Source organism: Anguilla rostrata, chromosome 12, assembly GCF_018555375.3.
Source record: "Anguilla rostrata isolate EN2019 chromosome 12, ASM1855537v3, whole genome shotgun sequence".
In the NCBI taxonomy this organism is placed as follows: Eukaryota; Metazoa; Chordata; class Actinopteri; order Anguilliformes; family Anguillidae; genus Anguilla; species Anguilla rostrata.
In genome coordinates, this window is record NC_057944.1 from 32,462,992 (window position 1) to 32,607,170 (window position 144,179).

The window sequence follows — 144,179 nt, forward strand, 5'->3', positions numbered from 1 at the left end:
ATTAAGGCCATGATCCAGTGTGAGGACTGGTGTCACCCAGGGAACTGGGGAGAGAGGGATTTGATTGGCAGGGATGACCATGAGTCACTGCTCCCAGCAACCCCACCCCTTCAATTAGGCACCCGCAATCTGTCTAGTCTTAAGCTGTCCAAGAGTCCTCATGGCCATAGGCATCCATAAGTGACCATCCCAACTACAGGTGCTGCAAGGGCAAGTATAATCAAACAAGCATATGGGAGTAGAGTTTCAACCTTACTGGACTGAACAAGGCTTTACAGAAAGGTTCTGGAATAAATGAGTCAAGACGACAGTCAGAGGCTTTAATATTTTTTCAACAGCAATCACATTTCAGACAAGTTTAACTTACACTTGGGAACCAGAAACAAAACACAATGCAACTGTGCACACAGCTGTCTGAATTTTTTGCTACACATGATGATTTGAGGGAGGGGAAAACAGGAGAGTGAGTTAAAAACGAAGATTAAAAACGAACAAATACAGTATAGCCTACCATAGGCCTGTTTTTACCACAGTTTCACCCCAGCATACACAGTACTGAGAAACAGTGTCCCTGGACTGAATAACTGGAGTTTGTTCTCATGCGCTGGAAAACTCGCTTCCTTATTAGGCTGGTTCATGTTTACGAGCCAAATCTGCTAAAGTAGGAATCTCCATAGCAACATTCCTGGCATCTTTGAATGGCAATACACTTGGAGAGAGCGTTCCAGATTTTTTTTTTTTTTTTTTTTTTTACATTCGGAACAAGCCGCAAATTATCTGCAAAGTACAGGAAATGTAGGAGGAGGCGTAAGGTAAACTTAGTCAATGCTTGACAGAGAAAATCGTCAGATCTTATAGAGAGGAATAGCATAATTGGGGAAAAAAAGGGGGCACATTAATTTAGCCTTTGTTGTTCAGCCTCTGTGATTCATAACCTGTAGCTTGCTGGCAAATTTGTAAGAAAAGCAGATTATACTTGATGTAAGGATGAGGAAAATTTATATTCCGCTTTATCAGGATGGGGAGCAAGGTTTAAATGGGGGGTGTGGCTACATGATGGGCTAGAACGGGTGATTGGTCTGTTGGGTCTCTGTCTTCAGCCTTCAGTCCTCATTAATAGATTTTATTGGTCAGCTTTTGAGACCAGAATGACTAGACTATGACAGGACATAAGCTGTGGGAGAGCCCTCCTCACATACCGAACAAGACCCCCCTTAACCTCTCTGATGGCTTCTGGTTGGCCACATCATAATGACCATGGAACTACGCATTTACTACGCACATAGACACATTTTCAGTTCAGCTTCATACATGGGGACCCACGTACAACATCGAAACAAAAATCACATATATTATTACTCATTGTGAATAAATAACATTAAATCCCAGTGTCTTTATCATGGAATTAATACACACCTGAACTGAAAATGTGAACCTGTACAGTAAGATGAGCCACGAAGCTTTCCAAGCGCTGTAAGGCTGCCATTGTCTGCCATTCAGCTTCCTGTCCCTGAAGCGGTCTCACGCGTAAAATCGGCAGACTTCAAAATCACCCAGCATTCCTGGGGTCTTCCCCGCCACGCTCTAGTGCAATACTTCACCTCATACTCTATTCTCTTCTGTTTTCTATTTTTTCTTCTTTTTTTTTGCTGAAAAAATTAAATATGACAAACAATTTCTACGCTAGGTTAGAACACATCAAACATAAATGTATAAATACAAATATAAATTCTTTCAAAGTGCATGTGTTTAAAAATTAAAATGAATGTCACTCGATGGTTTGTCATCTTTCAAAATCAAGTAGTTTTTTTTTTTAAGGAAATACTGTATTTTTATTTTTTCAAGATCTAACTGGACGATGTGCCCACGATGATTGGGGGTGGGGAAGGTCCTAATATTCTGATGAAGCTAACCATAACGATGTGACATCACTGCATCTCACAGTATGCTCTCCATTATAATGCGTGGTAGGGGGAATAAATGTAGCTGCTGAAGGCATATGTGTAGGAGGAATATTTCTATATTTCAGAGATAAAGCTGCTTTTAAGAGGACGGGTGAGGGAGGGGGGAGGGGGAGGGTGTCAGACAGAAATATTTCCAGACAGGTGTTTGGAAGAGCAAATCTTTCCCTGGCTGAATCGGTGTGTGTCAGGTGAAACGGTGTAATTGCTGTAGAAGAGCACTCAGAGACTGCGCAGAGGAATACGAGAATATTGGGGAGCTGACGCTTGAACTGGCCGTCCGCGCTGGCTCCCTCGCTCACAGAGTCCGCCGGGCTTCAGTAGCAGTAGTCGATCTCCTCGTTGGCCAGGACCAGCGCGGTCCTGCACGGGAGGTACACCTGAGGGAGACAGAGAGACACAAACGGCTGCGTTATAAACGAGCGGAGCGTACGTCTGCATGAGCTGTGAACAACGAAGGCCACAGTGACACCGAGCACTTGCTTGCAGGACGCGTGCTTTACAGAGCAGGGCTTCGGAGATCATCCACAAGCCCCCTCTGCTCCACACGTGCAGGCCATGGGTCTCAGCTGCACCCTGCCAAGGTTTCTGAGCAGGCATGACTTAGACCTGCTCACTTATCATTTTACAGGAATGAACTTCTGAATAAGAATTTGGTGCAATTAAATCACTGAACCTGTGTTTTGTAGTTGTCCATGACCATGTAATGCACTTTGGTACGTCGCTTTGGATAAAAGCGTCCGCCAAATAAATGTAATGTAATGGAAATTCACAATTCAATAGTTTAATTACATTTCCTGGGAAAAAAACCAAGCAACCCAACCCAATGGACTATAAAATGAAACAAGGAGGAAGTGATTGGTCCGATGCAGCTACAATAGCACACATGTCAGTTAGAAGACATCAGCATATCCTGGCTGCCCAGTGTAACCCGGCAACACTGAAACAGGGCAGTCAGACGCTGCAACAGGGATTTGTAATTCCAGGCCTGTTAGTATTTTTGCAGTCCTTAAGTGCTTCATTTAAAATGGCGATTGGTTAAAGACCCCGCACACCTTGAGGCCAAACGCCGAGGCCTGCATGGGCTGCCGGGTGGAGAGAAACCGCACGAGCCTGCAGACCAGACGGCATCTTGAGATCCCCACGCTGAAGATGCTCTGTAAACAGGAACTGGCCTCTGCTGCTTTCCGGCTGCAGACATAGCAGCGGCCACTAGGTGGCTCTGTGAGCACGTCTACAAGCCTGGCTCCTGCCTGCAGGACTGTAATGATGCAGCAGTCGCAGCGACGGTATTTGTTTTGATAAACGTCGAACTGCGCATGCTGTACAAAGCCTGTTACTCTGCTGCAAATTGATTCACACTAAAGAGAGTCACACAATCTCTCCCCAGATAGTCTGAAGGGAATGGCAGGTCCGTGTGCGCGCGTAGCACTTTAATTTCTTAAGAGATGTTTGATGCAAAATTTAAAAAAAGCAGACGCTAAGCAAAATTAGAGGAATTCTCTTCTCTCTTCTCTTGAGAACTGACAAAGGCCATTTGTTTCAGCCCAAGAGCTGATAATGAGTAGATAAGAATTAAAGGTAGACTCCCTTCCAGGTGAGGAGACCATTACAAGGGACTAGAGGACCGAGCGATATCCCATAATTCCTACCCCTGGGTGCTGTGGGCTGAAATGAAGCTTTGCAGTAATGCTTTTATGGACTCGTTTCAGGGGCAAACCTGCTTTAAAAAGATACAAAACGCAACAAATTGGGGAAAAACTTGCTGCTTCTGCAAACTCGAGAAATCCCACATCACAAACTGTGAGCCATCAAGCTTGTTTTCACATAGCACACTGTGCACAAAAACAAACAAAGCCATACTAGTGTACTCATTTAATCCTTGGAATGATATCTTTTTTTTTTAAACACACAGCACAAGCATTTAGTATATGTTAGACAGTGGTAAGGCACCTTACAGTACAATGGGTGCCTAAATCCACAAATCTGGAAATTGCTTATGTGAGCACCCTTCTAAAGAACGTACGTGGGGGCAGGATGTGCTCATAAGCACCATAATCAAAATCCAATTCAAGGAAAGACAAACTGCAGCAATTACACGCACAGGGCTATGGCATCTCACCGAAAACGTGAGTTTGACAGCGCAACCTTACCAGTGCTAACGTTACTGGGCCTTCAATTTGATAGACATGTATGTCTCGCACTGTAGAAAAATAAATAAGTCCTCTCCCTAACCCACCCAATCCAGCTCTACGTGATGCCAGATATTACCACCGCTTTGATGCATTTGCATAAACATTAGATTTATTCATTTGCCTGCCAGATGCCAAGATCCAGGGAAACTTAAGTAGTTTTATTTTTATTTAGTTTTAGAAGTGACCCATCTGTGCAGCTGGCTATTTACAGAATAAATTCATGTTAAGTACCTTGCTTACGCAGTTTCCCGTCCATAAGTGGACACTACATTTCTGTGGGTACAAAATTAAATGCATCGCTGTAACCACTTTCTCCTTCCACAAGTACTGCACATAGTGTTGTGCTTCATTGAAATTCTGTGTACTCCACCAGGACAGTACAGTACTGTGCTGGAGGGGAAACGCTTACCCTCCCTGGGGCTTGGAGTCAGAGTTGATATCGCTATTGATCGTATTCCCTCCCAGTAAAAAAAACAAAAACAAAACAAAAACAAACAAGCCAAAATTATGGCGAATCACGATCGCCATTCTGAATATGACCTTTGACATGTAGCTCCGCCTTTTTCCCGTGCACTGGTTTTGTCTGCTGGGCCCACGCATGCCAGTAAAACGCAGGCGCTGCACGCAGGACGGAATCCGACACACACTGCTGAATGTCAGCCCAAACCTTTCATTCCGTCCGCAGCCATCCGTCCCATCGTGAGCGTGCGTTTAGGTGCTGGAGGTGGGTTTCGGTACCTCTGTCTGAAGATTATTTTAGACGAGCCGCGATTCTGCGTTTTCACCAGGATAACGCAGATTATGTTGAGCATTAAAGCTGCTTACTGTGTACCGATGCTTTGCAGAGGTTACCATCTGAATTAAATGACTGCATAAAAAGTGCTAGAGGAGTCCATATCAGTCTAATGTGTTTAACCTACACTTGTCTATTTTTCTAAATATGTGCAGCTTATGAATATTAATGAAAGCCCAATTCTAAAATTCTTAGTTCTAGTCCTCAGGACTGAAAGCTCACACTGATATGTGCTGCAGGAAATAAAACCTTCTCCTCTGTCTGTTAACTGAATGAACGGTCCTTCATAAGAGTTCTATATCGCCTTCATAAGCACTACATAAACACCAAAAAAAAATCATCTCTTAACAGCAAAGAGACGTGTGTCACTGGGTATGAAACGATAATGGCAATTCTGCCGGATCAGAAGAGTATAACTCACTATACAGTATGTATATCTGCAGTTTCTGACATAAACATTTCTGAATGTTTATTACGTAGTGCTTATGAAAAGTGTTGCACAGCTACTGTATAAAGGACCATTCATAGAAAGTGTTACCCTGAATAGGGATGCGTGTTCTTTCCATTTTTTCCCACAGTTAATGAGCTGAAAATCCTGGTTGGCAGCACTCTGTTAGAAATATTTGTGTTCTTAAACAAAAGGTGTTTACTCATCATATGTGTTAATAAAGTTAGATGGTGTCAATCACGTTTGATCAGCAAGTCAGTTTATGCTAATCTTTCTGTTAATAAAAATGCCCTTTTCACAAAGAATTCTCTTCAAAGGATACTGCAGGCAACAACAAGAAAAGATGTGAAATTCAGGTGAGTATGGAGTTTAAGAACTCACTTGGACTTCATAATTTAAGAACTCACTTGGAATGAAAGCCAGGATACACAGACCTAGGGACTCCGACTGAACGACCTTTCAGTTTTTGACAATGTCTGGTGGTGATGCAGTGAACCAGGTCAGACCTGGAATGCTTTTTCTCAAAATTCAAAAGTCTGTGTTCTAGAACTCCATTGCTTTCAGTTACCAGTAGCGATTGTGACATCAGCATTAGAATGTTCAGTGAAAGAACATTCCAGTTGTGTATTTGCAAAGCAGCTGAATACAGTGAGCTCAACACACCAGATTTATGGATTCTAAATCGGTCTGTGAAATGTTTGAATGAAAGCCAGCAGATCCCTACGACTCTCCAGGACCAGGGCTGGTGAGCTCCAACGTTGGCTGCCGCTTCAAACAGAGGACATTTTAGCAACCTTGTTTACCTAGCAACATGCCAGTCAAGGGCGTACTTTAGAGATGTGGTGCCTGACACATTTAGCACGCACGCTTGCATGTACACAAGACCCCGGCACGCAGCTCCAGAGCGACGGGCTGCAGCTGCCACCAAGCGGAAGCTTCGTATCCCCACCCAGCACACCCATGATTCATTATCGAAAGCTCAGTCATGCTGCAGTGCTCTCAGACAGTAAGGCACACTCGCAGGGCTGGAGGGCTTGGGGCCTCCGGCGTTTCTCTTTCCAGCTTCACTGACTGTTCAAAAACAACTTGGCGAGTACAAAATTATGTAAATGCAAGCAAACACAAAGCTCGCGCAGTCACGGCTTTTGAACATAATCTACTGTGATTCACATTGACTGGGTGCCAAAAACAAAATGACAAACTGCCTCTAAAATTCAATTACAAGCGACTCTAAGGCAGGAATCTCAAACTCGTATCTGGGAGGGCTGCTGCGTCTGGTGGTTTCTGATGTGTTTATGGACTCAAGCGATTGGCTAAAGAGTCTGTACACCTCGTTTCCTAAAATGGCTGCTGATATAAAAGAAATTGCAAAAACCGGCAAAGACAGTGGTCCTCCAGGACTGGAGTTTGAGACCCCTGCACTAAAGCAGCGGCTCGTAGACTCAGTCCTGGGGGGGGTTCCCCTTGAACTTGTTAACACAGTGCAGGTTTGGCTCTATCATTTGCTTTGTCTTTGAATTCTTCATCTACCAAATAATTCAGTGGCTCTGTATCCACACTCAACACTTAGGGGCCAATTAATTCACATCAGTCTAATTTGATCAGTTTTTTTTTTTTTTACACCTCCATGTTATCGTTTTCAATACAGCACAATGTGAATGAGCCTTTGATTTTTCATGACATGCTAAGCTTACAGTATTTATGGTATAGCTAGATGCGTCCTTGCTTTTAAGACCCCGTCTGCCCAGGCTCTTCTGAGGACTGAAAGTTTTACCGTAGGGCCTCTGAACGCTGGAAGGCTCGGCTGGTGAGCTGAAGAATGCACCATGGCTCGTTTCGAACGCTTGCGAATTACGAGAGCGACACGCAATCGCATTTCCCGCACGCTTCTAAACCCTCCTCCTCCAAAAGCACATTTCCTTACATGCAGTGCGCACACAGCAAACTACTTAATCCGCTCAGTCAGGTACTGAGCAGACGCTGTCAAGGGGGAAAAAGAAAAAGCGAGGTAGATGCACATAACCATCAGCGTATAAATATCCAGAATGACCGGAGGCAGTCTCATCCTCGTCACATATTTAATGCACTGGCAGTTAGAAAACGAGCTTGAATTGAAATTTTTGGAGGAGCATTGCAAACCTGTCTATTTTTAAAACACAGTCGCAAATTCTACACAATTATTGCGGCTCGCCGAAGTGGCTTCATCATTTCAGAATAAATGTGGGGAAATTTAAAGTGATGCTTTTCAGTGTCCGTTTCATGGCTTTATTTCCTCACAATTGAATCTCTAAACCAGAGTCGTTCGTTCGTTTAGAATGAAAACGAAATCTGGCGTCTTAAATGCCTTTGATCGTGGCACATCTCTTCTGTTTTCCTGCCTTTTTTTTTCCTGTGGAAAACTGTCCAAGGCAACGCTCCCTGAGATCAACTCGAAGCTCTTCAAAAGATCTGAAGCTCGCAGTACTTCAGCCTCATTTACATTACATCACATGTTCTTCCCGCTTCGGTGCAACAAACTTAAAATATCTACCAAGCCCCGCCTCCACTGACTCACTAGGTAGATGAGGAAGTTGTTTTTGAAGGCTGTGCTTGAACAACAGTAGTTCATTTTTTTTTTAAGGCAATGGAGAAGTGAGGTACACACAACCACAAAGCCAGTCTCTTGCTGTGATTAAAACTGCAACTGAGCAAAAATGTCATTACATCCTGTTCTGTTGCAAGTGAAGTTACCCCCAGAAGGGATGGATTTCTTAATTTTTCATATAATGCAATATAATACAATGTGCAATCTCGATCTGAATATACCTTATATTGGCATCATTCCCACACTGTAGCATGGCTATCAGAAACACAGACATATGGCATAAGGAATATTTTTAGTGCTGGGCGATATTGTGTTTTTTTAAATTATTTTTTATATAAATGTGGGAGGTAGCCTACACAAAAAAATCACTTGAAAAAACATATAAATAGTAGGCTATTCATAATACTGAAATGGTTTATAAACTGAAATGAGAATGTCAGGTCTAAAGTTCGACTGAATTTAATCGCAGCCGATTCAAGAGCCTTCTGTCCGGCTGATCATGGTCACTGCCTGGCCGAGGTGACTGTATTGTGCTTTGCTGTAGGCTGCACAGCGGGCGGTGGTCCCTGTCCTTTAGATTTAAGGGCACCTAATCCATTCAGATGAGTTGTTTTTAGTGCAGCCGTTCAGACTTGTTCATTGCAAGGGTTTATCGCCCCGAAAAATCTAAGAGGGGCGGGGGGGAGCTTATGTGCTCCAATAAAAGGAAAGAAAGCAGACTTTGAAGCAACGGTCCTTAAATAGGTTGTGGAGTGGGCTGCACACGCCCCCCTCCATCCTCTCAGAATGGGGGGCATTTCTGGTACCCGTTGCGGAAAATTTCTCATTTTGAGGGGCACTTTTTTTTTTTACGATCAGTCACGAGAAAAGATGAGTGGCTGGTGACAGAAACGCAGGAGGATCCGTGGCGAGTCATCTCGACGGGTTCAGCGAACGTCACCCCGCCCCTCGTACCTCACGCATCCGTAATGACGTTGAGATTACCGGTGGACCCGTTAACCAAACTTCACATCTGGCAGAATGAGGCGGCGAAAAAAGTGTTGGACTTAATAAGGGTGAAAATACGACTTCCAAAGAGAATTGAGAATGAGAGTTTTTGGGAGATGAAAGGGGCAATGATGTGCATGAAATTGTGTCTGGATAAAAGCATACGCAGAATACATGTATTTTGAAATTAAAATATGCTGAGTAGTAAGAGGTAGAAATATTGTTATCTGAACGGACGACAGTCAAAATAATAAAATTTAAAAAGTACTACTCAATGAGCAAGAGCAGGTAGAACCTAGCCATGTCATTACAGTCTATGCCATCATTTTTGGTTATCCAATATTAGTTTTTTGCTTCTATTGTTTTTTTTCTTTTCTATTTTTATCTGCAATATGCAATATTGGCAGTGATAAGTGGAAAATAAAAAAGAAGAAAAAAGTTATAGTTTAACAAAAAAAAAAAAAAAAAGGTTTTATCCTGAAGCTTTCTTGTAAAAAATTAAAATGATCCCTCCTCCTCCTCCCAGACTCTTTCCACTCAGCCCCTGGCAATCCCAGGGATGGGAGCCCAAAGGTCTTTCTGGTGGATTTATTACACTTTAATAAAGTTATGCGAGTTTCCAAAACTCACCGATGAGAACGGAAAGACGAGGCGGGCTTTGAGGGCATGCATAATGCAGGCTGCTCCAGAGAGCAGCCGCTGCTCCGCTATTACATATGACCGTAGGCGGGCGTTCGGCGCGTGCTCAGCGGTGGTGGGGCGCGGTGGCGGCGCTTCGGGCTCCCGCGGCCGGCTCGGACGCACCTCGGTTCTCCAGCGCCGCTCTCTCTCAGACGAGAGGACGGGAATAAAAGGACTCTGCCCCAGAGAGGAGGAGAACCGGCCCCGCCAGATCTGCTGTAATTGCTCTCCGTAGGTGGCTTGCAGCTGGGCTATCGGATGTTATCGAGGTAATGAAGAAAGCTGCTGAATAACAGCTAACCGAGCTTCCAACAAGGAAGATAGAGTTGGGGGTATTCCCCAAACACCGTACCCCCGTATGGTAGCCTGTCATATTTGCTTTGACGCCCTCTGCGTGAAGCCACGATGCAGACAGGGACAGTAGCACCTCGGCAGGGGGGTGCGGGGATGCAATTCAATTTTCACACAAAGCCAAAGCTTTTAGCCACATCTGTTCTTAAATGACACATTCAATACAGTGTTTTAAAATGTATTTTATCTCTCTGTCCTCCCAGCGTGAAGAAAACAAAAGCTTAAAGAAATGAGGAATTTTGACTGGCTAAAAGCCTTGGGGCAGCCCAAACGGTCCCCCTAGACTGCTGAGGCACGGTGGTGACGCTCCAACAGGCAGAATCCCGTTTGGAATGGCAGCGTGATTCAAAGGGGCGCCCAGTTCCTTTTTAATGGATGCAGACGGCTAATTAAACCCATCGCTCGTTTCATGCAGCAAGCACAAGCCAGGAACAAAAGCAGGCGGGGAAAAAAAACAAACAACATTCATCAAACAGGAAACAATGTCTCCAGTCTACCTTAAAGCTAGTGACTCACTCCGTGATTAAAATCAGGTTCGGTGGAAATCTCAGACATGTCAGTCATTTCATAGAATAGGTTTAAAGAGATTCCTTTTTGGAAACTAGCTTTTTATCCTTACTTAACTGTTTTCCCCATTTTGGCATATTTGGGTCTTGCATATAAATCAGTGCCAAATTGAGGGACATGTGCAGTACATCAAAGATGTGTGTTCTATGCCTGTTAGGGGTTCCCTGATAGGGGTAGTCTTGATGCTAGGCCCTGTAACAAGCTTAACACTGGAAGGGACAGCATCAAGCTTTCCCCAGATTCAGTGGGGAAACACCCCGCTTGGGGTCCCGTCATCGCACACCAGATGGCTCGGTCCCGTTGTAGAGGAGAAAACGGCACCATTCATCATTCTGTAAGCGCCCGGTGACCCAAAATCAACCGCAGCACAAACGTGTTCACGGCCACCCGCTGGCCATGTCTTCCCTACTAAACATCTACCCCTCAGAGAGAGTGAGTGAATAAAAGAATAAGAGAAAGAGAGGGAGAAGTCCCAGCTCACCTCGTGGACCAGGACTAAAATGGATATTTGGAGCGTATGCACATTAAACACACCCGTTCTTTTAGCCTCTCTGGGTCCTTCAGTGACACAATCCTCTGGTCATACTTCCGGTCACAGGTAATCAGTCCTGTTCCTGGAGATCCAGCATCCTGTAGGTTTTCATTTCAACCCTAATCTGGCACACCTGACTCTACTAAACTAACTACTAATTACTAATTAGCAGCTCAACAAGATCTCTAGCTGTTGAATAAGGTGTGTTTTGTTAGGGTCGGAGTGAAATCCTACAAGATGGCAGATCTCCAGGAAAAGCGTTGGTTACCACTGCTTTAGGTTCAGGAAGAAAAAAATGAAAAAAAAAAATTATCAGGGTGGGGGAAAAAAAAAAAAAACTTAAATGACTGACTGGCCCGACTGCTCCGTTTTCTGTTCTAGAAAGACCATTAGCTCAGGTAATGCCTCCCAACACTCGGATACAAAGGCAAAGACCGCACAGGGTCCAGAAAGTCAATTCTGTCCCTGCTGAGAGAAAAAAAAAAAAAAACAGTTGCAGGAAAAGCCTGCTTTTCATTCGCGCTCATTAGGCCTGACACCGCGATGGTGTCAAGGGTCAAATTAGACTTGCAAAGAGTTGCGTCGGTCAATAGTCATTTTCTTGAATGGCACTCCAGCGTGGGGGATGATGGGAAATCATGGAGGGGGATGAGGAACGGGTCGCTGTGCCTGAGGCGGCCCCTGGGGCGGACTCACCATCATGGAGTGGGGCCGGTCGTTGAACGGCACGGCTTCGGTGAAGAATTCGGTGTTGTGGTCCAGCCTTCCGTGACCCCCGAACTGAACCTCATCCGTGTCCAGCTTGATTTTGTATCTGGGAGGGGAGTTAAGGACCACTGCAGCAAAAAATAAAATGGCATCCAGGACATGTCACAAAAAGGGAGAGGGAGAGCGAGGGAGAGAGGGAGCATGAAATGATCCAGTGAATCCAGAGCACAAGAGTCAGGGAGAAATGGATAGAGAAAGAATGAAAGAGTGAAAGTACTCACTCTTGCAGTGTCATCTTGTAGTTTTTGGAACACATCACCACAGCACACAGAATGAGTGATGGGATTTTATGGAGTGCAAAAAAAGCCTTTTTACTGCGGCCTCAGACTGAACACCCCCCCCCCTCCAAAATCCATCTATCTGAGGGGGCTGAGACTGTATAACAGTTCACTGGCCCCTCTAAATCACCGCCATGGCTTCAGTGCCCTGCACTGGGGGAGCAAGCACAAACCTCTTCTACTTAGCGGCTGAGCTTCGAGACTGCAGAGCTACGGTGTGCGGAAGGTGGTGAGGGTGAGGGGGGTCTCTGCAGTGTGTGGGTTCTGCATGGATCTCTTATCACCATCCCTTTCTGAGCTTAGGGTGTGGTTACATCTCTGTGTAGCCCTCCAGTAGCCATGCTACTGATTGGATAGTGTGGGATGGGGGCCTGTGTGCTTTTGAAAAAAAACTATTGTGCAATGTGCATTACATATTACTTATTTCTTCCGCTTATTTCAGTCGACCTGATTGATGTTCAGCATACACACATACTCTGAATTGGACGTCTTTTAGCCGCAGTTTGAACGCAGCCAAAAAGTCAGAAAATGGCAGACCTCCAGTATATGATTTTATACCTCCCTGAGCATTCAAACCCGTGTTTCTGTCCGCTTCGGTCCAACAACGGCCCTTTATGTGTAAGCCTCCACCTTTCAGAGATACAGAACAACCTGCTACTTCTGCTCATCGAGGATGTTCTTGTGAAAGACTGAATGCGCATGTGACGTTAGCGCATTAGCATGTCAAAAGACTGAAAACGCCCATGACATTAGCATGCCGAGGTAGACCTCGCGTAAGTGCTATGCAGTCAGAGGAAGAAACAGAAACCATTACGACACAATGTACTTTAATAGAAAGGAGCACTCCAGTCTCAATACATGCAATAGAGCCTATTCAGATCTTTATGAACGTGGCTATTCAGGAAATGGAACTGAAATGAATGAACTGAATTTCACTACTTTCCTTGAACTGACTGAATTGGCATGAAAGTGCCGAAGAGCCAGACACACAATGTTTAAAAAGAAATATCTCTAGAGAGAATGCTCGAACACACATACACCTCGGGTGTATACACACAAAGTGAATGGGTTCAATGTGATTCTCTCGTATCCATTTTGACAGCCATCAACGAGAGCTTAGAATTAGTTCCTGACATTGGAGGTCCTCAAACAGCCCCGCCCATAAGCTCCAACATAATGCTCCGCCCACAGGGATAACCTCACAAACGGGCAGGGAGAGCTGCCCCAAATGGAAAAAAGCACCCCTATTACTGAAACATCAAAGCCAGAGAGACTCCCAGAATTAAGGCACTAAATCTTCCTGGTTTGAACTCGTCTTGAGGGACAGTTTTTTATTTTATTTTTCCCTCCATTCATCTTTATGGTTTTCCTGTGAGAGTCCCTCTCCATTTCTCTGGAACCCCTTCTCTCTGCTGCCTCCATATGTTGGGGACCCATCCCCCCCTCTCCCCATCCCTCTGGGGGGGTACACTCCCTATAGTGTAAATTTATGAAGTACACGACCACACCAATGCAATGGATGCACTTATCTCATAGGAGGCTAAGCTACTGCCATCACAGAAAGGCCAAACAAACAGCCAGAAGCAATATTTCAAGGTTTGCCCGCCAAAGTGTTGCAAAATCCTTTCAAGGTGGCACAACCCTGCAATTTTCTAACTTGCTTTTCAGACAAAAGTAGCGACTGAACTCAAAACGCCACTGAGAAAACGGATGAGTTGTTTCCTCTCTCCTAATCGTGCTGGTTAATTAACGCTAATTGGCTTGGCGCGGTACCGTTAAAATGCATCTCTGCAGATGGCGAGAGAGCGAAAGGGGGGGGAGGGGGGGGGAAGAGTAATAATGCAAAGACATTAAGAATGAAGCATGATTCTGTTCTGCTGGTAATCCCAGCCGTAGGGGGTCTGACACAGCAGCTCCTGAATTCTGATTGGCCTCCTGGTGGACATGCAGTGTAGATCGAGCGTGGATAGTGCTGCAGTGCCGTTAAGAGTTCCTGTGGGTCGATGTTTAACTGACACCTTTTTATGGAGTCCGTACATATTGGCTTGTCTGCATGGAAGTTCTTGGGCATGTACAAAATGTCACAAAACTGAGTTTTACATTACATTACAGATTAAAAAAAGTTTAATCCAGTCCTCCTTCCTGCCTATGCAATAGGAGTCCTTCCACTGACCAAAAGATTTATTTTTGATATAGAGTTTTTTTTTTCCCTTTTGAATTTTAATTTTGGTTGACACTGGAGCAGAAGCCATCCAATACTCAACCACCCACCCACCAAATCGCTCCCCTTCTGCCTGCAGTAACAATGTTTCACCACTGGAGGGTGGCAAAAAAGGGGCCGCAAAGTCATAAAGCCTCCAGTTCTTAATCATTACCTACAGTATGCAGAGGAATTCCGCTTGGACACTTTTTATCCAAAAGACTTCAAGACTTCACAAGAGCCCTTGTTGTGAATTTAAGTGACTGTGTTTTTGTGTGCAAAGTGTGTGTGTGTTTGTAACGAGTGGCAGCATAATCCTTCACACCCTGGTATACCTGTTCGCAGGAGAAAATTTCAGACTCTCTGACAAATTGGCAGTTTGTGGCTTCAGCAGTTATTCCCACAGCGTGAAAAGAGCAGCTGGGAGTGAAACCGTCCGGGGGGGCCCGCGTCAGCATGGGGCCGCGCTTTCAGAGGGAGGGGCCACAGGAGACACCGCGAGGCGGCGGCCGGCGATTAGCGGCCCTGATGATGCGAGCAGGGTCTCCGCGTGGTCCTATCCGCAGGCCTGCTCGCTCCCGCTCGCACCCGATTGGCCGGCAAAACTCTTCTCCGCCGCAAGTGACTCCGGGACTTGCAAAACTGCCACCGTTTCATATACGCACCTATGAAAAGTACAAGGTGTACCCTTACCTTAAAAAACACCCAAATCTCTGTAACATTTGTCAGGCGCACACTAATTATAGGATTAAATTTATCGCTGCAGCTAGCTCTAGGACTTTTGTGAGATTTTTTTTTTTGCGGTGTAAAATTGCACCGAACTCGCTCATGACGTCTACCCTCGTCTTAAACATCTAAATCTGGATACATTTGTCAAGCATGAGCAGGATTAAAGTTATTATTGAAGATTAATTTAAACAGTTTACCTTAGTATTTCATGCATCGACAGATACTCTTCTTCAGGGAAAGTCTTATATTCAGAATTTATGGCACTTCCTTTAAATAGAAACATTTATTCAAGCAATTCAGGTTATACAACGCCAGCCACCAACGAGTGATCAGGACTGCAACATGCCTCCTAGAGAAGTTCTCAAACCGCCGCACCACACAACTTCCTGAGCACTTGAGTATAAATAAACATGAGACACAGACCCACAAACTCATACACTTCATTGCAAACTGAAGGACCACAGAGAAGAGGATCTGCATTGCCACGCTAAGCTGTCCCTTGTCTACCGTTGCCAGGAACTGTCCTTTCACGTCCGTCTTTGGGAAGTGGGGGAACGGGTTCAAGTCCGCACCGAATCGAAAAGCGGCGATCGCTTATCAGGCCAGAGTGCGACACAGCCGCACTCCCAGCATCCTGTCCGGCGGTCTCTGAGCATGCGAATCGGCCAATCGCCACGAGGACCGTCTCTTACCCCACCAAACAGTTCGCTAAACCGTAAAAAAAAGCGACCGGCCTCCCGCAGAAAGGAGATCCCTTACTAAAACACATTCTCCACAAGTGCAGTTTCAGTCCCAAGCCATTCTCGCGGAACCTTCATAAAACCTCGGCACTTAGCGGATTGCTCTTACCCAGTGACTCAGAGATGAGACCAGGAAAAAGGTACGAGAAGCAGAGACGACAGCAGGTTGTCAGCGTAGCAGCCGACGGTAGCAGTCATAACACAAAGTAGTGTAAACTATGGCGCTAAGTGCCATAGTAGGTCTGAGAGAGAGAGACGGAGGATATGGTACTTTAAGCAGAAAATGGATCTGGGAGTAAAGCTTTAAGAGTAGTTTATGTAGATGTGCCCACTCGAGTGCAAACGCTCAGAGTTCAGGTTGGGATCACTTTCTCCTCCTGTAACACCATCCACTCATTGATTCCTTGAAATCTGAACCAAACTGTTTATAGTGTAACTGCCAAATGGCCTTGTAGATGTACTTAACACACTATGTGGCGAGAGAAAAGAGAAAACACGCACGCACGCGCACACACACACACACACACACACACACACACACACACACAGTTCATATACACACCCAATGTTTCAGCTATGTTGGATTTATTCAGATGTTCCAGCTTCATAATGGCCTGCTTCACTGGCATTGGCAGTTATTTAGTCCCCATGTGGACAGACAACAGTAACAGGCTCCAAATGCAAAATCCACACCTTGAATCAACTCTAGACCTTCTCTTAACTTTCTTGTGCATGAACTAATGATGCTAAGACCCAGCTGGCCAAGAAACAGCTGAGCAGCCAATTGTCTAATTACTCTTGCTTACATTTGTTTTCCTCACTTAGAATGTGGGGACTATGCATAAAAAGGGCTGTAAAATGTTACACAGATGACCCGGTATGAATGTGAACACCCTCATATTAAAGCAGACAGTCTGAACTTTGACCTCATATTTATTGTTTTCTACGCCAATGTGCTGGAGAACAGAGCCAAAACAACAAACGTTGTGTCACTGTCCCAATACTTTTGCATTTAACTGTATATACCTGTGTTTGTTTGTGTGTGTGCGAGGGAGAGAGAGAGAGACTGCTGATACAGCAGAATTGTTTAAAATAGCAGTAAAGAGAGATGACCTAACCCCCTTAGACACCTGTCACTGAGGTACATATCAAAATCTTCTCTGACAGCTTGAACTTTCATGGCGATATCCAACGGGGATTTAAAATATTCCATCCAGCTGGATAAAGTGCCATTCCTGGAGGGAGGACACACACACACACACACACACACACACACACACACACACACAGACAGACAAAAAACATTGGCACTTCAGAGAGTGGCTGTTGAGAAAAGCAGGAACGGAGTGAGTTTGAATGGCTCGGAGATGGGATGCGGGTTCCTGTTTTCACCCAGGGAAAACCTGCACTTCAGCTGCCTGTGAAAGAAAGGTCTGAGATGGGAGAGTGAATACAAGTGTGTGTGTGTGCGTGCGTGCATGTGTGTGCATACTTGTGCATAAGAGAGAGAGAGAAAATGAGGATGGAGCAAAACTAGGTGAAGGAGAAACTCTGGGGTGTAGCGTTTCCTTGTGCATGAAATCCCAGACGAAAGGAGGGCTGAATAATGAAGACTTACTGAGCAGCACTACGGCGATTACCCATAAGCCCTCCGCACCACACAAACAAGCCAAGGGTCTCGGCTGAGGGAGAGACTCCGATCCGCCCGGGCGTGACGAGACTCACGCTCACGGTACCACAGGCATTCGCTGCTGAAAATGAATGCCTGCCAAGTGGGAAAAATAATCTGGGAGCACATCTACTAATTGGGATGTATTGGCGTGCGCCTAAATTTTTCCAAATTAAAAGCATGAGTACAGCTTGGGGGGGAAAACAATGTTCCACACATCTACCTGTATCACCGATTCGCGGAAAGGCGGAGGCGTTTTCTGAATGAGACGTTCCTTACCAAAAAATACTTCCCACTAGATCTCAACGGAGACACACGTCTGCATACACACACCGGGCAGTCTTTCCTTAATGTTACTGATAAACACACGCGTCAGCTGTGTGAACACCGGTGATAAACAAACACAAGGTGCGCGGTGCGCCTGGAAGACATACCCCCCCCCGGCCTTCATCATCTGGCCCACATACAGCCTGGCTGTTCTGCCGCGCCACCGGGTGGCGCTGTTTCACCTCATTGGCAACACAGCCAGTTAATGGCAACTTCTGCTGAGGCTTCGGTTGGCAGAAGTGAATTAAAAAAATACAGGAACATCTGGCGATAAAACCCTGTAGTGTGTGCATGTGTGTGGTTTTGTTGTCGGATTCACTTTTGCAGCTCAGGATGAAAAGCAATGGAGAATAATTTAGTAGTAATGGAGTCGTTAACAAGGAGAGTCACTGCAAATGATGGACTACAAAAACAGCATCATCAGAGGTGATGATCTGCCATTACCATTTCATACAACACCACAGATGGCTGACACTAAGGGCCTTCATACACATGCCATCACACACACACACACACACACATGCACACGTGTGCGCACACCAACCTAAGAGTACATTAGAACTGAGCTTATCGTGCTCCAAGTTGGTGCAGTATTTAAGTACAGTATCTAGACTCAGCAGGAGGCGGGGACCCAGCAGGAGGTGGGGTCCCAGCAGTCCCTAACCGGGGGAAGAGAAGCTGCTGCATCGTGGGGAAGCTCTGCTACCCCGCCATCCCGCCCACAGGACAGCGGCGATGCTGCGGAAACTCCGCGAAATGGAGGCTCCTCCATCGCGGCTGCCTACACTTCATTTTCAGCTTCGACTTTCCACAGACTGAGTCAGCAGAGCCAGACTGCACACACATGCAGAGGAGAGCGGGGGAAACCAAATTTCTTTAGGTTTGCAATACTGGAGATATTTTATAAGAGTGGAGACACTTCAGGAGAATTTGAATATACCTGCTGGTCAGGCAGTGGTCGTTACGATAGCAAATAGAAACGGGCTTCTACTGCCTTGGTGGGCGGGGCCATTCAGTGCCTTGGTGGGTGGGGCCATTCAGTGCCTCAGTGGGTGGGGCCACTTGGTGCCTCGGTGGGAGTGGCCTTTCAGTGCCTTGGTGGGAGGGGTATGAGGAGAAGGGAGCCTTGATTGGTGCTGCTGGCCACTCTTAAAAGGACTCAGACGCACCGGAGAAGAGTGCTCCCCAACCTCTCCGGCTGCTTGCTCGAGGTGAAAATAAAAAAGTAATGAATGACAGAAACAGAAAGGAGGGAAAAAAGTAAAACTGAGTCAAAGCCCTTCCAACCCCTTCAGTGTGTCCATCCAGCCAACTGCAGGAAAACGGCTCCAGGAAAATCTTCAAAGTTTATTTTCTTAAAGCACCGGAGCTTGTAATGTATACCTATGGTGCAGTAACCCCTTTGAGCAGCTCAGTCAAAAGTGCTTTTTCTTTATTTTTCTCCTCAAACTGAGGCTTGAATCTCTGTGCCTCAGGTAAAATGGAGTCTGTATCACTTCTCCAAAACACCATCTCCTCTCTTCCGCAGCGCGATGACCTTCTGTGGTGACCCCCCTCTTTTCCTCCTTGATGTCTCCTCCTTTGACGGGGGCTCGCAGAGATGTGAAGAGACGGGACGCGTCCTCTTCCCATGCCACACCTCTGCCCTTCTGCAGGCGCGTGATCAACCCAAAACACCCCCCCCCCCCCCAAATGCTAAAGTGACTGGCAGTGCTGGGGGAAGCCAGCAGCAATCCCCGAGAGCCAGGTCTGACACCACCCCACCCCGACCCCCGACCCACAACCCCATCCCAAACCTGACCAGAAAGATCACATGGCCGCTCATATTTGGCTGTTCTCTCCGACATTGCTCTTCTCATTTCTACAGGTAAACAGGAACCAGGCAATTATGTGTGCATTATTTAGAGAGAGAGAGAGAGAAGGCACTGGCTTCCTTCACATCTGAAGACTCTCTTGTTTTATTCTCCCGTTCGCTTATTGCGACTGTTCCTCCTTTCACGGGACTATAATTAAACGCATAACCATGGCAACCGAGAGAACTCGCTCTCCGCAGAGTGCGTTTATTCTCGGAGATTGCCGGGGATATGAAGTTTCAGGGTTACAGCAAAGCTAGCAAAAAAAAAAAAAAAAGAGAGAATGTGCTCGGAGAATGAAGCGATCAAACCCGACCCTGACACACTTGGAAACGGAAAGCCGATTTCCGATGCATAATTGTAAACTTCATGCTTACGTTTTGAAAGTTTGAGCAAAGTCCCTCATTTTCATTTCTTGCGAGCGAAAAGAAAACTTTCCAATCGCTTTGAATTAGTTGGCATAATTAAGACATGGAAACCAGAACCACTCCAGAACAACTACACCCAAGCCTGTGTGTACCACTTAGCTCTCTTCCAAATCTAAACTCCTTTTTTCACTTGCTTTCTGTGTAAGTTGTTTGGTACGCTTTTATGATGAGCTGAGTAACGGAACCAGGAAGTGATCCCTAACGCCTTTGAGGATGTGCTGCCACGTAGGCGGGGCTCCAACTGACTGCAGGTGGTGAGTCAAGCCGACTCAACCACTTACGCAACGCAACGCTGGAGAAGACTTCAATCAAACATCATCAGGGGTTGAGACTACCAGTCCTGGGGGGGGGGGGGGGGGGCAAATAAAGAAATGGGAACATAAAAGTTAAGGGGGGAGGGGCATGCATTTTTGCACGAGTCAGAGGGAAGAGTGTAGATTTCCAGCCGATTACTGCAATAGAGACGTCCGTACAGGTGGAGCTGGCATTGGATCCACACCGAGAAGAGTCTGCAGAGGGCCGTTCTTAAATCTGTCATCTGCTGATGTTTGGGAGCTTTGGAGTCTGAAGAGTTGACCACATTCTAAATAACTTATAAGAGGAAGACTGTCCTACGGAATTAATTTCCTTCTCAAAAGGATGACGGGGGGGCGGAGCATCCTGGTGCATCCCCTACACTGCAAAAAAGAGCGTGTCACTTCCTGTGTAGGACGTCAACGCGGGGCCCCAGGGGCCCCGACTCAGCAAAAAACGCTGCCGCCTCCGCCCTCTTTAACGAGCGATCCGTTTCGCTCGGGTCCGAGGGCAGCGGGAGCAGGCGCTGCGAGAGACGGCCCAATTTCAGCCTCGCCGCGGAAAACACCCAGGATTCATTAGGAGGGTTATTGGAAGAGCGCGGGGGAGGACGCGTGGCGGTGCGAGCTCGCTAACGTGATGGAATCGCCGAGAGCCCAAAAACGAAAGAGCCTAACTGCAGAGATTTCGCTCGCTTTAGACCGACAGGGAGGGGAGGCCCGCTGCCCCGCCGTATGTTCGCTAAAAACTGAGCTCACGCACCGGCCCTCCTTAACGACGGAGGGGCGCGTCCCGTTGCTGCCGAAAAGATGGCACTTATAAAAACGCACCTTAACAGATTTGCTTAACCTGAAACTCCTACATGGGGGCGACATAGCTCAGGATCTAAGAGCGATTGTCTGGCAGTCGGAGGGTTGCCGGTTCAAACCCCGCCCTGGGAGTGTCGAAGTGTCCTTGAGCAAGACACCTAACCCCTAACTGCTCTGGCGAATGAGAGGCATCAATTGTAAAGCGTTTTGGATAAAAGCGCTATATAAATGCAGTCCATTTACATGCATTGGGCGAATATGTCCTATCTTCTGTTGTGAATTTCCATTTTCAGTGACTCTCCTGTGGATAGCAGTATTGGGGGGGGGGGGGGGTGTTTAATAAGTCCCGCTGTGTTTGGGACAGCACCACAGGGCTTGCTAGGGCACAGTGACCCTGTCGGTGTGACCTCACACCCACGGACCCCCGTCTCCCTCGAATATCCTGCTCCACAGTGGAAGCCCTGGAGCTCTAGGCAGACTAGTGTGAGTTTGTGTGTGTGTGTGTGTGTGCGTGCGTGCGTTTGTGTGTCTCGGCCTACTGAAGAGCCATGCTTTAGGGACCCGCCTCCCTCCTCAAGGGATCCCCTTGAGGGACCGTCATCCTCCTCCTCCCGTCATCCTCCTCTCTGTCTGAATGGCTCTCAACCAGCTCATCCCCTAATTGGGTCCTTTGCACACGCTCCCTTGGACAAACACCATAGACGTCTCTTGGGCGCACGGAGCCCTCAGTCAGTCCCTGCGTGCGCCGCTCTGGCACGTAATTTCCGCCATCTTAATGGCGGTTAACAGCGGCCAATTAGACGTGTTTTTCTGTGTTATTTATCCACGTTTACTCCGTCTCCCCTACTGCGAGGGACATCAAACGAGTGCTCGGGCCCGGAAGCAAGACTTGTCACACACTTCAGATGAAAGCAACCTGAAATTCTGGCTGCGGAAAGGGAAGAACACACACACACACACACACACACACACACACACGCGCACCGGGCGTGTACGAGGAAGTCCTCAGCCTACCTCAAGGAATGGAAGTTTTCTTTTTCTTTGCTGTTCTGCCTAAACGATAACGTCTGAATTCTAAAACTTTTTTGGCTTGAAATAAAAGTAAAATTAAGCACTATTACGTACAGAAAGGGATGACAATTAACATGGAAAATAACCACTTCAATTTCAGCACTTCTGCAATACAGCACAACGAGCACTTATATAACACTTTATATGTACATCCCAGAGCACGAAACAAGAATATTCAAATGAAATATCCAGACTACGAGAAGTAAGCATATAAAAAGTCTTAAGAGGAAAAAAAAAAAAAAAAGATTTAAGAGCCAGCTGAAGTTGCGCCTCTGAATTTCGGAGACGAGACGAATCCCAAAAAAAAAAGTCGTAAAAAAAACAGAATTTTTTTTTCACAGCGAGATTTTAAAAATCTTTTGAATTAGCATCCTCCTCCTTAAACTTCAGTAATGAGCCAAAGCCGGTTCAGAGCAGCCTTAGTGACAGCCAGGGAGGCCAGAGCAGAAACAGCACAGAGGGGAGAGAGCATCTGCGCTCACTGCAGCTCGAGCCACGGTTTGCGCTGACCGAGATCAGCCACGTCTGCGGTGGAACATCCAGGGGTCAGGAAGCAAAAGACCCGCCATGCGGGTTACATGTACATTAGTGATGTCACAGTGGGAGGGGCAAGGGGAGGGCTAGAGAGCCCCGCTCCTCCTCTTCGGCGTTTGTTAGCTGTGCCTGTCAGGACCTTGGACAGCAGCAGCCTCACACACACACGAATACACAGTCACGCACGCACACACACACATAAACAGTCACGCACGCACACACACACACACGTGCACACAGACACACACATACAGTCACGCACGCACACACACACACACGTGCACACAGACACACACATACAGTCGCACATGCACACACTCACATGTGCACACAGACACACATGCGCGCACACACACACACACACACAGCTGAGGCTGATCAGCAGTCTGATCAGGAGGTGCCCATCTGTTAGGCCTGCTAAACAGGAGGCACAGCCCGCCACACCCCTGCACCACACACACACACCTGACAACACACCACACCTGCACCACAACCCCCTGCACCACACACCCCACCCACACACACACCTGCACCACTGGAGTTTGCCACGTGGGACGTTGTTTCGGTTTACCCTCACTCCCTCTAACCATTCAACGTTTGTGCCCACTTCTGATTTTACTGGCTTTTATTTTAGTTTTTAAAATTATTTTTACACTTTGACAAAGCAGCTGTGTGCCTTCACTGTGCTTTCCATTTGGAACGACACCCCCCCCGCACAGTGGCCACACCCAACCCCCCCGCGCTCTGGAGGCCTTGAAAACCGGTAAGATTTGTGTCGCAGGTAATTGCCTGCCATGCAGGGCAAGGGTCTGTAACCCCAGGGCCTGGAGAGCCACAGGGCGGCCTGGCTTCAGCCATTACTCAGCACTCAACTGAGCAATTACAGCACTTCATTACACCGCCGACTCATCCTCGCGTGCTTCCCTGCGTGTGCACCGCTGAGTGACTTTTTATAAAAGGTGAAATAAATAAAATAAAAAAGCAGCTCCCCCTGTGGGACGGGGTTCCAGACCCCTGTGGGACGGGGTTCCAGACCCCTGTGGGACGGGGTTCCAGACCCCTGTGGACCGGGTCCAGACCCCGATGTAGCGTTTCGGCCGCGGCGTTGGGAGCCCGGCGTCCGCCGCGTGCCCTCCAGGCTCGGCCGAGCGTGCGACGGACGCGGGCAGGAGCGCGTGCGCCCGGGGTCACGGAGACCGTCCGCGAAAAACCGACGCGAGCAACGCCCGACAGATGCTGAGCTAATTAGGCTGGTCGCCAGTCAGCCACCCCGCTGCTCGCGCGCGCTAATCCCAGGCCTGTAAACACAGACCCGCGATCCCGCCGCAGCTGACTAACACGCCCCGGGGCTGGCGCTCCCGACGGGAAGGCGTGACTTCCCTGCTGGAGAGAGCACTTCCCCGCCGAGCCACTTACCTGCTCAGCCCGGAAACAGCCGGGAGGGTAAAATTAAACTAAAGGGGCTCAAAACGGGAAAAACAAGACGAGAAAAGGATACTTCCCGGGAGAGGTGACTGCCACCCGGTAGTCGTTGTAGCTGTTGGTGGGGTGGAAGTTGAAGACGAAGATGACGTTGGCCCTCTCGAAGACGATCACCTTGTCCCCCTCGTGCCGGGCGCTGACGAAGGCCTGAAGGAATGATAGAGGACTTCCAGTCATCATCATCATCATCATCATCAATCAATCAATCAATCCAATCTATTCATCCCGACTAAAATAAAAACGACACAGGTACTGGTGTGAAGCTGAGATGCACTAGTGATTCAACTTTAGTCACGTAGCCTTCAAACCAAGCTGAATTTGTCTTGGTGCCCACAAGTGACGACAACATGAAACAACTGCAGCGCTACAAGCACTTAGACATGCAGCAAACAGACACGTATGCCAACTCATGGACCTTACCTGATTATATACGCAGATCGTGGAGTGCGTACAAACCAGTAACTATGTATTGGCGAGGCCACAGTCTACATCGCTGAAAACAGGCCACTAAGATGAGTGCTGACGACGCGCGTATGGCTCTTCTTATGGCTTCTTTACCTCAGTTTTACTTTCGCTCAAGCTGTAGCTTAAAAACAACTTTACTGTACCTGTACATTTAGTTTTTCACTTTGTGAAAGTCTATGTAGAAGTGACCTGGTTTTAACTGGCAGTTCTGTGTTTGCAAAAAATAAGTAAAATAAATAAACTGTCAAAAGTGAATAGCTGGCAATCTAATACAAAAAAAAAAAAAAAAAATAAATAAAATAAAATATCCAGATCAGATTGTCAGATTCTGACAACTTGGAATCTCAAGAGCCGCCATTTTCCTGAAGGCGAGGGACTGATGATGCGTATTGAGGACACGTTACCACCGCCGGCGTTGGGTTAGCTCCTCCTCCCTCCCTGCAAACTGCTGATACTGCGGAATTTAAACGCGCTCGCACTGCTTGTTCCTGTTTGGGCCCCACTGGTGAGACCGGGAGGCGCTGGTGTTTACACCCCCGTCTGACGCTCCGTCGCTCCGCAGTGCGTTCAGACCCCCCCCCCCACCCTCCCTCTGAAGTGTTCTCCAGCACTGCTTCAAAGCGCAGCCGGCAATCCCGTGGGTAACATACGCCCCTCTCTGCTCTCCGCTCCCACATCTAATTCAGGATGTAGCTGCCATGCTCCCTGAACCTCTACCCCTAAAACACCCACACTCACACCTCTACCACCCCAAACACTCAAAAACACACAACAGTCCCAAAAACAAACGCACTCACACGTAGGTGCTCATTAGCCCGACGAGCGGGGGGGGAGCCAACAGGGGGCGCTCATGCACAGCACGGAAAGGCTGTGAGCCCAGATGCACTGATCCCACTGCCACCTTTCCCAGCATGCTGTGAGGTTTAGGTCCCCCAGTTTAATGGAGTCCAGGTAAAAAAAAAAAAAAAGTGCTTCCTTTTTACATTAGCGAGAGGTCACACCCAGAGAATAACAAACGGGCCGGTCGCCACGGGAACCCACCCCAGGCACCGCCCCTCTCACTGTCTTTGCACAAGAGCAAATAGGATGAGGGGCTGGAAGCAGACGGTGAGCCCAAATCAATAGGCAAAATATGAGGGAGGGTGTGTTTTTAAAAAATGAACAAATAAATTAAAAAAAAAAACTCTTAACCCCTTTCAGTGACATGTGACCTCATAGTCTCCGCTCTACCCCCCCCACCCCCGCCTCCCTCATCCATCCAGCGACCGGAGGGCGCAGAGTCAAGGTCGCGGTGGAGCCCTGCAAGGTGAAGCGGGCCTAATCTGCGGACTGCATCGTAGCTGGAGCATTACTGAATCAATTACCCGCCCGCAAGCGTAATCCCCACCCACTCAACCCGGCCACCCCGATTTGCATGATCCTATTACTCTAATACCAGCAGAGAAAGGGAGAGGAGGAAAATAAAATAAAAATAAATACATAAATACAGCACGGTATCAGATCCTAACTTCAATGCAGCGTTTCCTGTGAGACACAGGAAGTGGATGGAAGGACACCACTGTTATGTCACAGGCGTGAGAACAAACAAACAAACAAACAAAAAAAAAAAGATTATTACTTCTCATTACTGAAATACACTTCAGCCACTGTGAATTGCTTAGTGTGTACAACTGGTGAGTGTGTGTGTAAGGCATGCAGGAGGGTCCGGAGAGTGTGTAACTCACGTGGGAGGGTGCGGTGAGTGTTTGTAACGGTGTGTGCGTGTAACTGCGAGTGTGTGTAACAGTGAGTGCGTGTAACGGTGAGTGTGTGTAACGGCGAGTGTGTGTGTAACTGCGAGTGTGTGTAACTGCGAGTGTGTGTAACGGTGTGTGTGTGTGCGTGTAACTGCGAGCGCGTGTAACCCGTGAGGACCTGTGACGGCGAGCTCACCGAGGGGGCGCATGCGTACTTGTCTCGGCGGTGGCACTCCGGTCGAGGACGTACAGCTGGGCCGTAGCGCGAGTTGCCGGTGTCCAGCAGGGTCTGTCAGCAGGTGCTCGCGGCGTAGTGGTAACTCTCATTGTTTCCCTTCCGGGGGAAGTCCAGCCACTCGGGGTGGCCAAACTCGTTGCCTGGAAAACCAAACGGACAAAATAATCACACATTCCCACAGTGAGTAAAAATATTTACACAATTTTAATCTCAAAAAACTTCTGGGCAAAAAGTAAGGCTTAAAAAACAAAAAATTGAAAAAGAATGGCTTAAATATGTCACACTCAATTTAAAGTAAAGCACTCTACAGTTAGTTTGCTACTTCCTCTCGCGAGGTGAATCGACTGTTCACATATTTCACTTCAAATTCACACCATCTTCCAACAGGGAAAAAAAGACTTGCATAAGAACTGTAACGTATTCAAACAGGTTGGAGTTTGCACTTGCAATAATCATGGAAAAATGGTAATACAAAGATGGTTTACATCTCTGTGATGTCATCATCTGTCACTTCCTCCAGATCTTCATATCTACCATTGTGACATCACTTCTCACTTCCTTTGCTATCAGTTAATTATCCGGGAAGAAAAAAACCAGGGCCGGATTTGGATTTGAGGGCCAGATTTTGGTATGTTCCAGAATGTGCTGCAGTTATAAATGCATAGATTATATTTACGCATTTACACCTACAGCACATCCCAGAGAAACAAAGTGTGCATTATACATATTCATTGATTAAAAGCAGAGAAATTCTGGATGCATCTCAAAGCATGTCCATGTGACACACCGCAGAGTAAAGCTATATTGTACATAGGCACGGGCTAGGCTATGGGCTAAGCCTTTAGAAATACACTTTCTGAAACAGGCTAGCATGGAAGCAGTGAGGGGAAGTCAGAGTAGGAAAAGAAAGAGAATTTATCTATAATGTATAAAATGATTATTTATACAACCTTCTTTGTTTTGTCCTGTTACACTTATCAGTATTGTATAAAAAAAATAAAAAAAATACTTTAATTTGCATCGAAAAAATGTGTAATGTTTTTGTACCACACCTCCTTCAATGCCGTGTATTGCATGATGCATGATCTGCCAATAATTCATAATGAATTGAGACTGGAGAGAGAAACTGGATGAAGATCCTGCAGATATGCCATCCTTACGTGTTATGAAATGAACCTCGGTGCTGATGGCGGTTCAGAGAGAACGCTAAAAGCGTTTTGAGAATGTGGACTGTGGAGGCACAGGGCGAGAGAGCGCGGTGGTGCCGCGCTAGCTAGTCTAACCTGGAGACGTTTGGAAGGTCTTCCAGGATCCTTCATTTTACAGCAGTCAGCTCCGGGGGTAAACAGGAGATAAAACACTGGCTCCATAAACATCAGCCCCAGCTCCTCCGCACTGCGCCACCCTGAGCTACAACCTCGGCCGACACTAATTACAGCATATTTTTCCTCAGACCTCTTCCGGCTGCTTTGGCCACGGCCCGCAAAACGGCGCGCCCCGGCGAAAAGAAGAGTTCGCCCGCGAGACCCCGAACTTTCCTCTCTGTCGGGAACTAGCGCCGAACATCAACGAAACGAACGAAATGAAACGCGTCTCCGCTACAGCCGGCTAGCGGATTCGCGCTGCCTTCGTCAATACAAAGCAGACGGGTTTTACCACTCACCAATGAACATTGCGCTACGCACGGGCTAATGGTATTCGCCAGCTAAGACAGGACGACTTGAGCAGGCGACAAAGCCTGCCACCGAAAAGAAAGGAAGAGAAGAGAAGAGACGGAGGGGTGGACCACGGAGGAATAGATTCGCTCACTGCACTGAATGAAAAGGAAGGGTCCCGACTGACAGTTCTGGCAGCTAGAGTGATGAGATAATGAATCCATCATCAGGTGACCAGACAACACCATAAAAAAAAACAATAATAAAAATTAAAAAAACGGCAGGAAGAATTCAGTTCTGAGGGGTGCGCGCGTGTGTGTGTGGGTCGAGGGGCGGGGATGTGACACACACGCACAGTGCATTGAGTGAAGCTTTTTAATTCCGCCTTTGTACACATAATAACCGCCTCACTAATGTGTGTAAGCTGTGCTTAATGTGGAAATTGCATTAAAAAATAAATAATTTTTAAAAAATCGCTCTGATTCTCTGACCCAGGCATCTGCACAACTGCTGTAAATGCACATTCCAGCACTTCTTGACAACCCCTTGATACATACCAAACATAATTATTCGAATAAATCAAACGTGTGCACTCCAGCTGACATTACCTTATAATGAAATGAGCAGCAAATTACTTCAGTCAACTGAAATGATAAAATATATCAGATTAATGGTGGCCTACAGTGGGAGTTCTCTTCTCATATTTGAATTTCGGACTATAAGGCAGGAGTAGAGAGGGGCATTTTAACCCTTTTAAGTGCAGGTTTTTCGGAATGTTGGAATATTCCAAGTCCATGTTCTAGAACTCGCAATAGTTTCTTCGGCCATTGATTAATCTTGTTTTTTTTTTTTATTTTTTTTTTACCTAGCCTGTCATTCTCTTCTCTACTACAGTAATTTTTAAAACATTTTATAATTTTTTTTTTTTTTTTGGCCCCCTCAGCTTTTTGACAGGTGTTGGAACCATTTGGCATTCTCTGAATTGTATGCCAAATGAAAGTCATGTTTGAGATTTAAAACCTTTGTGTGGAGGGGGCTGGGCAGCCAACCACTTAGTTTCCCCATTCACCACTGATGTCTACAATTATGACATCTACTGCACAGGCCTTGTTTCAGGGATTTTAACTGACTGCGGTGCCCCTAGCGGTCAGCAATGCCAGCGCATTGAGTTACATTTGCCTGGGTACCAAAAAAAAAACGGGTCAATGCGGCAGGCTGAAAATGTAGCGACTTTCACAGTTGGCTATGTCGATACCGAGAGGGAGCGAGTCGAGGTGCGTAATCGGAAAAAGTCACTACCGCACAAATGAGAAACATCCACTGCACCACGACGTGCGTCTCTCTCCCTCCCATTATCCTCAAAATGGGGGGATGGGCCTCATCCACAGACATTCATGCGCCATTTATGACTGAAGTACTCATCTGGGTGAGTGAAGTATCAGCGGCCATTAGTGTGGTAGCATGCATACTGAGGACTGGTGGGTGGGGGGTGGGGGCGTTGGAGGAAATGCATCTTATGCGGAGAGTCGACTACTGGCATAAAGACTTAACGGCAGTTTTTAAAGGACACAACCATCCCTGGGCCACACAGCTCAAGTTAAGTGGCGGGTGTGATTTATGCTGGAGTACTTTGAGGCAGCAACAACAACATTCCTGTTCAGGGCCACCAAAACCCTATGGTCGTACAGGACACTAAAATACGAGCATCCATCCATCCCATCCATCCATTATTTAACCCGCTTAGTCCTGGTAAAGATCGCGGGGGGCTGGAACCTATCCCAGCATGCATTTGGTGAGAGGAAGGAATACATCCTGGATAAGTCACCCATCCATCGCAGCTGGAGGGAATAAAAACTGGGGGGGGGATGGCAAATCAAAATAAAATACCATGAGGACGATAAGCGGTCACAGTCTCAAGCATTTTTCGTTACAGCGGAGTTTGTTACAGAAAAATTGCTACAACCTGTTCAGCCCCGCAGAGCTGAGCGAATGTTAACCTGATAATCACGGGCCTAATTAGTCTGACACGGAGCCGGTTTAAAAAAAGAAGAAAAACAGTCCTTTGGTTTCGCGAGTTTAGCGAGTGGCAAATCGGCCGAACGAGAGACGCTTTGACTCAAACCAGCACGCCTCATTAGCCGCAAGTTTCCGGCACCTTCCGCTCGGCGCGTTCGCCGTTCACCTGCTCCTCCGTTTAAAACCCCGCTCTCTTAATTAAAGGAAAGAACTGCATTATTACTCCTCAGAACGAGTTCACCGGCCGTCCCCGCGGAACCCCCGTCCCCCGCTCCACTCGGGACGGGCTTAATTGGAGACGCTGGAAACGTTCCAGCCTCCTCGATCCTCACCGCGCGAATAATCTGTCCTCTCTTTCGACATCCTTTCTTTAATCCCCTGCTCGTCTCTCTCTGTCTCTCTCTCTCTCTCTCTCCCCAGTATCGCATCAAGCGTAATTCCGCGATACAGGCCGCATATTATCGCTTGTATATCTTGTTCCGTTCCGACGGTTTTCTTGACGCCTGACTGAAATGGAATCCTTGTATCTGTGAGCGGTGTTAATTGAAAGAGTGAAACGTTATGCATCGTGAGCACTGCGAGGTTGCTGCATGCATTAAACTCACTCGACCGCAAAGCATATTAAACAAGGAGGGATTTTTGAAGAAAAAAAAAAACCCACGTAGCAGTGGAAAGCTCCTGTAGCAAAACACTATCAGGTCAGCTGCTGCAGTGGAGGGATAAGAAATGAAGCGACTAAGCTATTATTATTGGTACTGGTGTTTTAAAAAGGGAAAAAAGAAGGAGAGGCTCATTTCCCTTATCTTTTCCATTTCCCTCCAAAACAACTGCACACGCGGGTCCCAATGCTCACAGTGATGTAAGACGAATAAGTAGAAGCCGGCAGAAAAATAAGAAGCGACTTATCACGCCGAAAACATTATGTTCAACGACCCGCCCCCTTTTTATCCAAGGTCGGTTATCGCGCTCCAGTTTTCAAACTTCAGTTTCCGACTGTACAGCAGCCACAAAAGTTTCGACGAGAACATCTACCGCGCCCGTGGATTTATGATCCGTTCAACGATCGCATCACCACAAGGCCTCGACCGTGTTTGTAAACACTGGCAAGCCCAAGGCATCGTATGTCATTAGAAGCAGAGGACTCGAGCCATCAGTGGATTCAGGAGGGGGGGGGAAAGAGGGGGGCGCCAACGACAGCCCGCACGCGAGCTATGGGGTCCTGACGGACCGCTCGATACACGATGGGATGGCAGCTTATGACCAGCACCAAAAAAAGCACCCTGGAGAGGAGAGAGCGACTGACACCATCTCCACAGGGAAAGACCAGCAGCGGGTTGGAGAAATACACTTTTCCATAAGTTTCACCAGACTATTTTTGGCTGGACCGCAACAGCGTGGCCAGCCCTACAAACGCGACTGTCTGTGACTGACTGAATGAGTGAGTGAGTGATAGTTACACCGCGCATGTCTGTGACTGACTGACTGACTGAGTGAGTGATAAAGTTACACCGCGCATGTCTGTGACTGACTGACTGAGTGAGTGAGTGATAAGTTACACCGACATGTTGTGCTGACGACTGAGTGGGAGTGATAAAGTACACGCCATGTCTTGATGACTGACTGAGTGAGTGAGTGATAAAGTTACACCGCGCATGTCTGTGACGTCGGCCGGTTCGGTCCAGCCATATGCTAGGTTTTAACCTGGTCTTGTTTTAAATCTTTCCTTTAGGAGCAACAGTGAAAATAACAACATTTTAAATATGGCGGCGAGGTCTGATGTAACCCGCGGACACGCCGCGACAGATCAGATCACCCCCCCCCCCACCTCCGAGTCCTTCCCGGAAGACGCCGATCTCATCGCTCTCCCTCGCCAAGGCCGCCTCATTGGAGACAGCCAATCAATTCCCCCGCCGTCTGCGGCGAGCAGACATTACGAAAACGACCTGTTTACACGGGGAGCTCGCGCGGCCAGACGGGGGGGCCGGGCGGGAGATTTACGGGCGGCTGCGCGAAGACGAACGCGTGGAGGCGGGGCGGGGCGGGTCGGGTCAGGACAGGGCGGAGACGGCCTAGCAGCGCCTGGTTCTGGTTCTTGCGTTTGGGAGCGGTCCTCTCACAGCGCCTGCCAGAGGCTGCTGGAGCAAAGACTCTCAAACGAAGAAACCTCAGTTCACCTCTCCCCACATTTCACTTGAGCCTACAGGCTCTTACACACAGGGGTCCACACACACAAGCTTTCTCACCTGGTTTTATGCCGTCATTTTAGATTAACTCAGAACTCAGAAACATGCCTAACCATCAGAGAAGCATCTGACGCGGCAGTGTAGCATAATGGTTAGGCAACTGGGATTGTAACCTTAAGGGCTGCAGGTTCGATTAACAGGCATGACGCTGCTGCTGTACCCCTGAGCAAGGGGCTTAGCCTGAACTGCTTCAGTAAATGGATGTTATGGAAAAAAAACAAAAAGCTGTGCAAGTCGCCCTGGATATAACACTGTCTCCCAAATACTTTTCATGAAAAGCATCTAATGCAATTTTACAATGCAGCATTAGTGCACATTCTGACTCACCAGATACTGAACTGCTATTTTCCTTCTGTATTTGTAACTTCAGGAGGCCCCAGCTTCGAAGCAGCGGTTTTCAGTGCTATGTTAAAGTACAGAATGCCTGCTGCCGCACCATGTTATAATTCAATTTTATGGTGTGATGAAGACTGAGAAGAAAAGCACCCGATTTCAGTTCAATTCAGCAGCTCGCCGGCACAGTCAGCAACTATGTCCATTAATTCATGACAGAAGCATGTAATGGAATATTACATAGCAGATCTACTACTATAGTGGACATTTTACTCTGATGGAGTGAATTTGATCTCGTTTGGACTTGTATAAACTGTGTCATTTTTCTGTGTACATAAACTGTAGATTCTGTAGATTTGCCAGATCCACCACCTTTACATTCCTTTTGTCCTCTGCTTAACTACTGGGACTTCCTGTACATGACCATGCCCCTTAATTAACTAGCAGGACAGAAACCCAAGGAATCCCAGCAATGGCAGGGAGAGAGAATTTTCAATGGTAAGAATACAGGGCTGAGTACCTGCTGAGTATTTAAAAGGTCCAATATTAATTACGCATTTATTGAACAGTAATAACATCAGTGCAATAATAATTACGCATTTCTTGAACGGTAATAACATCAGTGCAATATTAATTATGCATTTGTTGACCGGTAATAACACCAGAGAAATATTAATTACGCGTTTGTTAAGGGTTAATAAGAGCTTTTTATAAATGGAAAATGTTCCTGCCAAATAGCACACTCAGAATGATAAGATCAGAATAAATTGGAAAAGAGCTTGTCTGTAAATGCTCTTCATTATTTTAATCTTCTTGTCAAAAGAAATAAAAAATGGTAGATAAACAAATTATGGGTTACATCCTTCTCAGTGAAGACACTGATAGTGACAAAGAACAGATGTAAAATAATGAAACTCATACTTACACACAAGCTCTATGTGGTTATGCATGTACACACAGAGGTATTTTCCCTACTCAAAAAAGAGCAAACCGGCCATCCCATATGGAAATGAAATTTACCGAAAAATATAATGTAAAAAATATAATATCAAGATAATGGCAACATTTCACAATATATGGCCAAATATACAAACCACTGCCACAAATATTGCAATACAAGTCCATATATTTACAATATTATGATTGGTTCCTGTGTGTGTTTTATAATAATACCTCTGTACGTTTTATAATGATCTATTATCAGCGAAATGTGGTACAACTGTTTGTATTGTTTGTCTTATTTTGCTGTATAAATGTACGTCTGCTTCGCTGTATGAGAAGAACTACGGCTTGTGACGCAAAACAAATTTCAGAAAAATCTGACAAAGTATAACCTAATCTAATCTAATACAGCGCATATGCATTCCATGTCTGTACGCGGCCTATCCTGGATGGCGGTAAGTGAGAGAGGTGAATTCTGGGGCCTGGTTAGGTGATGAATGCCTTTTCTATGCAGAACTAGAGCAGTGTAAACAGCGAGCGACACACTGGCACGCTCAGTAAGGCCCAGTCATTTCTCTGGAATTAGCATGCGACGGAGAGGCACCGCCAGGTTGTCGGGGGCGACGGGAGCTCGGCGAGGCCGTCGCCACGCACCGTCACACGTGCCCCTCGCCCGCCACGGCGGCCGCCATCAATCAGCCGAACGCGGCGCACCCGGACAGGACGCGGGCGCGGGCCATATGCTCGACCGCGATTAGCGACGAGCGCAGGGGGGCGGAGATCGCCGCGTTTGTTAGGGCGGGGTCGGGGCACGTGGGGAGCTCCTCAGAGGCAGCCGCTGTTCGGAACGCGTGCGACACCTGCTGCGAATCGTTTCCAGGTCGCCGGTCACGGTGACGTTGGGAGAGAAACCTCTCCGACCGCAAGACTCCTCAAACAAACAGCAATAATGCCATCCCTTCTTGAAATTGACCGGTCTTGACACGTTATGAAGAACTCCATGTGAAGAACTCCAACCTTACGTTCCATAAGAACAAAAACAAGGGGGTGTTGTGAAAATGTTTCGCAGAACAAAGACTTGCTGAACACGATCACCCAGTACCATAAAGCAAAGCCTGACATTGGCCATGCCTCCTAATGGTATGAGTGCACCCAAGCCATTGGAGGAAAATACACCCAACACCATTGGAACCACCAGAACCCTTCACGGTTGCTTCCAATTTTTGTTCACTACCTGTACATATTTCACAGTGAAGTTCTGTTGTCCTCTGCTGATCTTGTGCTGAGCTCTGGTCTCTTAACCCCACTGGTCCAGGGTCAGAGGAGTGGCAGACACTGGATCACGCATGAGCCTCTGAAAGAAAGACTCAGGAGCCACGGCTTCAGAAGAAAGCCGAATCCAAACGTCTGCCTTTCCTTTTATCTACAAGATGGCCGCTTGCTCTCCACTGGCACGGAGCTCCGTGGGTGCGAGGGCACGGGAGATTCAATTAAACTGATAAAGGCCCGTTTCTCTGCCTATTTCTGCGAGGGAAAGAAAAGAAAAGAAAAAGGAAAAGGAATAGGAAAAGGAAAAAAAAAAAACGGCAGTGATCTTATGCTTCCTTCAGTCCTCAAAGTCGGGGAGTAAACTTTTCCCATCAGCGCCCGGCCGCTACGCTAATAAAGCCCTTTCAGCGTTTTCATCACGGCCCCTCCCTCTCCGCCTGCCGCTGAAGAAACGCGCGAGCGTTTCCCTAGCGATGCGCTGCACCCAAACCGTCCCCCAGCGGCCCCTCCTAACTCCCTCACATTCAGAGGGGCTCGCAAAGGTTTCCCGCCCAGCTTCTCTGGGACCCTGCCCCGCCCCCGCCAGGCTCAAACTGATTCCCGGCTCAAACGATTTTGCTCGTTCCAGAGCAGCGCCTGGCCGAAACGACTCCGGCGCCATCGGTCCTCCGACGCCGCGCGTCACGCGGCCTTGATTGGGGGAACGCTGGCGCGGCGTCACGCGCTCTCTCTCTCTCTCTCATTATTTGGTTTTCTCGGGGGCTGTAACGTCCGAGACTCACGCCCCGTGCCTCGAGCGCTCCTCCGCGATCAGATCTGCCGAACGTCGGCTCGCCGGGGAGAGCGAAGGCGACTTTCGTTTAATTACAGCATTTAGTGTACCTCGCCAGCTACTCGGACGAGCCTAAACGAAAAGCTCTCACCATTAAGGCAGAGCAGTCAGCCTTATTAATGCTTCACATGTTGGCTCAGCCAGACAAAATCTTCCCCACAGTCTTATCTTTATTTATCTATTCAGGAAAAACAATAAAAATAAATAAATGTCTGCACTTCTCTCTCCTCTCACCTGTAGTTCAACTTCATACCAGAGTGGGAGGGGAGAACCTTGCTAACCTTGTAAATATTATTTTAATTGACACTGTACTTACAAAACCTCCTCTAGACTGTTTTGTCTGCTTTTTAAAAATGTACCCTGAAGTTCAATTGGTCTGCGCTTAATTTTTTATATTTTTTGACCTCCAGTTTTGAAAGCAAGACCGATGAAGAGCGCTTCCCTATACCATGAAAATGGCGTCAGACCGGAGACGGAAATGTAACGATTCTTACGCGTTAAGACCGCAGCACCCTCGAGACCCGTTTGACTTAAATATTCTGTTTTTTTTTCCCCCCTTCCTCATTGAGTGCGCAATTGCTGTTTGGATATGCTGAACCCTACTCTGAGGTCGCTCTTAATGAAGAGCCAGCACGTCCGGCGAGCCGTCTGCAGAGGTTCTCCCTGATGAATGCAGTCTCGCACGCTTTTGTTGAACGTTGCTAATTACTCGCCGGCGTCAGACACGGTGGCGCAAAGCAGACGGAGATAAATTACTCCCCTCACTCTGCACAACCTAAGCCATCTTTTTTTTCTTTTGTGCTTTATTCCTTTTTTTTCAAATGAGCAGTCCACCCAGTCAGCAGGTGGGGCTAAAACACTTCTTATGGGTCGGGATGCTTTCCGTCCTTTTAGAAATGTTTTAAAATGAGAACTGTCCTAGCACTTCTCTCCAAGTTTTCACAAAGGTCAGCCAGCCCTTGGAGGAGTTGCAAATCAGACAGTGAAAGCCTTCTTAATGATACAATTTCATTACTTCTCATTTTTAGCCCTCATTATCGTTAAGCGCAGCAGACCGTTCTGTCATTCCAGATTTAATACCGCAATGAATACTGAAACACAGTATGCACTTTCCATACAGTCATTCAGAGCACCGGGATAATTCTGCAATGTTGTACTTGGGAACCCGTGGACCAAGGGCTTGCTGGTTCAAACCCCAAACGAAGTAATGAGGCAGTGTTAGAACACAAGGTCCTTTCATTAGTTTGCTTTAATATACAACCAGCTACACGGTAATGCATACAGTGTGTGCTATTCTAGTGCGCCAGGGAGTGTGCTAAGCAAATAATGAAGAAAAATGCACTTTTAAGCCTAAGCTTTGTTTACGTGCCTGCACCTTGGCTTCGCCCCCCGCAGCTTTCATTCTTTAAATAACGGAGTTCACTGAACTGACTAAAAGTAAGTTTGATTCTGATTGCAGAACGCACACATTTTAATGACCTGTTGCCTTTCGATTTTAAAGCTCAGTAACATAACAGCCAAAGACGGTATCTCATTACTGTACCACGCCAATGTTTTTTTTTTCTTTTGACGCATGATGTGGGGATGCACGTCCATTTTGTTCACCCTCTGTCTGGCCAGCAGTCAGGTGCCTCGTTTTTATTATTTTATTTTATTTTTTTTGGGACTGTGGGTTTCCCGGGAGACTCACCCATGAAGTTGAGGTAGCCCTCCCCTCCCAGGCCGTGGGTGATGAGGCGGATCATCTTGTGCAGCTGGATGCCCCGGTCGATGACGGGCGTCATGGGGATGAGGGAGCTCATGTTGGTGTACATCTCCTTGTCCATCAGCCAGAAGGCCAGGGTCTTATCCCCCACCAGCGCCTGAGAGAGAGGGGGAGGGAGGGAGGGAGGGAGGGAGGGAGATGGAGAGGGAGAGGGAGAGGGAGGGGGGGGATGGAGGGAGAGAGGGGGAAGAGTGAGAAGCAGGGGATTAAAGAAAGGATGCTGAAGACGGGATGAAGGAGAGGGCAGATTCTTCACATGTATGAGGCCGTGGACTGGACAGAGCCATCAAATGGGATTGAAAATAAGATATTCAATAAGGCATTAAAAGTAATGATTATACATTTTGCAGTAATAAAAAAACTTAGTTATGTAGGTCCACATATAGGCATTAAGTCTATTTATGATTCAGTTATTTAAGTGTATTTCCACCTTTATTAAAGGAGAGAACATTCAGTACATTTCCATCCAGAAAGCAGTAGTCTAACAGGGAAAGGTAAATCAAATAAATTAGTACTGTAGACACATTAATGTGTGTGCAGACTGCCTGATGAATTTTGACTCCAGCCAATCTAATCCTGCTTTCATTTTGATGTCTACTTCTTTGAGAACAGACAGAACTCCAGTCGGTTTCACATTCAAAAGGTTTCCTAATTCCTTTGCTCTACAATTAAAGACTTAGCTGCTCCAACCCAGCTTAAATAGAACAAAATGATGTTCATCAAAAGGACCAGCAGACTGTGAATGCTCCTGTGAGACTATCATTATACATTATCTCTTGAGCGGAGTGATTGGGAAGCGTGTCGAAGATTATATTTATACCCTTCAATGACTGTTTTGGGTTTTGTAAAAACCGATTATACTTTTTTTTTGGAGTTTTAAGGTCTTTCACAGATTTCTTCAACCTTAAGATTGCCAGTTAACAAGACTCGTCTTTGTAAACCCAACCCACTCTGTACCCATCCGCAAAAACAAAGATATCTTTCCCGTGACCTTTCCTATTGACAGCTAAAGCTGTCCATTGAGCGGATCTGCTGTAAACAGATCCGTACATGGGTTATGGTAGGTAAACGCTATTGAATTTTAAATGCTTTCAAATGGGACACACAGCCCACAGCCCACACATTTCAAATTGTATGTTTTCCAGACAGTGTACACTGAATTTCACTGAAAGAGACCATGGCCAACGATACAGTCTGCCACCCAGGATGGGAATATGCTAATTCTTTTTTATCGCCCACCCGAAGTTAGAGGCGAAGTTCAAGAGAGTGCAGACGTCAGTTGGGGAGACAGCTCAAGCAGGCAAGCCTGCGGAGGCCCGATCGCTGACCGACGGTGGGGGAAGTGATGCCATCGTCCGCACCGACGGAAGCCCTCGTATCCCTGAGGAACACTGGAGCCCACCGGCTGTCGCTCTGCGGGGATGCTGGCCACAGTCGGCTCTTAACAGGAACCACGTGACCTTCGATGACCACAGGAAACTCTACCCCATCCCAAAGACTGTCCAATGGACAGTAAATCTGAGAAATGATACTCTCTCTCAATCCTTGTTCCCATGTTCATTTGGTGACACCCCTTTACATTGCAAACGTACTGAATCAGTAAGTGGATGTGCAGCGCTATACCACGCCCAGCCCCGCCCAGGGGGTGACTCACTTATTGGATGCATTCAGCTATGCCTCGCCTATGCCATGTAGTCTGAATCACTGATTGGATGAACCCGCCCAATTCTGTGTTGTGACAGCCTACCTGGTCGTGGCTCTCGGCGTATGCGATGCAGTTCTCCCCGTAGCGACGGTTGGTCAGCGTGTACACGATATTGCCCATGTTCCACTCCTCGTCCTTGTACTCCTTCAGGATCTGAAGAGAAAGAGAGTAAAAGAAAAGCAGTTCAGAAAGCAGCACTCTTTACCTCTTTTGTAAAATGGCTGTGATGTGAAATAAAGTGTAAAAAACCCAGACATCTACACTTTTATTTGTTATTTGAAGGGCGAGTGGTGTGTGGGAGTCTGACACGCTATCTTATGGGAGAGCTTCAGGGAGGTCAAAGATCAACATTATTTCTGCACCACAGCATTTAGAGACAGGAAAAAAAAGAACTATTACAATGGCAGAGTGCTGCAGTCGTCCCGGCCTGCCACTCAACCACACAGGGGGCGATACGCAGAACCGAGGAGACTCAACGATCCGAATATTCAAAGTCAACTGTCAAAGGCATTTTTGTAGACACTGACTCCATTTCTTGGCCTTTCTTCATCCGGAGAGCTGACTCCCAGAGCAAGGTTAGCCGCGGCACAGTGACGGTAAAAATAACGGTATTTGTACGCCGCTGTGCATAGCGTGCTCACAGTCTGTGTGTGTTCAGGCACAGTTAAAAGAAACAGTACACAAAGTATAAGATTCTCAGCACGGATGCCATCAATCATCGATATTGTAACGTCACTGTCTGCCAATCAATCATTGGCCAATGAGCCGAATTACATCGGACAGGCGGCCGCTCCGCTGATTGACAGGTGGCTGGCGAGCGTCTCGCTGCCGTGGACAGAAAGCCGCTTGCTGGGACCAGGGGACGGCCAGGCGGGCTGACATGGAGGAAATGCCAGCCCACCTATAACAGGGCTACAGTCAGCAGAGAGCGCGCTGTGACGAGTAATGCGGCCATGTTAAACTGCCGCTCTCATTCCTGTTCTCTCACTCTCTCCCTCCGGTCTCTCTTTGGCATGACCTCTTTCCCTCTTCCTCTCTTTCTCTGTCCTCTGCGATATGAAGGGCTGAGGTCAGGGGTTATCTCTCTCTCCTCCCTCTCTTATTTTCTTCTTTCTCTCCCTCCATCTCCTTCTTTTGACCTCTACAATATGAAGAGCTAGGTCAGAGATGCTCTCTCTCTCTTCCTCTCTCCCACCCACTCCCTCTCTTAATCTTTCTCTCTGACTCAATTCAATTTAGGTTTTTTTTTTTTGCTTAATGCTTTATTGGCGTGACATATTTTGTAGTACATTTTGCCAAAGCTTATATATTTGTCACAGCAATTACATTAACAATAATAACAATGTCAAAAAACTATGAAATAAGAAGGGGAATAATAACATAAAGAAGAAACCGATAGAAAAATAATATTATAAACGAGATAGAAGTAATAAAAAATAGTAATAAAATAAATCTTAAAAACCACCCCATAACCTTGCTTTCTCCACCTCTCTCTCCCCCTCCACCCTCCCCCCTTCACACTGTCTCTCCTAGCCAATGTAAACAGGGATACTGGCGAAGGACCACATGGAGACGGTTGAAGCAAATGTACATCGCCCCCTGAGGGAAAACACAAGGCACAGATGCGGGCTGCAGGTCCCACGGCAGGGTAAATCACGTTAGCCCCGGGTGCGACGGCACATGCTGATCTGCCAAACACCTGAACGCCGTGTCTCACGCTCACGAAACTACAGTCACCGGCTGAAGACCTTTAACACCTGTTTAAAAACAGAGAGCGATAGAAAAAGGGGGGGGGGGTGAGAGAGAGAGGGGGGGAGTGAAAGAGGGAGAGAGAAGGGGATAGAGAGAGAGAAGGAGCGAGAAGGGGGGAGTGAGAGGGGGAGTGAAAGAGAGGGAGAGAGAGAAGGGGACAGAGAGAGATAGAGAGAGAGAGAGAGAAGGAGTGAGAAGGGGGGAGTGAGAGGAAGGGAGAGAGAAGGGGACAGAGAGAAAGAGAAAGGAGGAGAGAGAAAGAATCACGAAGACAGAAAGCAAGAAAGAACGGGAGAGAGAGACATGGAGAGAGAGTGAGAATGAGAGGAGGAAAGAGTGTGTGCGTGCGTCCGTGCATGCATGCCTGCAAGTGTGTGTGCGCGAGCGTACAATGGGAGTGGAAATCAATAAAAATGAGCTTAACCAAATGCTCAAGTTATCGTCTTGGAAACTAATCTTAAGACTCGACAAGCTTTCCACTTCAAGATACGGAAAAACTAAGTCTGGTCGATATGATATGGATCCTTTTAAAGCGGAGAAGGATTTCAGAGATTTCTAAACATTTATTACCATCCGGCCATTATTAAAAGGCATTGTCTGTGTGCGCTGAGTCACAATGTTTGCAAAGACAAAACAAGCAAAAATGAAAATCCGGTCTCAAAGTTAACAGTCTGGATGAAACCAAGATATCCCAGATAGTGTGATTTTAGTACAGTACAGTACTCCTGTCTAAGACTTCCGTCCCTTTCCCGATTTCCTCTATTATGGCATATTTGTCACAATGAATTGTTTCAGATCATTAAACAAAATGTGACAAAAGGACACTGAGTACACAGAAAACGCATCTTTTAACTTTTTTCATTAAATAAATGAAATACTAATTTATCAAACACCCATATCATCCAATTGAAGAAGTAATTGGCCCTTTAGTTACTCATCAACCAATTACTAATTACTAATCAACCAATTAATAAAATTGAATTGATAATTAGATTCAGCTGTTTGAATACAGCCAGGCTTGATTGCAGCCAGCCCTGTTGAATCTAAACCTCAGTCATATTGAACATTATCATCAAAGTAAAGGAGTCACCACAGAGTTTCTACAAGCACACTATCCCATGATCAAAGGAAATTCTAGACAAAAAAGGAAAAAAAAGTTGTTCAAATATATCAGTCTGGAAACAGTTACAAAGCCATTTCTAAGGCTCTGGAACTCCACCGAACCACAGTGGGAGCCATTATCTCCAAATGGAAAACACTTGAAACAGTGGACGACCTGCCAATATTTCTCCAGGACCTAAGCGATAACTCACTCATTTGATAATTATTTTATTTATTTGATGAAAAGTTATTTTAAAAATGTGTTGTTTATACTTGGGTTCCCTTTGTCTAATATTATATTTTGTCTAAAGATCTCAAACCATTCAGTGAGTCAAATATGCAATAATAGAGGAAATCGGGAAGGGGGCAAATACTTTTTCACGGCACTGTATATCCTTCACTTTGCATTCAGTAACAAGGGGTTTTATCTGTACACAAAACTGTCCTTGCTTTTGCCTGAATTACTGCATGCTCATACATATTTATTACCCTCCATTTTATTTTCCAATTTAGCTTGTTTTGTGCTCATTTCCGAGGCATAAAAATAAGAAATGCACTGCGACAAGACGCTTGTGTAAAAAGGAAAGTGCAAAGACAGCACTGACGACATCATTAAAACAAACCTTCTGTACTTTCAGGGAAACAGCGCGACATGACGTCAGGACTGATGGATTGTCAGAGCAACAAAATACAAAGGCAGTGTTGGGAGACAGAATAATGGCAACAGACAGACTGAGAGTGAGAGAGAGAGAGAAATAAAATGCCAGGATTGAAAGGTCTCTGTCTATCATCATATATATCACTTAGGTGTGAAATAAACATAGCTGCTTTTGCATTGTATATGCATATCCATTTGTTGCCAGGGTTTCTGTAATGAACTACACTTCCTAGCATGCAAATCTCCAGTTCAAACATCACATAATTCCTATGTTCAATATCTGCACATTATCTGATTCAGGTAATCACCACAATGAAGACATTACTGGTTTTGCTAAAAAATGGGACTGTCAAAGTATATAAGATTCAAAAAGATACAGTAGGCTCTACTCTACGTGAGTAGAGTGTTGCACATCTTGCAAAACTATTGGACAAATTCAGCTTTGCCTTTTGCAGCCTATTTCCTGCCCAGGGTCCTTTGCCAAAATTTTTGAAATCAGCCTCACTGACAGAGGGCCCACAACCAAGGCTTCTTAATGCCAGTATCGGCATTCTGGGAACTAATGGAGTCTTATTAATCTGATGTGAAAAAAAGACGGGTTCTTGGTACGTCTTAACTACTGCTTGTATTTTTTCCATAGATTGCGTTGTTGCCGTTCTCGTTGTGTTAGTGTTAATCAGTTTAACCTTCAGGGTCCAAGTTGAACTATGCGGTTGTTCCCTGCACTTGGACCGGTACTTCTCTCTAGGGGTTTCGTCATATTTGTTCCTGGTTATGGTTATACACTTTGTTGTACGTCGCTCTGGATAAGAGCGTCTGCCAAATGCCTGTAATGTAATGTAATGTAATGTACGGAGACGGAGAATGTTTTTTCTGTCTGTTTTATGCACAGCCAAATAAGATTTAAGTGCGTCAGCTATCTATAGTGCAGTCCAAACAAACAATCGGTCTTAAACATATGATTGTCTTGTTAAAATGTGATTTAATGTCCTGCATAGGGCCCACTAATACATAAGTATTATGTATTAGTGGGCCGATAGGGGAGACAGAGATCAAACAAATAGGAAGCATTAAACACCGTGTTGAACAAATAACTTTTTCATGCCTAGACTTTTTGGTACATATTTTCGCACATCTTAATTAGTTTATTTAGTATTACTGATGACGAACATTTAATACGCCTACGAATATCTGCAAATATAACCAGCACATCTTGACACTTGAGAGGTTTATGGGTTAGTTTCTTTTAAACATTAATTTTTTGAAATAGGGCAACTAATCCATCTTCAAAGGGATAATTAGGAATAAGATAAGGCATAAATATGGTAATGTTAAGCTGGGTCACATACACAACACGGGCACCTCTGTTGATATTTTAGAAGGTCTGCATCACTGTGTACATGTTACTGCCTGAAAATGAAGTTTATTTCACAGTTAATCAAAGAACGAAAAGAAAAAGATAGGCTTCTAGCATTTCTTTGCAAATCAATGTATCAATTTGAAAGTTAAAGACTATTTGACATACAGTAATACAATTACAGCATTTATCGAATAATTTTTGGGACTTTCTAAGGTTTCGAGTTTGTGATTTCTTCCTCTGGATTACTGAGAGTTTTTTTTTTTTTTCTTTGGCAGTTTGTACTAATGACATCTTTTGCCAATGAAGTGTGCTGAGAGAGAGAGAGAGAGAGAATGGATAGACCGCATTGCCAGTAGCTCGCCCAGGTTCACACACTGCAGAAGCCACAAATCTCACTTTACAAGCAATCCTGTCAGGAGCCAAAGTGGATGCAAATTAATAATGGCACAGGAGTGAGCGACGTCCCCTCCCAGCGGCTGTCAGACAGGCGGTGATTTACGACACTCAGCAACCCCCAGCTCTCGGGGTGCGAAGATTATCCAGAAACGCGGCGACAGGCCGCTCATCAGCGCACGAGTCACAGGGCCTTACGAGACACGCAGCAATCCCAGCATGCTCTACCGGCTCCCGCAAACCGGCCAAATGGGCAATTACTGCTTTCGTCCGTTTACGTTTATTCAAATAAGTCAGGAAGTAAATAGAACAGGACTGCTGGCAGACTAATGCTAATTTCGCACCGCTAGTGCTTAATTCGGTTCAATTCAGTTTTTGCAAAGACAGAGAGAACCGGTACACGGACAGGTCCGTGGTTTAACGCCACAGTGTGCAGCGGTACAGCGCAGAGCATCAGGAAGCGCCTCCTCTGTGCAGCTGCACGTCGTGAGTTAATTAACACGTCAGGTTTGGATGCGAGGGGCCGCGTTCAGCGCTAGCCTGAGGGACGGACGCAGAGCCGAGGTGCGGCGTGTGTGTGTGTGTGTGTGTGCGGCTCAGCTCGATATCGCACGTCGGCCCCGGACCCAGCTGCGACGGAACCCTCGCCACGGAGACGCCGGAGCGAACAAACAAACAAACAGCGCCAACCCCCCGGCGGCGGGCTCCTAACCGGCCTCCCAGCGTACACCTGCCCGTCCCCCTCGCCCTTCCGCAGCCGCATCATGGAGATTAATGACGTCTCCTCCCGCGCAAATTTCTTGCCTCGGGCTTAGCTCCAGCTGAAAGATCCCCCCTCCACCCCCCGCCCCTGCCCTCCCTCCACTCTCCGCACTGTTTCTCATTGCTTAACAAGCGGGCTGAGAGAGAGAGAGCAGTATTTAAATCCACAAGCCCCAGTTAAATCTCGCGGGCTAAGGAGGGGGTGCAGGTGGCTTAGTTAACAGAATAAAAAGGATGAACCCCAAAGTGCTATAATTTGTGAAGAGGGGTGGGGGGGTGGGTGCAGGTGATGCTTCTCTCAGCTTGTGCTTTGGCAGCGCCGGAACCTTCTGGAACACATCAGTCAGCGTAAGCAAGGCCCAGTTCGCCAGCTGCGCGGACACAGCGTGCTAGGCTTATTCCAGCTGAATGCGACGTGGCACAGCCGTCAGGGGCTTGCAAGCTCAAGGCTGTAGGTTAAATTTCCAGGTGGGGAACTGCACCTGTGCCCTTGAGCAAAGGGCACTTAACCCGAGTGGCTTCAGTAAATGTTCAGCTGTAGAAATACTTTTTTACCATTTAGCGGACACTCTGGACTGTCCGCTAAATGGCTAAAATGTTCATTTTAAATGTCGACATTGCCTTGTGCTTTCCCGAGGATGCCTTTGAACAGCCTTGTATTTGTAACACAAAGTCAATTCAGATTCTAAATCTAGTTCTTTTGGACCTGGTCTGCCCCCAAACCCCCCCCCTCCCCCCCCCCAAAAAAAAAAGAAAAAGAAAATTAAGTCAGTGGGGGAAAATATCATCTGTGGCAATCCCTGGCTAAATGAAGGTAAAAACTGTTGGCCATATAAAAATCCACACGCTTAGAATTTGACAGACTGTGTCAACAGACCGATTTCTGACAAAACTGTGAGGTGTCAGAACCATGTAGCATGCAGGATATGGCTGCCAGAGACAGACAGACAGACAGACAGACAGACCTGGCGGAAACAGCAGACGACTGGTGTGCCGGTAGCCAGAGAGTTGCCTGGAGCCGTGGAATCACTTTTTTATTTTTTATTTTTTTTTACCACCACAGCTGCCAACGAACCCATTTTCATATTTCCTCTAATTGTTTCCGTTACGTTTCCACCCATTACGGCCGCGAGGAAGGGCCCTCGCTAAATGAGGGCCCTGCTTTTGTGCCGTTATCAATTAGGGATGACAGCGTTTCATATTATTAATCAGATGTAATCACCCAAACTCGCGCGGCATGCCTTAACTGCTCCTCTTATTAGGACGTCATAATGTTTCACAGGCAGCCGGCCAGCACCGCCGTCCCTGGCCCGTAAATGAGCGGTATTAATCAAGAGAGTCAGGCTGGGGGCCAGAGGAGGGGGGGGGGGGGGCGAGGATACGGAGAGGAAAGCAGAGAGGGAGACTGTGACAAGCTCACCTGAAGTGACCCGTCTCTCCTCGCCTGTTAAAAAGCACCCTAATTGATATGTGACAGGAAGCTCGGCGGCCATCTTCTCCATTCGCATTAAAAGTGAAAGAAAATTTCAGGTGAATATTTTATGGTGAAACGCCGGCTACATTTGGTTGGAAAGTGAAAGTTTTTCAGCCAACTAGGAGGCAGTCAGGTTATTTCCAAGTAAAACCTGAGCTATATTGGGGCTAAAGGGTAAGATATTATGAGAATTTTTAACAGCCAAATAGATGATGTTGTCCTATTTTATGATTCAGAATGTTTAAATATAATTTTATTGAAATAAAGGCAACAAATAAACCCTAAAAGTTCAAATCGCTTACTCTTTTTGCTCCGCCTGCCTTTTTCAACAGTCTACGGCAGTGGTCTCCAACCCTGGTCCTGGAGAGCTACAGGGTCTGCTGGCTTTCATAGTGACTCTGCACTTCATGAATCAATTAGAGCAGTTTATTACACAGTTAACTCAACTCACCTGGTGTCTTGGGTCTCAACTGGGTGCTGATTTTAAGGTGAAAACAAAAACCAGCAGACCCTGTAGCTCTCCAGGACCAGGGTTGGAGACCACCGATCTACGGGATGATCACCTACGTTATATTTTGCAACATGATAGAATGAGGAAGTGAGATACTGCCAAATCGACTATAGCTAGCCCTTTTCCATTGAAGAATTAGCCTATATCGCCACAACTTCATGTGCATAATAAAGTTATTGCGACAACGCTAATGGAAAACGAGTTAATCGATATATGATGCTAGACTAATTCATTTGCTAGAGGTGGATTAGAGTAGATCCTAAGGCAGGAGCTAAGCTAGCTAGTGCTATACATCGGTAGTCATTGACAGAACTAGCACTGTTAGCATGCAGCCCGTATTGTCTAATATCCTTAGACAATAGGGACGCACACAACTTACTAGTATCAGTCTTCTTGTGTGAATCTGGGCAAGCTAGCTAAAAAGCAAATTTCCCAGAAAGTGCTCTGGTTGTTGGCTTTAGGAAGAATCCTCCAACTCCAATCACCTCTAGCTCAAACCTGAACGAGTGTATTGCGGTATCAGAATCAGCGATGACGTCTTCTACAGACTCAGAGTCCAGGGCATCTGAGTCACTTATAATGCCCTCTTGATTTGGAATCAAATATTTCAATGCTGTCCATTTCTGTCATCTTTTCAACTAAATGCTGTCCATTTCTGCCATCTTTTCAACAAAATACTGTCAATTTCTGCCATCTTTTTAACCTAAAGGTAAAATAACAGAGCCGTTTGTCTTCCAGGTTTTGTGTCAGGCATCACAGGGGTAATTTTCCGGTGTGACTTTGGGTGTTTCCGTCGGGAGTGATCAATTTGCCAACTTTGAAGCCATACTAACAACTATTTCAGCTCAATTTACTGAAAAATCTCTGGACTGAAATGAATTGATCTAATATCTTTGAGGGATGCTGTTATGTGGTGCTTACCCTTTAACCTAGGCCGTTTGGGTCAAAATGTCCCTCAGATTATATTTCCACCCTTCTAGATGTCTCAGTGTGACAAATACATTGTGTACAAAGAGCATAAATACTGATGAATGGTACACACACATCTCAGAATGTTTCTCTCATTAAAAGCAAGAGCACATGTGAAAATATATACCCATTTTGGCATGCCCAAAACCAAGAATGGTACACACTGGCAAATATTTTAGGCAGTTTTCATACTACATACATGTGTTTTTCTGAACCAAATGACGGCATACCACATGTTCTCCCAGCAGTAACACACAGAATAATGCGTTGTCTTATTCCTAACACCTAAATTTAGAACTATTTTGGCAGCTGACACAATTTTGCAAATATTGTTCTGGCTGTGAACATTCACACTAATAAAGCCTACTCATGCAAAAATAAAAATAATAAAAGAGACTCCTTCACACCTGCAAGATTAGAGGGAAAATCTCAACCAAGCCTCACAAGTGCAACCTTTGCATAGCCCAAACAATAGAATGAAACGCCGCTTTTGGATTCATACAGAGTAAAGAGTTTATCACGTAAAAAGGAAAAAAACCCACGATTTGAAACTACATCGCGTGCGTGCTGCAGGCCTCCACGTGTGGCCAGTAGTGCAGCCCGTGAGCACCGTGACATCAGCACGAGGGCTTCTGCTAGCGGAACACGAAGCCGCTGTCCCCGGAGCGGGTCAATGAGCCGACGCTCAGCTGATAAAAGCGGAGACCGCCGTCTGGGCCATTGTTCCGGAGCGCGCGGCGAATGCTCAATTAAGCCCCGCTCTGAAAACCGACGGGGGAAAAAAGGCCACGGCGTGGCGGATAACATCAAGCCGCTGGACGACCGCTCTACAGGAGAGAAGCACTTCAGCGGTCTGGCGAAGATGATCACTGAGCGCCTTTAGGTGAGGGGCTGACACACGGACCGTTCCTTCTAAAAAGGGATGAGAGCGCGCACCCAAAACGATTTCCAGGGAAACGCAACCCCGTGCCATCGCAGAGCGATCGCGACGCTTCAAACTGTTGCATTTGGCGTTTTATTTTCTCCGTCACCCGTCAGTGTGCCGATGGTGCAGTCGCGCTGATGAGTCTCAGTCCCCCTCAGTCATGTGCTTCTTTGGGATGCTAAAGTCCATGCGGTGGGTTAAGAAGAAGCAGCACATTGCTGAGGGACATCACGACAATTAGCAGATCCTTCTGACAGCCTTCTCCAGTACCATCCAGCCCGATCCATATTTCTCATATGTGCGGTGCCGACGAAATCCATTTCTGCCCCCATACGGAGCGAGCGGCGATCGCATCTTTACTGCGTTAATGCGCTGCCTCGGAGTTCCATTCTGAATTATGCGCTTCTACGACGTTTCATTTCCAAGCCGAACCGAGTCACTTAACTCTCGAAGTCGCGCCGCGGATAATAAACAGAAAACAAATTCCATTGGCATGATAATTGAAAACCGTGTGAATAATTCATGTCGGTTATCGACTTAGGTTGACAAAGATGGGGGACGATTCGTATAGCATCGCAGGGGGCTGAAAGTAAAATTAATATGAAATCTTAAAGGAATAATGGAACCATTCTTAATCTGAACCTGAACAAAAAAAAAAAAAGAAAGTAGTATTTGGAAAACAATTTACAATGTCGGAACACGCCATGATGAACACCCCTCAACAAGTTTTCATCAAACTGACACAAACTGCGACCAGATAAATATGTGTTTGCCACCCTTTCACGGAGCTCCACATAACTGTTAATAATGCATTACTCCTAAAATGTTTAATCTCCCGCATTGAGTGAAAATGCCACAGACGTTCAGTTTGGAGGTTTTTTTTTTTTTGTCTGAGACTCCCTTAGATTCTTAGATCATCTATGGGAAAATGGTGATGTTGAAAACCTACATGGCACATAGTCAAACCAGATTATCAACAAAGTAAAATAAAAAGAACAAAACAAGACAGCACCAAGGCTTAATTAGCCACTGTAGTGTAAAAAAAAAATGCTAATCCAGGAATGTGCCTCAGAAGTAAATAACAGATTTTAAAGGGTGGATGCATTTCTTCTGGTTGACTCTTCCAGTCTAAGAAGCACCGCATATCCACACATGAAACGGGAAGGAGATCGCTTTGGCGGAGAAATAACACCAAATTAATGAGCGAGGCTTTTCTGGGTGTCACATCCTTTCAAACGAGAGGAGGAAGAATGTTCCCGCTGCGGTGAAAAGAGGGAACCGCGGAAGAACAGACGGACGTATCCGCGCCGTTCCCGGAGAAACAGGCGGACGGGCGCTTGATCATACGCCACACGTGTCCCCCCCCCCACACGCGTGTGCGTTCCCCCACCGCTCAATTCAAAGCTGAGCGGAGTCACTTGACTCCTGCAAGTCAATAAATCAACCTGACAGAAAATGCAATTTGTGTTATTACTCCCACATTATGAAAATAATAAGCAATGAATGGCGGTTATTGCCTTGTGCTGGCACAGATGGGGGAATGTAGTGCCATACAGTCACAAGAGGAAGCAAAAGTATATAAAGTAAAAATAAATGCATAACAACAACAACTACAACAATAACAATAATAATCATTTTTAAATATCCATATTTTATTTTTTTTTCAGATGTAGGAAGGGCAGTCTTAAGCAGATCAATCTATCAGCACATATATAAGAGCACTACACTAATCCTGCATCAGAAACATTCCTCTCGGTGAAAACATGGTGGATCCACCCAGACACAAAGCCGGTCAGCCATCAGACACTCGGCTTTGAATGGCCGGTTTCAGCACAGTTTGCCCTTTGACCTCTTTGCACGCTGAAGCACCGGTTGCAGCTGGGGGGGTTAAGATGCTGTTGAGTTGCTGTAAGGTGGGTCTGAATGTTCAGGAATACCAGGGAGAACTACAACTCCCAGAGAACAACGATCACCACCACCTTCCTATACTGAGCGGCCCCATACTTTTTTCATATTTTCAAATCGGAAAGAGACACAGAGAGCGATAGATACCAACAGGAATGGGGGTGGAGGGAAAGAGAGACACAGACAGACAGAGAGAGAAGGTATAGTCTTCTAATCTTCTGCCTAGTTTGGCTTTGCAGATGTTAGACCAGGATAGTGTTCATTGTTCTCGGCTAGATATAGCTGTACAAAATAAGTAATTGTACCTTACTGAACCCGTGTTCAGCAGTTGTCTACGATCATGAAAATGCACTTCTTGTACGTCGCTTTGGATAAAAGCGTCTGCCAAATGAATGTAATGTAATGTAAATGTATAGTAAGAGAGAAATAGACAGAGATACCAGAAGGAGACTGACAGGGTATGAGAGAGTGAGGAAGGGAAGGAGAAGGTAACAGAAAACACTCTGTTCCTGCTGCACCCCTGCAGCTCCCCTCATGGCGTAACTGTGCCGTTTACCTGAGGCAAACGTGAGCGAAAAACAGAAAAAAAGAATTCCACAAATAAACGATCAACAAGCCGAGCGCATATTCTGTTACGCTCTGTGGATTGGAAGGACTCCGGTGAAGTGAGCGTGAGAGTTTCACGGCACGGATCAGATACAGCGATACCAGGCGCAACTCCGCTGCAGGGGAAAATCCTGCAACAAACGGAAACCGTTCTACAGCACTCAGAAGCAACTCACTGACACCGAAAGCTGCAATTCCACTTCAGCCCAGCAGGGGGCCAAAAGCCGACCTCAGTCAGCAGTCACTCGCTGTTGATTATGAGTTTGAAATATAAAAGTTCTGTACTAAAAGACTGGGGATGAGCGAAGGGCGTTCGGAAAACAAAAGCCGGAAGCTAGTATAATCGAAAGTGCATGGCTTCTGTCTATTTAATTTCAATTTTATTCATCTAAATTCTTTGCATAATTGCTAATTCATAGATGAAGTTGGCCTATACATTCAGAAGGTACGATGCTGACACAATCCTTGTTCATAGTATTGTTTTTACAGAATCATGACGTTTAAGATTTGAACAGGTTTCAAAGAAGTATCAAGCCTATATACTCCATTACAACACAAGGACTCATTTCAAGCGGTCGGTTGGGAGCACATCGTGCTGTACTGTCGCCTCAGCTAAGTAGTTGTGGGTTTGATCTCACATGGGAGCTTCTGTGGAGCGATTTCTCCGTGTCCATGTGGGCGACTGGTTTCAAAAGTAACTGTATCAAGCATGATTAGTAAACTCCATTATCACACACAATGTACTCCATTATCAATCAGCTGGTCGGTGCTGGGGTAGCACAGTGGTGCAGTGGGTAGCGCTGTCGCCTCACAGCAGGAAGGTTGTGGGTTTGAATCTCAGCTTGGGGCCTTTCTGTGTGGAGTCTGCATATTCTCCCCGTGTCCATGTGGAACAAGATAAATACTTAACGTTTTCTTATGGCATTGCTATTGATTAGGATTCAAAATGTGAGAGTACGTATGCCCCTCCGCCATACAAATAAATAAGTAAAATAAGCAGGAAAATCATAAGGATACACAATAAATTGTCAGTTCAAAGCTGTTAACTTAACATTTGGTCCCCATTGGACTGTTAGAGTTATCTGCTAGAGTTAAATAAACACTGGACATTTTACTGTGCACTCTTTGGTCATGTCCAATTTCCATGCAAGGCGAACACCTGAAATTATTTGTTGAAAAATACACAACGTGAATGACACGCTTATCACACGTCGAACCCACATACCGAGTCAGAATCAGAATAAACCGAAATCATTGGCTTAATGGAGCCATTTTGGGGGGCTTTATCAAACTTCTTGGCTCACTTTGGCTAAGAATAATTTAAACTGAAACGGAATATAAATGAGGCAGAGGCTCCGTTTTAGATAAAGAAATGCTGTACACAGCATATGGTTTAGTCACATCTGTGACTCACTGAAAGATGAGCAGGGATTTTTATTTATTTATTTCTGCCATGGAGTTACAGTACGGATAGCACTAAAGTGCCACGTGACTTGAATTCAAACTTCATTTTTAGTTCTCATTTAGTTCTCATTGCAGGTCGTCATAAACTTTGCATTAACTTTGCAAAAAAAGTCATTCTGATATATATCCTCAGATAAATCATCCACGTTGTAAAATAAGCCTTCCCCATGAGGGGACAGTGATGGGAGTTATTGTCACATTTCCATAGAAAAGAAATATGCAAATGACACACATTATCCCAAACTTCAAAAGGATGACCACCACGACCCTCAGAAGGACGATGAAGGGGAAATGGCTGCCATCTGAACATCTATGGTGCCCCTTCCAAAATTGTACAGGAAAGGAAACACATTTTTATCCTTTATCATTTAAAAATGGGGGGGGCAGTTGGATCAAAGCTGGCTTACCATAAATATGTATGCACCAAATAATTTTGCAAAGCAACACATTTCCTTTTGAAGTCAGACAATGTGGTTGCACAAAAAAACAATGCACTGCTCATCCAATGCATTAGCTGACCGAGAAGATTTGAATGCAACATTATACAGCAAAATAGATGAGCCTATACCAGATGTGCTCAGAATAACGTTAGCCAAGACAAGAACAGAGCTTTTCATCATGGTATACAGGAAAACGCATATTACAGGATTTGAATACAACACAGTGGCTCTAGAGTCGTCCACTCTCTGCAGGTGTGTGCGATTGTACTTCAATCACACCTTCATCTGCGACAAGAACAACTGTACACATGTAGAAGCTAATACGGTTTCCTCAAATGAAGTATCTTTCTCAAAATTCCTTAAAGACGGTAAGGGAATAAAGGCTTCCTAATTACTCCAGAAAGTTAACGACTGGGATGAAGGAACAGTAGAAAAAAGGACAATGTTTTATTTTATTTTCCCAGACAAATGAATGGTGAAAGGGTTTAATGGTCAAACAAGACGTGAGGCTAATGTGAACCGTGGCATTGAAACACAGCGCCTGGCTAACCCTCACCTGGATCCACTTGTCTGGAATGGCCATGGCCAGGCGGTAGTCGAAGCCACACCCTCCTTCGGTGACGGCTCGGCAGAGCCCCGGCATCCCGGATACATCCTGCGGAGAGGAGGGGAAGTAAATTTCAGCGGGGTCTTTCCCGGGGAAAAAAAAAGTCTCCGTTTTTACATCTGACTAAAACTCGCCACTCATCCTTAACTCTGAATTTTAGATTTCAGAAAAGAATACACTTTTCATTCCTTACATGTCCTGTGAAGTTCCAGCTGTGCTCTTTTAAAATAAAATAGCTTAAAAACATTGCATGATTGAGTTTAAGATAATGGGCAAGGTGCATTGTGGGTAAACTGAACACAGGTGTGTGCTCCCAGAATTCTTCTCATGTACAGTGCCTGCAAGGTGCTTTCACTAGTTTATTCTCCGGTGAATAAAATGACACCAGTGACATACTGACAACAGTGATAGTCACATTCTTGGGAAGATTTTTTCTTAAAAACCCTATTTTGTTTGACCACACTCTGTAAAGTTTGTTTAATCACCACGCCCCACAGACACAGTTCATCTACTTAAATCACAGTCATCCATAAAAACAGCAGACCCTCCTTCCCTCCATTTGCTGTTGGCACTAGTAGTTTTTCAAGGCGTATTCTTTATCAATTGCACAGAAATTAATTAAACAAGTAAATGAATAACTGCTTTCATTAATTGTGGCTCTGGGCTGTTTTAGTGCAGATATTGGACTGACTGTTTGTTTAGGAGGAATTTCTGTTTCTGTGGGGGGTGGGGTGGGTGTCCTGTGGTCGGTCTGCACAGGTGGGGGCAGGGGACCCCTGATTTCCTATACTTTTAAATCCAGGATACTAAGCACCCAATTAACACCTCCACTTGATTCATTTCAAAGCCCGTGTTCCTGCCTCACTGCATGCTGACGGATTAAAGGAAAACAGAACAATCCAAAGCCATTTCCATTTTTAAAAAAAACGGGTCTCTTTCCATGGTGAGCAAATCGGATAAGTCCAGATTTCGCAGCAACCGTCTCTGAATACAGATCTGTTCGTATCTGCGCTTATAAATTAGACATAGGCACCCCGCTTGTACACAATGTGCATTTGCATAGAAATACGGCAGCGCAAACAAATATTACACAAATGATCAAAGAAAATAATTTTTAAAAACACATCTCGTCCATAAACATCAACCCTGATTTCCACTCAAAACCCAATATGGAAGTCTAGTCATGGAACCGGCTAATGGCTAAAGAGGCTGGTCCATCTGAATGGTAATAGATGCTTTCAACAAACAATGTCGCTCTGTACATTTAAATGACATCGCCCAGTACGATTTCACCATTGAAACCCTTAACTAATGCAATTCAGCAGACTTGTGCGTGGATTTAATAGCATTAGTGTTCTTGCTGCAGGGCTTGTGGTAACCTCTCCCTGGTAATGAAGAGGCCAAGGGCCAGGGAGGGTTAAAAACACAGCACACATCCAGCGCATTTTATCTCAGCGTGAATCTGAGCTGGAAGCCCCTGAGCCTTGGTCCCTTTCTCACAGGTATAGCCGCTATGGGCAAGGAGGGGGGAGGGAAGGGATGAAGATCTCGTCGATGAAATAAAAAAAAAAAAAAAACTGGTGACAAATGAGTACACGGAGGCAAAGACGTGGAACCAATCAAGGCAGCCCAGAGGGCTTGTTGCCAGGACATGTTTGACCTTAGAGAAGTGGGAAGTGCAATCAAAAGAGTGGAAGATCAGGCTCCACAACAAAAGCACACAATGGACTGAAAAAGGGTGAGAAGTCGCTGTGTGTTCAAACAAGAACAGCCATTTATTGTTTCACAGTGTCAGGCAGGACAGAATACGTTCCAAATGGACAGACAAGGGGAAAACTACAATGACTATGGCTGTTTGCAGTGACCATAGCATACACATGCACTTCAATCTGATCCTCACATAGAGCAGTGTGACATACCATGAAAGACTGACCTGATTGGGTGTGACATGCTACGAAAGACAGATCTGATTGGGTGTGACATACTATGAAAGAGGGATCTGATTGGTGTAGTCACATTCATGTGACAGAGGATCTGTGTGGTGTGTTGCCACCTCTGCAAGGTCATGCACTCAGACAAGTGTACTGCAGGAGTGTCCACTCAGATAACCAGGTCCTGAATCAACAAGAGAGTAGTTCCGAAAAACCAGTACTGAACAAAAGAGAAGAAAAGAGAGAAGAAGCTGGTTGAGAGAGAGGGAGGGAGTGAACAGTGAACGCTCTGAAGCTTTTTGTTCGCCCACACTTCTAAATCAATTAGGCTTTTCAAACTTACTGAAAATATAAAACATTATTATGCACAACACTTATTTGCACCTCAAGGTCTACAGCTTTCAGGATTTACTGGCAGGCTTGAAAGCACTTTCTTAGTTTTTGTTTATTACCATCTCTCTCTTTCATTTCTGCGTTTTTCAGGGCTTTGTTGCATAGGAAATGTACGTGATTGGCATCGCTTTTCAGATGGAAGGCAGACGCGTCTGATATCTTTTCAGGGACGGTGGGTGGGTTGGGGGGGGGGGGGCAGTGGAGGGGTTTGGGCGTGGGAGGGGAGGGGGCAGAGGGGGAGCAGACACAGCTGGAGGGGGAGGCGGCCTGACTTACCGAGGCCGTGGTGGTGATAAAGCATGGAGGTCACGCCGTCGAACCTGAAGCCGTCAAAGCGATACTCCTCCATCCACCAGCGCAGATTAGACAGCAGGAAACGCTGCACCTCCCAGCTGCAGGGAGGGACAGAGAGAGGGAGGGAGTGGGAGAGGGGAGGAGGGAGAGAGGAGAGAGAGAGAAGAGGAAGAGAGGAGGGAGGAGGAGAGAAGGGAGGGAGAGAGAAGAAGAGAGAGGGGGAAGAGAGGAAGAGAGAGAGAAGGAGAGAGGGAGAGAGAAAGAGACAGTGAAGAGACAGAAATGGAAAGAGAAAGAGACCATGAACTTCATTACATTTTCATTTACCCAACCGTACAGTACCCTTTACATATTTTCCCTTGCACTGCAGAATTCTGACAGAATTGAGGTGCTTCGCTCAATGGAAGGGCTCCGTTGGGTTATCACACCTGCCACGTTTTTCTTGCGAAGGCAGTTTCCAAATAACATTCACGCTGTCGGTCAAAAAGTGTTCAGGAGAAAAACATCCTGGGAATGCACCGCCCTCAGCTTTCAGCAGGGGCTCTTTGAGTTTTTAAAAGTCCTCTCCGGTCAGCAAATGGGAAGACAACTAATTCTGCTGCTGGCGAAAAAGGGGAGGAGCAAAGCTTTAGGCAGATTCCCGGTGAGGAGTCTCACTGAAATCAAACTTGTGTGCTGATTGATTGTTAGCTTACGGTACAGGAAATCATAAAGCTAGAGCTCTGGTTATTCCTGCCACAGAGAGACTACACACGCAGGTCTGACACAGAACACAGGAAGTAGGTGCTTGGTTTTCTAGTGCAAATTACAGCGAAAACGGTGTTTTCCCCACCACAGAGCAACGACAGGCGCTTTCGCACTGCTGGGCACGCACAAACGCTCCTAAGACGGGCGGAACCAGCCCACGTTTCTGTGAGACTGCCTGCATTGGGCCTCACGTGAAGCTGACCCAAAGCCAGGCCGGCGTGAGCGGGCGAGAAGCTTCTGGAAGCCCTCGCACTCCGGTACGCCCGCGGCCCAAACCGTCCGTCCGGTAGCACGGAGAGACTCACGACGGCTCTGACGTGCGTACACATTTGCAGAACGGGCCGGTCTCTCCCTTTACCCAATCCCTCAGCACGTTAGCCTCTCGGGGGAGCGCATCGATTTCCGATCCGCGTCTGGGCAAACGCTCTTCACACCACGGGGATCTGCGCCGGTCAAACTGGACGCTTCCTGCCGAGTTGGAGCGACGGACGCCCGCCAGATCGATTCGCCGGCTATCGGCTCCATGCGAGAGACGCTGTTCGTACGGCCGCCTTTTGTACACGCGTCACCTTCCTCACAACCACACATTAGACTGGAAGGAGAGCTAAACAGATAACAGATCTGTGAGTATCTGCCGTCAACAAAAGCTCCTCTGGCAGCCCCTACTGTGTCCTAATTGTGTTATCCTTAGATTGTCCCCCCCACCCCAAAAAAAAAAAAAAAATTAGGGGCATAAATACAAATGTAGAAATACAGATGGATATTGTTAAATCAAATGACTGTACAGATGAATTTCAAATTGAAGCATCTTCACTGTTCATTACCCATATACATAAACACACATAATGGAAAAATTAACTTTCGACAACAGTGAAGCAAACAATGTTTGCCTTTTTTGTTTTGTTTTGTTTTGTTTTGTTTTTTAATCACGGTAGTTCCCAATGCCCCCAGCATCTGCCCCAGTGGGCATAATTAAGAGGTAATGGCTCTGGTAAAGTGGTCTGATTCAGGAGAGGAGCTCCTCCGTGCGCGTTTGCACGAGCACTTCCCGACTGCTCGTTCCTCGTTAGACACTGAGTAAAAGCCAATTACCGACCCGGCTCCTTCGCGCGTATCAAGTGGCAAGCTCGCGCCTCTTAATCATTCAGATGCAATCTGGCTAACGCGTTTGCATCCATTAGGGCTCAACGGTGACAGGTGCCCCGGTGACAGCTTTGTACATATGCAAAAACATTATTACAAATGCAATTAAAACGATAGCGCTTCCATCGCGAATAAAAACGCATTTAGACATTTTGATTGATACCTGGTTATGGTTGTGTTCCGTAAATTTTCAAATCCTTCGAAAATGCAAAAGGGAAAAAAAAATGTATAAAATAAAATAAACCAGGAGACAGTTTTTTTGTCCTACAGAAAGGCACACACACTGCCTCCCTCAGGCTAATGCCCTACTGTTGCTACAACGTTTTTCACCAAACTTCTTTGTGCGGCTTGAAACAACCGATCCCTTAGTACAGCTTGGTGTGGAGGCCCTTGCCTTTAAACTAAATCAAACAGAATGCAGGAGCCTCCTGAATATCGGCTGACGTTAATTACCGATACTCCCCCGTGTTTTAGCTGGCCTTTGAATTCACAGAGCTTAATACGTTTCATTAGATTAGCAGTGACAGAGAGGGCATTTCGAGTCAACCATCCGATGCTTCTTCAAGAACAGCAGACTGCGGAGGAGAAACTGGAGGCACAACAAGCAGTGCCCGTTGGCATGAAGCACCCCCGAGCTGGTGTGCACTCCTAGGGTCAGGTTCTCCCGGTCCATAGACTAACCCAGTGTGGCGTTCGGTCCGCCGGTGAGGCCGATTGGTTTCGGCAGCGCCGGCTGGTGGAGAGAGCGCACGCACCTGGGCTGCGTTAGCTAATCAGCCCCGGTGCTTAAAGGTGTGCTGCTCTCCACAGTTCGGGGCCGAGACCGGGAGCTCACACCGAAAGCGCAGTTATGGTTTTCGTTTTGTTTCGGAAATGTGTTTGAGGAGAAAAGAAAGAGAAAGCGGTGGTCCGCGGCTGGGATGCTGGAGGAGCCGGCGCCAAGCTTGGGAAGCGGGCCAGCTACGGGCGGTGCACGGGAAAGTGGTCGCACTGTTTTACTTTCTTTTGTCTTTGTTGTTTTAGCTTGTTGTGTTAGTTTATTGTTTTTGCCTGGAACACATGAGGGGGAAGAGTGAAGATAGCGTTTAGTTTGTTTTGTGTTTGTGTGGGTGTGCTCTCTCTCTCTCTCTCTCCATGCGGCAACCAATGGTGTTCCCCGGCACAGCCGCATCTCCCTCCTAGGGGTGTCATGCTGTCGTGTGACACCCAGAGATCGGCAACTAGGAAAGTATCCATTTCTGGTTTGCATGCCACCTTCGGGCCTTAATTACCTGCAGAAATTAGCCCTAACATGTACGCCATATGACTGCTACATTTCTCAATAAGTGCATGAATGACAGCCAAAGACTGTTCTCGGGTCCCTATATCAGGGATTTTCCTGCACTGAAATGGCTTATGCAGGCCGCCTAAGCTGTCTATAGGAGAAATCGGGCAAAGAAAACCCTGTAAAATTAATCAAAGTTGTCTGTGAATTTATTGGCACAATTTCGTCGTGAGTGATACTCCATTTCAAGTTTTTAAAAGTTTAGACCGTTTTTAAATTTACATACAACCTTAGACACTCTAAATGAACCACAATAGAATCGGCTTAATTGCAAAATAGAATGAAACGGAGAGCAGACGACCTCGCTTGCCACTCAGACGTCTGCTATCGACTGATTTCCAACTTATTCAACTTACCGTGAATTACTTCAACTTACAATGACGTAACGTCCAAATCGATGAGGAGGGGTGCTTTTGTTTGTTTTTTAACCCCTAGGTCAGCTTTTGCAAAGCCTACTGCACAGACCAGTCTGGTGTGTGCTAATTATGAATTCCAGTGACCTGGTGGCTGTTTCTTTTCTATTAATCACCTGGAGCATCCAGAAGATGAGGCTATGTCAACACCACAAGCAAATTAGCTGAACAAATTAACATTAAACACTGGACTCAAGTCAAACACGTAGATGAGTAAAATTAATTTCCTTAATAAATATTAAACACAATTTAAAATGCCGAAGGTCTCAATAGTTTCACTAATCTCCAAATCTGAAGCCCTCTCCATGACCTCCCTGGGTACTAAACCTCTTCTTTTCTTTTTAGATGGCATTCTGTAAACATATAATAGCAAAAAAGCATGTTGTTATAGCAACTCAGACGAGTCATAACTTTAACGGCTGTTAGATTTATACAGACGAGGACATAGTGTTTTTTGGTCACCTAGCATCCAATTCCAGCTAGAACACACTCTGAAAACAATACTAACTTAAGGTAGATAACGTTCTTAAATGATGTATGATTTATTGTAAATAGAAATAAAGCCGTATACCTAAAAATGACTTCCGGAACAGATTTTTTACTTTGCTTGCTCAAAAACAGTTTTTTGGAAAAATTTCCTGCAAAGGTCATCTTATTGCTCCATTTCTTTTGGAGGTGGTAGAGGACTGAATTAAACGTATAATACTACCCTGATATGGCTACAGTAGCTGCATTGTACACCAAGTTACTGACCGTGTTGCATTCATCAAGCGTTAAATTTATGGCGACTCTCCCCTATTTATAGATCATTACGCAATGTAACTGGACATAATTCCAGGAAAATATCTGAAAATATGCACTAATTATTTATGCAAATATGCAATCTCTTTACAATGAATGAAATGAACATGGTACAGAATTTAGAAATTCTATGCAAAAGAAAGAGGGAAACAAACAGAGGGAGAGAGAAAGAAAGAGGGAGAGAAATAGAGGGAGAGGGAAAGAAAGAGGGAGAGAAATAGAGGGAGAGAAAAAGAAAGGAGAGAAAGAAATAAAGAGAGCGGGATAGCGGCCCCAGGAGGAGACGGAGAGGGGGTGCGGCTCGCGGCGCTGACGCTCGCGCTCTGTTAAGAGACGAGAGAACGGGCGAGATCGGCGAGAGAGCCTCCCGGAGACTCCAGAAGGAAAATAAAACATCAAATGGCGTAAGACCAGGCCGTCTGTGAGAGGCTCCGGCCCACTCCGCCACACTCCGGCGCCCCTCGGCGTGCCTCGAGTGGGCGTTAAAAGCGCGGGCGCGGCACCACCCAGGTGCCCCAGCTCCCCGCGAGGCGGCGTTGCCATAGCACCTGGATCGCCACATCCAGCTCGCTTCTCTGCTTTGGGATGCGTAGCGCGCGGCGCGAGCGGAAAAAGGCCGGATCACGTGTGCATTCTGTGGGAATTCGAAAAGGTCATCCCTCTCTCCCTCTCTCCCCCTCTCGCTCTCTCTCGCTCTCTCTCTCCGGCATCAGGCAGAGAGACGCAAACACGAGGCCAAACAGTCTGGCGCACAGACTCATTCCATCTTTTGACATGGAAAAATTTCAGGGAGGGCCGGCTTGGTGGCGCAGTGGGTAGCACTGTCGCTTCACAGCAAGAAGGTCCTGGGTTCGAATCTGGCCTGGGCTTTAGTGTGGAGTTTGCATGTTCTCCCCGTGTCCGTGTGGGTTTCCTGCGGGTACTCCGGATTCCTCCCACAGTCCAGGCTAATTGGAGAGTCTAAATTGCCCCTAGGTATGACAGTGTGAGTGAATGGTGTGTGTGTGTCCTGCAATAGATTGGCGACCCTTTCAGGGTGTATTCCTGCCTCTCACCCAATGCACGCTGGGACCCTGATCAGGATAAGCGGGTATAGATGATGGATGAATGGATGAAACATTCAGGGAAAACGCCCTGAATGACAATGATTAAACAATTTTAATCAATGGACCAAAATTCAATGTAATAGCCCACATAATAATGTAACAACAATAGCCACACAAAAAAGGAAAATACAACATACAGCGATACTAAAATCACTGAACTGTACACCCATCACACCAAGGCCACAAGTCTTTTTGCTAGCGGTTTATCTCTTAGCATAATAATGACTGAATGGCTTAGCCTCTGCAAATGCCAAAGCTATGTCCTTTCACTAATATTTCACCATGTGTTCCCACCTTAGAAGAACTAGGACAAAAACTAATTTCATTTTTGGACTTTGGAGGCAATATTTCCCATCTCGATGAATATTTGGGAACAAGCTAAATATATTCCTGCTGGCAGTGGCAAATCTACCATCTACCAACTGGTATGATACGCGAGGAATCTGAACTATCTCTGAGCGTAGCACAACAAATTAACTTCAGATATTCTGTGCCAGCTACATCATGCTAACACTGGTAAATACAATTTCAAACACTGATAGAAGTTCCTTGGACATAAAGTGAGTTTGCAATGCATCACCCAGTGTTTTGTATTTTTATTTTTCCTCCACCCCGTCCCCATCCCCCACCAAAAACTTGTTCCCGCCGAATTGTGGATGTATGCCCAGGCGCATCAAGCCGAACCTTCGCAGCGAAAACGCTGAGGTAGATATCGAGATTGCGGTTTCATAAATAAAGGTGTGAAAGAGCATATTACATCTCGGCGTGGTCGGACTACCGCTGAAGAGCCTGGTTCGGATACGATAAGACCACAGGCACGCCAGTCGCACGCTCCCACGCGATAAATATATTATGGCTCCTTCACGCTTCTACTGCGAGAACAAAGACCTGAAACACAAAGAAACCTCACGAGAACAAGATAATGGGCTAAAGCAGAGAGGGAGAGAGAGAGAGGTTGAAAGGAAAAAGATCCATAATTTGAGAATTTGTCTCTGATTTATTGCAGAGATATCTCACTTATAATCCTGAGTGGTGCTCCATGGCCCACCTATCCCACAGCACGTTTCACAGGTAGAAGGTGCTGTGATCGGGGGGGGGGGGTAGGATATTGCAAACACCTGTACGGGGCACACCTGTACGGACAGAATCCCTAAAGGTACCTTAAAGGAGGGGGGGGGGGGGTAGATGATCTATGCCCTGCTATCTTCACATTAAACTCAAGCTACAGATAAGAACAAATAAATTTGAGGAAGCCGACAGGTCATTCCATGGAGGGTGCAACATTCCAACGATGGTGTCTGGCAGGGTGATGGATTCTAAAGAAGCCTCATTGAGCTGCAAGCACAAACCAAGCACTCCCCACCACAGGAAGCAGAAACTGTCCAGCCCCCCTCTCCGTTCTCCTCTCCCCTGACCTGCCGGAAGGTTCTGTCCAGCTTATTGAGGCAGGGCGACGGGGTGGGACGCTTTTATGCGAAAACATAACCCAAAATGAGGAGAACAGGCCCATTCAGACCATCATCAGTTACACAGAGTCTGGAGCGGTGATCTCAAACTCATGTCCTGATGAATCGGTGTCAAACTTAATTGCTTATAAGCTACTGATTGGCTGGAGAGTGCACACACCTGGTTGCCAACTGGCTGCTGATTGGTTGCCACAAAAAACCTGAAGCATGCGCAACCCTTCAGGAGTTTTGAGACTCTCGGATGGAGTACCCAGCACCATGTCAAGTTTGACTCTTGAGGAGGAAACCCCGAGAGTCTCTCCCAGAACTGTACGACCTTGGCAAGCTGTTCCCCCCCAAAAAATATATATATTTTATCAAAACATTTCCTGCTTATCAGTTTGGAATTTACGATGAGCGACGTGTTAACGGACTCTTCCGCCGCGCGGCTCGAGCGCCACAGCGGGCAGCGCGGTCGGATTAACGTCCAACAGATGTTCCGCGGCGCTGCCAGACACCATGCGGTCGCTGGATTCGCCCCACAATATCTCACTCCCCGCGCCGATGGCCACAGCGCAGGCTGAGCTCAGCCTGAGGAGTGATCAGACTCGTAAAGGAGGCGCTGGTGTGGTGCAATCGTAAAGTTAGAGGGCTCGTCTAAGTTGGAGGCTGATGTCTGAAGTAATTAGCAGTATTTACGTAACGTATTCTTGCACAGCACAGCATCTTGAGTTTTCATACAGTATGTGCATCAGTAAATGGTAAATGGTAAATGGACTGCATTTATATAGCGCTTTTATCCAAAGCGCTTTACAATTGATGCAATGCAATAGAGGCAAAGATGGATAGATAAATGGATAGACAAAATAAGAGAGTATTGGATAGACAGAATGTATATAGTATCTCTGCGTGGGAAAGAGATAAAAGGAGAGTTGTCAGAAGGTACAGGGGACATACGCGTGAGAGAAGACTGCGTCAAAAACATCAGAAGCCTCTCGTCAAAATGCCGCGATCTGGAGAGTTGGCGACATCGGCAGGCGAGAGGACGGAACGAGGAGAATCATCCGGCGTGTTCACCTACCCCCTCTCCCCTGCCGTCCTCGGGCCTCTCCGAAAAAACAGCCTAATAGAGAGCCAGGGAAAGCAGCTTAATGGAGCCGCTGCACGTCTCCAGGCTAGTTAGTCCTCCCGCTACGAACAAGAGAGAAACTGCATTCTGTATTCTGGACCTGTAAGTCAGGGAACGCCACTGCTGTGCAAGGCCAGGCAAGCATTCCTTCTGCTGGGCGGGAGGAAAAGGGGAGTGGGGGAGCTCTCAATTTGGTGACTGTCCAACAGCCCAATTAAAAGCCTGTCCAAGTTTAGGCCGCTTGTGCCCATTTCTCCTTCGTTGTCTTTTGAGCCGGAGACAGAAGGTGAGCCCTTTCTGAAACCGATCAATTTGACTCCGAGCTTGTGAAAACAGCAGGGTGGGGGGGTTTATAGAATATTCCTCTGTAGATCCTTTTGTAAGGAGACGGAGGGTGTAATGGCAACACTCATCAATTCTGCTGATCAATGATGCATGCGTTGCTGCAGTGCCGTGGAGATCCGCGGGAACAATAAATCGGGACAGCGGCGAGGACCCCGAAGTGCCCCGCTGATCAGACCTGATTTCTGCCAAATAAACTGCACCTCATCACTGATTCATAACCCCCCCGTGAGGGGCCCCGATGTTCCCCGATGCCGAAACACACCATTTTGAGTCTCACGCTTGTCAGCAGCTTCTCGCTCCCCGCACACTGGTGGTTTAGCAAAGCAGCGGCAGAGATCTCACACAATGCGCATCACGTACATGAGTCTGTGTGCGAGTTGCGATCCCGTCGTCGTGGTCCCGTTCTCATTAAAGAAGACGCAAACGGTTTCTTTGAGCTTGTGAGGTTCCTCAATGGTGTACAAATAGAGCCCATTAAACTACGGTCAGTGTGAATGGCTGGCCTCGCTTTGCTCTTGCCGGAGGATCAGGAAATGTTATTTTATGCTGCGCTGCATTTAATTACTACTGAGACTAGAACGGCAGACAAGCAGGTCCAAATTTGTGAAGTAAAATGTAGAACAGTGAATGGTTGTCATTTCTGTACTTTATTCTGCTAATGTAAGGGAAAATTGTTCTCCATTTATTTTTGATCTCTCTGCCCAGTGGGTCCACGGCCTGGTGTTCCAGTTGCTGTTTGCCTATTATAACTTGTGGCTTCTGTGGCTTCACCAGTCTGCAGCAGTGCTGAAAGTCCAAAAACATTCAAAATGGCACCTTACACAAGTTCTAATAAAGCTTCATATATGAGGGGTTTGTCCAGTTCTAAACGTGGATGACTGAAGTTTCAATGACTTTCAACAGACTATACAGTATTTTTAAATATGTCTCGAAAATGAAGAACAATAGTGTATGCTGGCATACTATGGCACACAATGACAACACTTATATTTGACTATCAGCAAAATGTTTTTCACATAGTTTCTGCACATACTGCTAATACTAATTCCACAGGATGAATTTAAAAAGATAAATGTTAAAAAATTTCCAAATGTTTACACTTAACCCACCACACAGGCATTCAAGAGTACAAGAGTGTACCTCACACAAAAAACAACAACTCCAGTAACTGAAGTTTCCAGGGTTCCAGTTATTTTAATCATTTTAATCAAGACAAAAAGTACATCTATATTAGCCAATGATTCAACTCAGACTGTCACTGTTAATTACCAAACTGCTTGGGGAAATCAAGGGACGACTACAAAACATGGGCTTGGTTTGATGTGTTAAACACACTGATTGTGGTCTTAATCAAAATGGCCGACGAAGGTCCCTCTTGCCACGAATACGCTGGCTCAAAGAGAAACGACGAGCGCTTAATTAAAGCCTCACCCCCTCTCTTCCTCTCAGGGGGGGGTTCTCACAGACGAGCCTAAATCCCCAAGATTTCTTCTTGTCCATGTGAACTCTGAGACACACCACCGCCTCCTCTGGGAGACCTGTGCCACGGCGGCCATTTTGTCACTCGAGAGATCCGCGACGTCCTCGCTTCATCAGTTATGCTCAGAGGAGTATAATTTCACTGCAGACCAGACCGCGGCAGGTCAGCCTCTCAGGCTGGACCACTGTGTTTGCAATATCCTGCACATTAAAGCAAACAGATTGGTGTATTCAGTCTGTACCCATCCTTCCATTTATTCCTCTGCTCTCAAACCCATTTGCCACTTGGACTACACTACGTTTTCTCAGTCTCACTCCTGCGCCTACAATGGCGCTTCAATTCATATTGCAGATTTATGTATTTAATACCTCTGAGTTATGCGATAATGGCTACCATCGACTGTGATAATGACTTGGAATTCAATGCAAGTCGCTGTGGATAAGAGCTTTTGCTAAATGCCCAAATGCAGTGTAAAATAATGTAATGGCTCAGGCCGTGAATCTGTTGACCTCATGAATGAACGGTCGCCGTGGGCACAAGCTTATGCGCAGCAGTCTTACTCAGCAACAGAGTCGTGACTCCATGTATTTCCATGGGTTTAAAACTGTTGACATTTCAAATTCACATAGTGTCACTTTTTGATTTAAAGAAGTAGGGAAAAAAAAAAAAGATATTATGATTATGAAATACCAGTGCATGTTTGGCTTTCACATTCCTCTCTCTTGAAACACTGAAATGTTGACCGTTTAAGTGGTCAACCAGTAAAAACACGGTCACCCTTTTCCAACGCATTTCACTTATATACCTTAGCGGAGACCTCCACGTTTAGAGTGTGAGCTGGGGCAGGAAGCGGGAAAGAGGAAACAGGAAGGGAGATGAGAGTGGAAAAGCCTTCTGTCAACTGGATCCGATGAAGCGGTTACCCTGTTAACATTTCTGCGGTGAAAGTCAGTGAAACGGCGTATAGGCGTTCAGGTGAAAGCCCGGCTGCATTATGTTGAAAAGTGGAAAGTTTTCTAGCTGCCTAGGATGTAGCCAGGCTATATCCGGGTCAGACCTGGGTTACATTTGGGTTAGCCAAGTCCCTCTAGACGTCTGAATTGTGTCTCTTTCACAGGGTGAGATCATCGCGACCGGCTTCTCGTCATCGATATCAAAGCGTGTTGATTGGACGAGCCGTTAAGACGGGCTTCAGTGCTGGGCTCCTGGCCTGCCTGCTGTGATTCAGCTCCACAAAAGCAAGCTCTAAAAAGCCCGACACAAAGATGCATTAACACCAGCAACAACAATGGGGGGGGTGGAGAAAGAAGAAGGAAAAACAAAACAAAAAAACAAAACTGACTGAGAAGCAATGTTACTCCTCTGGGCACCGACAAAGGACCATTAAGATGCCTCTAGTCATGGCATGTCCGCTCTGAATCTAATGGCTTGGCCAGATATCAGGGGAGCCGAATGAGCAACGAAACGAAAAGCCCCGTTTTCTTCTGAGAGCCCCTTTCGTCTGCTGCTAAACGCAGCACAATGCATCGGAAGCAGCGGTTCTCAACGCACGCTTATTTAAACACAGGTTCAAAAAAGGCGTTCGACGACAAATCGGCCTTCCCCCCTTTTTCTAAAGGAGAGGAAGAATCATTTTCCTAGCAACGGAATGACGAATGAGAAACATTTTTCCAAACCTGGGATCGGGGACGCCGCCAATCGATGGATGTGGTTCGCACAGCCAAGCAGTCAAGGTCAAAAAGCCACCAATGATGAAAATGCCAAGACTGTGTAAACACTATATCAGTCCCAGTGCATCTGGGTGTGTGTGTGGGGGGGGGGGGTTGTGCTGGGGGGCCACCGTGCTTCATCAGTACAGATTGGAGGCCACTTTCTCTTTAAAATGCATCTGGATTTGTTCTACGGGAACATTAAACCGAGAGAGAGAGAGAGCGCTGGTTTGGATACACAGAGCGTTTATAAATTAGTCTTCTACCGCTCCTACCTGTGTCCCATCGACAATCAGGAACTTCTAAACTACCGCTTTTCTCAGGTCACTGAGGACTCTGAAGCAAAGCACGGGGTCGCGCGATCACTTAAAAATGAAACGGCAGCAAACGAAAATGTCCCTCTGTGGCTAAAAGACGTCAAACGCCAGAGAAGAATAAAACCGCCGCTGCTACAAATCAATCCGTCCAGTCACCGGCTGTCCTCTGCTGGGCCACTGTCGCCGCGTCCCAAACGGCAAAATCAAATACAGTGGAGTGACTTAATTAACGCGCGGGTCGGTTTAGATAGGAGGCTGGTAAAGAGATCAGAAGCAAAAAAAAAAAAAAAAAAAACAGCGCTTGTAATGCTGATTAATAGGCAGACAGAAGCTCAGAATGTCTCCCTGTACAAAGGGGGAGAGGAGGAGATTACAGGGATTATGATGAAGCCAATGGAGAATTACAAGTGCCACAGCTAAAGGAAGCACAATGAAGATACAGCCTCAGAAAAGAACAGCAATGAAGCGGCCAATCCGATTGAAGAATGAAATGACAAAACCCGTTTTTCCTCGTAAGTGTCTTTTGGGGCTGTGTGTTAATGTGTGTACGAATACATTTAAAACAGGTTTAAATCATCAAGCGGGAATTATTTAACCCTCTAAGGTGTAAGATCACAAATATGTGATTAGAATGCTTTTAACTGAACATTCTAATTCTGCTGTAACAATCACTACTGGTAACTGAAAGCAATCGAGTTCTAGAACACTGACATAGAATTTTGAAGAAAAAAAACAAAAAACCTGATCTTCAAAGCATTCATTATTCCCACTATGTCAGCCCAATACATCTGTGGTCGAAATTCCCTTTTGAATGCAAAGTTAATTTTATTTTATTTATTTTCTGAATCCTTCACAGTTCCGATTATCCCAGAAGACAATGGCATTGGCTTTTTTTTCCTTAAAAAGAGCACAATGTACAATGCAACTAATAAGCTTGCTTCTAACACAAATTCCTGCAGAGACACTGGCAACACAGAGCAGATGGGCTAAACATGACTGACAGTACAGCTGTCTTGACTCTCAAAGACCTGGCGCTGTACCCTGTCGATTCTGATTAATCAGCTCCCCCTCCCCTCTCAGACACTGACAGGGAATTCCCACCAATTCAGCCATGCTGTAAATTTCTATTTTACATTTCCGTTTAGATTTTAAAAAACAGTAACGTTTTCTAGGAATGGGTCTTAATAAGGGATATACAATGCATTCATAAGCACTACCATAGACATTCATGAATGCTTACATGAATAACTCCAAACACAAATATGGTGTGTCCCATGGGAGTGCCATTTTCTGCAACAGTGGTGACATAGCATACTATAGGCCTACGAGCAGTTGTGGACATAAGCATACATTAATGTTCATGTTGTGCTTATAAAGGCACTTGTTCATGAAGAACAGTTGTACAGTGTTTATGGGACCATTAATACAAAGTCGGTATTTTTCCTTCTGTAATTCTGTTGCAATTAAATACATTCATCTTTCATTTACGCATCTTGTAACATCCATGGTCTGTGATGGGAAATGTTCTATGTAAAAACAATTCAGAAGATTCTTGCGTTTGCCGGTTAATTGGGTATCTGCAGTAGCCACTTGGAGGCACAGCCTAACATTGCAGGAGCATTCCAAATATAACGTTCCAAATCAGGCAGTACTGAGAGTGTTCCGGATTCCGAATAAGAGGTGCAGGATATTCCGATAATAGACCTGCCTTTCTTCAGATCTTTCCTTTTCATTTATATATTACAAAATAAAACATGGACACACACGCACACATGCACACACATGCACACACATGCACACACACAGGTGACTGCAAATACACAGGAGAAAATGAAATAAATGAAAGAGTCCTTTGGCGTATTTATTTTTAGTGCTGAAACAAATGAAATGCTCCGTTTCCTCACAAACAGATCACGCGCACTCAATCCCTGTCCCCTCCCACTTCCTGTTTCCTTCATCTCCTCGGCAGAACAAGACCTACTGGGATTCAATTAAATCTGCTTGAGAGAGATTTGTTGGACTGCAGCGGCAAGTCTTATGGGCTGAGCTTTACAGGCTCGAAATTAACTTCTGACAATCTATAAATAATGAAGTAAAATGGTGCTGGGAATGAGGGAAAACAAACATGCAAACTGGAGAAAAAAAAAAACTGAATGTGTGGCACAGAACACGCACATTCTTAAACAGATATCCAGCCACCTACAGGAGAGACCAACCTTTTATATCAAACCGGCATCAAATGTCAGGAAGACCAATAACTTAAAACCACCGAAGACCACCTTCACCTTCTCCCACAAAGGTTAAACAATAACTTAATATATAAAGATGATAACAGGCTATTCAGCGCTTCTAAGCTTGGTATTTACCTGCGGTTGGCTATCCAGCACTGCATCAACCCCCAAGGGTCTCCACTTCTACTGTATGGCCTAGAAAACTGTTCCATGCATTGATAATTCTGCTTCTACTCTATGGCCTAGAAAACTGTTCCATGCAGTGATAACTCCGTAAAAACAGAAATAAATGAGAATTTATACACAGCTCATTTTCACCTACGTCCCATCCTACTGATCAAACTCAAACTGAAAAAAAACTTCATAGAACACAAAAGGTCACTTTGACCCCCAAAGAGGTTGGTGGGTACATTTGCATACAGAAATTCAAAGGACAGCTGCATTTCAACCTGCAGAGAGCAAGTTGCCTGTGCATGCAGGCCTGAATGCAGTTTTGCATTTTCATCTCAACGGTCAAGGTTAGGACTTGGGTAGAGTTAATTGATCCTGAATCAGTGTTTAGGGAACTTCCGACACAAGCAAAACGCACAGCACTCAATGTTACAGATTTCCGTATCCGCGAAGAGCGCTAACTGCCAGCGCTGATGCAACGTTAATCCCATCAGCTCCCATCGGCCGCATAAACAGCCTTGGCTTATTCGTTGGCGGCTGGTGGGTTGGGTTTCGGGGAACAGTCCAGCGTGGGCGGCAAACCCAAAACGACACGGTTCCTCCGCACGTTTTTGATTAGGACGGGAGGTGCAGGCCTTGAAACTGCAGCGTTACGGGAGAGCCACGCGATAGAGACCCCAATGATGACAGGACTGCCGTCAATCGAAGACGAAAAAAATAAATAAGGTTAGAACACAAGGCTCAATTTAACCTGTCCTCTTTCACCTCCTCGTATTTTTTCCTCCAACAAGTACCACAACACTCTCTGTGAATCTGGTGAGGCGTGTGCGGACCTTGCACAGCCTGTGTCTCACAGTGGCACCTGTCCATTTCCACATAAAAGTGCAACAAATAGGGTCATTTGACTCTAAAAAGAGAGATTCCCCATTTCACTCTTCACCCATCAAAAACCCTACTGATCAACTGAACGGGTCAAAACCGATTGTATCGGGAAGAAAGAGGAAGAGAACAGTAGGAAGAACGTGCAGAAACCTTGTACCTGTGCGCACAGCATCCATCTTTTTCAGGCTCCACAGACCACTGTAATGTGATCCGAGTCATATTTTTGTCCTGGGTAATCAAACTGCTGACACAATGGGCTTTCCTCCTACATGCCTGACTCAGGTTCAAGAGTTTCAGGAATGCAATAACACAGCTTGCCTTAGTTTGCAGTTCAGTATTCCCTCAGCACCGCTTAACCAACCAGCAAGCTAAATAATCAATAAAACGAAGGCATAATCAGAATAAACGGCACTTGGTTTCTTTCTCTTGCAGAGGGCAGCCAGAAACTCGAGGTTTGAGAGATCACAAACAAAAGAGGAAGAGACTTTTTTTTTTTTTTACTCAATGTGCTTACTGGAGCAAAGCAGACCACCGGCCACCCATGTAAACGGGGACTCATTAATGAGCACGGCCTCCATTTTCTTCCTGTTCTCACCAGTCTTCCCCCCCGTTTCCTTGTCTCCATTTCTCCCCTGGGTCCGCTTGCGAAAGGGACAGGCGATTTGTTACAAAGACACAACACACCTTCCCAGAGATCAATAACCTTAAGTAAAGCGTGAAACCTTGTTAAAAGAAAAAAGAAAAAAGAAAAGAAGAAGAAGAAAAAATTAGGGGGGAAAATAAAAACGATTCCCCGGTTGAAAGGAAAAAAATGCGGCGAGGTGAAATGCCCTCCTCACCCCTCCGCTGGTGAGAAACGGGCGCCCGGGGCGGTAATTGCCCCGCTGTCTGTAATTACCCCGGTCTCACCGCGCGGCGGAGAAACGTTACACCGGCACCGCGGCAGACCTTCCGTCTGACCGGACAGGCGCACAGTCGTTCCGCGCGGGTAGCGGTAAATGTGACCTGTCCGGCGAGCAGGGCTCCTGTGGGAGCGTCCCTTTTCCATTCCGAGATTACGTTGTGTTCGTTAGCTCGTTTATGCTCAGGCTCATTTCTCTGCTGCGAGCCCACTCGAGTTACATGAGCAAGAGCTCCTAGACCCGGCCGACACCATTCCCAGACCCGGCCAACACCATTCCCAGACCCGGCCGACACCATTCCCAGACCCGGCCGACACCATTCCCAGACCTGGCCGACACCATTCCCAGACCTGGCCGACACCATTCCCAGACCTGGCCGACACCATTCCCAGACCTGGCCGACACCATTCCCAGACCTGGCCAACACCATTCCCAGACCTGGCCGACACCATTCCCGGACCTGGCCAACCCCAGATTAATCTGAAGAGCTGGGCCTATAGTCCATGCTGACCAATGGCCAGCCAGTCTGCAGACCTTACCACTACATTACATTACAGGCATTCTTCAGACGCTCCTATCCAAAGAGACTTGCACAACTATTACAAAGCATTTGCATTGTATCCATTTATACAGCTGGATATATACTGAAGCAATTCAGGCTAAGTACCTTGCTCAAGGGTACAATGGCAGTGTCCTAACCCAGGAATCGAACCTATGACCTTACAAGCCCAGTTCCTTACCCACTGTGCATTGTAATTTTAATAACACTACTCAAGACTGGAACCTTAGCAGTGTTAATTACACTGTACTCAACACTGAAACATTAGCATCGTTAATGCATTGTACTGAACACGGGAACAATAGCAGTGTTAATTACATAGCTGCTGTTCCTTGCGTTGTGTAACAACGTGAAATGAAAGTCATACTAAACCCCATTGTACAGATGTGCTGATATGTATGTATGTATTCTGTGCGCGTGTGTGTGTGCGTGTATGTGGAAATGTATATGTATATATGTACTGTGTATATATCTATATATATATAGCCTATATATATATATATATATATAAAATAGAGTGAGAGTGAGAAGAAAAATTGCCTTTAAAGAGCATAATGAACCTAATTTATATCCCATCATATAAATAGTAACAGCATCCAAGTACAATACAAGACAGCACTGCTCATTATTTAAAAGCAATCTTACACCGCTCCAGAGATAATGAATAGCTTTAGCATAGAATGTCCACTAGCAAATGCACACAATTTGAGGGAACTCAAGCCAGCTACTTAATGATCTTCCATTACTCATCTTCCCCATCCCCCCCCCCCCTTTAATGGCTGCCCGTATTATAAGTGCGGTCACATAGTATGAGTCGAGCTCCAGGCCGTTTTAGCTTGCCGCATTAATAACAGCACAGATGAGGGCAGATTAAATCTTTAAACGCAAACAAAAGCACCGCCGATGCAATTGCAGGCACAAACAAACGCACGGCACATTGTTAATTAGGGCTCACCGACTGTGCTTTACGCGGCTTTTGTTTCAGAATACAAGAACGGTGTTTCAAGAAGGGCCGACAATCCGGCGAAATCTCGGCCCGGGCTCACGAGGAGAAACGCAGTGCTCCTACCGATGCTTAAAACCTTCGCAGGTTTGACAGTTAACTTCCAGTCCACCAAATCTGATATGCTTACAGCAGTGACACACGGGACCAAACAGGACTGTCTGATGTTGTGGTCCTACTTCTGCCCACGACAACGGGCCGTCGTCACTGAAGAGCGGCCGCCATCAGCCGCTCGCGGAGCTACCCGCCAAGATCGCGTCGGGAAACCAACGGGATCGAGTGTCCTGGTAGCAAACGGTGATGCGTCTTCCGATGACCTTTATGGTACGAGAAGGCAGAAGGGACGCGGCGATCAGAAACGCCATCGACCTGAGGACCGGGGCGACCCCGGCAGGTCTCCATTTAAAAAGCTGAAACGACTTCCCTGCTTCTCCTCGCCTCGCCTTCGAGGAGCGGAGAGCAGCTCACTTCAGCGCTGCAGCGTTCGGCTCCCCCACAGCCTGTCAGGAAGCTCATAGCTTCTAACCCAGCACCCCCTCACCTCTCCCATTCTGTCTCTGTAACCCAATTTCGAAACCCAGCGCCCCTCACCTCTCCCATTCTGCTCCCCATAAGCAACCCAGCACCCCCTCACCTCTCCCATTCTGTTCTCTGTAAATAACCCAGCGCCCCTTCACTTCTCCCATTCTGTTCTCTGTAAATAACCCAGCGCCCCCTCACCTCTCCCATTCTGTTCTCTGTAAATAACCCAGCGCCCCCTCACCTCCTCTGTTCTCTGTAAAACCCCCAGCCCCAAAAATTCTCCATTTTTCTGTAATAACCACAGCGCCCTACTTCTCCATTTGCCCCATAAGCAACCGCACCTTACTCCCATTCTGCTCCCCATAAGCAACCCAGCACCCTGACCTCTCTTAAGTAACCCACTGAAAACCAACCTTATCCAAAAAAATCTTATTTTATTACAACACTGAAATGCAGCCACATTATATACAAAGCATTTTGAATTATACAAACAGTATGAACAGACCAGACATGAAAGGCCTCGAAAGCAAGGAAAAACCCGTATCAAAAATATTGCAGCAAAACACAAGGACGAGAAACAAGCCTGATCAATCATAAATCGTGAATGGGGTTCTTGTCTTTGGCTAATGCGCGCATGCTCGCTCTGCATATATCAATTACCCTCACATCTACCTTTGCAGCAGCAGCCGGCCCCTCAATTACCACCGCCCGGGTCCCTGCTCGCTCGTTCTCCAGCCCCTAGTTAGGGCTGAGAGATCACCAAAACTGACCAAAAGCCTGCACGATTCTGCATGTTTATTATGCCTAGCTGAAAAAACGGTTCAGATGCCATGGATTTTAATGGCATCTGGACAACGGGCGCCCAGGCTCAGAATGCAATTCCCCCTCGGTCTGCTCGAAAAGGAATTGACGAAAGTTGGGGGGGAGGGACAACAAAAAACAAACTAGGCCGCTATACAAATGATGAGCCATTGAAGCAGACCGCACAGAGATGGACTTGGTAAAGTGCCACTAATTCAGCCTCCGCAAAAAAAAATAAAAAAATAAATAAAAACCTCAATGTCCACATCCGTAATCATCGGGATGGAAGAGAACCGCCACGCACACATCGACAATAACAAGAGGACGGCCACTGGGTCCCATAAAGCACAGCTGGAGAAAGCTCCCCTTAATATTTTTCAAGGTAGTCGCAATTAAAGGCATCCATTTTGTGAGTGCAGCGATTCCTGCCTTCATTACACAATGGAAACGGAAGGGAAAACAAATTAAACGAAGGAGGAAAAAAAAAAAAAAAAAACGGAAACAAACCAGGGCCGAGAGAGCGGAATACAGAACAGAGAGGTCCTGGTGCAGGGAGAGGGGAGCGGGACGTGCTCAAGGTCAAAATCGGGACGGCTGCGAAGGGAACGCGGCTTTTCGGACCCGACGAATGACATGGGGGGGGGGGTTCGGCCGCTACGGCTGTGGCGCCATCGTCTCGGGCGGAGCCTACATCGACCAACGACGGCGGTCGAAGGCCCCCACCTTGCTGCTGTGGTGACGTACTGTTGTCACGGAGACGGATGACGACGGTATCGTTAGCGTCGGCTAAGAGAAGAAGGGCGGGTTGGACTTGGTCGTTCGTCAGAACGGCCCGTTTGGTATACGGCTAGGGGGTTAATCTGAGAAGGAGAAAGACTGTGGTAAAGCGGGGAGAGGGGTAAGACGGTGGGGGCGTGGTGGGGTGGGGTGGGAGGGAGGGGTAAGTGTAAGGTGGGGTGATTTTGTTTCGCGTGCGTCCCCCTGCTCCCAGCTCCGCTGATGGCGTGGCAGCGATGGGACCGGCTGCACGCGAGCACACGGCCCGGCGGCTCCACCGCGGCACGCCTCTCAGCCTCCGCACCCCCCCTCACCTCCATTATTTACCGCCCTGCCATCACCCTGCCGCCCTTCTTCCAGTGTGCCGCCTAAACATCCCCCGCTCCGGGAATAAACTTACTCAGAGGAGAGAGGAACCGGCCCTACCAGCCGGAAACAAAAAAGAATCCACGGCTCAACTTAATCTGCATTTTTTAAAATTCTTTCCCACCATATGTGCACTCGCAGATGACTTGCTTTCAAACGTCAGAGCAACCTTTCAAAGAGGAAAACTGTCTGAAGCATAATTCATTTAAGGAACAGAAATATTTTTGTATACTCTTCGGCGTTAGCACCTTTCCGGTTATGCATTTTTCATATGAGAATTTTCCCACCTGCTCGGCAGGTCTGGATGTCCCCAGGTAACACGAGAACATTAAAGTCCACTTAAAGGAAACAAGAAAAAGGACTTCCGCCTCCATGGTCCCCACATAAAACCTTAAAACACAAATCTAAACGGTGCAAAGTGAGTCTCTCTCACTAAAGTGTGGACACATTTATAAATTGGGTTTATGATCCCACTTGGGTTTATTTAAATGCAAATCAAGATTGCGGAGATAAACTGCACCCATTTGCACTTGTGTGTTTAAATCCTCTGCAACTCAGCCCAGGCTCCCAGGGATTCAGACTTTATTTATACCGCCAAATAAACAGCAGTAATTTACATACTATTGCACTCAAGACATTCGGCAAGCATAGGCTCTCCCGCAATACGTCACCCGTCAAAGATCAATAATTCCATTTTACACGTTTCTGATTTACTGTTGTAATTAATTCACACGTTTGTCTGAAGACTTGAAAATGATTTCAAGTCTGAAGACAATTAAACAAATCAATGAAATAATTTTTAGTAACACCGAAGGAATGGATATATGATGCACTTTCAGTAGTGTATTTACAAGCAGGCTTATAAAAGCTAAGCCCCCGTTTCTACGTTTCACCTTGAAGGCATTAATCCCAGTGGGGATTTATTATCAATACACGCAAACAAACAAAGCAAATACCACAGTGTGTAGCTTCTTGTCCTTTCCAAAATGACAATGAGGAACATGTACACAGTCAATCTTTTCGGATTCTTCTATACTTAGAACAAAGTGGCAACCATTCCGTGGCTAAACGATTCCCTAATGATTTTCATGCAGCACTGTTTTCCTGCAGGGTAAAACTACACTTTAAAGCTGTATGTAGTTTTATGTAGGTCACAGATTCACCGATTCGTCACCAGAGCAGGCGGTGGTAAACCCACATCGGCGCTTGTGTTTCTAAACATCTTGCGAAACTGTACCGTGGATAAAGCTGTACGATGCCACTGTGGCACTTTAGTGGTTTTAGGGGTTAGCCATACTGCCAACATTTCATTTAATTAGTCCTGCATGTGCACACACTCTTATATGCAAACACACACACACAAACACTCACACACGGCAGAGTGGTGTTCATTAGTCCTACATGTGCACACACTCACACACACCTATATGCAAACACACACACACACATGCTCACGCACTCACACACAAACACGCACACACACACACACACACAATATACTCACACACACTCACTCACACACAAACATCACACACACACACACACACACTCACACACAAACACACATGGCAGAGTGGTGTTCCAGGCCTACCTGGAGTAGTTGAAGAGTCTGCTGTCCCACTGTTTGTGTTCCCCCCGGGGGGGCGAGTGGAAGAAGCAGGAGTCGCTGCCGTCGAACTTGTTGAGGCCGTCCTCGGTGTTCTGGGACGCGTGGCTGTGGACCACGTCCAGGAGCACGATGATCCCCAGGGAGTGGGCCACATCGATGAGCTGCTTCAGCTCCTCAGGAGTCCCGTAGCGGCTGGAGAAACCCGCACACCACACACACCCGCGCAACACACACCAACAACACAACACAGCACACAACCACAACCACAGACACGCAGACACACACACACAGACACACAGACACACAGAAGCCGTTTGAATTCAGCCAGAAAAGAAGTCTGCAAACACCATGGACATACTCTCAGCAAGCTGCTCACTCTGCAGCTTGAGAAAAATAAAAGCTGCCCAGTCTTTTAATCTTAAAATTATAATTATAATTATTATTATTATATATATGTATGTATGTATGTACGTTGGCATGTCTTCATTTCATCAGCCTATATCTTGCATGCTCTCCAGCCAGGTGTTTATGAACAGTTCTGTGGTTCTGTTCTACACACTATGGCCTTGTGATATCCCACCACCCCGCCACCCCGTCATCCCGCCCTCCTGGCTTTCATCTTCCATCGCGTCAGCCTCCCCGGAGAACGCCGTGCGCGGTGACAGCCCCGCCCCGTTCGGCCCACAATCTGCACGGTCAGGTTTCAAACGACCGCAACCGTGAGCGGTCAATCAAGGGTGAAATTACTCTGTGTACATTTAAGCTTGTGCTCTACCCTCTCCTCTGCACTGGGACACAGCCACTGGTGAAACGGAGCCCGTTAATAAAGTCCCAGGCAAATCATTCCTTTGTTATCAAGCCGAAAGGAGCGCGCGCTCTCTCCTTTTACCATCCGTAGCGTTCGTTCCCCCCCACCCCCCCCCCTCTCTCTCGCTGTCTCTCGCTCTGTCTTTATGACTTGCTTTATCTAGGGCCACTCCTCTTCTTTGGATTAACAGCAAATGTGTTTACAGGAAGATTACTGCCGCTGTCAGTCTCTGGCTGTGATTTAAGCACTGCCACTGCACCTCTAAGCATTTATGTCTGCGCGAAACAGACAAGCGATTCCTTACTGTAATAGAAAACCAAACCGCTCTTCAGTTATAGTTACACAGAGAACGATGTAACGTCGGCATAAGCTTCAGCTGAGCTTAAATTCATATGTTGCACCATTGCACTTAATTACTGGTCGTGGCTGAAGCTAGCTACTACATGACTGCCCGGCATAATAGATTTATGTACAGTAGCTTTATTTAGGTGTTCTGTTCTGTGATGGACTGGCGACCTGTCCAGGGCATATTCGTGCCTCTCACCCATTGCATGCTGGGATAGCTCCAGCCCACCCCCCATGACCCTGACCTGGAATAAGCAGGTTAGATAATGGATGGATGGATGGAAATTTAGGTGTTAAGCATAATTCAACTTGTATGGAACCCCTTGTGTCATGGGGCAGCTTACCCTTATATAGCTTTGAGTGGTTAGTGGGTTAAATGACTTTTAAATAAGAGCTGGTGCAGAGAGGCTTTACCTGGATGCAGCATAGAAGCTGGTGATTTGGTAGCCAAAGCTGGCGTAGTAGGCGTGCTCCATAATGGCCATCAGCTGTATGCAGTTATAACCTGGAGACAAACACAGCCGGGGAGAAACGACACATTCAGTTTCAAACTGAGGGCCTCTCACGTGGTCTCTGCTTAAACTGTTGAGAAAGTTGAGAAATTGTGGACTTCCATGGAGGACAGGGCAGTTAATCATTTTTCCAAAAAAAATACTGCACTTGTATCAAGCCAGGTTTAGTCATTTAAACAAAACGGGTTCTGAACAGGCAAATGAATTGCGCACGGTTATTTTTCATCATCAAATCTTTTGCTGTGTCTCCTGCTGTGGGGATCAAATAGTACACAACAACCAGCGCTACAAGGAGCAAAATTACAAAACTGCTGAACCAACAAGTTCCATGAAAACTTGAGCTTAAGGCCTGAATTCAATTAACATTCCTACTTAACTCTGATGTTTCTTTCTCCTTCTCACACACACACACACAGACACACACACACACACACAAACACACAGCCACAGACATACGCACACACACTGTTTTGCAATCACCAAAACTGACACTAACCCATGTTTTTGCACAAAGAACAACCCTCAAGTCAAACCAAAAAACACATTCTGAATGAATCCAGACCCAAGTCTCCTCACTTCAGGAGAAGCACAAACCTGTCCGGGCCAAAAAACTTTTTATTTTGGCAAGAGGCCAGAACAGGAAGTCACACGCAAAGTACAGCGAGCAACTCATCCTCCTCGCCTTTGACCTCTACTCACTATTTAAAGTGCCGTTTCCCAAGACTCACTCCCACAGTGAATGACACCAGGGTGGCCATAGCATTCTATGCTAAGGGTTAGCTTCCGTAGCAGTAAAGGTTCTGCTCCCTTATGACTTCACCTCCACATCTTAAAAGCCCAGCGAATGCCACTAAAAGACGTATAGTTTACAGATACGCTGATCTCAGCTGTTGCCGAATACTCGGATTTGGAGTCATCTGGAAAAACTGCAGGGTGAAAAAATACCTGCAATGTGTAGCGGCAGTTGCTAAAAATCGTGCCATCACCCAAACAAAAATATTTAGACACTTCTGAGTCCCCACATTTGAAGAGATTCACGGCTGTCACATGACACGTTCCTCCCCACACGTATCCGCGGTTTCAAAAAATGTTCCCCCGTGTGGGCCTGTCTTCATGGTGACAAGCGGCGCCATGTCCCCAAGATGGCGGAGGGGGGGGAGGGGACTGGGAAATATGTAACTGAGAAAACGGACCGATGGGCCTTTCAGCAGAATTCAAAGTGCTCCGATAGGAAGGGAGCTCTTTATTGCCATTGTATATTGTATATAGTGCATATTTAAAAGAGAGAGTGAGAGACGGAGTGAGAGTGTAAGTGCGTGTGTCTGTCTGTGTGTGCGCGAGTGTGTGTGTCCGTGTGTGTATGATTGCGCCTGTGTGTGCGTGTGTGTGTTTGTGTGTGTCTCCGTGTGTGTATGAGTGTGCCCGTGTGTGTGTATGAGTGTGCCCGTGTGTGTGCGTGTGTGTGTGTGTGCGTGTGTGTATGAGTGTGCCCGTGTGTATGAGTGTGCCCGTGTGTATGCGTGCGGTTGTGTGTGTGTGTGCGTGTGCGTGTGCGTGTGCGTGTGTATGAGTGTGCCCGTGTGTGTGTGTGTGTGTGTGTGTGTGTGTGTGCGTGTGGTTGTGTGTGTGTGTGTGTACGCGTGTCTTTTCCCCCATGGGGCCTCAGAGGAAAGTTTGGGCTTTGATGAGGAGCGCAGAGCCCCCCGAGGTGACGGGAAGTTTGCCTTTTAACGGCACGGGTTCGCCGTTCCCCCGCGGCCTCGGAGACGAGCCGCGCGGCGCGGCGCACGCGAGCGGCAGCTGCGGCGGGAGACCCTGGAGTTTAGCTCTGCCGAGGAGCTCATTGTGCGCATTCCTTCAAGTCGCCGCCGCCGCCGCCGCGTCTCCAGCTTTATTCTTTAGCGGAATTGCTCTGGCGCAGATTTTCACCTGGCAGCAGAGAGAGAGCGGGAGAGAGAGAGAGAGAGAGAGCTGTCCACGGAGACAGGCTCTCTGCTGGCTGTACCAGCCAGATCTGTCCTTAAAGCAGCAGACCCTGCTTACGATGCAGGCGAACGCAAACGGTATGTTTGGATCTAACGCACGCACACGCAGACACTCCCTCATAATCCACAAACGCATGCATGCATGCACACATTGTATTTTATTTTATTTTATTTTTTAAAGTAGGGGATAAACATGCCAATTGTTTCATATCATTGGTTATGTAGGATTTACCAGTTCAGCAGCCATGGTCTTAATCTCAATATTCCTTGGACTAAAACTGACAAACAATGCTATCACCAGACACATTTCAAAATATAGATCACTCAGTACTAGCTGATGTTAAATACTATGGGATAAACAAGGTACTAATGCGTCATTGCAAGGCCAACTAGCATCGAATTTATAAAAAGTAAAGAAAGAAAAAAAGTCCTAACCTATCCCTGCCAGATTTTAACTCATATAGACAAATGGTGTGTTCATTCTGCTTAAAAAAGAACTTACTTCCTGCTTATTACCGGAGTCCATATTTTTACTTAATTAATGGGTGTCACAATAGCCACGCTAAGGCTATTTCTGGTTTGCAATTTGTCATCATTTGTCTACACGATTCCGGATTTCCTACGAGATGCTTCACGTGCTGAATAGATGTGCTCGTTGGAGGATCCGGAAGGTTCCTTTTAAGGCAGTTTGAAATCACGGGAGGAGAAAGAATGTAAATGCTGAAGGAGCATCTTTCATCAAATTAAACCACCCACACACCCCCAAACACACGCAGCACAAACACACACAAACATTCAGACACACATACTGTACACTCACACACACATAAAGACTATTATCTTTATCATTATTATTATTATTTATCATCATCATCATCATTATTATTATTATTGTTAATATTATTATTCAAACACAAACTCCATAAACATATTTCTGCTTCCCCTCCTTTATATTTGGTCCTGACCACTCCAGCCCCATCAAACACCAATGAGCACATCAAAGATTGTGAAGGCATCAGTAAACAGGAAGTGGACCAGGCAGGCAGGCCCAGCCACCAGCAGGCTGGTTTGAAAGTGTCAGCACTGGGGAATAAGGACCCGCGTCCCATTCGCTTAATGAAACGGGGGACGTGATGGAGAGCGAAGAGAGGAGGCCCAACGACAACTCCGACTTCATTCCCTCTCAACCTCTGCTTCCTCAGCATCGAGCAGCTCTGCCACACGGGTGAACAAAACTCTTACACTGCACAAAAATGTACATGTCTAAGAAAGTGTTTTAAAGTCTTGTAATGAGACTTAAATCTTTTTTTTTTTCCATCTCAAATATAAAATATTAGCTTGTTAGTTACTTTTTGCTTAAAAAGTGAAATTCTCTCACCCCATTGGCAAATCTTGAAAAATCTTTAAATGTGTCAAACTGTTTCACCTCACTGGCAATATTTTTGTCTTATTTAGCAAAAAAGTCTAGGATTCAAGTCTAAATATATGACTACATTTTTTTCTTTTTTGGTTTTTGCCGTGCAAGTCTCACAAAAAAAATCAAGCTCTGCAACAAAAGTTTCCTTTCGACTACATTTGAATACATTTGTTTCCAACTACACACAGGCTATTTAGTTCAAACCACTTCCACTTTATTGCAAAATATCTCTGCTGATATACCAGAAGCACAGATAGTAACACCAAAACAAGGACTGATACCAAGCGTTACAGTGAGACACATCCATCGAGCTTTTCTACATGTCTATTGCAATACGTTTTGCTAGCAAATTGTGGCTTTGTTGTTGTCACATTACAAATCTGTGTGGTCACGTTGCAAAACATGAACCTCTCGATTTGAAGTGAAGTAATTTTAAAGCTTCAGTATTGCTTTTAGACTTATCCTTCTCATTACTTTCCTTTTTCTCTCATTTTATGTAATCATTGTGTTTTTATATTTTTAAACTGGAATTTAATTGTCTTTGATGAATAAAGCACTTCGAATTGCCACTGCGTTTGCAAAGGTGCTGCGTGAATAAACGTGCCTTGCCTTGCCTTTGCTTAATGGAAGGTCGATAATTATTTTAAAACATTAATAACGGTCGTTGTGACAGCTGAGGAAGGAAGGGTGGATTACAGCCACTACAGATGATTCAGAATGCCGCTGCCCGACTCATCTACAACCTCCCCAAATTCTCCCACGTCACTCCTCTGCTGCGATCACTTCACTGGCTACCGGTCGCTGCCAGGATCCGATTCAAAGCCCTGACCCTTGCCTACACTGCCGCCAACAGGACAGCCCCCATCTACTTGCAGGACATGACTCAATTCTATGTGCCTGCTCGACCACTCCGCTCTGCGGCAGCAGGGCGTCTTGTAACCCCTCCCACCCGCCCAAAGGGATCACAGAGCTTCTCCACCCTAGCTCCCCAGTGGTGGAACGAACTCCCCGTCCCTCTCCGAACCTCTCCCTCACTATCCATCTTCCGCCGTGGCCTGAAGACTCATCTCTTCAGAATATATTTAGACTAACCACCACCACGCTGTATAAATATTTAAAAAAAAACAAAAAAAAAAAAACATTTTTTCTGTCACTTGTTACATGTTGCCCCATCCCTGCACTTCTTGGTAAATTGTATTTGTCCTAATACTGTAGCTTATTCTTCTGCCTAGTTGGCTTTGCAGATGTTAGACCAGGATAGTGTTCATTGTTCTCGGCTAGAAATAGCTGTACAAAATAAGTAATTGTACCTTACTGAACCCGTGTTCAGCAGTTGTCTACGATCATGAAAATGCACTTTTTGTATGTCGCTTTGGATAAAAGCGTCTGCCAAATGAATGTAATGTAATGTAATGGATTAATTCCGCCAGGTGAGTTCCTGCCCACACACACAGCAGTGCAGAAACGGGAGCGCGCGTTTCCTGACCCAGCTTCCTGTGGCCTCCTCACTCACCGAGGTCTTTGATCTTCGGCAGCACGTTGACGGTGAAGTTGGTGTAGGAGGCGACCTTGGCCTCCGGCGAGGCTATCCCCACGTGGGACTCGTAAATCCGCAGGCTCCTGGGCTTCTTGGGGCGCGGGTGAATGTGCTGCGGGACGCAGGAGACGGGGCGTGAACCCAAACCAAAAAAAGATTTAAAAAAAACAAAAACCCTGAGAAGGCCTGTGAATGTCAGGCTGGGTGCCGCTCTGCTTTGTATTAAAAAGTCAGGCCGTATTAAGAAAATCCACTTATGAACAAAAGAGATTACCGCCCCCCCACCCCCCCTCCTAAAATGAGATTACTCACCCGTACTTCTATCCTTTAACTCGTTATTAGAGATGTTCCACTTGCCAAATAAAAGCCTTTCCCTCGACATGCGCCTGCGAATAACGCAGACGACGGACAGGAAACAAAACCGCCGGGGCCGGAGCGCGGCGGGGACTCACGAGCGGGAACCCGCTCCTCGTTCTGAAGCGCGCGACGCCGCGGCTCAGCCGGCGAGCCGCGCGCAAACATTTACACAGGCAAGAGCGCTCGTCCGCAATTGGACCGCGCGTACACGGCACTTCAGAAAACACGCGGTTGGCGAGCACAACAATATCGCGATGCTTAACGGACAGAGCTCTGCTGAAAAGCCAGGGTAGGCGACCGTTACTGAGCAGCATGAGGCTCGGAATCGGTGAACAGGTATGGCTCGGCTCAATCTAATCCAGGCTGTTGGGTCCAGGCTTTCGTCTCAACCAAGCAGTTACACACCTGATTCTACTAATAGAGGTCCTTAGCTAAGACTCTAGTGGTCGATTAGAAGAATCGGGTGTGTAACTGTTGAAACAAAAGCTTGTACCCAAACTGGCCCTTTTTGGATAAGTCAGGTTAAGGACGCCTGACTTAGCTTTCGCATTTACTTGAAGTCTTATTTGGAAACCCACACGGACACGGGGAGAAGATGCAAACTCCACACAGAAAGTCCCAGGCCAGGAATCCAACTTGGGACCTTCATGCAGTGAGGTGACAGTGCTGTCCACAGCACCGTCTTGCTGAATTTGCATTGGTGTCCTGAATTAGCTCTTTTTTTGGACATGGTCGCTCTCTGTGCTCTTACCAGGTAGGGGTGAGGGGGGTCCCAGTGCACCCAGTCATAGATGACGGAATCTCCCGTCTTGGTCACGTATTTCGCCCAGGGAGAGATCCGATACAGTCGCTCCCCTGTTCTGGTGTGGACAACTACCTGGGGAGGGAAAGGGATGAAAAGGGCTCACATTACAATAAGGGCCTGAAGAAATATGACAAGAACAGAAGGTGTGTGTGTGTGTGTGTGCTTTTGTGCGTGTGTAGTCATGTTGAGAATATAATTTGAATGCAGTTGTATTCTCTAGCCACTGCAAGTCCTGTACTTAGTTAAACTTTTCAACAATGCTAACAGACTGTACAAAACTGCTTGGTCAAAGTATTTTACTGTCACACACTGTCACAAATTTAGCATGACTGATGCATCATCATTCACATAATCATAGACGCCATCATTTACTAAAGAGACATTTAAACAAAATGTGTACGGGAAAAGGTTCTGTAGAGCACAGGTGTGTGGACTTCAATGCTGCGTGTCTCGCTGGCGCACGTGTACTACCCGTACACACGAACCATGCCGATTGATTGTTGCGTCACCTTAACCGTTAACCGACTGAGACATTACGCCTTCTTCAGAGGCTTTACACAGACGTGTGAGCTGCGCTTTTACAAACAGGGAGCCACCGGGCGACAGCCGGCGTGAAATTTACAGAGGGGAAAAAATTAAATAAATAAATAAGTAATAGTATAGCTGTAAATCTGTAATATGCTAGCACAGAAGCAGGGGTATCGTAAGTCTTGCATCAGTTGGAATATTGAACAGAATGCTGACAGCACGTAAATCACACAGGGAATTACAGCACACGCATTTTCAACTGTACCCGACGTGAGCGGAGTTGAAAAATATGTCCAACTGGAAAAATGCAGAAAACAACAAAAATGTGGCTCGCAAAATACCATGTAGCATTGTCACAGTTCCATGAGCTATGAGCTGTAGCACCTATGTACCGACATGTTTTCCTAGCACAACGTTCCCTAAAGAAGCCATTTTATTTGCATTCCATCTCATCCAAGGCAATTTTCTGCCCATTTAGCAAATGGAACAGACACAGCTCCATTTACAAAGACTTATACTTTGAAAAAAAATCTATGAATCTTCTCTATACGGTTATTTCCTTACTCACTCTTTACGACACTGCAAACTTGGCGTCCCTGAGCCATTAATCATCTGCGTCTTATAAACAGCCAAACGAAAGAAAGAATCGTGAGAACGCCAGCGAACGAGGGCAAGACGGCACTGTTGCATGCTGGGAAAATGGGAACGAGTTGCATGATTTGGGTAATCAAAGGAAATGAGTGACAGGAGGAGGCAGCACAGGAGTGGGCCAGGTTTACAATGGGAATCTGAAGGACTCCTAAATAGCTCCTTTTAAAGATCAAACTTTCCTTATTTTTGTAAATGTCTGTCGTTACGGCCTCCCTCTGTGACATTGGATGTCTGGCGGAAAAAGATTGTTCCTCCTGAGCTCGTTCCCCAATCTTTCTCAGACTTAGACACAGCCCAAGCAAAACGTTAAAGGCCGTTTCCAAAGTAAAGCAGAGTCCATTTAAGTTTTTCCAGTGATCACTCAACAGTTATGACCCCCCACCCCACCCCACCCCCACCGCCCCTTCAGCCAAACAAACGAGAAAACGGGGGGAGGTTGGGACTGAATCGACACGGGAGTGTTTTACCCAGCGAGAGCGGACCCCCCTCCCGGCTCGTTTCTGTCCTCTGCACAAAGCGGAGGAATGATTTGGGAACGACGAGCCTAATTTTCGCTCCGCTACGAGGTGGCTAACGACCGGGCGACTCCCGCTGCCAGCCGGCTACCTGCGTCCCAGAATCCCGCGGTGCCGCTCATTAAGCCCCCCGTCACCTGCGGACACAAAGCCGGCCCCATCCCGCCAAGCTGTCTGACAGCCAATAGGAGGGCAGAAAAATGAGCTGAAGGAGAGCTGCACTGAGGCGAAAAAGATGTGAGCGTCGTCTGCAGAATGGATAAACAGATGTGGGCGCAGATCAGCAGCAGACAGACAGACTAGTACTGCACTGGTAGCTGGACGGAGTTATGGCTAGGCACGCTGGCCAGGCAGTCTGGCCGGCCAATCAGATTACACGTACATTCCAAAATTTTTTATTTAAAATTGGCATAAAAGCCAATAAAAGCACATGACCATAGTGTTCTTGCCATCATTGTTGAAAGGATTATACTCAAGCCAATTCAGTTTGAACCTTAGACTAATGCAACAGTCCCTTTATGAGAAACATTGTACAGGCCGGAATGTTCTATGTGCAGATATTTGGGCTGGAGTTCAGAAAGTGCAGGGTGAAGAACAGCTCCATGGATAGATCTCATCCAGACAGGCCCTTGAGCATCACAGAGCCCCCGGGCCCCACTGTAAATTCTGCCTGAACCGCATTTCTACACTTCATTGTTTACTTGCTCGAGAACACGGACAGTTTCACTGGTTAGATACTTCTCAGGAAGATTCAAAAGCAATACAAGGTGAACAAATTTTTAATCAGAAAAGTGCAGTACGAAATCTGACGGTTTAATGTCAGGTTGTCAGTGTTATCCTACGTGTGCCCTTTCTACTCCGAATGGGAGGAGTATTGTCAGAGCGATCATCTTCTCCAATGAGCATCATTCATTAAGACCTAAAAGCCCTCTGTGCTGCAGACATTTTCCATTTAATTAAAACTGTTTTCAGGTTTGTTTGGTTTTTTTTTTTTTTTTTGTCTTTTTCAGAAGATTAAATGAATTAGTCATTGTGTGACTGGCATTATATTCAATTTTTAAGGCAATTCATGTTTTTCATATAATAAGGTTTGTGTTTTGGACTAAATGTGTTTTGGACTAACTAAATGAATGACAAAAACAGTCTAGACTCATTTAGCAAAATGAGTGAAGTGTTGATATATTTTACAACAAAAACAACAATTTTTATTTGCTTAATGAAAATAAATAGCATCACTACTTGTGCAAAGTAGGTAATACACTCTCACAATAAACGTTCATTTTTAATATAATTTTAAAAAGTAACTGAGTATTTGTGTGTGAGTGAGTGAGTGTACAGTATACATGCATGCAAGTAGGCTATGTGTGTGCACATGCATATCTGTATGTGTTTGGGTGTGGGTTTGTGCATCTTCGTGTCTGTGAGCATGTCTGTGTGTGTCTGTGTTTATGTACATGCATGTGTGTGCACATGTGTGTGAGTGAGCATGTCTGTGTGGGTGTGTCTGTGTGTGCGTGCGTGCTTGTATGTGTACACACGTGTGCACGCACGTGTGTGTGTGTGAGTGAAAGGGCTGTTTGCAGAGGAGGCAGGAGAATACTGCACTGCTTGTGCACCTGTGTTTAAGCCAGACCCAGTTTCCTACATGGAGACCTGTGAGGCTCGATGCAAGGGCCAGCAAATCACACGCTGGCCCGGCAGTCTGACCAGCCAATCAGAAGGCCTGAAGGGCGAACAAAGGCGTAGCAGGTGCCATTGAGCCGGGCTGTTTCTTATCCCGAGGTTGACCTTTGCCAGAAAGATGAGCTGAGCTGAGCAGAGCTTTCAATGTCATGTATACTGCATAAACACTCTCAGTAGCCTACTCATCTAGAAATTGTGGAAAATACGTCTTGCCGCTTACAATCCGACAATACAAGCGGTCAAGTCAATTCGAAGAAAATAGGATTCCGAAGGTGTTAAATGCTTGGCTGAACGACTCTGCCTTCACAGTTATAAAAACACAAACAAAAAGGTCTTAATGCACTGTAATAAGGGTAATTTGGAACAAAATACTAAACTACATTTTGGTAAACACTACACACTGTTGCCTTAGTTATGCATTAGCTAATAAGGTGCCCATTTCGAAATGGCAAGAAGGGTTTGTTTTTTTTAGCAGCAATGCAAATTTGTAAAAATGTAACATTTGGCATGATCCTCGACACCAACTGTTGTTAAAGAACCGTGCCCTGGAGAACCACAGCAGTTGCACTGAGTGATTGGGCAGAGAGCATTCTGATTGGCCGAACCTCTCCCTCCCTGCATGAGGACGCCGCTGATTATTTAGCAGTGGCGCAGTCCAGAACTGGCTGCATGTCTGCACAAAGCGCTAGCACATTAGCCAGATACACCACCTAAAAGCCTGAGTGGCTGGGTAGCATAGTGGGTGGCAGTGTAGCACAAGGATTAAGAAACAGCACTTGGGACTCTGATGTTGTAGATCTGATTCTCAGGCGTGAAGACCTGTCTTGCCAACCAGTGGCACTGGTTCTTCAGTTAAATACCGGAGCGAAAAGAAAAACCGGGAACCGGATTTGGACTTGAGAGCCAGATTTGAGTACCCGTGAGCTAAAGACAGTGTGTCTGGTTCAGTGTAGCGTATTCACAGCTGTTGGCAGATGTCAGTCGTGTATAAAAAGGGAAGGTAGTAATAGAGGAGAAACCTTCAGCTTGGACAGGTGAGCCACGGCCGCTGACTTGTCCTCTTTCGGCGGGATGTACAGCTCCCATTTTCCGTATTCTTTTTTCTTGTATGGGTGAGAGAAATTGTCCCAGCCATCTGAGAGAACACACAAAGAGGAGGGTTAGGATTATTTTATCAATATTAGGCATTCGGCAGAGACACTCCAGAAATCATGTTTATAGACTGAAAAGCTAGCAGCAGCTGCTCATGTGTTAACCAGAGGAGGACAGGCTAGGAGTCCGAAAGTAAAAGTCCTGCCATGTGTTTCTCCCACCCATGAACTCAGCCAGCTGATTTTACACATTAATTCTCTCTCCTGGAAGAATTATGCTGATTTGCAAATCCAGGTAATTGGAACAAAATAGTGGGGATGACTTTTACCCTCCAAACCTTCATTTTCCACCTCTTAAGCTACATTAAGTTTGAGCGCATGTAAGCAACGTAGCTTGTATACGCAAATTTTCTAAAGGCCAGTTTGGCCACACGACACATTCAAATTCAGCTGCACATTATGTCTGTGTGGAAGACAAACATCATCAGAGCAGGGGAGGTCACTGAAAGAATTTTTTATTTATGTATTTATTTTTTTTTATTGGTCAACCCTTGCAAGCCGCAGATACACAAACGATTACCACGGTGACACATTCATTTCATGCTCTCATGAACTACGGGTTTCATTCTCCCTCTCACCATTTTCAGCAAATCTTGGTTTTTCACGGTTTTATTTCATATATTTCACACTGAGCTCATTTCCTGCTCCTCTCATTGCCATCTGCTACAAAAAGCACAGCTTCACACAGACAAACTCATTGGCTCACCTCAGCAATCAGACCGGTCAACGGTCAACGCATGGTCGCCGTGCAAACAGGAGAGTCACACACAAGGGGAAAATGAAAGAGGAAGAAAATGGGACAAAAACTCCGGGAAATGTGTTCTCCACTTCAGAGTCCTCCATCTTCAGCTTAAAAAACCTGATTATTTCTTTATTTAATTTTTTATTATCTTGCCCATTAAGACATCTCAGTTGGATTCCTGTTCAAGTGTCCATTAAGAGCCAATATCTTGTCTCTAAACTAAAAGGTACTGTGTGAGAAGTGGCCATTTCAACACTAGTGCCATCGTGCACATTGGTCCAAATACTGTGTCTGAATATCGGCTTCTTTTATCACAGGTGACGTTTCACCCCAGTTTTTGAGGTTTCTCATGCTGCACTGCCATTGCAGAAATAAAAAGGTTGTCAATCATCTGGTATCAGGCTGAACCAGGTCAATCTAGGGCTCATTTGCAAAACAGATTTTTTTTTTCAATCTGAAAGAACCAACTTCGGTGTCAAACACTATTTGAAATAATTTGACTCTTTAGAAACCAGTAAAAAAATAAATTAAAAAAAAAACTCCTGAAGATTAATGATACATTTCAAATAAACATCCACATCCGATATTTAGAATGGCATTCTTTTATAGGATTGCATGTTTTGGTTGGTAATATGATTTGTTGAAACTTCTCAGGGATCTGCAGAATAAAATTTTACCAGGACCTAAAGAGTCAACGAATCAATCTCTCTTTTCCTGTTGAGTAAGTCCCATTTTGTGGGAACACCCAAACACCCATGTTTAGATATATTGAATGGTGCCGAGCCCACAGTATTTATAACCGTTAAAATGAGCATCAGTCATAGCGGGCAGAAGCGTGAGGCTCTGAAATCATTGCAGAGCACTGCGGTGCTGACACACTGCATGATTCTCCATTTAAAAACCGGCAAGGCGTGTCACCTGCACTCCCATAATGCAGCAGTGTTCCAGTCAGTATGTGGCAGTGTGGGGGCTGCTGGGAGGCTGATCCCGGACGAGCCCCCACGGTCTAGAACAGGTTCTGAACACTTCCAGTGCCCACTGAGGCCAGAACCCACGCAGGGGGATGAAGGATCGTCTGTAGCGTCACCCTGGGTGGGGTAGGGTAGGGTAGGGTGGGGTGAGGTGGGGTTGGGCTGGGGGGGTTCGGCCAAGGTCTCATTGAGCTTCCTCCAACTCAGACTAGAACTCTGTGTGAAATGAAGTGACGCTACATCGTGTGCCTTGAGGGAGAGACCGCGCCCGCTCATCTTCATCCCTCTCGAATGGGCTTAGTGGGCGCCATGATGAGCGTGGTGGCGTGAGCGTGAGAGGGCACTCCACACCGGGAGAAAAAGTGAGGAAACGCTGCCGCACACCACCCCTACTCGCAGGAAATTCTATGTGAAGCTCTGCGTAGTAGCATGTACTGGCATCTGATCTACTGGACACCACAGTGCTGACTCTCCACACAGCAGCGTAGGACAATTCTGTGTGATTACATTCATCCAGTCTTTCCTAAGCCACAAAGCCAAGCGCAGATTCACCCCTTATTTAAAGAGAATCATAATAAATTTTTCAATATTGGCTAGTTAAGCTATAATTAAACAGCACAACAGAAACAAATTGGCCCCCATTTTACATGCAAAAAGAGAGTAATACACGCAGAGATGGGATAATTAATCCTAAGTATGATTCTGGTTTATTTGCTGTATCCGATGAAAATCAGATTTATCATAAAACCACCATCCTGCGGTTGGAATTACAGTAATGGATTTATGGAACAAACCCGCTACCGCACGGCTAGCAGGAGTGCAATTAACCCCACAATTTGGCGTGACCCAACATACAGAGCCCAATTTAAGTCTGGTAATGACGGCAAATCATTTTGTAGTGGTGCAGAGTGGAAACATCCTGTAAAAATTCAATTTCCACCTCGCCGTGCGGTTTCTGAAGCCATAGCCGAGAAGCGGTCAGGTATGACCGATGATAAAATACATATTTCTGCAGACTGTATAAAATCAATACACCAATTTAAGCTCATATGCCATCGCCAAGTACTACATGCATAATTTAAAGGCTTGGTCAGTGAATTGGGAGTAGCCCTCTCTGACCAAAGCATGAATTTTAAATGAAACACAGGCAGGGAGAACTAAGAGACATCGCTACTGCTAGCCGTATGGAACTCCACCTGCAACACAGTGAACGCAGCCTCACGAACCAGGTACCAATACATAAGAACCAGTGAATATATATATATGTATTATATAAAATCATTACCAGATTTAAATTGGGTTCTGTGTGAGTTGTGTATTTACAGGTACTGATTTATAGCTTCACTTTTAAGAATAATAAGAGGCAAAATCAAAAAGCCGAAAAATAAGAGAAGTCCTTGAACTTTTGTTAATGAATCCACACAGTGCTGAATGGGGGCACACAAACATATACACATACCAAAATATGCAGACATGCATAATCATTTATACTTTATTTTTTTTAGAGTAACCGTCCACTTGAGCAATCCTGGCTTCCTGTGTGTTTGGGATTGTTGTTCAGTTGGGCGTTTCACAAGTATTGCTTCACCTAACCGGGCGTTTCTGTGGTTTCCTGTGCGTTGCTCAGCGGCAAAAGCGCAGCAAACGGCAGCATCGCTCACGATACACGACGCTAAGCCGGCGAGAAGGCCAGAGGCGCTGTCGCAGTCAGGACTGAAGCGGGCAGAGTTAGAGTTCTATAGAATACTCCCATTAAAACACACGCCTTTGAGACTGCACACGCAGGATTTAACAGAACTGAGACACCAGTTAAAAAAAACAAAAAAAAAAAAAAACATGTGCTCCTTCTGCCAAACAGTGAGGAAACAAACGGGAGAGATGATACACCGGCTTGGCATCACAGCACCACGCTCTGAATCATTTATTAAAACCCCCAGATTTTATTTCATTTTGCTTCTTTGTTTTTTTATTTTTTTATTTCTTAAATATGGGACATATAAATGGTTAGCAGCCAGGAATGAGGTGCAGTTTCCTTGGCAACAAGAGCCTTTTAAGTGTTTTGGTTTAAAATGATTGTGCAATAATAATAATAATAGCTAGAAAGAATTCTCCATAGAGTGCAGACCTCTGCAAAGGAATAACAGTCTCCCACTTGCATGAGGGTGCAAAGCAAATGTCTTGACAATCCAGTAATTACTTTTCAAAATATCTTTGGCCTGATGGTGGCGCTAGAGGAAAAGTAATTAAAGAGAGGGTCATTAAAACAAATAGGTTTCTTCCTCTTGGGAACATGAATGCGCACAGCAAATATCATGGAAATCCGACCATTACTTTTCCAGAAATGTCCATCACAGACGGACAGACGGACGTCATTACAGAACCTCCTTGGCGGAGGTAATAATAAAAGAAATAAATGAATAAAAGAAAGAAAGGGAGAAAAGAAAAGAAAAGAAAGAACAGCTGAGGAGGGAAGATTTGTGGTAGGTACTCACTGAAATCTCCGGTCAGGAAGAGAGCCTCAGCAGCAGGGGCCCACTCTTTAAAGATCAGCCCGTTGTTCGCCTGCCGCTGCACCCCGAAACTCTGGTAGCTGCGTGTGAACTGATCAAAGCCGCTCTCGGCCTCCTCCAGCTGGAAAAGACACTTCTGGAACAGCGCATACCTTAAGAACACACAAAAACAAACACCATAACTGTTACTTTTCTTGTTCTTTTTTTTAAGTTTAAATAAAATAAATAGAAAACTAAGACTGCAAGCTGAGATCCACAACATGGCCCCTTTCCACTCCTATGCTATGGACTGTGGAGAGAAAAAACAAAGAGACAGGACGGAAGATTAATTGACTATGCACTTTCTATTCGGTGGGAATAGATGGGAATAAGTCGGGGAGGGAGAAGAAAGCACAGTTTAGCAAACTCGCACAGCTGGAAATCGGCAAGCTATTAAGCTCGGCATGATACCCCTTAAATTCAGCAGTTTTTTTTCTGCATGAACAGTCTGTTAAGTAAACAAAGCAAATGAATAAAAAAATCTGGTTATTCTACACAAGTTTAAGATAAGTCTGCTTTCAACAAAGATGAAACGCAGCTCCCACAAGACAGCGAGACTCTACTCAAAAATGCTCATTTACATGTGAAGCTAATTTCAGATGGATGTGATGGTAGCAGGATTGCACAATGGGTTTCAGAACTTTTGGCCTGACGATATCCAGGGAAAGCTTTTTTTTTGGTATGGCCTTTTTTTTGGTTCTGTCACTTCCCAACTTTTAAAAAATGTATTATTTTTTAAAGTGTCATCTGTTACGGTCAAAAGGGACAGTCCCATTGGGAAAGCTGACATAAATAAAAAACACAAGCTAGTCTAAATACGTTTATCAGAACTCCGATAGGATGTTGGAAATGTTTTGATAAAAAAGATGCACAATACCTCAGACCTACAGCTGCAAATAAATCTCCATTTCATGGAAAACCTTTTTTTTTTGTGTAACAGACAAGTCCACCAACCCATAGCTCAGTTATCAAAAAAAGAGAGAGCGAGAGAGAGAGTGAGAGAGAGCTGGTGTCTGCTTCAAAAGTACCATTTAAATAACCTGTCAAATTTGTCAGGTGAACTCGTGGCACATTTCAAGAGGGCCCGGTGCCGTCCGGCGCGTGTGAATGAAGACAGCAGCTCATTTCTGCTACCCTGAGACTGCAGGTTAAAGATAGGCCAGCGTTGCCATTTATCCTGCTGGAGCTTCCCACGCCAGCTGCCACCCCTGACGCATCCCCTCGTGTGGGCGGAGCCAGGTTTCCGACACGCGTCCGAATGAGCGCGCCCCCCGGCTACCTTACGGCGGGGTTCATCCGCGCGCGGGCGGGCGGGTCCGGCGATGACGGACGGCAGAGACAGCCGAGTTCGCGCGCCCGCGCCCGCGCGCGGCTGACCCCCGGGGGTCGCAGACGCACGGGGGCCCGGCGCGAGCCAGCATTCCGCCCAGACAGGCTCGTGAAACCGGACCGGCCGGACTCCATGCCGATGGTGTCACTTTACGGGCGAGGGCTGCTTGCCTGAGCCAGGGGTCTTTCCAGGGGAAAGGGGGAGGAGTCCAGATGACCTTCGAGTCAGGCCGAGTTGCCAGCGACCCGCTTGCAAACGTACAGAGAAAGATATGAAAGTTATTCCTGTTATTATTACAAATTAGTGGGGGGGGGGGGGGGGGGGTAGCTGAATGCCTTCCTGTTCTCAGGCTGCATTCTCTGCATAGACTCCAGTCCCTCAGCTGATTAGAATGAAGGGAGGGTGAGAGTTCCTCTGAAATTTTCCAGAGAAATCTCTTTGCTTTGTGCAAACAGAGTTTTTGCATGAAATAACAATATCAATGAGTGTGAAAAAAGCCCAACATATTTTCAGGGAGAGAGAGAGAGAGGGAATACAACTGTGCTCCTCAATCAGAGACACCAAAGGTGACTGGTAAGACAGGTTTCACGCAGTTTCAAACACAGACCTCAGCCCAATCGAAACTTTGTCCAACCTCCATTTAGATAGCAGTGACGCAGAGATTAGGCTAACCGCGTGCTACATGTTCTCCACCTCCCTGTTGGCTGATGCGGGGCTACATTTAGATAGCAGTGACGCAGAGATTAGGCTAACCTCGTGCTACACGTCCTCCACCTCCCTGTCGGCTGATGGGAGGCCTTGCTGCTAGCCTTGTCTTCTGCAATGAGTGTCCTCGTGTCTCTTCCCTTCGCTGGCTTCCAACTGTCGCTCACTTTGCTTCAAATTTCATAAGGCTTAAAGCTGACCGCTCGGTTCCCCCAACAGTACAATCCCACTTGCAATAATAACACCTTCTCCTGTAGACGATGAACTCAGGAGTAGCCTCTCTCTTATCCGTTCTTTCATTTCCAACCCAAATAACCTCAGTGGCAAAGGGGACAGCTTACCAACAACGTCTAAGCCAAGCGGCGTCTTTTGAAACACACTCTTCATAAAAACAGAACTGTACGCCCCAAAACACACGGTTTCCAAAGTTACCACTACTAAAATCGTATTCAATGCCCTCCATGTAGCAGTCTCATGGTAATAAACATATCTAATCTCCTCCATTTAAACCACAATGTTTCCAGCCCCCCCCCCCCCTCCCCAAAAGTTACTTTTTCCTGTTAGAATTTGAACTGGAGTGATGATAAATGGCTCACACTGTCAGTTCTGCCTGAGGGGAGAGCCCCCGTGGTGGTGATATATGAGTTTTTAAGCTGTCTACAAAAGGGCTGCTACGGGAGTGATTTCCTGGGGGAGATGCGCTGTGCTTTCCTTTCGCTGTGGACCCCAAGACAAACATAATTTGCATTACCATTGTTTGTTTGTCCAGTGCATTGGACTTATAAATGTTATACATTTGTAAATGACAAAAAAAATATATTTATATATACACATTTTAATGAGTAGGCAAGCAGTGGTGTGTTGCATTATGCAAATTCATTGTTAATGAATGGCTGTCTGATGAACAGGAACAGGAATCCCTGAACTTGAGTGCAAGCCAAAGTCATCGTGCGTTCTCGGTATGGCTAAATGGCCATTATTGCATCACTTACCGCCCCAAATGCTAATTCGCCCTTAATGGGTAATTCGTGCTTTAGTGACGTGGGTGTGCGCCGAGCGGGTTGGAGCCTTGACTGGCTGGAAGTGAAATGCTTCGTAGCAGCAGTCGCAGCCGCAGCATTTTATTGAAATTTCTTCGCCAGTTGCGCTTAAGTATTCAAATGACAAACAGTAAACCACATTGGACATGACAGATACACAAACACAGCACAACACAGCACAGCGCAGCACAGCTGTAATCTTTCAGGGAAGCCGGTCGGAAGAAGGGGGTTCCGCTATGCTTTGTTTTGGTTATGCCAGAGCCTCGTTACTGGAATAAGCAAAACGAATTTGCCCCACTTATTACTTCAAATAAGCTTTCTGTACTGGAGGTTTGCATGCTAACTCGCATCTCTGAACTCTGCTACGCATGCACATACGTACGCAGTGCACACACGTGCGTACATGTTTCGGAGTCATTCCAGGTCCTCTTTCCTCAACCTCGACCGAGCTGAATAACCATTCAGACCGTCACTACGCCATTATTGCTTTTGCTTATCCTACTTTTCTTTTAAAACAAAGTACTAAGATTTCGTTATTCCTTCCTTTACCTGTGATTGGCTGAACCCGACTCGCCGCGGCAGCGGAGCACGTTTTGTCCCCCACAGGACCGTTTGGCGCCAACAGCGATCACCTGCCGGCGTGTCACCCCCCCCCCGCCCCGCGAGGGTACGCCGCCGCCAAACGGTGGGCGCGCTCAGTGAGGGCGATCCAGTGCGGGCGCCACCTCTACCCGTGACCGCTAACCCTCGCAATTACGAGACTTTGAGTAACGGTGGGCCCCGGTCGGGGGCAACAGGGCAGCGCTTACTCAACGCATGGGGTCTGACCCACGGCCACCTGACAAAATTCACAGAATAATACAGAAGCGGCTGGAAACCGGCCAAAAGAAACAGGGGGACATGGTGTAAAACAGAGATCCCAGACTACGGCACTTAATTACCACAATTACCTGAGCGGGGCTAACAAAGGACCAGCCCTTTTAGCTTTTTAATTATAGTCATTTATATCAGCGGGATATCCCACAATGCAACAGAACACAACTATGCAGAGAGAGGAAGAAAAAAAAAGCCACCTCAGCAGCATGTAGTCCTCCCAAGGTGGAGATCGGGGACTTTAAGAGAGTCTGAACTTATTTCCAGAGACGGAGCAGAAATGGAGAAAGAGACCCATATCAAGGCCAGAACCGTGGAGTCCCAGGACTGGATCCTGTAAGCCGAGATGGAGTCTGGTCTAAACACGGTTAAGACAAGACCTTCACCTACTTTTTGAAAAATGAATAATTAACAGCTAACACCATAGCTTTCATTTATTCTTTTATCATCGTTATTATAAAGTTTTTACTCAAATAAATCTTTTATAATTCTTGTAAAGTAACCTTTAAAAACCTTTTGAAAATAAAAATATCTAATGCTCTTGCAGGTAACCTTTAAAAAAGATTGGATATTTTAACACCCAGTGTTTCCAGAAAGGTTTTTAAGTGTCTTCACCATTAAGAAAAACAATCTACAGTCTACATTTGGTAATGGTGAGAGAAGATTCATTTCATTCCTGAGGTTACAGTTAGATTAGATAACCAAAACTATGGAGCACTCACTACTTTTGGAAGTCCAAGCATGCTACAGGCTACTGGTCACTTTGCTGCAAGACAAATGTAGTGGCACCAAGCTGTGTGAGCAGATTATGAAAGTATCTTTGGAGAGGGAACTAGTCAACGCGAGATCAGAGTCTTGATTAAAGTCAGTATGTACCACATGAGTACAGATCGCAAGACCTGTTCTGAATTTTCCCTGCAGCAATTACAAGGGTAGACCGCAAATGAAGGTGCAGCTATTGACCAGGGCCCTGTCTCATGAAGCAGGATTACTGAGTTAGCTGGATAACTGCACTAAACCCAGGGATCGACTATGATAAACCAGAATAGCACCTAGAAATATACCGGATACCCTTTACAGAGGCCTACAGGGGGCTACAGACACTACTGCAGAGCCTGGCCTTACATGACAACACACTGGGCATCGTTAGAGGCTCACACACACACTGTCTGCTGCATCCAAGTGACCTTGGCCGTCCTCTGACTGTACGCCATAAAACCCCCAGTGGAACGGCATAGTCTCCGCCCTCACACAGAAAGTACCTCCCACGTTTGCCAACCCTCTGGCTACCGTTCATAAACTTTCCCTGGATGCGCAACTTGCTGTGTCACGTCTATATTTAAATGGGATCTGGCAGCCATTTTGTGCCTTGTGGACACCAGACAAAAATCACACTGCTGCAGGTTTTTAGAAAGTTAAACAGTTAGGCTAGTTATTTAAGCACCATGGCCGCCCATGGAGAGATCAATTAGCTCCCATTACTCATGCTCAAGTGCACAACAAAACAGGCGGGGGAGGGCCTTCACACCCTTGCATTGATTTAAGCTTCTTATTTAAAAAAAATATATATATATATATATATTTTATGTGTATATTTATTTATTTATTTTTATTTTTTTTAAACATTCAGGTAAAGACATCAGAAAAAACAAGGCACTCCAAAGTAAAACAGCCGTCTTGTCCTCTCCATTGTAGCCCTGAACACCATGGATCAGCACTCCACACGTCCCTGGAGCTACATTAACACTTGAAGCCACTTAAAATGCGACACAAAAAACAGGTAACTGAGTGGTGTGGAGCGGAGCATTTGTCCTTTGATGGAGAACAGCACTTACCATGGCAAGTCTGTGAAAACAAATAAACCTGCAAACTAATGAAGTGAAATAGCTGGAGGACAGCTGCAGTCTCCCAATAAACGCAGGGGCCAATCTCCTGATAAATTTAACTCAGGTAACTGTGAAGGCATGTTGTGTGCTCCTATAGGCAGAGAGGAGGGAAGACTCTCAAGGCTAAACAAACTTCCCAGGGTACCGTGATCATTAACACATTCCTACATACTATAATAATGCAGATTATTGCAAGCAAAGTTTTTCCCCCTCTCAAAAACCAACACATTTACAATATTTTTTCCCTTGAAAAAAAAAAAAAAAACACATACATTATTCATCAAACAAATGCTGGAAATGACAACATTCCCAAAACGCTAAAGAATTCTTTTAAATCCTGATGAAATTTTTATTTAGACATAATTTCTCCAAGCTGCACGTCTACCTATGTGCAAAACAGGGGTAAACACTAGGAAAGAACAGCGATAGACAGGCCAAGTCAGTTTGAGTGAAGAATTGAGGAAATTTAATGCAAAATAAAAGTCACGTATTTTTAAGGCAGTGTCCGCGGTGGGGTTACTCCATTCCCAGTAATGACACGCTTTTACTTTGCTGAATTAAATCCATGCTCATTCTTCCATCACGCTCCTGTACCCCATAATTATCTGATGTTTGGACCTCTTGGCTATGACCTGAATGGCTGTCAGAATGGCCAGGTAAATGCCATTTCAGAAGCGTTTTTTATTTATTTATTTTTTTATACAATAACAATAATAAAACACTGACTTTTATCTGGTGCACTGAAGCTGGAAAGGACATTTGATGAAAAACCAGACGTACATGCTAAAATTAAACCATAATAAAAAGTCTTCTTTGTTCTAACAAGATGTTACTGTGACACGCTAGATTCTAACCGTACTCTTGACTCACAGCAAATTACTAACGCCAGTCTCTCAAACAGAAATTTGAAGATGAGAAATCAAATGAGACGTGTGTGCATGAAATGGGCGCTTTTGCTAGGCAAGCGATTATGACAAGTGTGCGCCTACACGGAACTCTGTGTTTATTTGTCCAACATTGAGGCGGACAGAGATCACCCCCCACCCCCCCGTCGGTCTCGACAGAACAACGCCAGAGCGGAGGAACACATCACCATTGGTGCTGCACTCGCCCACACCAACAACAAGCCGTAAACAAATATTCACAACTCAGACTTGATACCACAAGGGGTCAGGATAGCCTGGTTCAGCGTCGACTGCAATATTCCACAAGCCCTTCCACAGCTCTGTGCATTTCCGACGTTCACTCACAGATGCCTACATTTCCCACTTTCACACAATGCGGAGAGCTCATCTCGCTTCATTTCAATGCAGCTGGGGCCCTGGACTACAATTAGCTTAACTTGACGTCGCTGCTAATTGCAGAAAATAAACATTTCAAGGGGAGCGGAATACTGCAGAGAATTTGTGTCCAAGGTCACAGATATGCAGGGTTGGTTGGACATTTCAGCCACTAGAGGGACCCCTCACAATGTTCCAAATGTGTTCTCTTAAAAGTTAGGCCCACCACAATATTACCTGTATTCATCATCCAGTCACATGTAATTGTTAATACCGATTGACATTAAATGACATTAATCACACAGCTTAGCATGAGCGTGATTTTAGTTAGAAAAACACATGCAGAGAGCGCACAAAAATATTTACTATTTCAAAATGCATCATAACAGATCACCACTGCTAAAACACAAAACCAGACTCAAGAAATGTTCTTCTTGCTGATGGCAAGAAAAAAAAAAAGACACACAAGAAAAGACCCACTATTCTCAAAAATTAGACACACAAATCATTCCTTTGCAGCAGATCAAGGCGAGCATTTCAGCTCAGCCATCACTACTGCTTGTGTGTTTTATCGTCAACAGAACATTCTGTAATTTTGTTTCCAAAGGTTCAAGTCAATTTTTTAAATGTGCTTTTTCAGGCTCATAGTTTACCATTTTTCCTGTACAGTAGCTTTGTGTCTGTAAAATGTGCTAAAATGCTTTTTTTAAAACACTTTTTTAAAGACTTATTTTTTTTGCATTTCTGAAATTATATAAATCCACAACATTTTGCAGCTAAATGTAGATAATGAACCTTCAACATGTTTTTAAATGACCTAACCTACCATTTCAGTGATTGCTAAAAAAAAAAAAAAAAGAAAGCAACATGATTTATATTTGGTTAGCCTATATGAATAACCAAACTTAATTTGCTGACATTAAGTGACTTCACTGCCAGGCTTTTGGTTGTTTTTTACAAAGGCAAGCATTATGCCTATACCCTGAAAAAACACCTGGATCTTTAGACAGACAATGGATCAACTGACAGGCAGTAGAAGTTACTTTCAATCTTATGAGATTCTCTGTAAAACAGACTGATTTTTAAAAATGATATCAAGAACTTTTCCTTTTTGGTACCAGGGCTGTTTTTCAGTGCAAATTAAGGATCGATTGGATGGTTTTACACCTATTATAGGCTTCTTCAATCTGCACAATATGCAGTCATCAATTGAATACTTTGATACGCAAGACTTCCATATAGAGGCATTGAAACAGCTATTCTCGTCTTTACCTAAAAATCAGCTCAAGGAGGCTCCAGAAGACGCAACGTCATTATCAGGTGTCAAACACAACTATAGGCCTTATAGCCTATAAAGATCCGAATAACCAAGAGGAAAGGCTTTATAAATTCCAGTTCTTGACTGGGGGGGGGGTTAAAAAAAATACACAAAATAATCCATCAGGCAAAAATCTTCAGTTACAATAGAATTCATACCACAACCAGACAGCACACACACCCCAGGTCCATTTCATCGTACAAGGGTTCAATTAAAAGGCATGATGAAAGGACAGTCTGACTCACAGCACAAATGGGGTGTGCGAATACGGAAGGATTTTCCAGAACCCGAACCCCGCTCAGGGAGACGGGGTGTGGCGGGAGCGGGGGACTTACGCTCAGGTGTTCCTCACATGAATGGCACGAACAGATGGAGAAATCCCCAGCCCCTCCCACCCAGGGCGGGGAGGGTCAGGGCGGGGAGGCTAGGGAATGCATATGGAGGAAAAGTAATGGCGGGTTGAAGTGTCTGTGACAGGAACGCAAATGTCATCAGAGGGGGAAGTGACACCCATAGATCATTTCAGGGTTATGGCCCGCTCCTCCCCAGAGCTATCTCAAACATGCGCGGAGGTATTTCTGTGGTAATGTTTACAATAACACAGGGTGCAGGGGGGGCGCTTTTAAAAATATCACGCCATGTGTTTCTCTACTCTAATGTTTAGGCCTGAAAGCAAAAAAAAAAAAAAAAAAAGCATTCCAACAACAACATTCTAATCTCTGATTATTCAGGGTCTGTACAGGCCTGATTCAGTCTGATGAAGACACTGTGACAAACTTAACTTTAGCTTACGGGGGAAAAATAAATGCAACACCATTATTGCAGTTATTATTATAGTGTTGAGCATAACCATAAACACAATATTATACATTATTCATCACTCTTCTGAGCTGAAGAATGACTACATTACAGCAGTATTTCCATGGCAATAAGTAAAAGGAAAAACTGTTTTGAAATGCTGAAAAAATGTAGGCTACTAAATATCCAAAATGTCCCAAATAAGTCTGATCTACCATTAGGCTACGTTATGAAGAGCATGAAAAAAATGTTTGAAACCTCTCTGTCATGCCTGCGAGACCTGTATCAAATTACATGAAATAGGCCTACCCAAACCCGTTAAACAGCTACATTCCTTTCACCGATATACAGAACAAAATAGCCTAACTATTCTTTCAAGTGATTGTACATTTTAGTTTGGAACTTATTTTGTTAATAAATTGTGTTATCTGCAAGAAGTATTTCAGTATTTTAGTTTAAGTAGTGTATTTTGTATAGGCTATGTACTTCATCAAGTACAATTGCGACTTGTCCATAGCCTCTACATTATCATACATTTTTGGAATTTAGCCTAGTAGATGCCCTTTTATAAAACGACTTCCTTTTTATGCAAACAATTAACTCATACAGCCAAATATTTATCAGAGCAGTTCAAGTACCTTACTAAAAAGTACAATGGCAGCACCCTTGCTGGGCATTGAACCCACAACGTTTGACTTACAAGCCTAATTCTCTAACAATATACTAAATTTAGATTTCTGATTGGCCATTACACACACTGGCCAGCACAAAAGGATGGAGTTCCTGTACATCTATCTAGGCCTATTCTGTGGCAAGACTGGACTTGATTCATATACTGTACACAGTCACTCAGCTGTGTCTGTGCACTGTCCATCCATCATCATCGAACCCGCTTATCCTGGTCAGGCTCGTGGGTGGTGCTAGAGCCTATCCCAGCATGCACTGGGCGAGAGGCAGGAATACACCCTGGACAGGTTGCCAGTCCATCACAGGGCAGACACACCATTCACTCACACACTCATACCCAGGGGCAATTTAGACTCTCCAATTAACCTAACCTGCATGTCTGTTGAACAGTTGGAGGACACCGGAGTACCCGAAGGAACCCCACATGGACACAGGGGGAACACGCAAACTCAACGCAGAAAGGCCCCGTTCGAAATTTGAACCAAGGACCTTCTTGCTGTGAGGCAACACAGAACCTCCAGACTAATGGAACCCATTTTGTCCCCATAAGACACAAAACACATTCCACAACACAACACACCACCTTGGCTCACCGCGTGGATTCAAGTGCCGAGTTAAAGATGTGCTAGCCTATACGCTACGGAAAATCGCCAAGCCTGAAATGGAAGGCAGACTACACGGAACTAGGAATTATGGGAAAATGTCAAGCCTGAAATAGATGGGCCTCTCGGTGACTAAACCGTACTGTTATTTGAAATGAAAGTGTATAAGCGGATGCCTTTTCCGATTAGCGATTTGAATTTGCAGCGACGCATTCGGGGGCGGGGGGGTGTGGCGCGGGGGGGGCAACGATTGCCACGTCGCGTTTCCCGGTGTGACCCGTGCCCTCGGGGGGCCGTGAGCAGTGCAGCTGATCCGAGAGAGAGAAAGAGAAAGAAAAAGAAAAAAAAGAAAGAAAGAAAGAAAGAAGAAAAAAAACTTCTTGCACAGCGGTTTGCAAGGTACGCAAAATTAGCCATGTTCCCCTCAGCAGACAGACAGGTGCTAAAAACACTTCTCCTGTTCTGTGGCACCCCCCAAACTGAGACTCTGACAGCTGCGCTACACTGTCCCTGCCAGACAAATTACGCCCCCGTCCCCACCCCCCACCCACCCCCCCGTCCTCCCCCTCCCAAAACCCCTGGAGATAACCCGCGGATCAGAGCTCATAGAATAACGTGCAAGCATTTTCCATCTTTCAGGGCATTAATTGAAAATGGAAGTTTGGATATTAAAGTGAGCATCAGAGCAAAGGTAAGGGACTGTATTCTCGGCTGATTGGAGTGGTTGCGACTTTATGTCAGTCGGTCACTGAACAACCAATCTATCCGGATAATTGGCGGTACTTTTTTCCGCCTCCCAGCCGAATAAGGACTTCAATAAAGTAATTAAGAAGTGACGCTAAATAAAAACAAAACCATTTGCCTCCAGTGGGACTCCAGTCGCACGCTTGTGGAGTCAGTTAGGTCTATTCACTCCATTCCACAGAAGGCTGCACTAATAAGCATGTTCCATTAAATGATAAAATAAAATAAACTGGTACTATATTTTGCATATCTTCTTCTTCTCCTCCCGTCTGCAATGATCATCATCATAACCATTCAAATCCTATGGCTAGAAAAAAATTTAATGGGTTAAAGGATATTGATATTGAAACCAAAGGCAAGAAAAAGGTGTTTGGAAATACTAATCTCCCAAAGATCAGAGAGAATCCAGAGTTAAACATCAAGAACTGACCCAGCCCAAAAAAAAGCAGGAGAAGAACGTCCATAAGGAACGCACTTGCTGTATATCCTTTAATGTACAAGAACGATACTTCGCGTGAGGAAAATGGATTCTTCCTTAAAATAAAGTCCAGTTTTGGCACTGGTTGCTGGCTTGGTTCTGTTCCCTTACATCCATCCCTTCGTTCCACAGCGGTCATTGTGCTAAAAAAGAGTCACGTTGTCTGTAGCACAGTGACCTGCCAAAACTTCAAGAGCAAAGCGCTGACGTCAACTGAGAATCTGAAACTGAATAACTGGACAGAAAAAAAAAGACTGAACAGACTGACTCTAATTTATCCAAAGTGGAAATGGATAAATGCGTTAAAAAACATTCATTGTGGTTTATATATATTTTAAATATATTATAAATTATAGCCTAAACCATTTCATAGAACATTATAGTAGACACAAGAGTTCAGGCCTAAAATTTTAGACAGTAAGCTAGTAGCTATTTATTTTACTTTTAAAGGGTAGGTGGGTAAAAACATCCCTAAATTAAACTGTTTCATAAAATATGTATTCACTCCCCCCCCCACCCCAATTGTTTCATGTCTTACCATTTCAAAGCTCAAAAGTTCTGAACGATTTGTCACACGGTGCCAACTACAGAGAGGATCTGAAAGCCCCCCAGTTAGAGCTCCAAGCTCATCGACCACTTCACAAAGACAATCCTTTCAGTGGATTCGCACACAGCACCAAGTTCTCTCGGACAGAAAAAGAGCCGTTCACCCAAAATGACCCGCTGGGGCCCACCTCTCCCAACACCCCTGCACCCGCACGCCCGCCAACCACAGAGTACACTGACCGTTAAACTCAACGAGGGGGAAAAAAATATGTGTTAGAGGTTACCGTTTGTGCCATTTCCCAGACACTTATCACTATTCAAAAGCCTCACTTGAAAGAGGAAATTAGTAGGCCCATTACATCTCAGGATTCATACAGAAGTTAAATCAACTGAATCCATTTTGGGTGGAATGGAGTTGGGGGTGAAAGAAATGATTTAATCTGCACCCTCCTGTGCCTCGTCTCCTCTGGTTGGCCTGTTCTAATGTCGGCATGATGAACTCATTAGGAGAAAGGCTGGACCCCAGTACTGCGCTTCTTCTACTTCACAGTCAGCACAGTGAAGCGCATGGTTATTTCACGGGGGCCCCTGACTGTAATCGTTTGCGATACAGGGCCACATGCCTGCCAGTAGAGCTGCTTCAACCCGGAGTCCTCACAAGCCCGAATACTGGAACACCAACCATATCCGTTCACGCACAAGATGCAGAATTAAGCCTACCGCAACCCCGAAGACGAAAGGCAAGCTCATCTGCACACACTGGAGGAACATTCCCCCGTAAAAAAGCTAATAAAAACCTACCAAAAAAAAAGTCCCACAAAAAACTATGAAACTTAAGCCAAATTTAAATCTATGGGCAGCTAGGCAGATGAAATTTCACAATATAAAGACCTTGGAGCAGCACGAAGTCTCGCTCAAGGTATAAAGTCATCATCATTCACACCACAAACTGCACCCCAAAAACTGTCCCCTTCTGCAATACAAAAAAAAAAATCCAATTATTCAACGTGACATTCCCACTTGGGGACTTGGGTTCATGGTCTGAAACTGTAATGACTGTAACTGCCATTGGGTGAGGCCTCGGCATTATTCCGCACCTATAGGTGAAACTTAAAAGGACCATAGAAAATTCAGCACAGTGCCGTCACAGGAAGCTTAGCAGGCCGTTAAGCCGCGACCGCGACCCTGAATAAGTAGGAACGATCTCAGAGACGAGGGACTGACGGCTCTTTCTGTGCCCTGTTTCACACCGGCACTGCATTGTGAAGGATCCCCTCATTAGGCAAAACCGCCAGAAATAAAACACCCTCAGACGCAGCAACCAATCATAATCCATCTAGGTAGCTGGATGAGTCCGGCGTTCGGTAAGAAAAAAACGGCACACCAAAATGAGCTTTGAAATTCTGACTGCGATGGCAATCACCTGGTGAAGATGTAGAAAAGCCTTCTTTAAAAAGTCAAATTTATTTTTAAAGCCGGTGCTTTATCCCACATCTTATCTCACATTTTAATAAAATAAAGAAGGAGAGCAAGACAGTCCTCCCCTCCTGACATTTTTTTTCTTTTTTCCTGCTTTATTCATAGTGGTGTTAAGCAGAAAGGCTAACAGATAGCAAAGGGACCACAGCTGAGAAAGTGCTGAGGCCAGGATTGAGTCCCAGGCCGCATGGGAGAGATTTCACATCGCTGGAAAGTCAGCTGCCCTACAGACTGCATCACAAGACTCACCAGACCAGTCCTATCTCTTAAATGAGAAATGGCATCTAGTTACCCGAGACTTAGGCTAGCCTAAGCATGGCTTATCAATGAGCGCGTGACCGATCAGCTATGGAAAATAGAACAAGTATTCCTAAAAATATCAATGGCTGATGCACGCAGATTCTATGAATAAATGCACGCTTATCAACTTCAGACACTCACGATGAGGTCATTAATACTTTTACAACTCCCTCTCTCGTTTTTTTCCCCAATTATCCTTCCACAAAAGTCACCTGACAGACATCCCTTCAGACCCAGGCTAATTAGAGTCACCGCCCAGCAGACTGACTACCCATCAAATTCCTCTTCTCATAAGAAATGGGAATCACTCATTTAATTCCCAAGACTGTCCTCATGCGTACTGCATCGCAAGCTGCGAGCTTTCCCCACTTCACCAGCGCAAATTCCCAGGGAGCGTTCTCATTCCCATAAGTCTCGATGAGGCTGGACCAGAATCTAAACTCAGTAAACTAGATAAATTACAAGAAGAAGCTCAGCAAATTGCCTTTTGGGACAATAAATGGTGTAGGCCAACAACTGATTTATTAGTGCTGACAAGTGGGCTAAACCAAACAGGCCACCGAATTAATTTGTTCAGTAAATAGATAGGCTAAGTAACCAAGTGACCAAGTACCAAATTAAGTAAGAAACTAAGTAACAATTTAAGTCAATTTATTTAATTATATTTATTGCAATGAGTCCATACCCCAGGTTCAGTAGGGACGAGACGCCTATCCTGTATAATTAACCAAGTTTACAACTGCAATGGAATGAAGAGAACAAGAATGAGAGCATGTGAAACCCTTTATAAAGCGCTAGGAGGTGGATCTAAGGATTGTGAAGCTTAAACCCACCCAGAAAGCTCTCGAGAGGGCGCTGCTCTCGCGGGGACCAGCAGCAGGTGCATTTGTTCTTGGTATGAATTTCCATTTCCCTGCACTAGCTCAGTGATTTAATGGTGTTGATGTTGTCGTGATGTTGTCCTTTTGTATTCTGTCTTTATGTGAACCCTGGCTGCAAAACAAATTTCCCCTCGTGGGACAATAAAGATAACCTTGAACCTTGAACCTTGAAAAAGCCTCATCACAAATGACTCGGATCGGAGTTGGGGTCGGGTTGCATTCAACATGCTAGGCGTTTAGCAATTTGTACCTCATGTGTAGACTCTCATGCCGATGCATTGATTGTAAAACCTGGCACTTCATCCAAATTATGAAAACAGATTAGGCTAATTGTAACCTAGCCTAAATTTTGCACATGACATTTCATTATATATTTCCTGAGTAGATGATTACCAGGCAACCTTGTCCAAGACTTTTTTTTTTGTACAGGGATATTTTATACACAACGCTCCCCCCTCCCTCCTTTCCCCTCCCTCTGCACCCCCCAAAAAAGTGCCCGATTAGTAGATGGCTGGCAGAGGTTAGCTAAAACTTTGCATTTAATCTTATTCTATTCCAGGACATGGGGAACAGTGGTGGATAAAACCCGCTTGTGTTTTGAGACTATCGTTAAATCACCACAAAGCTATGTAAGACCGGTAGATGCCCGTTGCCAATTCTTTTCCAAAAGTGTCCCCACAAACACAAGGACTAACTAATGGCTACCAGCCACCATATCCCCAAATGAGCACAGATTCAGACAGGGGTGGGGGGTGGTACCTGCCTAAAGTGACACTGAACAAGTTCTGATTCCCTTTGTTAGTGGCACTGGGAACTTTCCAGGCCTGATTTGCCTGTGTGTGAGCTGGAATTTGCAGTATTTTTTGACAATTAGAAGCAGTCTGCCGACAGACTTCTCCAAGACAGCGTGACAGCACCTGAACCCATTATGTCCGCTCCTCTCCAACTCGAGGAAGGTAAGAAATAAATTTAATTAAATAAGGAGGTAAGGCTAACATTAATCAAAGGGTACTGGCTGAGGAGCCCAGGGATGGTGGTGGAATCTGCAGAAGTGTCTGTTACACAGACGGTAGGCCTACACCCTACTCAGCAACAACCTGACAGGCAATATATGAAATTCATGAACTCCATCAACACTCAAAATGCAAGCTGCAAAGCGGTTTACATTGAATGAACTCCGCACCCCCTCCCCCCACCAAACACAAGAATGCCAAATGTCAGTATTTTTCCATCTGTCTGAATCTGTGCTCACTTGGGGATATTCTGGCCGGTAGCCATTCTTTAGTCCTCAGTGGTTATGTCCAGTAATCAGTTCTGGTACAGGAATTGACCAGAATGCACCAAGACTTTCTTCTCCTGGCTAATCACATTTCTAGTCCTTTGCTTTTATGAGGTTTCATGAAACCAAGGTATCCAACATAAAAATGTGTTGGAAGAGGGGGGTAAATAATTAGCAATTAAATTACTTCAATTCGCTTTTATTAGCCTAATATGAAGCCACAGAACTAATATTATATAGCCTATATATATATATTAAAAAAGATATATCTTTGTCTGTCCTCAAGTAAGGGAGATGACAAATCAGGACCCAGTCTTTCTGACTCATGCTTATTGTGTGCACCTAAAAATCAGTTTCTAAGTATAGCAGGCCTGCATTTTTTCACCATAATTAGCCTACATTCAGTGCCAGGCCTAACAAAGCAAGCCAATGTGGCCTGCCAACAGCCAATGCAAAAAGACTACTCAACAACACAACTTTCCATCAGCTGTTATTGTTATTGTGGTAATTAGTATTAATGATCTGATCAGCAAGTTGTGTCCAGGAAAGCAACCACAACAGGTGGTGAAAGCCATAGGCAAATAAAGGTGCACTCTCAACAAGATGAAAGCACCACCAAGATAATAAATAAAAAATAAAAATACACACTGTGGATTGTGGAAAGCAGCCTATACAATCCATTCTCAGAGAAACACAACAGAAATATGGTGATAAGGATGAAAGAATCTCGCAGCTGAACAATGTGATAGAAAAGGTTGGTGGTTTTGTACATCCTGAAATTACAGCACCAGCCAGCAAGCTAATGGAAAGCTGGCAGGAGCCTGCACAGTACTAACTAAAGTTCCATCCCGAGGTCACAACCCTGACCACACTTCTCCAATTTCAAAATGCGTGAGGAGAGCGAAGTCCGACTCCAGCAATTGCACAGGGAGAAACCCCCTGTTGTAGGATGAATACTGATCGTAGGGCAGAGGCTTCATTTCACCTCCAGGGGAAACACACGGCTGGACCATCTAGTCTCACGTACACAAATGTCAAGTCTCACAAGTACACTAGCCAGTCAAGGGACCAATTCATATGAAAATATTGAGAGTGACATGTCTCCATCTCTCCCCATACCTATGATATGATGTTGCTAGTGTGATTTTTATTTTTTTATTTTTTTACTGTACTCAGTGTTTGTGTTCCATTTTAATATTCATATGACTGTGTCCTTTCCTCCCCATAAAAACAGAATGAAAACTCAGGGAAAATAGGACAGCATAATGGTTAAAGTATGAGACTTGCAACTCCGAGGTTGTAGGTTTGATTTCTGGTTGGGCCACCTGCTGCAATTCACTGTAAAGATGCTAGTTGCACTGAATAAGTGCAACTTGCATCTTTGTGCCTGCTAAATGCCTCAAGTAAAATTCTCAAAGTTAAATTGTCAGTGTGCCATGAATCATTAGACAGCTCAGTTTCTCTGTGTAATTATCCAGGCTAATTCAAAAGACAATTCATTGCAGCTCATTGTGAACACGATATCGTCTTGCTACTGGCAGCGTGTATTGCCAAATAAGAAAATATCAGAAACATCCGACCAAACGTATGCAAAGATTAATCAGTCACATAAAAGGATTATGAATTTCACATCATTAGACAAGCTAAACTCTATTAAGAATAGAGGTGTAGTGACTAAGTGTATTTGAAGTTGAAATGCCTAGGGAGACTAGCGTGGTACAATACAAGACAAAGGCATCAAATGATTAAGCTGTGAGGAACTGAACCTCAAGGTGACTTGAGCTGGGCTGTGTAAAAAATTAAATTAAATTAAATAAAAAAGAAAAAAGCATTTTAAATGGATAGGTTACGTTTGATTAAATGGGTTTTAAAATTCGGACTTTATTCCCCAAAATATCAAAATATCACGTAAAGCAGTTAACAAGGGCAACGACACAGGTGCGTCATATCAAGTTGAATGCCAATTAGCAGTATGACTCCGCTATAAAAAAGAAAGACGTCTGACAGTCAGCTTTTTGATATGTGACTTTCCAATGCAACGTAAATAATTCCAACGACAACTAGGCCAAATAGTCGGTCAGGAAAAGTGAAAAATTACTTCACGTGGCAAGGGGACTCCTGAAAATTATAACTATGTAGCTTAGTGGCAACCAAGAACAAACAGCATCGGCAAAAAAGCACGTCGACAGGGATGGATTAGGAGAGCTAGTTTCTGAACTACGGCCTCAAATTACTTTTTAAACATACATTTTAAAATATTTGTCCAGGACATTTTTGCAGAGATCTACAGCCTTTAATTATCACGAGGCCAGAAAGCCATTTTTGTCTAGGCTGTTTAAGGTACTGGAGTAATGGCTTTAAAAATCTACTCCTAATAGAATACTTAAATTTGTCAATACTTGACATCAGTTTGGATTTTCAGATTTTAAAATCGGCACTGTCTTGATTAAGGACAATGACCGTGAAATCAAAAGCTCAGCATCCAATCTAAAATATTAAGCGACGTAGGTGTTATTCTGCTGCGCAGGTGGCACGCAATGATATCCACGAATGAAAAGATGGCCAGCATCGCAATCACAATTCATTGGTTGTGTTCTCTTCACGTGACCCAAATTAAACCCACAAGGTGCCTATAACGAGGTGGCCAACTGACTATTTGTCTTAATTTTTTAGATTGATCTGCATGGGTGTTCAATTTTAGCTACATTAGTTTGCATGCTGAATCAAAATGTTGGTAAAGCCGCGATATAGTGGCGTGTTGAGCTTCTTGATTTAAAAAAAAAAAAAACCTTATTTTCTTCATCTTTGCTATAGCTACGCCGCTAGCAAGGCATCGCAGTCCACTCATTACATCGTTTGTCACTGAGTGAATAAGACTGGTATCTAGCACGCTGGTTGTCAATAGGAGCACAAGCAATACATTTAAATATATTTATTGTATGCATAAAGCTATGTCTTCTAATGTAATTTCAAAACGTTGGCATTTCCTAATCCGTAAAGGGCTGCGAGAGACGTGCTTGTGTGATTTCAGAGCAGCCAGTCATGACAGCTATCACCATCTTAAATTTCAAGCCGGAGAACTTTCTGGCTAGTGCCTTGCGATTAAGAAATCATCTTTAATATGATGTTAGGTGCATTTTAACGCATCCTTTGCATGCCGAAATGACCTGGTGAGTTTTTGCCAAGCGATGGAACCCCGTAAAACAATAGGTTCCGGGCTGTAGCCATTTAAAACGTCCTTTACCTCCTCTTGAAGTCCTTTTCAAACGGTTTCAGATACGGATCCATTTGTAGAAGGGTGCTGAACTGCGGAATTGTAACATTATCCGTCGGCTCAGCCATCTTCGCTCAAGTCTATAGCAATCGAGTACCGGCATATACGTGCTTAAAAACAAACGTATTTATTGAGTTGTATGCGTAGGTTGTGGCCACTGGCATGTGATGATTTAACAAAGCATTCGGGGATTTGAGCAGATCTGGATCACTCAAATGCGATGAGCCTATCAAAAAGCGGAATGCCACGCATTTCCTGACCGCTTTATAATTTCACACGATTTCAAAATCTCCCTGTTACTTTAAGAAAATTGCGGAAGCGTTCACAAGGAAGTAAGGTCACCCCTGTTTGAGGACATCGGCACACAGAGCAAAGAGCTACTGTTGGTGTCCTGGGTTAACTTGTCCTTTGCAATTGCTTTTCTGTCCGCATTAACGTTACACTCCTGAAAAGCATCAGTGACGGGGCTCATTCACTCGTAGCCTACTTGTTTGCTACGACGGATCTAACCCAAACAGTTGGTATAGGCTGTGGCTGGGTGTTCGTCAGGTAATAGTTAGCTATATACGCTAAAGGGCTGCACGATAGTATTTTTTTCCCATAAATTTTAAGGCGAAATGCTCCGAAATGGGAGCACTGTAGATGCCTGTTTTGACTGGCCATAATTTGGCGCAGATCTAGCTAAAAATCTGGAACGTAGCACGATAATCAAGTAAATGATCTAACCGGGTAAATTCGTTAGCTGTAAATAGCAGTTGTTTGCTGGGTTCCCAGTCCAAGTCAAATCACTGGAGTGATTTTGTGAAAACTTGAAACCGATGGCGCTCAACGAGGACAACGTATTCATTCATTGTTAGTGCATGCAATACGACGGCACAATCTACGAACTAACATCCATTCAAAGCCCAGTTAAACTAAACTAAAATAAGGCCGCTTTGCTCCAATAGAAAGTCGCCCATTATTTTATTTCTTTGAGACGAGACTGCTGTACTGCTATGAGTTCAGGTATAAATATCAGGTTTTATCTTGACTCAAAGTTGTGCAAAATTCAGCAGCTAGACTTTCAACTAGAATTAAAGAAAATACGGATACAATAATTCCAGTCTTGTTATTCCTGCACTGACGTCCAATGATATTTAGAATAGATTTAATGATTACTAAGCTATGCATGACTTTGCCCCTGACCGTATAAGCAAGCTTATAAGTGCCATACAAGCTACAGGAACCGCTCTGATCGGCTGTGAAAGTTTTCCTTAATGATCCACGAGCAAGACTATAACCAAACGAAGTGCCTTCACTGTACAGGCTCCTAAACGATGGAATTCTTCATGTGAGGGCAGCAAAAAGTATTTTGCATGTTCTGTCTTATCCAGGGGTTCCCCCGATCTTATCGTTATTTGGTGTGACCTGTATTTCAAGTGTCAAAACCACACATGCCACCTGCATGCGAAAATCCATTTGAAGTGATGTAATTGGAATGTGCCTCCTCGTCTTCTCAACCCCTTATGCCTTCTGAATTTGAAAATTGCATACATTGGTAGCATACAGATTGTCTTTATTATATTTCTGAAGTCAGAATAACAATATTTAAGATGTGACCAAAGATGTAGTATCGTCCGCTCTGTAGCCTCCACTAAATTTTATGATTACATTCTGTATAATGGTGGGAGGGGGCGGTGCTATTCTGAGGTGACATCATCGTTTTGGGTGGAGTTCTGCACATTTTCTTTATTATGGACAAAAAATATTATATGTGGCACATTATAAATTAAATAAGCTATTTATTTGGTGAACATATTAAATAATGCATTTTGGCTGGAGTTTAAATGTATTTTATGCATACTGTTTATTGCAGTGTAATTATGTGCATTGAAATAGATCCTGTATTTAGGAGGAAAATGTGGCTCAAAGAAACACCTTTTCAGATTTTAGGAGTTGGGAAGTGTAAATATTGGGTCTGCTGCAGCCTATCTTCTCAGAGGTAGGTGTTAGAACCTGTCCAATGACAGCTCTGACTTCAAGGACCAAGCTGTCTTTTGGTGTGGTATGACTCCCATCAGTGTGGTAGTGACAGGTCAGTAAACTAAATGAGCCACAGTTAAGTCTCTTTCTGGTACCAGAGGAAACATTCTGAAAAATTAATCTTCACAGGTTGTTTTGGTATGCAGTGTTGCCTGCAAAAATGCTACAATAGAGATAAATTAGGGTCCTGTAATGTGATACATATTTAGCAAGAAGGTTATTGTTTCTGTGAATACTGTTACTGTAATAAGTTCTGGCTTATTTGAATGTGTAACAGTAATTAGGTTACAGTACATGCCATTTTTAATTTCATTTTTCCTAGCTTCAAGATTGAAATTAAACTATTTATCCCTTGTTGAAGAGGCTAGCTATGACATTGTATAAGTATTTCTGTACACTCAGTAAATAAATATCTGTTGCCAGTTTGATCCTGGTTGTATTATATTTGAACTGCTGCCATCTAGTCTGCTCTGCCATTCCATTGGAAGAGTCCATTTCACACGCAGCTGGCGGAGGTGGACCGAACGCAGCCGGTTGGCCAGAAGGGATCGCTAGCGCGCAGCGAGACGCACTGAGCTGCTGACTGAAACGCACCGCTCCCTGGGCGACGCTGCTGCCACTTCCGTGCCGAACCGTTGGGCAGCTGGCTACAGCTCATCCCCTTGGGCTCATCCACACTCTGGAAAAGTGCCTTACCAGCGGGCCAATCCCAAAGCTCTATTTCAGCGATCGCTGCTGTGGTTTCTCGTTTCGGCGGTTAGCTTGTTGGCGGCCTTCGTGGAGCGATGCCACCGGTGTCGTGGCATCCAGAAGAAGAAAAAAATTTCCTCACGTTTTGGATTTGTGCCGGCGCTTTGAACAGAGCGGTTCTCTGAAGGGTTCGGAATGCGTTCGGAATTCGGAATGGAGTGCTCGTCAGATGGCGCTGGTAGTGGCAGAATGGCGGTGTTGTTGAACGTGTGCAGGAAAAGTCCTGCATGGAGCGTTGCTCTCAAAATGCATGAAAGCATGTCAGCCCCCTTCTGTTGGGCTGTGCTGGAATGTGAGGCGATTTTAAGCACAAAGGGGTGTCACACACGTAGTCTCAGGTGCTTATCGGAACGTCTCTGTGCCAAAGCTTAATTATGAAGTCAAACTCTCTTACTCATGAACTTCTTTTTAAGTGAGAATGGTGTGTTTTCCCTGCAATGGATTGGCGACCTGTCCAGGGTGTATTCGTGCCTCTTTCCCAATGCATGCTGGGATAGGCTCTAGCCCCCCTGTGACCCTGACCAGGAATAAGCAGGTATAGGTAATGGATGGATGATGAGTGAACAAGGAATATTTCTCTTTTCACTACTTTCTAAACCTAACAAACACTCTTGAGTACTTTAGGAACAAATACAGTCTCTAATGTTTGTCCATGCTTTTTTCCCCTCTACCTACGATATTGGCCAGTGTCCAACATTAATATTTACTTTGTCATTCAGTTAGGTCCTTTGTGCTGCTCACATTTGCCCCTAAATCACTGAGCAACTGCCACACTATATAACAAACATCTCTGATAATGTTTGTTTCACCTGATTCAGCTTTAGGTTTTATTGGAATGTGATGAGTCATGTTAATTCCACATTGGTTAGAGGCTGACAGCAGCTAAAACCTGCTGTCAGCCAGACACTTTGTTCCAGAGGGAATTCTGGACCACTGAACAAAATTATTCTTGATTCCTTGGATGTAATATTTAAAAACCATGAAATTTCTGATCTTTGGAGGCATTTAAATTCAGTGTCATCTAGACTGCACTACTGTGTAATAGTGTTAAGCATGCATCTATGTGTGTGTATACAAGTTCGATTATATGATTTTCTCATTAATATACGCTTCAGCAAACAAACAACATGATACATACATTCCAGTGAAAACCACAACAGAAGTAAATGATTCTGTCATTTATATTTCTTCTTACTGAGCTCTAATACGGTGAACTTAAAGGAACAACAACAAACGCAACATGGTGAACAGTCGATAAAATGCTGTCTTGGTGTTCAGGTGAAAACCCGGCCACATTTTGTTGAAAAGTTTTCTAGCCACTAGGTCATGGCCATGACTACTCAATGATAGTGTTCCTGGGACTTAACATTGCACTCTAGTAACTCTACACTCTACTTTCCCCTTCTGTGGAGAGAGACTTATTGATAAGTTTATCTTCCACTCAAATGACGAAAACCGAGAGATTCAGATTTATGTATTCATAAAAACCTGCTAATCTCTGTGAAAGATTGTTTGGCCTGTAGTTAATCTCTCTTTTTAAAAAAGTGAGCTCTGCAACATTCATTTGATTAAATTTGATTCATATACAATTTCTTAGGGTGTCTTTTCTGTGACCTGTTCTATTTAGAATTCTAATTACAGTTGCCTGACGTTTTTTTTTTCAGATTGTAAAATTTACCCAAATGATCATATTGTAAGAGATGTTTTAATCATAAGAGATACAACTGGTACAGCATTTCCAGTATACTGTACTCATCAATCCTTTAAATATGATTGTTTTCATACCAGAAGAATGTGAGACACAAATGCCATATTCTCTCTGTCTCTCTCTCTCTCTCTCTACTATTTCTCTCTCTACTCTTTATCTCTCTCTCTACACTTTCTCTCTCTCTCTCTTCATGATTTATACACTCGTAAGTCTCGATAGAAATAGAGACCTGAACATCAGAGAATTGCCAAATCGTCCACTTACTCTACCATGACCATTCAGTGGCCATTTATTTTCACAACAGCAACATAAAAGTTAACAAACTTGATGAGAGAGAGGAAAGACAATCCTCATTTTATATTTTTTCTTTATCCAGAGCGAGAGAAAGCAGGGAGGGTAACAGATAGCGAAGCGAACATAAAACAGAAGGTGGCATGCCGGGGGGTCCACCCCCCCCTGCCTGCGTGGGGGGGACTTGTATACTGCTCCCGAATCAGCCACCCTATGGCCTCTGCCACATGTCTCACCATAACTGCAGCAAACTTTACTCTGGATAAAAGGGAAGTCTGTATTAGAATATATACCACATGCATAATGTATGCCTACCTGAACACCTGGCATGTGCTCTGATAGACACTGTTATGCAGAAGCATATGCCCCCTGCTCTAAGACACCCTAAGTGCATTTTTTTTTTTTGGCTGCAGTGATGTTATTATTTATTTATTTTTAAGCCACAGATGCCCTCTGTGATCACAATCTTGACCCAGCCCCCTCCCAAACCCCCCCCCTCCAACCCTGCAATCTCCACCCCTGCTTCATTTTCAGCATATGCCCTGTGAACAGACAGTGCATGGCCCTGCTGAACCAGTCAGAGGATCAGCATTCTCTCCAGTATGTTCTGTGTTTGACTTATAGCTTTACAGCAGCAGGCCTGGTTCTAGGCATAAGCCATGTAGGTGGTCACGAAATCCCACCCCCTGGTGCCTGCTTCTTCTTTTTTTAAACAAGTAGGCAGTCTACCCACTTTTAGTGACTTTTCTACTTTATTCTGTCTTCTTTTTTTAAACAAGAGTAGGCAGTCTGCCCACTTTTAGTGTCTTTTCTACTTTGTTCAGGCAGAAGGGGAGCTTACAGGTAGAGATGGGATCACAGTTCAGAAATGACCACACCCGGGCCTAAAACCCGCCAGCCCCGCCCACCCCACCCCACCCCCCAACCCTCCCAGGAAGGGCGGAGGAGTTAGTACAGCACATTCGGCTGCCCCACGAACTGCGCCACAGCCCTGTCCTGGGAGGAGCGCATTCATACTGAGTCACTGCAGCATTTCGGCGGGGGCTGAGAGCGGGAGATGGAGTAACGTATGGTCCGGTGTTGAAGGCGGTGGCGTGACGTCTCTGAGGGCCACCCCCTCTTTGTGAGGACCTCTCCCACCATCATTATCTCTGCCCTGCAGCCGCCGTGGGGACGGCTGGGGGGGGGGGGGGAGGGCAGGAGGACGGCCTTAACTCCTGTATCAAAGGCGGTGGGTGTCCACTGTACTCTCGCTCTCGTTCTGGATTAGCACCTCCTCTCCTCCTCCTAATGGGACCCCAGGGCCAGGCGGAAGACGTGTGAGAGAGAGGGGGAGTTTTTCTTCGTTTGGATAGGCTGGAGGATGTTTAACAGAGGCAGGGCTTCTCAGCATGAGCTCACCGGTTGAGTAGGAGGCTAGGTGTCTTGCTGTGTGATGCGCTTGTAGTTAGACAGCTATTTAAATAAGGTCCCCCATTATTTTAAGTAAAGAATAAAGGACGCTGGTTTATTATATGCGCATACGCCTGCGGTGGTTTGGTTAAAGGCTGCTAATATCCCCAGAAGTGATTTAATGATCTTGCACAGGGGCAACATCCATCGATCAGCCCATTATCTATACACCTTCTTATCCTGGGCAGGGTCGCGGGGGGTGCTGGAGCCTATCCCAGCGTGCTTTGGGCGAGAGGCAGGATACACCCTGGACAGGCACAGGGGCAACGTATATCAAATAAATATTCAAATTCAAATTAAACTACTACTAAAGCTATGAAGTTTTAAAAACAATTGTCTAATCTTATTTTGTTCCACCATTTTATTTAGTCCCTTGTTGGGCACGGAACAGAGCTGCTTCAGTGAAGAGTGAAGCGTGGAAGCATCAATGTGCTGAAAAGGACAGAGTGTTCAAGGGCATCAGTGAGGAAATCTGAAATATATCCCAAATCATTGCACCATAAGCTTGTCTCCCTAGGTTAGCTGAAGTCAACGATACCCGTCATTGTAAAATGCAACTTTCATGGGAGGCAAGTCAAGATTTTAAACAAAGTTTAGTTTAAAGTTGCAGGAACTCAATGGGGCTCACCAGAGAGGTAATGTAGATTGAGTTTAATTTTTGGATAATGTCCAGGTCCTCGCTTGACAGTTGTTGACAGGGACATCCAGTGGTTTGGGGTGCACAGCAAAGACCAGCAGTTCACTTTTTAACTGATATCCTGACACATTTAAGTATAGACATGTGATGCATAGATATACATGTATATGTACAAAAAAGTATATGCACACAGTCACACACAAACACATATGGCCTTTGAGGCTGTAGCCTAAAGACAATCGACCTGAAGGTTTTCACACTTTCTCAGAGGGAGAGAAGCATTAATTTTCGCACAGAAGCTCTCATTTTAAAACAGAAAAAAAAAAAAGAAAAAGGCTGTGAAATCCTAATGTATGCGTCCGCCATCTTGCTGCTCATTTAAAAGGGCTCCCGGGCAGATGAGGTGATTTGTATTCCCGAGGCCTGGTTTAGCGGAGCGGCAGTGCGGCAGCGCAGAGAAGTGCCCTGAGCCCCGAGACGTCAGAGCTGGGGTGCGTTTGAGCTCGCCCGCCCCGCCCCCCCCTCCTCCCACCCCTCTAAGGACGCCCCCACACACTGGAGGTTTGACAACTTGGCAGCCTTAACGAGTCTCGGTAAAGACGGACTCGTGAAACGCCTCGCTGACCCTGCCGCTCTCGGCGACGCCGCGTCGCGGCCGCGACCCTCGCGGGAAAAAGCCGAGCGTTCGCTGGCGCTGCGCGGTGCGGTGCCGGGGGGTCGGCGCGTCGTCCGCGCTTTGATGGAGCGGGCTGACGGCGCGTGTGATAATCGCTCGGCCGCGGCGCTCCGAAACCGCCAGCCGTCACGCTCGACGCGTTAAAGCCAAACGTTTATTTAAGCGGACGTCCAAGGACTCCAGGACGCGCGCTGCTTAAAGCGACATTAAAAACCCGCTAATGGCTAATTATCATTTCAACTCGTGAAGTACGAGTCATGGACTCGCGATTCTCCGGGCATTCAAAATAGCATCTTCAAGGAGGTAGAAAAAGCCGGTTGAATATTCTGTCAGAGAGGCAGTACGCAATTCAGTTTAATTTGGATTCATGGAGCATAGTATCTCACATATGCAAGTCACACACTATTAGAGGTTTATAAAAATTCGCCATATGCTATGTCTTCACTATTCATGAAGCATTTTGTGAGCATGATATGGTTAAGAAAATGCATCGTGTATTTTACAGGACATAGCGTAATCTCTTAAGAATCTGTCACCTCGGATAAATACAATAAACCTCAATTTATTCCATACGGTGTTAAACCTTCTATAAAGTCAAAGTATAGGCTCCTTCCCAGGGGGCTCTCTGGTAAGACAGCCATATGGCGGCTCTTTGATTTCAAAGCCTCCGAACAGTATGCACAAGTTTTTGATGTGTGAAATAAAGGGTTTTACACAGATTTCCAGCCAAGGCAGTGATGGACTAAGGTAATGTTCATGCATGGCAAACAGACCTGTTTATCCTTGAATGGCCCCAGCACATCAATCAGTGACTAATCCAGGAGATTTCCCAACTATATTTGATGTCTGACGTGCGCTTTATTTAAATGTCTTTGTATCTTGGACATCTGTGGAAAAGGGTAGCAAATGTAGAAAATGATGCCTTGTATTCCTTTAAACTTTATATATTCATATTGTTATCCTGGAATGACTGTATGGAAATTGTCTTTGGGGGGATTGGGGTGGATTGGGGGGGGGGGGGGGGGGTAAGCATTGTCCAATTTGTGGAAGACAGCAAATCAAAGTTAATTATTTCCTCTCTTGACAGAGGGACTCTTGAGCTTGAAATAGAGGAGGCAGAAATCTTTCAAACTCTTTCTTTCCTTTATTTTTCTTGATTAATAAGTGTGCCAATTATCCAAATGATTAATTGGCAAGTAATCCCAAAACTTTCTTAATGTCTGTAATGTATCTCACCTTAAGGCATTCTCTTTCTTCACATCTTGTTAAAGAATGTTAATGATAACATCATTTTAATTATTACAAATAATACCCTTTAAAAAAGAGTCATTGTATTTTTGATGCCGAGAATAATACTGCTATTTAAAAATAATATTGGGAATAATTGCTATTAAATACTTAATAATCAACTAATTAACTGCTGAACTCTTAAGAAAGGAAATTATGCAGAATTGTACTGTTTGAAAGTAATGGACGACTTACAGATGAGGATTTGCCTACTCTGTTTCCAGCTCTGCAATGCAATTGCTCCTAAAACCATGACAATGAAACAGTAAATTCATAGATTTTAAACTAACTGGGGTATGATTGTATTACCTACAGAGATCAAAATGGCAGGCCCCATATAAAGGGTATGTCAACTGTATGCTTTCATTTCAGGCATTTAGCAGACGCTCTTATCCAGAGTGACTTACACAACTTTTTTCATAGCAATTACAGTGCATCCATTTAACTGGATATACAGTATACTGAAGCAATGCAGGTTAAGAAGCTTGCTCAAGGGTACAACGACAGTGTGCAACCTGGGACTCGAACCTGCAACCTTTAGGTTATGAGACCAGCTCCTTACCCATTATACTACATTGCCGGCCCATAATAGTTTAAATGTTTTTTAATTTATTTTTAGTTACCCAGCAAGGCAGTGTAATGAGTGAGAGGTTTTCCTGAGTGGTGGGGATTTGAACCTGGCGTGTCGCTCATCCAGAAGTGTCACAGGTAGACTCGCTACCCGGTGAGCTACTAACGTCATATTTCCACTCTGCAGCTCTGAGTTCCCCATCCACACAATTTGCCAGTTACATCAGCAAACTGAGGGCAGAGGACAGCCGATAGGGCACACGCACGTTTTGGGACATCCTGGCCTGTGATACGGCAGGACCCCGAGCCGCACCGCCTGCTCTCCCAGACGCGCCCCACCCGCCTGAGCTGCCGCGGGAACGTCTCCGGCTCCTCTCCGCGGCTTCCCCTCCGCGGGACGGGCGCGCTCGCCGGGGCGCTGCCGATCTCTGTTTGCTTGAGTGTTAAATTGAGTCTGCGAGGCGCCGGGCGGGCGCAAAGTCCTGGCGCCACAAACCGCTTCGGCCGCGAACGAGAGCCGCCGGTCACAGGAGACGCGCGGGAACAGCTTGTCTGTAATATCAGCAGCTGCCGATGGGCCAGCGCGGGGAGCTGGCGGGGCTCAACAGAGCGAAAGCTCGCACGTTTTAAATTCAGATCAACGGACCTGAGGACCACCTGAAAACCCGGCAGCGCAACAATTGAACGATTCCTGATGTGGCCAAGAATTCTTCTTCTTTTTTTTTTGTCAGAGTGTGGCACATTCACCCATGCTGCCATCCCCTCCCACACTTGTTTTATTTAAAATAATTTGAAATCTCATTTATTATTATTATTATTATTATTATTATTATTATTATTATTAATAATAATAATAATAATAATAATATTAATAATAATAATTAATAATATAAAAATGTCTACTACCTCACAAAACCAAGCCTAGCCATCCCATATTCCAGAAGAGGGTCTTCAGTTGTCACCCCAGCACCCCTGAGCTCCGTTAGCAAAGTTAATCCATTGAGCCTGTCGTCCATCATCTGAGAGTACAACTTTCCCTTAATTCTGTTCAGCCTTGGAAAAAACTTCTCACCGCGTGGGCAGTGCTGACAGAAAAGGAAAGATGTTTTAGAGCACGTTGACTGCAATTTTCAGACCTGAACAACGTCGCTGCAGTGAATGCCAGGATTTCTTTGATCAAGTCACAAACACAATGACACACAGATGTTCCATTACCTCTTTAAAAGCGGCTGTATTGCACAGGTTACCAGCACACCTGGCAGACAGTCATTGCTGCAACATCTGAATCTGGAACATTTGAATTTGGCCATTTGAATTAGAATTTGAGTTTGTATCTACCAGAAGATACAATCTTAATGCTTAACTTCACTGCACATCTTTGATATTCCATTTTTATTCCTTTTAACACAATGTCAGACAGAGAAAGACAACAGTTAATATTCCAGCTGTAAGTGTTCATAATTAAATTCGCATGATTTTAACTACAGTCATTGAGATTTCATTGCATAGGAGACAGGTTATATCAGTGATTATGGCTTTATTTTTAAAGATACACATGAGATGTCTTCAAATCAAATACCCACCTCTAACGCACTGTGCCTCAGAGACAAATGTTCAGTGTTGTCAAAAGGTTCATTAGCTACGATGACCTTCCCACCTACGCATATTGAATTAATTTTATCATGTCTGGGCTTCTGTGTTAAGAAAAATTAATTTCCTGCATAAATGTCTTTTTTATGTGAGAGAACATGTGTATGATTTCATGATGTTACCACTTCATATAGTTATTTCCGTTAATGAAGTGACACATACTGTAGTTTGTTTGGGGGGAAATTTGATGTTAAATTAATTGTCATTAAAACGCTAGTTGCCAATACAATTCAATCTTAACAGAAACAAGTTTTCATGAATACACAAAACAACTTCTTTCGTATGAATGTATGTTTTGGTTACTGGTCAATGATTTTCAAATATTATTGGCAACCGAAAGATTTTAATTATTTAAATTCTAGTCCAGTGAAATTTGCATTCTGTAGGGAACCCACTGGTGAAATCAATCAACTTTTTAAAACCTTTAAAAATAGAAATTTTGTTATTCTCGTAATCAGCTGCAGGAGACAACTTTAAACTGGAGACAGAAGCTGCACTAAAACCTACTGTTCTCAAAGGTCAGGGAAGACATTTTCTCCTCGTTTATTTTTGCTCAGTGAAAACGCATTTTCCTGTATTAAATCAGATCTGACATTTTTGCCTCATAACAATAAATGTTGTGGAAAGCCACTGAACCACGTCAAGCTCAGCAGCAGCAATGGTTCCAACGTTTTTATTATTCACGCAATGTACTCACAGTAAGCACTCATGGATTTTACAATTTGCACTGAGCAACCTGCTATAGCAGGTAGCCAGAATTACATGCGAACATACATACACACATGTACATACATCTATATGTATGACCAGGGGCACCACCATGGATTTTGGGCACAATTAATAGATCCCCAATGGCCACACCGCATTTCTCACATGAGCACCATTTGAGGCCCATGTCACTCAGGGCCCTTGGAACTGTCCTGACCCCTCTGACCGCCCCCCCACCCCCCCCCCACACACACACACACACACATACTCTCATCCACCACCCCCCACCTCCCATATGGAGCCCCTGTGTACTACATTGATGGGCTCACATACAGAAAATATAATCTGAATGTGGGGAGGGCGGGGGCGTGGGGGGAGGCAACTCTGTTCTGAGAAAAACCAAAAGTAATTGTTTCTCATCTGCAGCATTTATGTTAAGTGATTGTGAAATAACCCTTTGGCAATGAGACCATGCTAATTTGCCAGGGCTGGTTCAAGGTCAAGGTCGAGCCCATGAAATGATTTGGTTGGTGGGACAGCCATCCCATTTCATTAGTGTTTAATTCCGTGAAACTGTCCTTAGATTAACTTGGATATGTGACTTTTGTAAACACCAGCCACTGCTCTGACCGAGACCTTGAGAATCTATATTCCACTGCTGTTTGTCTGCAACTACACTGCCCCCTGTCCCTAACTTTATCAGATATGAGCATTATTATTTTATTGTATTTTTTATTAATTCTCACAGAATACACTACTGTTTATAATTACAGAAATTGATCATCTCAAAGGTATGCAACAAACTAACAAACTTAGCTTAAAGCTGGTAAAAAAAAAAAAAAAAAGTTCTATGCCAAGTTGAGGGTAAAGTATTGTACGGTCACATTGGACGTGGGTCACGAACAACAAGATTGGATGATCTAACACATGGCATCGTTTCCATTCAGGTAGGAGGGCACCGACACCTAGCCAATCACAGGAAGGTCATCTGGCGTTCTTCCATGTTCCCTCCCCACCTAGAGATTAAACGAGCAGACACCAGCCTTCTCCTCCACAGGCTACTATTTTTTTTGCAATTTATTTTTTGCACATATTTTTATCATTATTTTTTCATTATAAAATCCATATGCCACATAAAATTGTTTTCTTTTTTATATTTCACTCATTTTCATTGATCTAAAAATCGAGACATATATATACTGTCGGTCAAAAACCTGAGACTGGCAACTTATAACGATTCAGTGATTTTTTTTTTTTTTTAAATCAAAGAAAAGGAAATATTGTCTGTCTTCACTTTTCCAATAATTCATTTTAGCACTATTTCAAACTAAGTTTAAATCTAGGCTATTACTATATATAACTATTTTGGCAGAGTTGAGATACAAGTTATGCACTCCATATTTAAAATACCCTCAGCTGTTTTCAATCTTCAAAATCTTCCACAGCCTTTGAACAAATTCACAAATTGCTGGACCAAGCAGGGCCAATCAGAAAAATTAATCTTCTAATTTGTGAAACTGCAGTTCAAAAACGGGGGGAAAAAAATCCTATTGAATATTTCAAAAATCTATTCCAGCCTTGTTCCCTGGAGTGTCTGAAGCTCATTGCTAAACCAATGCACTTGACATAACGGAGGTTACTTGCCTGGCTTTCAAAATGTTCAAACGGTCTGTGCAGGGGAGTTTTCAAAAGCAGCAGTCATCCGTGCCCATCCCCCTCCTGTGTGAATATGGACATGATCCAATTAAAGCAGAGATGCAGGCAATGATGGGGAGCTTGAAGCCTTCACTCCTGCATAACTTATACTGTCAATTTTACGCAATCATATCTGATTGACGGATTGTACCCATCGTGGGGGTGTTCTTGAAAAAGTCAAACACCTTCATCCTTGATTTCTCTTTATCATTGACAGGTTGAAATCAGACAGATAGAGAGAGAGAGAGAGACAGTACCCGACCAACAGATTAAAAACATGAGCCTTAGCGAAAAGTGCTAAGAAGCCAGTAGAGACGCTGAAATGAGGAGTAAAAACATGCAAATTCTTGGAACGAGATCCATGATCATCGACTTGAGTCGGCAGTTGAGGGAAATGAGTTAACCTCTTAGAACATCGAAGGCGACTCGACTTAAAATGATCAAATATTGAGTGGTTTTTAATGGCGGGCTTAACTGCACTGGTTTTCAGGCACTCTTCTCCCACACCAAGCTTCAGGATTCTCCAGGATGATTTGCATGGGCGTTCTGGTCCGTCGTTAGAGATCATGCAGAGTTTTTTGTATTAGTGACATCCAGTGTAACCTCTCCTATCTCTCAGTCCAAACCCCAGGTGCATTACTGCACTGAAAAATAGGCCCTCGGAAGGCACAGAGCTCTTCTGCCACCGAGCTCTTCTCAGAGTCTCCCTGACAGGTGGTGATCCTTACAATACCATGGGCGGTAATGGAATTCTCTTACCCGGTGAGCAAGAGGTATAAAACTTGTGCGGGAAACGATAAGTCCACCAGGCCGTACTTTGCATGTGTGTGTCGAGTGCACTCTCCTTTGCGAGTCAAGACTCTGGTGAGCGGGATGGGAAGGCGAACGGCGGCTAAAAATACTACTGCGGCACAGTCTATGGTTAATAGGAGCTAGAGGTTATGCTGTACATGCCTGCATGCGTGCCCACCCGCCCACCTCCATGCTGGCAAGCACAGCCACATCGACGGGTAGACACATGGAATAAATATGCAGATCGCATTTATTCTTGTATACACCTGAATGTACATTAAATAAAATGTACAACTGATTCCTGAGTTCCAGGTACAAACCGACAAAACACAACCACACAGAGACCTACATAAAATTAAAATGCGGGTAGAACACGCCCGTCCTGGAGACGTCGTCAAAAATTCGATTTAGAGGATATTGTAGTAAAGGAGAGCAGAACGGGGCCAAGACAAAACAGCTGTGGATATTCAGTGTATTTCCCCATAGAACCGGGGACGTCTCTGTTGCAGCTGGTGTAAGGTCTCTGTATGCAGAAGCGCAGTGTACGCAAACAGCATGCTCAAACAGACACACAACCAGCATGCTCAAACAGACAAACAGCATGCTCAAACAGACACACAACCAGCATGCTCAAACAGACAGACACACAACCAGCATGCTCAAACAGACAAACAGCATGCTCAAACAGACACACAACCAGCATGCTCAAACAGACAAACAGCATGCTCAAACAGACACACAACCAGCATGCTCAAACAGACAAACAGCATGCTCAAACAGACACACAACCAGCATGCTCAAGCAGACACACCAACAGCACGCTCAAACAGACCGACACACAACCAGCATGCTCAAACAGACACACAACCAGCATGCTCAAACAGACAACACATGCTCAAACAGACAACAGCATGCTCAAACAGACACACAACCAGCATGCTCAAACAGACAGTAACACAACCAGCATGCTCAAACAGACAGACACACAACCAGCATGCTCAAACAGACAGTCACACAACCAGCATGCTCAAACAGACACACAACCAGCATGCTCAAACAGACAGTCACACAACCAGCATGCTCAAACAGACAGACACACAACCAGCATGCTCAAACAGACACACCAACCAGCATGCTCAAACAAACAGACACACACACAACCAGCATGCTCAAACAGACAACACACAACCAGCATGCTCAAACAGACACACACACCAGCATGCTCAAACAGACAGACACACAACCAGCAGCTCAAACAGCCAGACAACAACAGCATCTCAAACAGACACACAACCAACACAAACATGCTCAGACAGACAACACCAAGACCGCAGTAAAAGAGGAGACATAAGAGAATGCAAACATGAACTTACATGCACACGTGAACACAAGCATGCGCACACATCCCTCATGCTTGCTCTCACAATCACACACACACACACACACACGAGTGCTCTGTCACAATCACAGATACACACACACACACACACACACAATTAAACATTCGCGTATCTATTGTGAGTATTTTTAAATCAGTCATTTAGGAAGCCAGTAATGTTATACCATTATCTCATTTTGCAATCAGCGCATTATGCGGAGGAATAATTAGGACATTTAATATGTAACTGTTATTGCTGTCTAGCATGCACACGAACATAATTACAGTACAGGGTGTTAGTTAGACTCAGACATATTCCCAGGCTTTCCTTTGCTAAGAATATGGTTGATTTGTGGAAATGTGCCAGCATCTCGACTGCAGAACTACTTGAACAACCCAGTGGCTGTACAAGAAAAAAAAAAGTCTTAAATGAACATTTTTTAAAAACTGCTTATTTTACAAAGCTTCTGTTAAATAATGCATGTAACTAGCGGTTAATAAACATAAATTAATTAAAATGGTTTAGGTTTTAACTTTTATTTGAGCCCTCACTCTGTCTCCTTACATGATTCTTTGATATATCATAATACATTAAATGAGCTGGTCATTATAGATAGATGGGGGGAAAAACAGACTTTATTAAAAAGGCATAGTAGACAACTCCGATAATTTACTTGCTAAGAATTACACTTATTCGGTTCACACACACATTTTACCGGACACTGGAAATGAATTCATTTTCATTCCGTTTAATTTACTTCACTCCCGCTCCACCCTTCCAGTATAAATCATTAACACTGCATACTGTAGATCAGGGGTCTCCAGTCTTATCTGAAAAGTGGGTTCCGGTTATTAGCCCAGCTATGCAACATCTGATTCAACTAATTAACTAATCGCAGGCTTCAGTCAAGACCTTTATATGTAGAATCAAGTGCCTTAGTGCTAGGCTGAAAACCTGCACCCACATTGGACCCTTTCAGATAAGACTGGACAGCCCTGCTATAGATGCAGAGAGAGTAGTAGATATACTGTACATAGACAGACAGACAGACAGGTAGATAGATATGGCCACACTATATATGTACATATATTTTCCGTAATACTCATAGATCTGTGCTTGTTTGTAGCTATAGAAGCACTATTTTGCCATCAATACATTTCCATCTAGGTCACCAAAAGAAACCACTGCACTACATTTAGTGGACACTCTTATCCAGAACAACCGCAATTACTGTAAATTATTTGCATGCAATCCACTTCAACATCAGCCATTTAAAAGTTCAGGGGTAAGGCACGTTGTTCAAGGGTACAACAACAGCCGTGCCCCTCTAGAGAATCGAACCCGAAACTTACAAAAACAGCTCTCTAATCATTATGCAGCGCTGTCTGCCCAAACAAGTATTAACAAGCGTATGATTGAGAAGACCGAGTATGGCTTTGAATGCTGTTTCAAAGGTCTCCGTTGTTGTGTATGGATGATGAGTCACACTGATACCCATGGGGAAAATGACGTTATGAGAACCGGTCCTTATTCGGCTGTCTTTATTGGTATTGATTTGGCGAGCAATGATGACTGAATTATTTTCCGGAGTCAATGGAAGTTAAGTTGGCAGTGAACGTTGAGCAAAATTATTATTTTCATGTTCGAAAGATATCTCTGAATTCACAAATCCTACGAGTACATGATTGAATAGTTCAATTTTGTTAAAGAAAACCAGCATGATAAACTGTAATAGTTGTCAACATTTCATATGTTAATCCACTGAATCAGTTGTATGGATAAGTAATGTCCTCTGCTTTCACTTTAATGTGTTAAATTCATATCGCAGTCATTACAAGGGAGATCATCAGTCAACAGCCCACTCTGAATGTACTGTATATACAGTATGTATTTATATATACGTAGAAAATATATTGCCATGAATCACCTGTCGGCTTTTGCTTGCAGGTTGTGACTTCCTCACCCAATCGGAGCTCAATGCATATACAGTAACGCTCTCTGATTATCTCCAACAGAGTTTGCCCTGTGTGAACTAAGCTGCATGGTAGTTTGCTGAGTTCTGAAGTGTAAAGAAATCACACTGTGTCAGACGTCTTTGGCGGTCTGAATAAAAAGTTGTCATTGCCGGATGAAAATAGGTGCGAAACTTGAATATTTATTTTCAAGAAGCGAGATTATTATTCGGTTAGATCTAATCAGAGGAACTTTTTAACGTCTCTGGGTGGGAAAAAAAAAAGTAAGGACTGCTGGCAGTGGAAGTTCCGAGCAAGAAATGGAGGGCTATGAATTAATAAGCGGGTGCAATTTGAGCTTTGGGAAGTTCAAGCATTGGCAGTGCCGAAAAGATGAAACGCAGAAAGCCTCCAGTAGCTCCACGGTCCAGGATGAAAGACTCGAGAGCGAGCGGCTCTGCTCACAGTTCCTCCATCGCTCCCCGGAACCAGGAACTCCTGGTGGGACGGCTCTGGGCTAAACACGCACGAGAAGAGAGGGAATAACTGCGGAATAAGGGAGCGACTGGATGCGGGATATATTCCTTATGATACAGTCATGGTTTAGCTTAGCAGCGTTTTACCAGCAAGATCTCATCTTTACAAATAATGCACGGCAGTCACTTTAATGAACTCCAGATAGGGCAGGTCAGTGCGCGCACGCATGTGTCTCTCACACACGAACGCATGCATGCACGTACACGCACACGCGCACATACACACACACACACATGCATGCACGTGCGGCACACATACTGCATGCACGTGTGGCACACATACTGCATGCATGTGCTCACACACACACACACAAACGTACACGTGCACACACTCACATCATGCACGCATACAGAAGTGCATATACAAGCAGACTCAAAGAAAGAGCAAGAGAGAGCCAAAGAGTATACATGAACATTTCATCTCTGCTACATCATATGCGAATGAGAAGAGTGAGCTCTCGGTAAGATGGCAACAATCAAAACAAAAGTAAAGTATTCAGAAAGTTTAATTTCAGTCTGAAATGTAGCATTTTAACACTCCCCACATTCGCCACTTCTGCTCACGTACACAAATGCAGCCGAAGTACAGTCTGTACCCTGCGCAGGCTTTGAACAAGACATATGCGAAGTACAAAGCCCTGATGGTTCAGCGCTGTTTATGAGCCGTACGCATGTAATCACGGCGAATCGCGCGCACATCAAAGGCTGAACCACACGCACTGACGCTAACGTTAACGACAGGGTCACAGACACGCGAGAGGAGCGGAAGGTGCTTAAACAGCCAATTACGCTCCACGTGTCCTCCGCGGCGCCCGCGGAGCCTCCTCCCACTTCTCTCGCCCGCCAAAGCTAGCCGCAGTCCTGGCTGACCCCTCCTTTACATCCACCGCCGTAGCAAGGCATCAAAGAAAGGGACACCTGAGCGCCCATTCATCTTGAAAGGTACCGGGGATGACTGCGGAACGACGGCGCCCGGAGCACAAGAACCGAAAAAAAAATAAAAATAAAAAAACTGCCGGCGAGCTGGCTGCCCATCGGGGGGTGGCGAGGGAGGGGGGCGGGGGGGTACTGTTTCGGAGAGCGAGGTGCCTGCCGGCGAAGACGCGGGGGTCGCCGCTGAGGGTCCGCAGCCTGCTTCAAAGAGTATAAAAGAGCCTCTCTCTAAATATTTATCAACCTCTTTGGACGGCTAACGTTCACGCGGACATCAGTGGAGGGGGGACTCCCCGCTGGCTCCCCGCGCGCGGCCCGCTCTCTCTCTCCCCGCGCTCCCTCCTCTTCTCCGCGCCGACGGGAGACGCGGAGCCGTCGCCGCTGCGTCGTCTGCACGTCGCCCGCGCCACGGCGCGAGAGCTCCGTCCGAGGTCGCCCGCGTCGACGCTGCGCGCGCCTCCCGTCTGTCTCCCTTAACGCGCGCGCCGAGGCGAAATTAATAATGCAGCGCGCACAGCCGCTTATTCCAGCGTGCTGCATTCAATTAGCGTCAGCTGGAGTCTTCAGAATGGCTAATCTACCAGAAACAAAACAGCAACAGCGACAACAAAAAAAAGAGCAATAAACGGCCTTGCAGTCATTTGAGCAGCTGTGGGTTTATACTGTTTTCCTTCTTTCATTATTTTACAGCCGCACGTATAATATTATAATGCGTGTAAACTCAAACCGCACTGATAAGGCTGTTCAACAAGCTGAAGCTACGCACGTCCTTTCTTTCCATGGCCATTAAACACACCGCGTGTGCTCTTTCACGAGTGCAAAACGGTCTAAAAGCACTTAACGAGTTTGGGGGAGTTTGTTTATGCTCTGCAGGGCCCTCTTCAGGCCAAACGCAGGAACTACAGGTCTTAACTTTTCATCCCCGGCCACTCGCACTGCAGTTTGCGTGCCTATTTCCTGGGCGTAAATAAAAATCTTCATGCCATTCACCCGTGATGTCTCGTATTAATGCCTCCTATTGATTTTCCCTCTCGGGCAAATAGGTCAGGCGTTTGGCGAAATAAGAAGCGGTGCATTAACCGCGGGTTTGTGCTCTAATCTAACGGCGTGGCGGTGTTATTATTTTTGCATGAAGGGGAAAAGGTTAGCCCTGATAAACAGCTGTGTCACTGATTCCCGGCAAAGGTCACCCACAGCGGGGTGGTGCTAGCACCCCTAGCAGAGCTGACTGATGAAGGCGAAGGCTAGGCCAGGTCAGGGGTTCGCTCTCAGAACAGACGCGTTAAAAACGACGCACAACGTGCCGTCTTTTAACACACATCACTATGTCCGGTTAAGGGACAACACGTTTTTTTTGTGTTATTTTCAACACTGTCTGTGTTAAAATAAGCCTCCCTTTGTAACACATTAATTGCATATTTGTAACACAGTAACATTGAGACAAAATGTGCTGAAGGTAGTAACACAAAAGTAGTGACACAAAAAGTGTGCTGGATTTGAACACGTCCTTTTTGGGAGTGATGTGCTCACGGTACCGGCGGCCTTTCTCCCGGTTGAGCGGACGCCCATGGCGCTCGCGGTGACTTTGTAGGGGAATTCGCGGGGAACGACGGGCTATGTGGCGGTAACTGGGTGCGACTCGGAGGGGCATACGCCTCCGCGTAAAGAACTATTGGTTCTGAAAGATGGCTGTGCCGGCCCGGCTCTCCGGCTACCCCCCCCGTTTCCTGCCCGGCGCCCAGGCGGTTCGAGACGAGAGCTCTGAAGTGCAGGAAAGGCTTCCAAATGTTCGTGCGGAAAAGGAAAAACAAATCAAACGGCACCCTGGGCGTGATGCTCTGGCCGCACAGTGGGTAATATTATTTTCCGCGGTGGCACTTGGAGAGGTTTGTCTGATTGATAGGCCGCGGTCTGTTTGCTGATGTACGCGCGCAGAGTTTCCCTGCATCGCTTCATTTCAGTCCTGCCCACTTTCTGCAGTACGCCATCACTGCTCTACACCTCTGCTATCAAATACTTCCACATACAAACAGGGTATCAAACCACTTTGTGCATCCTAAATATTTAAACTTTATTCGATTGTGAAGCACCGTAAGCTGCTTGTTGAAAGAAAATGTATTATTATTGTATTAGCTGTGAAACTTTGCATCTGGTGTGTTTTTGTGCCCATACATTCCACGAATCACTAATAATTAACGACTTACAATCAGTTTAATTTGCTATATCTGGTTACTGCCTACTATGTTTGTAGGACAGTAGACCTATGGGGTAGATGGATTGTGTGGAAGTCCTTGGCTGAGATGAAGCTCAGCATGGTCTTCAGTCCTGACCCCCAGATGGGAAAGAGAGCTTGATAGGCACCGTCCTGCACGGTGGCCCCGCCGGTGGCGGGTGACCTCGCTCGTTCCCGAGCCCGCGGATGCGCCGCTGACCGCGCGGGTCGAAAATTTAGCTCGTTATCGCCGGCCAGTCTCAGGCCATCGCGGGATCCGTGTCCCCCCCCCCCCCTTCCTCTTCTGTCTCCTCATCTGAAACTTCTTTCCTCGTTATACACACAAACTTCTCTGAACATCTTGCCTGCACAAGCCTAAAAAAAAAGCTGTTAATGAGAGAACAGCATGGGTGACACAACGTTTCCGGAGCTTTCTGCTAATTTCAGCAGGACTCCTACTGTCTTTAACCTGGTTCCCTTGATCAGAGTTGGACCAGTAGCCAGCAATTCCACCCAGTTGATACATCCTGTTTCTCCAAGGATGATATGATTGGTTTAGCTCACTTTATTCTTGTTACCCTTTGCAACCAAAGAGCAGTGTCCGTTTGCTTGTTTTAGTACGACTATTATTTTATGACCTTTGACTATTTCTTATTGTTTTTCAATTTCTGATTTCGTGTTGTAGAATGAGTTTTAGGGATTTCAATTTTTCACTGAGAGAAAAAATGACCACCAGAAATATGAAATTGTCCATTTATAAAGTCCTTTAATTCGACATTATTTTCTTAGTTTTGTTAAACCAATTGTTTTACTCATTTCAAAACTGATTACTTAAATAAAATGTTTCTGCCCTTATGAAAGTAACCATCCCCAAAATATTACTTCCGCATACATTCCATATTCTGTTTTTTTTTTGAGAAATAATCTTCATATTTTAATCCTGTGTCATATTTCTATCCCGTGTGTAGTTTTCTGAAAGAGACATCTGCACAGTATAAGTTTTAGCAGTGTTATAACATCAATAAGCTGGTCTTTATGAGAAAATATCTTCATATTTTCAGTCTGTGTGTAGTTTCCTGAAAGAGTTGACTATGCACAATTTCAAGTTTTAGCAGTGTTATAACATCATTACGCTGGTGTTTATGAGAAATTATCTTCATATTTTTAGTCTGTGTGTAGTTCTCTGAAAGAGTTGACTATGCACATTTTCAAGATTTAACAGTGACTTAATATGCTGGTGTTCATGAGAAATTATCTTCATATTTTTAGCCTGTGTGTAGTTTTCTGAAGGAGATAACTGCACAGTTTTAAGTTTTAACACCGTTATAACATCTGTATACTGGTGTTTGTGAGAATACTTACAAATGCATTGATTTATAAACCAAAGCCTTTCTGTTGGTGAACTGTGGAAACCATGGCTACCATGATATAATCCTAAAACCTGTTATAAACATTCAGACCTCTCCTGGCTCCTGTTTATAACACTATTAGTATTATGAACTGGACCTAATCATCAGTACGAGTCTGGTGATGATTGTTTTCTAGGCTTTGTATTTTATCGTATTTGGACATGTCTTATTTTATTTTGCGATACATGGTTGTAAGATATAGACAGCTATTAATGAGCGGTGCTATAAATAAAAGAAACTGCAGTGAAGAAGGAGGGAGCAGACAGCACGTGTGAGTGGGCGTGAGAGGACGCCGAGCTGTAGGGCGAAACTCAGCCCTGGCTTCCGATTCGGCCAGGTGTGGCGGCGACTCTGGCGGGCTGTGCGGGTCGGACCCGCGGACGACCCGGGGCAACAGTCGTTCCCGAGGAGCGGCGGCCAACACGGGGTCGGCGCTGCCAGCTGGCCCGGGACACGGAGCGCCCGGCGGCCCGCGCTTGGCCTGCCGCCGTAGCCGCCGGCAGGTACTCAGAGATGATTTATGAAATGCAGATTAGGAGATCCGGGGAGGGGGCGGGGGGGGTGGGGAGGGGGGTTAGGGAGGGGGACAGGAGCGGGAGTGGGGGGGGGGGTGTAGTCACGCTCTGATGCACGCCGCCACTTCCTGCTCGGCCGAGCGTGACGGCGGTCGGGCCTTTCCAGAGGAGGCACTCGAGACGGAGTCGGGGCGCGGCCAGGATCGGGGCGCGCCCCCCCCACAGTCCTGCACTTTACCAGCCAGCCGTCAGACCCACCACCACCTCACCTCACCCCACCACCCCAAACCAGGACGGGAGGAAGGAGCCCTGCCGGGGGGGGGCACCTGCTGCTGGCCCCTGACATGAAAACCCAGACAGCTGGGGCCCTCTGAACACAGGGGCCCATGTCTGCTGGAGATAGGGGTTGTGACGGTGGGGGGTAGCGGGGCGGGGTGGGGCGGGGGGGGGGGGGGGTGAGGCCCAAAGTGAACCCTGGAGCATGTGCAGCCGACTGACAGAAAAGATAAAGAATGTAGCAATTTGGGGAATTGTTATTATAATTCCAATGTTTAGTGCCCTGAACACAATGAGTAAAAATATAAAAGTAAATAAATATGTGAATAAATAAATAAAAACTAAGCGAGAATTTGTATTTGCAGCAGAACCGTTCTTAAAACATTTTCATTTTCACAGCTTAAAACTTAAAACTGAAAATTAATTGCACTGAACTAATATGATTAATGCTCGAAAATCATTCACACATAATAATGCTATTGTGCTTTATTCCGCAGGCAGAACTTGAAACAGATTTGGCGACATTTAATGAATTTCTAAAATAATGTAATGGATATGTGAACTATATTGAACCGAAATTACTGAATCCCTGAGATGGTATGATAATTAAAGAGGACAATCTATTCAGCGCTGATTAGTAGAGAAAAGCTACTGGCGGTAATACAGTTGTACCGCAGTGGCAGTTCTCACTTTATTGTGTCAAGTCTTCTAATTAGTTAATTTGTAGACATGCTTATTGTGCTCAGTATTTAGACCAAACCATATGCTACATCAAAGAAATCTATAATTAAAACGCAAGATTACACGCAAGATCTTCTGCGCACATGTCGCACGTTTGCTCAAAAATGCAAACAGGACCTGACAGCTAGCTCAATTTGAATGAGCGGTTCCTCGCCCTGCATTTGATACTTGTGTAAAAAAATATAAATTCAACAAATCCGTGAAGGACTCAGAATCATCCAACAGGAAGAGTCACATAAGGAAATCCAAGAACATCAAAAGCTTGAGGAATTGGAGGAAAGAAGAATACTTTTAGAAGGACAGTTTATACATTCATACATACTGGGATAAGATATCAGCAAGAGGGGGGAGGGGGTAAGGGTTAGCTAATCTTATGGGTCAGCCAACCGAACCAGAAAGCGTTGGACTAAAATTGAATCTTTTTTTTGATAAGGTTACAGTTTTGAAGCAGGTTATAGAATATGACGCAGATTATGAATAAATGTATGTTGTGTAGGCTGTGCGGCTGAGTTCTTTCGGCTGCATACAGGGCTTGTCCTAACCGTGTGGCCATTACTGCACTGCGTATTATTGTGATGCAGATCCAGATCTGCTTGGTTTGCTACTTGGTGCTGGTTGGAGGGCTAGCAAGTCGCCTCCTTGCAGAATGGAGAGATCCACTGAGGGTGCAGGGCTTGATGATTGATTGGAGGTATGGAGATATGTTGGCTTGCCCTGTAGGCTAGCACTGATTTCAAACTGGGCGCGAGTTGTAACAAGGAGTCAGTGAAGTGAGATGAGGAGGGGTGGGACACGTGCATGCTTTGGGTGACTGAAGACAAATCCTGGGTCAGGAGGGCTTTGTGATGCAAACAGGGTCAAAGATTGGCCAAAGGAAATCGCAATAGTCGTGGTGTGAGAGTATTTTCAAATCTGCGTAAGTAAATTATGAGGCTGACAATGTGTAAAACCCTTGCAAAACATTTCTGTCCATCTGTATGACCATATGATGTCATTAACGCATCGTATGATGTTATTAGTGCACCATATGATGTCACTAGTAAACCATATGATATCAATCCTGCATCACGTGATGTCATTAGTGCACCTTATGATGTCATTAGCGCTGTTTTTTCTTGAGTAAAACAGAAGCCCGTAAAAGGTGCTGCCATGACTAAAAGATGACAAAAGTCACATTTGTGATAATGTAAATGTCAATTCTGTTACAGCAGATGGAGCACGAGAAGGACTAAGAGGGATTTACAGCCTTGTTTAGAAGGTCTGCTGAGATTTAATAGCAAGCATTTTATTATTATTGCTAATGCATTCCAGACAGCAGACAAATACATTTTTTATCCCTCACATTTCTTACTTGACTACCTGTCCCCACCTGTCCCACCTGTACACTAAATCCGTCTCACAACTGATAGAGCCCCGCTTGTGTCCCGTGGATCCTGGACGATTCCAGCAGGCATGCCGGGCTTCTTTTAATCGTGGCTGTATTCCACAGATCCAGCTCTGCGGTTTTCCACAGTTACCTTTCCTAGGTCATACATCCCAAACTCTTCCTCTTCATCTTCCTCACTGTATCCCAGGTGGTGGACTGAGCTACTGCTCCTGTTGAATCGTTCATGATTCCAAAGCCCACCAGTTCCAGCTGCATCTTGGTGAAAAGAACCACGATATACTGTGTGTTATACCTGGCTATAGCAGTGAACATAATACTTAATAAAATGGGTAAAAATAATTCGGAAGAACACATGTGGATATGAGGTGCATTAAAACCATAGACATGCATATTTAACTAGATAGAGAAGCACACCTTCAGCTAACCCAAGCTTGCGAAGCTCCAAAGGTAAGCCCGTACTGTGCATGCTGAGGGCAAAACACTGCAGCTTCCATTAAAAGGGAATGAGGAATATCAGACTTTTGAAGGCAAAATAAAACTTCCCCCAATGGTATTTTGAAACTCGATTGATGATTGTTACATTTCATATGAAAAGCAGATTGTGAACAACGATTGAATTTCCCTCCGGGGATTAATAAAGTCATCTATCTATCTATCTATTTATCTATCTGAAAATATGTAATGTAAATTATCTAATTACACTTTATTTTTCCTCACAAAAATCTTCTCTGGATATTTCAAAAACAACTCGAAAACTGTTTCACAAGCTTCTATATGAAATTTACAATCACAAAAAAGTAACAGATGAGGTCCTCTTTGGTTGTTAAATCACCTTGGTTTTCTACATTGAATTCAATGGGCAGCGACTCTTTTTCCCTCCACATCCACAGGAGGGGCTGTTTCCCGTTACTTCCTAGGCTTCACCGCCTGGCCCCTCCTACCCTCTCCAGTTCCTATGTACAATTTATGATTTTATCCCTGCTCATCACCTCACCTCATAGTAGATTTAAGAGGAATTGAAGGCATTCAAATTTCCGAGATCAGGGATTTGGATACATAGTGGTATCACTGAATGTGTCGTGTTGACACGTTTAGCTGGCACCACGTTACAAGATCAGATTTTTAATGCTACATTTACCTGATCCCCTGCCTAAAAGATCATTAGATCATTTTTTGGCTGTCACATACACATAAAAAACCTAACAAAGCCAATCCTTTAAAAAAAAAAACAAAAAAAAAACTAGAGAACAAATCTGTCAGAATAGTCAAAGTATAGCGCCACTATAAATAACTGTGATAGGCATCAATGCCGCTAAATCCCAAAAGTTTGCTTTTCCTCCGTTGCTTCTTCTGAAAACTTGCTGGGAATCTGTTCCGGATTTCGATTTCCTCACAGGGCAAAGCAGCCATCTTGGGGGACCCCACGTTCAGAGCTGAAACGCTGTGCTGGCAGAACTTGCTTGACTGGAAGCTCTTTTGAAAGTTAAATCACATGGTGTATTCAAATGAGTCCGTGAATATTTTGAGACTTTGGGTTTCTTTTTCTTTTTTAAAAAAGGAATGTTTTTTTTTTTTCTTTTTTTGCATGGAGCAGGCTTTCACACAGAGAGCTCCAGCTGCCAAGTGTGAGCTGTGTCAGCTGTCTGCTTTGTGAGGGAAAAGCTCCTGTTTGTTCACCTCAAATCACAGCTATCAATCACACATTCTCTCTGTCTCTCTCTCTCTCTCTCTCTCTCTCTCTCTCTCTCTCACTCTCTCTTTCTATCTCTCACTGAAGGAAGACAGGAACACGGGTGGTTTTGAAGAAAGTTTCTTTCCAAAGGAAATTGGGGAGAAAATGGGAGAAAATGGCAAAAAAAAAAAAAACATGCGGCGTTGCCAGCTTCTTCTTTTCACAACGTGGACTACAGCAACATTTCACATGTCCATGGGCCCCTGATGGACCAGCCAGAGTTGCTAGTGGTGAACGCAGATCCCTGTCGGGATGAACCCTCCCATACCTTGTGCAACGTAATCCTACGGATCAACCAGCACAGTTGACACAGGCACGGTCCAGATTCGGTCCGAGGCTGTGAGGCTCATCCATGCAGCACAGCGCCATGTCACATCAGAAAGAGTCATCCAGCAGCCCCTATTCAGCCTTTTTTGAAGTAGTGACTATAAATCCAACTCATCACTATCACTTCGTGTAGCTCCCCACAACACAGGTCACATTCGTGGGCAGTAAGACTCAGATAATGTAACTCTGATCTAAAACGACCAGCCATCGAATCGAGGGGATGGATTAGTGTGTGTGAACTTCACTCCGATAAATCTAAGCAGGTGTTTTCACCTCACATCCTTCAATACATCGAAAGACTGAATTCACCCATCGGAGAGTGCCTTAGACACTGGATATAGATCATGCAAAAAAGGGATTATACTCTGTAACTGTGTAAAAGACTATATGTATATATATATATATATATATATATATACTGTAGGCTTCTCCTAGGATATGTGACAATTTTGCAAAAAGAAATATTTGTGGTTTCACATTTTAAATATTTGTTTTCACATTTATTTATCTGCAGACTGCAGTACAAATGTGAAATGGTTACTTCTGTAAGCCCATTATGAAAATACTTTGTGGAATTATTCATAAAAATGCATCTTTTCATTTAATGACATTTGTTTTCCTTCAGATACCATCAAGCACAAACAAGATAAAAAGACAAGTAAAAATATGGAGGGGAAAGTGTCAATTAAGGATACGTTTTTACGTTCCATTATTTTCATGAATATTTGCTCTCTTTTTTTTGCTTCTGTTGTATCTGAATCAAAGCTGATGTCTGTGAGGAAAAGCTGTATTGGGCCTAATCATATTCATTAATGACTCTACTCTCAGTTCCTTATCAGAGAGGACTACAAAGCTCATTACCATTAAATTATGTTTTTTTTTTTTTTTTTAATTATGAGGCACTTTATGTAGAGGCAACGATTCAGGCTGATGATGCAGAGTCTGATTAATACATCAAGTAATTGACTTATTTACAATGTGTGCTGAATGAGGGTAGGGGTGGGAACGTGGCAAGGGATGGGGGGGTGATTCTGGGGGGGGGGGGAGGGGGGTTGGGTATTGTAAAGTGGCACCACTAAAAATGGACGTATTATTAGGCAAGTTTTATGAGAGCCGACGCAACCATACATTTCAACAGGCCCCCGCCTCAAAATGACTGCATATGACTCAAAACATAACTCATTTAGCGCCGACATTATCTCTGATAGCCTACACAGTTGGATGAGATTTATTGTTCTTTCGGTGAGGAGTGAGTTGGCAATAGGCGGCTGCAAACTGTTTTGTCTTATAAAACATCCAGTGTGACAGCTAAATATGCGGCTTGTCCTCCAAATCCGATTTTGAATGAGATTGTTGAGGCTAAAAAAAGAGCTATGTTCTCATTTCCCATCGCTAACTGTGTGTTCGTGACACGAGGGTTATTCATGTACTAAAAACATAATTTCACTTGTCAAACATTCATTGAAAATAACGGCCATCCTCGTGTCTTTTCAAAGACACATTCCAGCAACATGCCTTCATGCTTTGGTGGTTCTTTTTTTTTCTTTCTTCTTCAGATCTGTAGGCGGAACGCACTGCCAACGTGTTCATTGAAATATTCACCAAACCCTGTAAATCAAAGGGATTTTATGATATGCTCCATGTCAAGGCACTGAGGGGAGCAGTAAAATATGTTATTA

At 45.2% G+C, this 144,179-nt stretch overlaps 1 protein-coding gene across 1 annotated transcript; it reads right to left on the minus strand.

Annotated features, from left to right (window-relative positions):
* Positions 1 to 306: 306 nt before the first annotated feature.
* LOC135235717 (1,4-alpha-glucan-branching enzyme-like) lies at positions 307 to 115,090 on the minus strand. The gene is given in 15 exon segments (XM_064301503.1): positions 307 to 2,341; positions 11,796 to 11,913; positions 24,298 to 24,428; positions 26,679 to 26,860; positions 37,701 to 37,872; positions 39,523 to 39,633; positions 54,357 to 54,526; positions 57,008 to 57,123; positions 78,790 to 78,999; positions 80,375 to 80,465; positions 85,388 to 85,523; positions 86,520 to 86,645; positions 90,970 to 91,085; positions 95,307 to 95,476; positions 114,834 to 115,090. Coding segments are annotated over 15 exon segments (2,010 nt in total). The 5' UTR covers positions 114,932 to 115,090; the 3' UTR covers positions 307 to 2,278.
* Between the last annotated feature and the right edge of the window lie 29,089 nt (positions 115,091 to 144,179).